The 114,293-nt window shown below is 47.7% G+C and overlaps 2 protein-coding genes and 1 long non-coding RNA gene across 11 annotated transcripts; 2 read left to right on the top strand and 1 right to left on the bottom strand.

The window, feature by feature from the left end:
• Nucleotides 1-2,857: 2,857 nt before the first annotated feature.
• Gpr68 (G protein-coupled receptor 68) lies at nucleotides 2,858-33,327 on the top strand. 3 transcript variants are annotated; one of them, NM_001108049.1, is made up of 4 exons: nucleotides 2,858-2,938; nucleotides 10,734-10,811; nucleotides 21,263-21,660; nucleotides 30,767-33,324. In NM_001108049.1, the coding sequence occupies exon 4, from the start codon at nucleotides 30,865-30,867 to the stop codon at nucleotides 31,990-31,992; it is 1,128 nt and encodes a 375-aa protein (NP_001101519.1). In that variant the 5' UTR covers nucleotides 2,858-2,938; nucleotides 10,734-10,811; nucleotides 21,263-21,660; nucleotides 30,767-30,864; the 3' UTR covers nucleotides 31,993-33,324. The 3 variants fall into 3 exon arrangements, with proteins under 3 accessions (NP_001101519.1, XP_038968281.1, XP_038968280.1); XM_039112353.2 differs by lacking the exons at nucleotides 2,858-2,938; nucleotides 21,263-21,660 and having other exon boundaries at nucleotides 9,719-10,811; nucleotides 30,767-33,327; XM_039112352.2 differs by lacking the exons at nucleotides 2,858-2,938; nucleotides 10,734-10,811 and having other exon boundaries at nucleotides 21,163-21,660; nucleotides 30,767-33,327.
• A 4,708-nt stretch (nucleotides 33,328-38,035) lies between these two features.
• On the bottom strand, nucleotides 38,036-113,457 carry Dglucy (D-glutamate cyclase). 7 transcript variants are annotated; one of them, XM_006240441.5, is made up of 15 exons: nucleotides 113,232-113,457; nucleotides 111,653-111,734; nucleotides 87,352-87,550; nucleotides 79,237-79,363; nucleotides 73,984-74,134; nucleotides 72,193-72,391; nucleotides 69,617-69,767; nucleotides 67,977-68,099; nucleotides 65,468-65,668; nucleotides 60,106-60,366; nucleotides 56,850-56,949; nucleotides 52,744-52,892; nucleotides 50,291-50,410; nucleotides 43,624-43,775; nucleotides 38,040-39,112 (listed from the first exon to the last, which is right to left on the bottom strand). In XM_006240441.5, exons 4-15 carry the CDS (start codon nucleotides 79,334-79,336, stop codon nucleotides 38,963-38,965), a joined length of 1,857 nt encoding a protein of 618 aa, XP_006240503.1. In that variant the 5' UTR covers nucleotides 79,337-79,363; nucleotides 87,352-87,550; nucleotides 111,653-111,734; nucleotides 113,232-113,457; the 3' UTR covers nucleotides 38,040-38,962. The 7 variants fall into 7 exon arrangements, with proteins under 7 accessions (NP_001167028.1, XP_006240503.1, XP_038968460.1 ...); NM_001173557.1 differs by lacking the exon at nucleotides 87,352-87,550 and having other exon boundaries at nucleotides 38,036-39,112; nucleotides 113,232-113,440; XM_039112532.2 differs by lacking the exons at nucleotides 87,352-87,550; nucleotides 113,232-113,457 and adding an exon at nucleotides 113,034-113,157.
• Nucleotides 52,787-63,575, top strand: LOC120103602 (uncharacterized). Its single transcript, XR_005506200.2, has 4 exons — nucleotides 52,787-52,911; nucleotides 53,001-53,139; nucleotides 56,761-62,693; nucleotides 63,236-63,575. It is a non-coding gene; the product is annotated as an uncharacterized LOC120103602 (long non-coding RNA).
• Nucleotides 113,458-114,293: the final 836 nt, after the last annotated feature.

The raw sequence follows: 114,293 nt of genomic DNA, 5'->3' as shown, positions 1-114,293 counted from the left end.
CATCTCAGTTCCCCAAACTCTTCCTCCAGCTCGCACCGTCTGTTGTGTTGTTATAGAAGCCTGAATTTGGTCTTGACTCCTCAACTGTGTGTAGAGATCATACTAGATCCTTGCCCTTGGCTAGCTCATGCCAGGCCTCATCCTCCAGTCCTGGGGCCCTAGTTCCGATCTGTCTCTGCCTCCGTTTCCTCGGCGCACTTTAGTTCTGTCTGATGTAAAGGCTGCTATTAAGTCGACAGTGGCACTAAATCCAAAGGCAGTCTGGTCACTCTGGTACATTCTCCCTGGGTGACCTTTGCTTTGAAACACTCCGCTCTCTGTGTCTCGGCAGTAGCCACACCCTGCGCTCTGCAGACTGAGTCCTGCACACCTGAGGCACACCTAGGTTTCTCATCACCCCTCACGCCCTGACAAGCTCCTACACATCCACAATTGTAATTACAGGCCATTTCTAGGAGGCGAGGAGCCGGCATCCTCAGCCACCACCTCCTTTGGAATTCTAGATGTCCACACATCTGAGATGTCCCTAAGGTGTCTAGAACCTAACTGGCATTACTCCAAAGCTGGGCTTCTGTCCCTCAGGTGTTTGATGTTCCCTTGCCCCCCTCTATGTTCCTTTGCTCAGATGGTTTCAACTCTGAGACTTCAAATATCCAAATCCAGTCTCAAGTGCTGATGATCCCATAGCAACATCATGGATTCATTGTGTGAGGAGTATGTCCTCCTATGTCCCATGCCCCCACCCTCTACTCCGGTATAGTCTTTGGGTGTCTGGAAAGTACCCAAGTGACAGGTAGTTCTTAATATTCAGAGCACGGGGTGAAATCTACAGAGATATTTGGGACAAGGGGCTCTAGAGAGAACGTTTGGAGCAGAACACGCATTGTGGATCATCCTGCTAATACCTGGGTCTGGGAGGGATGAAAACATACATCTAGCTCTTCCTGAGGTAAAGAACGTGTGATATTTACAAGCAATAAAACTTTATTGAAGTCATAGAATGTTCTCACCTTTGTGTGCTTAATGTATTAGCGTCAACCTGTGTATGGCTGGCAGGTGACTTATCATTCCAAAATGAATGTGGGTTGACACTTTGTCAGCAAGTCAAAGACAGGTTTCGTTGGTGGTGTGAGTGACTACTAAGTCACCTAGTGCTTTCTGATCGCTGCCTGGAGAGTTCCCTCATGCTCATGCCGTTCCCATGGTGATGGTCTCCGATATGGCTAGCCTTACTTAAAATGAAGGTAGGATCACAGTATTCACCCAAGACATACTTTTATAATACTAACATTGCCTCCATTGGTTTCATAAGTCAAAGATTAGAAAACAAATATTGAACCAGTACTGTGGCACAGACCTTTAATCCCAGCATCCAAGAAGCTGGGATGAGGGAGCTGGAGAGACAGCTCGGTAGTTAAGAGCACTGACTGTTCTTCCCAAGGTCCTGAGTTCAAGTCCCAGCAACCACATGGTGGCTCACAACCATCTGAAATGGGATCCGATGCCCTCTTCTGGTGTGTCTGAAGACAGTGTACTCACAAATATAAAATAAGTTAAAAAAAAAAAAAAAAGCTGGGATGAGAGAACCTTGAGTTCCAAGGCCCAACCCCCACCCCCTACAAACTACACTATGAATCCTTGTCTCAAAAGAAGCAGACTTAAAAAAAAAAAAATAGGGTTGGAGATTTAGTTCAGTGGTAGAGCGCTTGCCTAGCAAGCGCAAGGCCCTGGGTTCGGTCCCCAGCTCCGAAAGAAAAAAAAAAAAAAGAAAAAAAATAAAAAAAAATAGAAGAAGAAGAAGCAGACTATGATGAATACAGCATTTTATGACACATGCCCATTTCTGTGGTGTAAATACTTGGCTGATTTCCAGTTGGTAATAAAAGGTGGGTGAGGAAGGAAGGGGTATGCAGTAGCTCCTACCTACACACTGTAAAGAACACCCACTATACCAATAAAATATGTGTAAACCTCAAAGGTATCGAAATAGAAAATTAGGAAGTGGGTGAATTTTGACTTTTTATGACCTTTGTTTTTGTTCCATTGTTTAATCGCAGCTCGACACAAATTCATCTTTAGTAACTGGTGTGCACAATTCACCCTTCTGCTCTCAGGAGCCAGAATGGGCCAACTCCAGCATCACCTGTATTGCCACTTCTGAGGAGCGGGCTAGGGAGGGGAGGGACAGAAGATCAAGAAGAAATGACCCAAACCAAGAGAAGGGGGAAGGGAAGTGAGACTTGCAATCCTAGCGGGAAACTGAGATGGGCGGCTGCTCCTGCAGCAGCAGCTCCTCCTTGTCCTTCCAGCCTAAGGCTGACCTGGAAGCAGAGGCGGGACAGGGAATACTGACTCAGTATCTTGTGATACAGGTGACACAGCGGACACAGGTCATGCCAAACTTAGCTGCCCCGAGACTGTCCTGGGGAACCCGGTGTGAGAACCTGTGTCCGGCCGACCCAGAGCCCATCCCCACTCACATTTCTCCAAGGAGCACAGCGGACCAGCTTGGCACTGATGCTCCTCTACCTGGCAGTACAAAGCCTGAAGCCAGCCAGACCTGGGGACAAGGATCTCCACTGTGCATGGGGTGGGAGGGAGAGGAAGATGGCCTGGTGGCCTATCCCACCCTCCAAGTCCGTCTCATCCCTTCACGTTTGTCTAGCTACACAGATATAAGCCACCTGTTCATCTCTCCGCCCCCAATACCTCAAATGAACAGGGGAAAGGATTTGGGTCCCTCCACCGCCAGCCAGCCGCTGTGAAGACTGCACTCTCCTTAGACCACTGAGGGGCGGGCGGCAGGGGGAGAGTTGGCGAGCACCGCCCCTTGTTGACCTGGGGTCTGCTCTCACTCAGGTGGATGCCAAGCCTCCATCATACCTGTGCCACGCCCTCGCCTTGCGAGCTGCGTGCCTTCCGTGTCCACCAGAGAGAGGTAAGTGGCTCCACTGCTCTCCTCTTGGGTGGACACAGTCGTGAGATAAGATTCGCGGGGAAAGCGCAGCTGCAGGCACAAGGGAAGACGTATGGCCTTCAGCCATGCGGCTCCCGGACTCCTCCTGCAGCAGCGGAAAATTCAAAAGGTCTAGGGGCAGGAATGAAGTGGAGAAAGGCTGGGAGATAACAGTCCTTCTAAGATCTACTATGCCACGCAATGTGAGGGTCAACAGATCAGAGAGGTCCCCTGGTCTAGGCTTCCTGAGGGAGCAGGTCTCCAGCGTCCAACCCTGCGCAGGCTGCTGGGACATATCCTCATCCTCATAGTCGAAACGTGTAAGACAGCAGACCAGGGACCACCAGTGGCATGTCAGATAGAGGGGAATGCAGGCCTACCCTGGTCCAGGGAGAATAAGGAGAAGGGAGGGCACAGGATTATGTGAGTCTCAATTCACCCATCCCTTTGTTTTTTCATTATCTTCATTCATTCATTCATTCATTCATTCATTCATTCATTCATTCACATGAAGTGACCTGCTGATCTTTGGCCTGAAGTGTAGGGAGCTCATCCCTGTCAGCTAACCCTGCAGGGAACCACAATTCAGAGGAACCACAGAGGGCTATGGGGCCCCTAATACGAAAGGAAGTAGTTAGACAAACATAAAATGAAAATGTGGGCTCACCCAGCAGAGTGGCTAAGCCTTAGCACCTGCTGTCTGCAGACCAGGCCTGGGGTTGTCTCCTAGATTCCCACAGAACTCCAGTCACATGCAAGGCACTCTTGCACCCAGCTGAGACTCCCTCCTCCATATAATTAGACAAATTAAAAGAGAACTGGACGGAGACTAACACCAAAAATCAATAAATGCTTCCAGTTGGAGCTGTGCCTCACAGGGCTGAGTGGTAGAAAACGTCTCCACTGTGTTGGTAGCAGCTGAAAGGCTTCTTACCGGAAGCCATCCAACATGAACCCGTTAAGAGGCCCCGCCTCTCCCACCGTAACCCCCGCTGTGCTTTCTTGTGGTGGTGTGTTGTTTTCCACTCCGTCTGTCATGAAAAATATCTCCTTGCTCTCATCACTATCCGGGGTCTCCTCTGGGATGTGGAAGAAACAGAATAACTGATCTCTTGGTCCCATTCTGATGTCCGTCCATCTTTTCTGCCTTCCTCCTGTTCTTCATCCAAGCCCACCCTTCCACTCTCCTGGAGCCCAGTTTCTCTAGCAGCCCACCCCGAGCTCTCCTATCCTGGAAGGCTCTATCCCTGGTAATGTCCAAGCAGACACTTGTGTCCATGGCCTGGGTAGTGGAGCTATCTACACAGAGAGGCCGGTGGGTAGCGTAAGCTCACACATGCTCAATAGATGCTGTGGGGGTCTCCCTCCGTGGGTTCATCCTTCAGGGAGACAGCCGTGAGGGGACTCAGGGGCTGTATTCATTTCCCATCGCTGCTGTGACAAATGACCACAAACGCACTGTCTCAGAACAGCACAGATTACAGTCTCAGAATTTGGAAGGTCAGGTCCAAGAGCTTTTGGGGTGCAGTGCTTTGTGAAGGCTCTCGGAGAGTGAAGGTTCCATGAGGGCCTCCATCTGGTGGCCTTTCTCAGCTACAAGTTGCCTGCACTCTTGCCTCAGTCCCCTTCCCTCCTTCAGAATGGACAAAATAACCCAGACAACCTCCCTATCTTAAGATTTAATCACACTTACCACAACCCTTTTGGCATTTAAGAAGACTCCAGGCTCCAGGGACTAGGGCATAAATATTTTGGGGGATGTCCCAGGGACCTCTGTGCTAGGGCTCTGTTAAATGTAGCTGACACTGGAGGGCTACAGCACAGCACCCTGGGATATCTTCATTGTACATATGCTGCACTAAAGACTTTAGAACTCGGCTAGTAGCAGAGCTGGGCTCTGGAGTACCCCTTTCTGACCTTGAGGTAACCCCACCACTCTGCCACCATTTTTGCTCCCAAGATACCATCCCATCCCAAGGCCAGACCAAGCAAGGACTAAAGCTGACTGGATTCAGGGCAGAGCTCTCACTGGAATGACTCTGGCCAGGCCTTGGTCTACGTTACAAGTTTGTTGTTAGTCTTCCCCCATCATCTTGTTCCCATAGTACCCACACCCCATAGTTTACACCTAAACCATGGTCCCAGAAGGCTTGAGGGGGGTTTCCTGTAGATGCATTTATTGTTTGATTGACAGTTGTTTATTTATTTGTTTTTCTTGTGGTGCTTTGGATTGAACCCAGGACCTTACACAAACTTGGTCAGTACTTTACTACTGATTTGTAGCCCCAGGCTGCCCATGCATGCATTCATCCATTCATCCATTCATCCACCCATCCACCCATTCACCCATCCATTCATCCATTCATCCATTCATCCACCCATCCACCCATTCACTCATCTATCCATCTATCCATTTATCCATCTATCCATCTATCCATCTATCCATCTATCCATCCATCCATCCATCCACCCACCCACCCACCCACCCACCTATCTATCATCTATCTATCTATCTATCTATCTATCTATCTATCTATCTATCTATCTATCTATCTATTGAAAAAGGGCCTCACTATATAACCCGACCTTTAACTCTTGATACTCTTGCTTCAAGCTTTGAGTGTTGCATTTACATGTGTGCACCGCCATGCCAAGACCCAGTGGCTTTCTCTAAGGGCTCTTTGTCATCCTCCTTCCTTCACATACTCCAAACTGATAAGACCCAAAGGAGGCAACTCTTCTAGAAAGGAAACAAAATCAGTCTCCATCTTTCCAGCTCTTTGCCCCAAAGAATCTTAGCACATTTGAGCCAGAGCAGAAAACAGTCCCCTTCCACGGGTGCTGTGCTAAGGAAGGATGGCTTATCATTCTCAGAGCACTTGCTAGAGCCAGGCATGGTTTTAAGAGTTTTCGACATATTAACTCATTTGCTGCAACCCTGCGAGGTGTTGTTAGTCATGCTATTTTACAAATAAGAAAATGGAGACTCAGGGAGGTACACAGACACACAGACACACACACACAGACACACTTACACACACAGACACACACACAGACAGACACACACAGACACACACACAGAGACACACTCACAGAGACACACTCACAGAGACACACTCATACACACAGACACACACACAGACAGACACACAGACAGACACACACACACAGACACACTGACACACACACATACAGACATACACACACAAAGACAGACACACACAGACACACAGACACACACAGACACACAGGCACACACCCACAGACACACTCACACACACACAGACACACACACATACAGACACAGACACACACACATACATATACACTCACACATACACACACACACACACACACACACACACACACACACGGGGGTGGGGGGCTCATCATCTACTGTCTACAGATGTCTTCACTAGTCACAGGCTTCTGAGAGCCTTCAGATTATCCAGGGAGGAGCAGAGAAACAGCCATGTGGTACTCGTCCAGGTCATCCGATGAATCAGCTCAGGCCCCAGCCTGCTGGTGTGTGGTTGATGCCAGAAATGATCATTCTCAGAGCAGCCAGCCTCTGCCGCCCAGACTATTCTAGAAGGTGCTTGACTCAGCAAGGGTGGGTGTTTCTGAGAAGGGAAGCTGGCTACCTGCATCCACTTGTGTGACCAGCTTTGGGACACGTTCCGAGGCAGGGTAGGCAGCCGCGGTGGGGCTGAGCAGGCACAGAAGTGAGCTGGCACTGGAGACTGGGGAGGAAGTAGCTACTGGTTCTTCTGTCTGGAGCATGAAGAGAGATTTGGTCTGAGGCTGGCTGGCTGTGGGCATTGGAAGGGCAAACTGAGAGAACAGTAATTTTTAAAAGTAGTTCATCTCTGCTCTTTCTTAATTCCCCGTTCTGCCCTCTGCATGCATCCATTGCTTCTGTGTTAGTCATAGTCCCGGTGGGAAGCAGGAACCCAAGGGACAGGATTCAGAAGACTGACCCAAGGAGCGGTCAAAGTATCTGGGAACCAGGGGCTCCCCCAAGGCCTACAGTAAAGTAGGGAGACGGCAGGAATGAGAGGCTAATAAAAGCTGACACCTTCAGCAAGAGTCTGCAGTTAACCTAAAGTCACCCTGGCAGAGGGACTAAATCCCTTGAGATCCCACTCTCCTCCTATTGGCCAGACATGGGAATGAGCCAGGAAAGTTCTTCAAGAAGTAGGGGAGAGAGTGAGTGTGGGCAAGCAACGGAGAACACTCAGAGAACTCCCGCCTGGGTGCGTGGTCTGATGTCAGCCATTTTCTGGACATTTTCAGAGCATCATCCCAAGTTTGATCCTGGAAAATGGAATAAACACATTGTCATGGATCTCAGCATAAAGACTGTCTTTAGGCAGAATGCCAAAACAAACAAATCCCCCCCCCCCCAAAACCCAGGAGACTAGGAAAGAAGAAAAAGGGCAAACAGTGCTTGCTGGGGACCGAGAACTGGCCTTGTCTCTGGAACCCAGCCCATGAGGGAAGGGATTTCTGTGGGCATGAAAGACAGTCATTAGTAGAAGATTCCAGGTCAGCATTCCAGGAGCATTTACTATTCCAGGCCCAGGAAGCTTCGGGAAGATGATATCTACTTCCTTTGCACTTAGCGAGTTGTGTGTTGTTTGTAAGGCTGTTGCCAGGTTTCATCTGCAGCACAGCAAACTCCACCACCCATGCAAAGCTCAGCCAAAAGAGGTGGGGCGGTCAGGGGGTTGAGTTTCTTTGCTGTTTTGGAGGGGCGAGGTGTTCAAGACAGGGTTTCTCTGTTGTAACGGCCCTGGCCGTCCTGAAACTCATGTTGTAGACCAGGCTGGCTTTGAACTCATAAAAGATTGGCCTGCCTCCCAAGTGCTGAGATTAAAGGTGTATGCTACCACACCCAGCTTGCCTTTTCAAATCTAGAATTTTCTTGTGGAAGGCAAGGCCAGAATTGCCTCAACTGTACCTCTAATGCCAGTTCTGATGCTCTAAAAAACTGGGGGTAAGAGCCATCCATGGACCCCTCCACAAGGTGAGGTACAAATCAATAGGATAGCTGGATGCAAGGGCATGTAGGATCTAGGAGTGGCTCTGGGGGTAGAGTGCTTGCTTAGCATGGTTGAGGTTCTGAGTTCAAGTCCCAGCACTATAAGAGTGCATAGGTAGCAAGAAGCACAAGATGCTGTTTGGACATCTGCAAACAGAGATTATGGGATAGAAATGGGGAGACAGGACCACTGCCCCAAGTCAGGGGCCACCAACCAGAGTTTATGACATAGGTTATTCATAGCACCACGGGAGCTGTGAGGCATGAGAGCAATGTATAGCAAACTATTACCACATCCCGGCTGGACTCCAGATAGTCCAAAGCGCAGGTGGCCAGCTGACAGTGGGCTGCAGAAGAGCGCTCTTCTTTCATGGAGTTATTATTGAGAGAAAGAGTTTGAGGGTCTGAGCTCCTATAGCTTCCCGGCTGGGTGTGCACTTAGGCAGTTTGCAGCACCTCTGTGTTTCAGTCTATGATATGGGGAGAATAAGATTCATTGCAATAAAAGCTTAGAGCATGAGCTCTAAGGATACAGTAAACATCAAAAGTCGTAGCAGGAAACCGTGCCATGGTAGTACAGGCCTTTAATCCCAGCACTCGGGAGGCAGAGGCAGGATGACCGTGCACAGTCCTGTCTGGCTCAGACTTCTCTTAGGAGACCCTGTTTCAGAAACAAAGAGAGGAAAAGGATATTTGGAATATCGAACAGCAACTGACATCTATGCTCATTACTGTGTGCAGAGCCTTGAGCTGAGAAGGCGTCCCTTGGTTTAACTCAGGGAGGAAAATGCTTGCAAAGTGGCTAAAAGACTGAGCGAAGGTCACCCTGTTGGTAAGAAGAGGGACTGGAATTTAAAGTCAGGTGCTCTGGCTTTCAAACCCGAACTCTTAGCTACATTCATAGTGGCAATTTAAACAAAAAGAAAAGCAGAGTTTGGGGGGATGGAGGTGAGGTGTGGTGGTGGGGGTGACAGGTGTGTAGGTAATCCCTGGGGCTCTCTAGCCAACCAGTCTAGAAGACGGTGAGCTTTGAACTCAGGGAAAGACCTTGTCTCAGAAAACCAGGTAGGGTGACACAGACACACACACAGACACACACACACACACACACACACACACACACACACACACACACGAATAAAAATTTTTAAAAAATCAGATGGACATTTTAAGGCACAAATAGTTTAATCTGGAAATTTCCATTTGTGAACATTTTGCGAAAAGGAGGGATTTCACAATGGGGACCAGAGAGCAGGTTGCTCCAGTCTCTGACAGCACAAGAAGAGAAACACCCCATCCATCCATCACCCCCACCCTCCCACCCCACGCTATTTTGACAGTCCTTGACCTTCTGCCTTCTTCTGTGAGCAGTTCTGCCTAGAGCAGTTCTCAACCTGTGGGGTCGTGACCCCTTTAGGATTGAATGACCTTTCCATGGGGGTCACCTAAGACTATCAGGAAAACAGGATATTTACATTATGATTCATAACAGTAGAAAATTTACAGTTATAAAGTAACGATAAAAATACTTTTATGGTTGTGGGGATCACAGCATTAGGAAGGTTGAGAACCACTGACCTAAAGATTACATCCTAATACTCTGGGCTACCTAGAGGGCTTGGCAGCCACTGACATAGATCTACTCTGTCCCTCTCTGGCGTAAACCTCGGTTTGCACTCCATCTCTACCCCCACCGTCTTTCTGCCTCTGACATGAACTTTGTAGTCTCCCCACCAACCAGTTCCAGACATTTATTTCATGCATGTGAGTGTGTCTCCAGAGCATGGGACACGCAGACAGGCAAGTGTGTGCCAGCAATCCCATCAGGCAATGCGAAGACCTCTGGGAAGGCTTTCAAGGGGACAGTACAGTGGGGTCACCAGCCCAAACTGGGAAAGTTCAGAAAATGAGAGGCAGAGGATCTTCCGGGGGTGAGGGTCCACAGAAGCCCAGGTATGCGTTTGTGAGAGAGCTAAGAAACCTACAAGGCATAGGGTGGATGTAGACTTGAATTTCAAAGGCTTCGTTAAATAGGTGGGTGGCCTAGGGCAAGCTATTTGTCCTCTCCCACCTCAATTTTCCCCTTATAAATGAGAAAATAGTAACGTATGTCTCAGAGAGTTAACAATAGTTGTGACTTTGCTAGTAGTGTTTGGGGGAGTATGAGGGCAGAGGGCAATACGTTCTCTTTGACGTCTCCATAAAACCAGAGGAGGTCATTCATAAGGTCCTTGACCACCCTTCCTGGCTCTGGAAGCACCGGGTCTGGGATCCAGAAGGCTGAGCCCCAGGCTTCGGGCAGATGGAGAAAGGACCAGAACTGTGACGCTCATTTACTAAGTGGGTACTGATGTTGGAGACCGAAGATAAACACAGAAAGGCTACTCTCTACTCTCCCAGCCTCCCACATTGGGTCCCAGTATCCTTGGGAGTGCCTGTGGCTGAAGAAGTCCGCTAGAGCTTCAGCAGCTAGGCTTCTTCCGCAGAGCCAGTCTCTAGGTCAGGATGCTAGCAGGGAGGGGGAGGGGGGATGCTGCAACTCCGGTACCGGCGCGCGCTCAGGCCACCTCGGCCGGCCGTTCTAGCAGGCGCCTCGCCTGTGGCCTGCGGTCAGTGTGAACTGCAGGGCGTGGGCCGACAGGTCTGGCTGTGCCTGACTGGGGTTGGGAGCGGGAGGAATCTCGCACAGCGTGACCCGGAGTGGCTAGGAGAAAGGGACTTGCGTGCCTGCAGGAGTCCCCAGCCTCTCCTGGCCGCTCACGCACCGCACCGGAGGACATTAGGCCGTCGTCCCAGACTGTCGCGGCGCAGGTACGTGTTCCCGCAAGCCAGGCTCCTTCCTTTTGCCATGGTCACGGGTCGCTGGCTTACCAGGGCCGGGAGAAGCGCGTGGGAGGTCTGGTGGGTTCTGGGTCCTGCTCCGAAGCTCAGGGTCTGGTGTGCGCGCGGGGCCCGCGGAGGATGCGGGAGCGGCCGCGCGCAGACGCTTGTGCCGAGCAGAAGCGGGCACACCCCCAAACAGTACCGTGTGCGTGCGGTGGACCCGCAGAAATGACTGACCGAAGCCACCAGGGATATCTGCCCCTGAGTGCCGGCGCCTCCCGGTCCCTCTCCTGGGTCCGGTGTCTCCTTATGCGGTCGCCACCAGGTTTAGCAGCCGCCCCCGCGGCTGGCTCCGTGGCCACCTGGTAATTTTTTCACCCTCAAAAAAAAAAAAAAGTGTGAGACCTCTAACCCTTCACTTTACCAGCTCTGGTGAGCTAAAGATCGCACTGGGGTCTTTTTTGTCCATACCCGAGTCTGCGTGGCCCTTCTTCCAGCCGGCTCTGGTCACACCTCAAACGCTGAGACCCAAACAGTTCGTATGTCCTTCCTCACCTTCTGCTCAGGGAGGAGAAAGCTGGCCTACTGCCAGTTAGCAGAAGCAGTACCAACACTTGCTGCTCTGAACCCTTAAATCCCCTCTGGAAATCAAATGTCCCAGAGAGAAAGCTGTATCCCAGGTCTGGATAAAGGAACAGGTGGACAAAAGCATGACAGGCGCTAAGGTCAGCAAGCTTTCTGGGGTTCAGCACTGGGTAAAATGGGCACTGTCTTGGTGCCAATGTGCCAGTATGGCTTTGGGCATGTCATGCTGTGGCGAGGTGGGGGGATGGGGGAGGATACCTGTGGGTAAATGAGTCAACCCTAGAGTTTAATAAGGTGGCATGTGGCAGTCGCTTGCCCTCCCATCTGACGATCATTTGAAATGGGACAAATCTGAGACAACGGACAAGGCTATGACTTGCTTCATTCCTTGTCCCCCCTGCCTTCATCTCAACCCAGAGGCAAGTGTCCAACAGGGAGAGAGGGGGAATTCCAGAGCTCGCTGGACTGGGCCAGCTGTATAGGGACCACCTTAATAAGTTCCCTGGTCAGTTCCAGAACTTCATGGCTCATTCAAAGCCACTTCTGTTTGGGGCTCCCTTTCCTCTTTTTAATTTGTCTTTCACCCTTTCTCTCCTACCTGCTCCCCAGAGGGCTGCGTGCACGCCTTGCGCACCCCCAATTCGAATGCCCTTGTTTCAAGCTTCAGGTGACCCTTCTGAGAAAGGGACCTGCTACTAGAGCTCACTCTTTAGTGTAGATGCTAATTCTGAGAGTTCCCCTCCCCGCCCTCTGTCTGCTGCAGCTTTTGGTTGAAAGGCACACTGTGGGAGGAGATTTACCCAACAAGGACCAGAATCAGAAGGACTGTGGCACTGAGGTCTCCAGGGGCTTGACATCCAAATTCCTGTTTTAGCCGGCGGACCTCAGTCACGTCCTTTCCCTTTCTGAACCTTCCTATGTTGCAGGGAAATAGAGATGACAATACTCGCCGAGTAGATAAAAAAAAAAAATTAAACTGAAATAACCGTGCAAACCAGCCCAGTCCACGGTAGACCCTAAAGTGATTTGGGAGATAGTAATACTAATGTTCCCATTAGCCACTGTGGCAGAGCAAACCACTTTAAATGTATGAGCTCAGCTAGGAACAGTTGATGGCTTCCGAGGGAGAAGGGTCAGTCTTCTTTAAGGGTGTGACCCATGATAGGTCAACTACGATCCAGTGGGTGGCCCCACACATAGAAGTGTTACTCATACTATACCTATATTCTGAATGGTTCCTTTTATCCCCTGAATAATAAGTAGTGGCACGTGAAATAAATCCAAATCCTGGAAGAATTAAAGTGTACGCCTCTGGGTGAATCAGAATGAGTGTTGATAGAGGACAGGGTCAGCTCCTCTGGCAGGGTCAAAGAAGGTTGCATTCAAATCTCGATCAGTTGACAGTAGAGTGATTCCTGCAGCTAATACCGGAAGAGAAAGAATTAAAGGACAGCTGTAATAAGGCAGCACAAATTAAATTCAACAGGGTATGTAGAAATGAGGGCAGGAAGTTGGGGGAGAGACAGGTAGGTGGAGGTGGATGTGGGAGGCGTTGGGGGAGGGGAAAATGGAGGTGAGTGTGATCAAAGTCCACTGTACTAAATCTCGAAGAACCAACAGAAGGTATTATGTGTTTCTGAAGAACAAGGCAAGCAAACAAATAAACAAGCATGGGTGCTCGGAACACTTATGTTGCTCAAAAGACGGTCGGTGATTTAGGGAAGAGGCCTGGGTGCTCTCTGCTTGTGAATCAGATGGGTGGCCCATCTGCCACTGGATCACACACTTGCATAGCAGGAGTCTTGTCCCAGCTGTCAACTGGGAGTTCACCCAGGGCTGTGAGCTCTTGTCTTGGTTCGTGCGTGACCTCCAGTTTAGCACCTAAATTTCAACAGCCACTCTCTCCAGAGATAGGGAGAGGGAGCTGTCCGTTCCTTCAGAATGCACTCAGAAGCTGAAACACTGTTGTTTCCATTTAATTCTACCGGTTAGGTTATCACAGAGCCCACCAGGATCGGTGGGGATGGATGGCTCCTACTCCCTGAAAGGCGAATGTCAAATAGATTGCAGACATCTTAGAATGGTCACAATATGGATGTCTCTCCTCCCCATCTCCCTCCCCTCCCCCTTCCCTTTTTCTCCTTCTTCCCTACCCCTTCCCATCTGTCTTTCCACAGTCTGATGTAGCCCAGGTTAGCTCAAACTAGCTGTGTAATTGAGGCTCACCTTGAGCTTCTGATCCTCTTGTCTTTGTCCTCCCAGCCCTGGGATTACAGGCACAAGACACCACTCCTGGTTTTGGGCAGTGCTAAGTATTGAACCCAGGGCCTTGCATGGTGCTAGGCAAACTTTCTACCAACCTAGTCAGATTTCCAGCATCCCCCTCCCCCATTTCCTTCCCTTTGGATGCCTTGAGTTAATTCATCTTGAGCAAAGATGAAGGGTTTCTTCTGGGTGAGGCCCAGCAGTGACACACAAAGTCCGCGCCAAAGGCCTCAGACTCAGCACCTCTGGTCCCAAGTCAGGGATAAGGGAGTAGCATCCTCCTTGGTAGTTTTCCCAGCATCCTTTGTCAGGAAATCTCTAAGGCATCAGTCCCCACCTCTGGCAACCTCATGCCTTCAAAACCAAGAGAGAGAAACACTAAAGAAAGAACTATTTGGATTTTGGAGAAGAGGATTTAGCCGGCGGCCCTAGGTCAAACGCACTGAGCATCTCTCAGTGCCCGTTCCCGGGAGGAGTCTGTTTGCTTTCAGGAGGTTTCTGTGTGTGCTGTGTGCTCAGATGACTGTTGTCATGCGTTATCGGATCCCTAATTGACAAGATAGAGCTCTCAGAGCAGGTAGGCAGGAAGTGTAGGGGGAGAGTGCAGCAGACTTGGGTTGCCATGACAACCTAAAGGCCTGAGGTTACTCTGGTCTGAAGAAAGAAGGATGCTCAGACAACACCTTTAGGAAAAAGAAAAAAAAAACCAAACCTCACCCTCTATCTGCTCTCTCCTCCACATCCTGTCTGTCTCCTCCAGTTTGTCAACTTCTGACTTCAGTTTCAACCACACCAGGCTTCAGGCAAGCTGCGGAAGAAGAGTGTAGAGTCGCTCATTGGCTCAAACGCTTGAGGTAGTTAGTGTACATTTTCCTTGGTAGAAGACAAAATGGACCCAGGTCCTCCATCACAGAGTTGGCTGTCTAGAGGGTAAAGTGGGAGGCTGAGAATATGGGTCAGAGGTCAGAGGTCAGAGGTCAGAGGTCTAGCAACACAGGGTTGTGGTATTAGCCCCCAGCACCACAAACAAAATGAAGAAGGGCGTGGGCATCCAGAAGTCACCGTGTGCCGAAGGGCTGCAGCCTGTGAAAAGTCCAGTGTCTTACACCATGGTGTAGCTCAGGGCACGCAAGCACATCCTGTGTCCCCTCACCTTGCACTCAGCTGCCATTGGAACTCTCTGCTAGACCTCTTTCTGCATAAGGAGACCTGGCCCAGCTCTCACAGTCGTGAGAGAGCAGGTTTACCTTTTAGAATTGCAGGTCAGTGAGGGAAGGACAAAGAATTCTCAGAGAAGGATGGTGTCGGAGTGGAGGGGAAATTGGTTTGCCCTCTGGGCTCAGGAAGGGCTGCATAGAGGAGCTGGTATCGCAGCCAGGCTGGGAAATTTAGTTATGTGTCATAACCACCTAGAGGGATTGCTGAAAACACGGCCTCCCAGATTTTATCCTGTGTGTATGCGTGTGTGGTGTGGTGTGTGTGTGTGTGTGTGTGTGTGTGTGAGTGTGTGAGTGTGTGAGTGTGTGTGGTGTGTGGTGTGTATGTGAGTGTGTGTGTGTGAGAGTGTGTGTGTGAGTGTGTGTGAATGTGTGTGTGAGTGGGGTTGTGTGTGAGTGTGTGAATGTGTGTGTGAGTGTGTGTGAGTGTGTGTGAGTGTGTGAGTGTGTGTGTGTGAGTGTGTGCATGAGTGTTGTAAGTGTGTGTGTATGTGAGTGTGTGTGTGAATGTGTGAGTGTGTGTGTAAGAGTGTGTGAGTGTGTGTATGAATGAGTGTGTATGTCTGTGTGAGTGTGTGTGTGTGTGTGAGTGAGTGTGTGTGTGTGTGTTCATAGGCCAGGCAGGGCATCAGAGCTCTGGAGCTGGAGTTACAGGTGGCAAGGAACAAAGACTCCCGACTCCTAAGAGCTGGCAACGCAGAGCTCTGAAAGCAAGACAGCTTATATTACAGCCTTGCAACGCTGGCACCAAACTAAAGAAGTAAGCGGCCAGGGCACCAATTGTGGACACAGAACAGGTTTAATAACCTGAATGTGGGTCCCTTCCTTGTTGTCCACAAGTGACTGAGTAATGTGATGGGGGGGGGTACCACAGTCTATCATGTCTGTTACTTAAGTTTGCCTGTTTTTCAATGAAGGCTATGAGTGGATTTATTTTGATGGTTTACATCCTGCTTTTTTTCTTTTCTTTTCTTTTTTTCTTTTCAGGTACATGACTTCTGCAGGTCATGAGGAAAAGTTAGTGGTCAATACTTTTCTGCTCTAAATGTCTAATCTGGGTTGGGGAAGCTAGAGTAGCAGTCATCAGTAGGACCCAGAGCTTTCTGTTCCTTTGTTGCTGGGCCTCAAGCTAGGTTTTTCGTTCGAAAATGGACCCTATTATTTTCTTGTACAGATATTTGTGGATACCTAGCTTTTGCCGTTATTGATGTTTTTTTTAAATGTTTTTCTTTTATGTGTACGGTTCTTTTGCCCATATGTTTATGGGTGCAGCCCTTGTGTACCTTGGGCACTTGGAGGCCAGAAAAGGGTGCCACATTCCTCTGGTCCTGGAGTTACAGGTGGTTGTAGGAAGTGAACCTGGATCCTCTGGAAGAGCAGTCATTGCTCTTAAGTACTGAGCTACCTTGCCAAGGACTCAGCGTTGCTTTTGTTTGTTTGGTTTGTGTTTTAAGACAGGGTCTCGTTAGGTAGTCCAGGCATCGTGGAACTCACTGTATATACCAGGTGGCCTCAAATTCAGAGAGATCCATTTGTGTTTGCCTCTCAACTTCTGCCCTCAAGTGTAGCCAGATGCTTGCCTTGCCACATCCAAGGGGTCCAAACTCTGCCCCTCAGGATTGCATAGCAAGTGCTCCCAACTGCTGGACCATCTCCCTAGCTGTGAGTCCAGGGCAAGGGCTGGACTCTGCATTCAATCACCCAGGGGCTACTAAGACAGCCATCCCTAGAATCATCAACAGTTGCTTTTGAATAACTGGGAAAGGGAGTGGCCTTCAAGATTGGGGAGAAGAATATGGAGATAACTGTGAGGGTTATGCAGGGAAGAGGAACAGAGGCTGGAAGACAGGTGGGTTACAAGTTGGGTCACACGGCACAGGGTGCTAAGAGGCTGAGGAACCTCCTCCCTGCTTCACTCTCCAGAATTTTGCTGCCCATGCTTGGCTCTCAGGGCCGCAGCTCAAAGCTCACCTCCACCCAGAGGCTCCATCATTCCCACCCAGCCGACACAGTGATGATTGTGGCTTTGTTTCAAGGCTTTAGACCTTGTCCTGACTGGGGTTTAGGTAGAGGGCAACATCCAGGTCTCTTGTCTTCTTTTCCCCAAACCAGAATGTCTTACTCCTCATCCCTAGGCCTGTGACGATGTTGCCTTTGCAGATACTTAAGGCAGTGGTTCTCAACTTAAGGCAATAGTTCTCCATATTGTGGTGACCCCCCCAACCATAAAATTATATCATCATGACTTCATAACTGTGATTTTGCTGCCTCCATGAATTATAATATGAGTATCTGATATGTGACCCTTGTGAAAGAGTCATTAGACCCTTAAAGGGATCTTGACCCACACATTGAGAGCTGTTGACTTTAGGTCATGGGTAAAAGGAACTAAGGCTGCTAGTAAGCTGACATTAAAATAACGAGACTTTCTGGTGCCAAGATGTCATTTGGGTGGATAAAGTTCACAGGGGCCTCTGAACGTGGAAAAGGAGGGGGGAAAGACATGCTAACAAAAACAGCCGTCATGTGATGTGATGTGAAGAGGGTCTAGTCCACCACTGCAAGTTCTGGAAATGGAATGATGTCCACAGGCTAGGGATATGGAAGCTTCTAGAAACTGAAAAATATGAGGTGACCCCTTTGAACGCCCCACAAAAAAAGGAATTCAGCCTGGGGACTGTAGATATTGAGGTGCCCAGGCTCTTCTGGAACTCCCAAGAAGGTGTTGGTGCTGGGCCCTCTGGGAAGTGAAGAGTCTTAAACTTCAGGGCCATTCTTAGTCCACACCTGGCCCCTTTTGAAACCACAGCACCACCAGGAGTCTAGGAGACATATGCAGAGCCTCCTTGAATAAAAGCATACGCTAGGTAACACAGCCACCAAGACACGAGTCAGGAAAGGCTCCTTGCAGTCAAACTACAGATGACTGATTACAGGCATTGCTTATATCACCAGAGGCTCTGGGGAGCCCCTCAGCCCCTCCACCCTGATTAGCCTTCAAACTGATGGAGTAATTTGAGTCTCTCAAAACCCTGACGGTAATAGATGGTGTTCCATCACCACTTGTCAAGTTGATCTGCCTGGCCTCTACCTTGGTTCATCAGATGGCAGGACAGGGAGTTCTAACTACAGGCTCACCACTATCACTGCTGCCGCTGGCGCCACACCACCACCACCACCACCACCACCACCACCACCACCACCACCATTCCATTGGTCCTACTAAATGCTAGCCATTCTGCTGGGTCTTATCATTTTGGAGCTTCACAGGGTCAGAAACGTGTATGATTGTCAAGGCTACAGGATGTGGAAATGCTCTACTTGACCCTCAGGCCTGGGTCAGAGCCTGTGTTCCTCTACCCTCATAACTGTGGCCTCCAAGTGGCTCCCATATGCTAGAGACCTTACATGTAGACCCCAGGGGCTACTTATCTGCCTCCCATGCTGCCTGTATTTCTGGGGTGGGTCACTGAAGGTCTTGTGGCTTAGGACTCTCTCACAGCAGACCTTTGCTTCAAAGCAAATGGCAGCCAGCAGCCACCAGAGCCACTGAGGAAAGTTCACAACTCTTTTTTTTTTTTTTTTTTTGGTTCTTTTTTTCGGAGCTGGGGACTGAACCCAGGGCCTTGCGCTTCCTAGGCAAGCGCTCTACCACTGAGCTAAATCCCCAACCCCCACAACTCTTTAGAGGCAGATCCCAGAAGTAGATTTTTATGCTGAGGCATGATAGAGAAGCGCGTAGTCTAGTGGGGTCCATGGTCCCTCACAACTGCAGGCACTGTGATGGGGGTATAGTGGGGAGACGTAGCTGGTCTTTGGCTACTTTGAGGGTTCTTCTTTCTTCCACCTTTCTCCACCCCTTTTCCCTCCACCCTTCTAACCTCATAACACTAGGTAGGAGAGAGAAAAGGGTAGAAAGGAAAGGGAGTGTTGTTATCAACAGACCACTTCCTGCTGGTTAGGGGTGGTGTGTTCCTGGGGCAAGTTTGTCCTCCATCGAGAGATCTAATTTCTTGTTTCTTTTTTGTGCACGACGACTCAGCCAACTAAAACCAACCACCCAACAGCAGCCCACATACCTTTTGGGGCCCTAACATTTATATAACCTCTGAAAGGTCCCCAGAATTCCAAGTGTCACACAATCACAGAAACTACCAGAGCAGGAGGCAAATCTTTGTCAGCTGCCGTGGACAATCTGAAGCAGCCCCAATATCCCACACCTGGGATTAAAACAAAAACATTCTTATTTCTGTGGTTTTTTTTTTAAAAAGAACCTCAAATCCTAGAATTCTCACTACAGAGAGATGTGGTGACGCTTGTCTTGTCCCAGCACTCCTGGCTTAGGCAGCAGGATCTTGAGTGCAAGGCTAGCCTGGGCTACATAGTCAGTTTCCCAAGTTATGTAAGAGACTGTCTCTTTTTAAACCAAAGGAGGGAAAGGAGGGAGTAAAGAGATCCACGGGTGACAGGCCTGGTCCCATTCGGTTCCTCCACCTTCCTCTCCCACCCTGTCCCACAAGGTGGCTTCTCTTTACTTCTCTGTGGCTGAAGGGCAGGAACCTGGAATAGGGGCAGGGCTTTGCTTTTCTTGATGCCACGGCAGTTTGTGGCAGGCTTGTTGCTATTATGCGATTGTAGGTTTTATTGGAGAAGTTTGTAAAGAGCGGGGACTTAGGAGGCCTCTGGGCCTTTTATTAAAGATAAAATCCCATTGCCAAAGTACCCAGCAAGGATTCTGGTTTCTCTTCCCACGTGGGTATTTCATGGGACATGGACTAAGGAATAATCGCTCTAGCACTATGTCTGAGGCTCAGTGGGTTTGCTGGGGGCGGGGGTCCCTATTCCAGATGAAATAATGTGCATTTGCTAGCAGAGGCAGGACATTTTCCTGGTCCCCGTGCATCCTGGAGGAGGTTTACAGCTCCATTACTGGTTCCTGAAGGTGTTTAAGTTAAAGGTGTGGGTCTAGTGTTTGTGTGTCCTGGTAAGCTAGGTCACACTGCAAGGAGGGCCCGAGGTGCTCTCTGTGACCAGGTATGACCTGGGAAGCAGTCAGGCAGCCACCACCAGTCTTATATTCTTCCCTCCCACCCACCCCCCCCCCCGTGTGACACTATGGACAGCCAAGTACACTCTAGACCCTAGGCATAGCATCTGACTCTAGCAGATGGCTGCCCTAGAACATGTGGCAGTCTTGTTGTAACATAAGACCTCCAATTAGCAATTGATGTAGTGACAGTTGAAAAAGGTTTCTTGGAAGAGCCCTCAGCTAACACTGCCGTATGTAAGACTATAGCAGTTTGTTCTCTGAAGAAGGCAGCTCCTAGACATCACAGTGATATCGTGTCCCCTGGGCCATCTATGTGCACTGTGCTTGAGCTCCAGGTGTACTGCAGGATGGGATTTCGAGGACGCTGCTTTGGAAGGAGGTAGTTAAGCCAGGAGAACAAAGGCCCTGACATGAGCCTCAGACTTCAGCCACAGCGCTATCATAGTCATGTTTTAGTGGTTCCACTCCATCCATGAGACTCTGGCCCATGGGGCCTGAGTTTCTCTATGTGTAACTGAAGGGCTAGACTGGAGAACTTTCCACACTGTAACTGGTGTGATAAGCTGGCAGGATTCTGCGCTTGGTCAGCGCTCAGGGCCACATACCCTGTCCTGCCCAGAGCCTTGACCCTGACACCACTGCTCTGTGGGTCTGTAGAGAAGGTCCCATAGGCCCATCCATTTTAGTGTTGACTTGGGAACTTTGCAGAACACGGATATTCAGACCATTGAATTAGGCTAGGGACTGCCATTGCATACATTAAAAAAAAAATAGGCTCCGAGTGCCTTCTGACAAATGTGGCCAGGGCTGAGACCCACTAACTGAGATGTTAGCTGCTGGGAGGAAGGGTTTGAGGTTAGGAGTGCAAACAGTCAGTTTTCCTGTCCTTACCCATTGCCAGTTTGTCCCAGCTAACCAGTGATCACAGACCTAAGGGGCTTCAGTGAACACTCTAGGAAGGGGGCTCAATGTTCTGTCTCCTGGTGTCTAGCATGCCTGAGGTGGCCATAGCTAGAATCTGGGTACTCAACTCTTGCTGAGCCCTCACTCCAGGGCAACTGTCTTAATTCAAGGCTCAGTGTTTTGCCAGAGGCTGCCCTGACTCCACCTGGAGCGGGTAGAAAGCCTAGGAGATTGGAGGGTGTCCGCCCGCCTGCATCCTCCTGCTGGCGGAGGTGGGGGGTTGGGGGGGTGTGGGGTGGTTCCTCAGCAACCGCCCAGCCTGACACCAGATTGGAGTTCACATGATTCTGCCTCAGCTCAGGAATGGGTAGCTTCCAGCTGGGGATTTTCTAGATGAGCTGGGAGGTTTTCTTCTGCAGGAATTGAGAGAGGGAGAGCTTGTCTGTGTGCAGGGTCGTCCAGGCACTGTCAAGTTGAGCTGTAGGAGTCCAGGGCTGGAGGTTTGAGGGTAGAGCCTGGCTGGATGGGTTGAACCGGAGTCGACTCTTTCTAGGTTCTCCCACAGAGAACTCTCAGGGCTGCTGAGGGTGGACCTCACTGCTGGTTCCCCATTTCCTCCTCAACTGGCTGTGGACTCCTCGCTGCCTTCCTTTGCCTTCCCAGGAGGCTCTAGAAGAAGCCAATCGGTGTAGGTATGGGGCTGGATAGTTTCCAAACTGACCCACTTGCGGGACAGAAATCAATTTAATAGCTTAAGACCTGTTTTCAAAAGAAATGAGATAGAAGAGACAATGCCAGCATGAAAAACAAGCAGCAGGTAAGCATTGTGTGGGGGAGTTTCTTAATCCGTGTGTGTGTGTGTGTGTGTGTGTGTGTGTGTGTGTGTGTGTATGTGTACGTGCATCTGTATATATGTGTCTGTATGTGCATCTGTATGTGTGTCTGTCTGTGTGTATGTCTGTGTGTGTCTTTGTGTTTGTGTGTGTCTGTCTCTGTCTCTGTCTGTTTCTGTGTGTGTGTGTGTGTGTGTGCATGTGTGTCTGTGTACATGCATCTGTATATATGTCTGTGTGTGTGTGTCTGTATGTGTGTCTGTACATGTATGTCATTGTGTGTATGTCTGTGTGTGTCTTTGTGTTTGTGTATGTCTGTCTGTCTCTGTCTCTGTGTGTTTGTGTGTGTGAGTGTATGAGTGACTGTGAGTGTATGTGCATATGTGTGCATGTATGTGTGTCTGTGTACATGCATCTGTATATATGTGTCTCTGTGTGTGTCTGTATGTGTGTGTCTCTGTGTGTATGTCTGTGTGCGTCTTTGTGTTCGTGTGTGTGTGTGTGTGTGTGTCTATCTGTCTCTGTCTCTGTCTGTCTCTGTGTGTGTGTGTTTGTGTGTGTGGATGTATGTGTGTGTGGATGTGTGTGTGTGTGTGTGTGTGTGTGTGTGTATGTGTGTGTGTAGGACCACACTTTCAAGTGTACTTCTTGCTATTTTTTGTGATTTGTTTTGGGTTTTTTTTTTCCCCAAAGGTAGCAATTGGGTACCTGGTTGCTTTTGTTCTGGATTCAGATTCACCCTGACTTACTGTGTAAGCTCCAGGACCTGGTCCAGCCTCTTTGGGCTTCAGGTTCTATGAGATGAGTTAGCAATGCCAACCCCATCCAACTTACAGGGATTTCCTAAGACTTTGAACATGTTACAGGACATTAGAAATGAGACTGAATTCTTTGTTATTGCCAAAGTGAGACTATTTGCGGGGGGGAAAGGTGGGAATAGAAGGGAAAAAAAAGAGTTGATTTCTAGTCCTTCCTGGGGGGAATTCCTTGGAAGCCCGCCTTTGTGGGACAATTGGGTATCCCAGTTCCTTTGGAAACAGCCTGTGCAAATGTCTGGAGGCTTGGCCAGCTGAGGGGAGGGAACCAGGCGTACAGGAAATCCCCAGCTGTGTGACTGAGCCTCTGAGTGGTCCCTTGCACCAGGAGATTCTGTCTGAGTACTCGGTGTGGTATGCAGAGTGGTGGGTGCTGGGGGAGATAGTTATTCATGGGCCAGGAAAGATCCAACTCTCACTCTCTGCCTCTACCTGGAAGCAGCTTCTGTCCATTCAGGCTTCATCCGGTCATTAAACCGGAGGTGATGGCTACCTGATTGATTCGCGTGCATGTAAGGATCTGCCTCTAGGTCTTGCGTTGCCTTCTGTGCATTTTTTCTTGGTTTCTCAGTTAGATGGTAAACAGCTGTTTCCACCACGTTCTTTCTGCACATCCTTCTACCATAGGGGGCTAAGGACAGGGTGCATAGTAGGTCACACCCTCCAGGAGCAGGACGCTAACCCACAGCCAAGCCTACTGGTCACTGTGGTAGCTGGCATCTGTGAGGCCTGGAGGCTGAACCTGGTTGCTCAGTGGTGATCCTGATCAAGGGTCAGAAAGTCGGGGACAGAGTTTAATTCCTGACCTGTCATCTTCAGTTGTGGGATTTGCAGGGGTCTGGCCTGTCTCTGACCATCTGGGTTCTCACTGAAGACATGGAACAGACATAGAGAACTGTGTCTGGCTAGCAGAGGACTCCGTGCAAATGTGCCTCAGCTCTTCCACTTTAAAATACTTCTGTGTCTAACATGGTGTTTAGTGTTTGAGTTGAGTTTTTGAGAGAGAGAAATTCAAGTAGATTCCAGGTAGAAAAGGGACAGCCCTGGGAAGACATGGCTTCCACTGCGGGGCTTCATCCTCAGGAGTAGCAGGAGGGTGAGCTGGCTGTGATGGGGACTCACTGTCCAGCTAAAGCAGTTCTAGAAATCCCTCCATCTCACTTTCCTACTTCTGTTAGTGACGTCACTGCTCTAGCACCCAGCCTCAAATTCCTCACCCATCTCCCTATGCGCCCATCCACTCCAACTCTGTCTCCTTCCCCGCCTATATCTCCCTCATCAGCACTCGCAACGATGTATCTACGCATTCATTCACTCACTCACTCACTCACTCACTCACTCACTCATTCACTCACTCACTCATTCATTCATTCATTCATTCACTCACTCACTCAGTCACTCATTCACTCACTCACTCATTCATTCATTCACTCATTCATTCATTCATTCATTCATTCATTCATCTGCCCACTCACCCACATTCCCATCTGTTCATCCACTCTGTTCATCTACTAATTTATCTGTCCATCTGCTTCCCACCCAGCAACTCAACACACTTCTCTACCTACCTATCCGTCTAACAATGCTTGAGAGATCAGAGGACCAAGCATCAAAGAACCTCTCCATTTCCCCTACCTTTCTAATTTGTTAGCATTCTTGTCTCCTCTCTGACTGCATCTACCTTATATCCTTCCATGGCAGGCTACTTATAGTTCCCCAAAGGCACTCATTTTCTCTCTCTTGCACCTGATAGCATGCACACATTTTCCACAGGCAGAAACTCCCCACTCTTTGGGTAGCCCTTCCTCTTCCTCTTAGCCTTAGTCTGACTGCCGCTGCTCAGCATGGTTTGTTTTTACTGCATGAGGCTACCTCCAAAGAACCCCTACAAAATCTTCTGCTTGTCCCAACTTTACTTCACTCATCTGCTGCTCTTCTTCATGGGGCTAAAATGAAACTGGATGTTAGGGCCAGTGTATAGTGTAGTGACTTCCATACAGTGGACACTCAGTGACTGTTCTAGGGACAAACATTTGGATGGATAGATAGAGGTGGGTGGCTGAATGGATAGATGGGTGGATAGATGATGAATGGATGGACAGATGATGGATGGACAAATGATAAATAAATGCATAGATGATAGATGGCCGCATTGATGGATGATTGATTAATGGATGGATAGATGGATAGTTGATGAATGAATAGATGGACAGATGGAGGATGGACGGATGGATGGAAGGACAGGTGATGGATGGAGAGATGGATGAATTATTAATGGATACATACATGACGAATGGATGGGTGGATGTTAGATGGGTAGACAGATGGATGAATAATGGGTGTCGGGTGATGGGGGATGGATGAGTGAGTGAGCGAATGGGTGAGTAGGTGGATGGGTCAATGATTGGACAGCCAATTTTTGACTTGGTTAGATTTGTGGTTTGGAAGGTGGCTTTAGGTAGTGAGTTGTAGACATGCGCCTGACCTAAGGCAGTTGCACTGACTTCAGGAAAAAAGTCTTGATCCATCCTTAGGACCTGGTGAGAGGAAGGAAGAAAGGAGACATACTTTTAAACACTTAGTTGAAAATTCTACGAGTTGGCAGTCTACTTAAAGTGAAAGATGATGGAGACAGCCAAAGGCCATCCACTCATGGTGAATAACTGGGCAAGGGGGGGACATCTTCTCAAAGGACAGATTAGACTCCACTGAGCATGTCCTGTGGTGTGGCAGGAGTGGTTGGTGCAGCCTCCAGCCTCAGGAGAGCAGTGAGGGCCAACAGTGTGTAATGAGATTGGAAACATGGCAAGAATGTCTGGAATACCAAGAGTGAGCAGGCACTGACTATGACCAGGGGGAGAGACACCCTTGCGTCCAGCAGACACCGCCTCTCTTGGCAATGACTAGTGTATGTCACCTTCCTGACATCTGGGCTTGGAGATTCCCTGGGGGTGGGAGCTCTTTCTCATTTTATTTAAGCCCCCCACGTATGTAGCCTGGCCTTGTGAACACTGCGCGTGTTCCGCAAGTACCTGTCCCAGGAAACCTGGAGGTACTGGACTGTTGGGACGGCTGACTCTTTGGACCCACGTTACCTTATGTCTTAAATAGAAAACAACAACAACCCCCCAAAACAAACAAACAAGTAAACAAAAAACAGAGCAAACAACAACAACAACAGGATTGTGAAGGTGGATCCAGAGTACAGAAGTGGAACCTTGATGCAGCAAACATTTTGCAAACTAAGGAATAGACACAGGAACACTTGCAGTCACCACCCCATGAGGACCACTGGAAGAAGCAGAAGCAGAGTGGAAATGCCCAGAGCCTGTGCCCTTGTTCTGCCCAAAGTTCCTGCTAGGTTATAAGTCCCTTCCAACTGCCTCTGCATCAGGAGCTCGTGGAGGAAGGCATGCTCAGAATCCGAGCCACGACCTTCTAGACTCTTGTGGTGCCTCACTACTCAAAGACTGTAGCCCAGCAAACCTGCGTCTCCCGTATCTCCTAGGAGTTCGCTTGAGAAGTTTTTCATTTCCCCCCTCTCTTAGACCCAGCCACTTTGGAAACTCTGCAGTCTGAGACTCTGCAATGTCTTAAACTTCCAGTGGATTCCAATGCAGACAGTTCAAGAACTGTTGTTCTTTTTGATCCAAAGTGAACGTGGGCCGTGCCTCAGCCTAAGTGCAGCCACTGCTGCTTCTTGGCTCTGCGGGCTTGAACATTTCTGACTTTGGTTGTAAGAAGTAACTTACTGCTGGCTTAGAAAAAAAAAAAGGAAGCTACAAGCCTCACCCCACCCTACCCCACACGTCCATACACTCACCACCAGTAAACAACAGAGCGGGACCTGGTGACTATCAGGGAATTTCCAAGACCTGACAGGACATGTTTCAAGACGGAGGCTTTGTCTGCTCTGGTCTGTGGAATCCTGAAGCTTGTGCTCCCCACTCCCCTTTCCTTTTCCACTTCATGTGGTGTGTGTGTGTATGTATGTATGTATGTGTATGTGTATGTCTGTGTGTGTCTGCATGTGTGTGTATGTCTCTCTGTGTGTGCATATCTTCATGTGTTTGTCTGCATGTGCATGTGTCTATGTATGTATGTATGTATGTATGTATGTATGTATGTATGTATGTCTCTGTGTGTTTTCATGTGTGTGTATCTGTGTGTCTATCTACATGTGGAGCCCCAAAGTTGATGTCTGGAATCACCTCCAGTAATTTTCCTCTTTTATGTATTGAAGCAATGTTTCTAAATCAACCAGAGGGCTCCCTGAAATGGCTGACCAGCTTGTTCTGGGGACCTCCTATCCCTCTGTTCAGTTCTAGAATTACAGGTGGTTTGCCATGCCACCTGTCATTCACGTGTATTCTGGGTCTGAACTCTGATACTAACACTTGTATGGGATGTGTGTGACAGTCAGAGGACAACTGTGGGACTCCGTTCTCTCCTTCCACCACTTGGACTTGAACTCAGGTCATCATACTTGGTGACAAGTGCTGTTGCGAGTGGAGCCATCTCACTGGCCCAAGTCCCTTCTTTTGAACCCCTTTCCTCACCTGAAAAATGAGAAATGACTCTTATGCAGTCATCTAAGAAGTCCCTAGAGAGTCCACACTGCATGGAGGGGTGTCATTTATCAATGACAAACGGAAAAGACCTCTGCCAAGTGGGAATTTTCATCCCTGGGAAAACCGGCCATCAATAGGCACACGAGTTAAATAAATAAGACATAAATTTGAAACGCTTGTGAAGCAATCAGACAGGCTATGAGATGGAGACGGGCAGTGTGTGTATGTGTGTGTGTGTGTGTGTGTGTGTGTGTGTGTGTGTGTGTGCACACACATGCTCTATATGGGCCCCAGAGAAGGCCTAACCAGGAAATGACAGTCACCATATCTCTAGCAGAGGAGGAGCAAGTGCTATGGTGAGTGAAGTCACAGTGAGTCAATCTTTGGGAAGGAGTGGCTCTAGGCACGACCCGGGTGCCGGGTCTGAGGACAGGGCAGGTCCTGTGTCCTCAAGGTCGGGGGGGGGCAGGCAAGGTTGGGGAGCTGACACCAGTTTGTGGGCTTAGTGGATCTGGCAGGGGTGCTTGGACTTTAGGTGTGAGAGAGGCCACTTCCAACTGTGTAAAGCAAGGGATGCTTCTCTGGAGGGTGGCTGACTGACGTGGAGCTGGGTGGGAGGTCTGGGATGGGGTTGAGTAGAGGCAGAGGTGAGGTGGAGAAGAGAGCTAGGGTAGAGGATGGAGAGGATCGGGAGGTGCTTCTGAGGAAAGAAGTTGGTTGGGGTGAGAGGAGGGAAGAGCTTGGGTGGAGGAGTGGGCTGGGTTTCTTGTATGAGTTAGAGGGAGTTGGAATCCAGGTGAGAGAAAGGATGGCTTTGGACCAGACCCATCTCTTGCTCATTTAAAAATTACTGAGAATTCTGGTCCCTTTATCCAGGAAAAATGATTATACAGTGGTCTTACCTTATCCTAAGGGCACATATCCAACACCTCCAGCAGATGCCGAAAAACACAGAACCGATCTCTATTTACACCATGAGTTAGCAAATACGTACGAACCTGTGCCCACGACACAGTTTAATTTGTATATTAGGCATAGGAAGATGTGAGCAACAGCGAGTAATAAAGTAGAACAATTACAACAGTATACTGTAATCAATGTGTGTGAATATGGCTTTTCCCTTTCAAAATATCATTTTGTTTTTAGACAGAATTTGACTATGTAATTAGCATAGGCTGGTCTTGAACACGAAGTGATCCTCCTGCCTCTGCCTCTAATTATTGAGATTACAGATTCATGGTTTTACCACCCACATATACACGTGTGTGTGTGTGTGTGTGTGTGTATGTGTGTGTGTGGTGTGTGTGTGTGTCTGTGTGTGTATGTTTGTCTGTGTGTGTGTGTGTGGTGTGTGTCTGTGTGTGTGTGTGTCTGTGTGTGTATGTTTGTCTGTGTGTGTCTGTGTGGTGTGTGTGTGTGTCTGTGTATGTTTGTCTGTGTGTGTCTGTGTGTGTGGTGTGTGTGTGTGTGTGTGTGTGTGTGTGTGTGTGTGTAACATATGTGGTTGGCGGTATTCGTTTATCATTGTTTTAGCGACCAGCTCTTGCTCTGTACCTCAAGGTAGCACTGAAACCTCCTGCCTCAGCTTCTTAAGTTCAAAATACATGAGTGTGCTACACTCACCCATCCTTTTTCCTCTCAATTGCAGTTACCCTTGGGTGGCTGAGATCAGGGATGTAGGAACCACAGGTCAGAGCCGGTGACTGTGCATAGTTATCTACAAGGCCGAGAATGACTTCAGGGAAACTCACCGTGTTAATTCTCAGGCACCTTGGGGCTGGAACTGTGGGGTGATGATTTCTCTGGGCCCCTTCCCATAGACTGGGCCAGCTCCTCTGCCCATCTCTGCTCTGGTGGTCCACCCTCTACCCTAGCTCTCTTCTCTACTTCATCTCTGTCTCTACCCAACCCCAGCCCAGCCCTCCCACTCAGGCTCATGTCAGACAGGCAGGCACCAAGGCGAGAGGTCGGGAGGTGGTGGTGGAGAGGAGAGCTGGGGTGTTGGGGTGGAGGTGGAGACTTGGCTTTGGAGAGAGCTGCAGGAACATGGAACCTTGGAATCTGCTGAGCCTTGATCTTGGGTTCCCTCTAGAGCCCAGCTAGCCCTCTGCTTTCTGAAGAGAGCACAAAGTGTTGACTTGCAGGCATCACACAACAGCTTAATTTAGACTCTTAGGTCAGGTAGACTGTAGGTTCTACAGGGGAAGGAAAAATCAGTTCTTGGGTAGGGGTAGAGTGAGGGAGAAAAAAATCTGAAAGCCTACAGTGCTGTGTCACCTTCCGGAGGACATCAGCACGAGCGGTCAGGAGACCTGTGGCAGTAAGTTTCTGAACGGCAAATACTGAAGCCAAAGGCACTTCTTCAAGGAGTATAATGCCAAAAAGCCTTTAAAATGCCAGTTTGTCAGGGCAGATGGCACCTGCTGTCATCCCAGCACTGAGGAGCCTGAAGAGGGAGGCTTGTGAGTTTGATATCCCAGGCTGTTCAAAAACAATACTAATAAAGACTAAAAAGAGAAAGCGAAAAGTGCTGATGTAGCCCGGTGAGCTTTTTTTTTTTCCTGCTGAGAGAGAAGGGTTAAATCAGGAGAACAGTCGAAGCCTCTACTGTTTTGATAGGTTAATTTATCAGATACACTGGCAGCAAACCGTTCCACTCTACCCTTCGACGTGATCGTGGTCTGGGGTCCACTTTGTTAAACTCCCAATACAGCAAACAGCTCACTAATTTAGTGAAGAAGCAGAGCGTCTCTGAGGCTTCCTTTTGCCCTGATAAACACTGCAACTCACCCCCTTTGCCCCTGACAAGGAATACCACGCCGTCCACCAACCTCCTGATACTGACCAAAAGGGAAGGTTTTTGTTTTTAGATTGATTTATTTATTTTATGTATATGCGTTCACTGTAGCTGACATCAGACACAGCAGGAGAGGGCATCAAATCCCATTAAAGATGGTTGTGAACCACCACGCGGTTGCTCAGAACTGAACTCAGGACCTCTGGAAGGGCTGTCAGTGGTCCTAACTAGTTAGTCTTTCAATCCCCAGATTCCAGATGAGGAAAACTGAGACTCATAAAAGGTTAATGACTCACAAACTTAGGCAAGTGCCTGGCCTTGACTTGACATTCAACTCTTTTGATCCCTAGTTCAGAACCTTGCCCAAGATCCATCGAGGAGATGAGAGAGGTAACCCAGGAACTCAGGCAGGGCCCTGTGATGAGAAACTATCCTTTATCCCTTGACAAAGCACAGAAGGATGTGGATCAGGGCATTTTTCTTCTGATGCTCTGTGGGGAGGTCCCTGGAATGGCTGTGGCCTCGTTGTGTGGCCTAGTTACTACAGTCCTGGGATGTTAGACTGTTACTGCTGTGTAAGCTGACAAAGCCCTTACACCGTGTTCAGGTTTAAACTACTCTTGCCTCCAGTCTCCTTTGGAGAGCCAGGATCTCCTCCTTATCTCCATTGCTTGTACAAGGCGGGCAGGAAAATAACTAAGGGGCAGGGGATAGATAAGGGAAGGCGGAGATGGGGAGCCACAAGCGTACCTTGGTGTTTTTTGGAATGTCTCGTTCCATTGCCCTGGAATTGCTTGGCTGGTCTAGCTTCTAAATGAATATAGCATGTGAACGGTGCCTGACAATGACAGGTATCACATAAATGGCAGCTGTGACTATTCAAAGCCTTTTCCACCTTGACTCCTAGGGGTCCACCTACCACCGATGATGTCTAGATCCTGATACATTTGCACCACCTTCTATAAACAAGATGGCAAGAGAGAGATTGGCTTCATCTCCAAGCCCATGAGGAGTAAGGCCCCTTCTGGCCCAAAGATGGGGAACATCACTACAGAAAACTCCTCACTACCTTGCCCCATTGACCACACCATCCACCAGACACTGGCCCCAGTGGTCTATGTGACCGTGCTGGTGGTGGGCTTCCCGGCCAACTGCCTATCCCTCTACTTTGGGTACTTGCAGATCAAGGCCCGAAATGAGCTGGGAGTGTACCTGTGTAACCTGACCATTGCAGACCTATTCTATATCTGTTCGCTCCCCTTCTGGCTGCAGTACGTACTCCAGCATGACAACTGGTCCCACGGTGACCTATCCTGCCAGGTGTGTGGCATCCTCCTCTATGAGAACATTTACATCAGCGTGGGCTTCCTCTGCTGTATCTCCATCGACCGCTACCTGGCTGTGGCCCACCCCTTCCGCTTCCACCAGTTCCGCACCCTGAAGGCAGCCGTGGGTGTCAGTGTGCTCATCTGGGCCAAGGAGCTGCTGACCAGCATCTACTTCCTCAAGCACAAGGAGGTCATCGAAGACGAGGACCGGCACCGAGTCTGCTTTGAGCATTACCCTATCCAGGCGTGGCAGCGTGGCATCAACTACTACCGTTTCCTGGTGGGCTTTCTCTTTCCCATCTGCCTGCTGCTGGCCTCCTACCAGGGCATCCTGCGGGCTGTGCGCCGCAGCCATGGCACCCAGAAGAGCCGCAAGGACCAGATTCAGCGGCTGGTGCTCAGCACCGTGGTCATCTTCCTGGCTTGCTTCCTGCCCTACCACGTGCTGCTGCTGGTGCGCAGCCTCTGGGAGAGCAGCTGTGACTTTGCCAAGAGCATCTTCAACATCTATCACTTCTCCCTCCTCCTCACCAGCTTCAACTGTGTAGCTGACCCGGTGCTGTACTGCTTTGTCAGTGAGACCACTCACAGGGACCTAGCCCGCCTCCGAGGAGCCTGCCTAGCCTTCCTTACCTGCTCTAGGACAAGCAGGGCCAGGGAGGCCTACCCTCTGGGTGCCCCTGAGGCCTCTGGGAAAAGTGGGGCCCAGGGCGAGGAGCCTGAATTGTTAACCAAGCTCCACTCAGCCTTCCAGACCCCTAACTCACTGGGATTGGGAGGGCCCCCCACAGTTGGCTTGGCCTAGCTTGAGTCATATGTGTGTGAGCTTCCACCGACAGGCCTTGTGGTCTGGAGCTTGCATGGTGGCTGTCTCCCATTTTGTCATGAATAGGTGCCTCGCTCTTCAGGAAGGAACCATGGTCTTGGGCCCCAGCCAGGTCACTCTGGCCCACTGGAAGTTTGCTCTGTGTGCTGAACCTGGGCACTGCTGACTGCATGAGTGAGCCCTGTCTCCCTCCATGTTCTCTGCAGCTGCCTGGGCTACAGATGGGTGGGAGTCAGAATTGTCACTTCCAGGAGGTTTGCAAAGAGCAGCGGGCCTGGGGGTGTGGAGAGGAGTGTAGGGACCTGGGTGCTCGTTCACCTGCAAGCTTTCCCTGTTGTCACAGATGATACCAGCCCAAATATGCTGTGGTCTTGTGTGACATAGGAAGCTGTGTTGTGACCATCAGTACTGAGCTCGCCTCTAAACTAGTGTGGACCAGAAGACTGGTTAAGGTGAAGACTAGGGCGGGGTTGGGGCACCGATATTGGTGACCCAGGGATAAGAGCAGAGAGGCAGTCAGGGAAGAAGCCCCAGCGCCAGACACATCTCACTTTACAGGGCTTATGGAACAGATTCCCCAACCCCTAAGGGCTGATGGGAAAAAATCCCCAGGGCTCCTCGGAGAGATGCCAGGGGCCCTTTAAGATGCCATACTAAAGCTTAATAAAAAGGCTTAGGCCTGAAGCTGTGTCCCTAGCCAAATTCCTAGCACAGGCTTTTCCTAATTAGCTTTTTTTGTGTGTCCATCTGGCCAAAGTGCGGGACCCGAGAGCCTGAGGGAAAAGAGAGAGGGAGAATATGAAAATGACAGAGTGTCCAGGACAACTGTGTGCTAAGACACTGATGCCAGGGTCATGTGACTGCTGCCAGTAACCCCTACCCTTCTCCACATGCACCTTCAAGAGGAGTAAACAGTTTCCCAGAATTCCTAGTTCCAATAAACTAACAACACACATACACATGACTGCGTCTCTTGACTGCAGGTTTGGCTCAAGCTCCATTTTGGTGTAGGAGAGTTGGCAGGAATAACTGCATGCCAGAGAGACCTACACCTACCCCAGCCTAGATCCGTGTGGGGCAATGGTAATAGCTAAGTGTTCTGTACCTCTTTGTCCCACAGTATTTCCCCGTTTGACCTGAAATTCTGGATTCGCACTGGCTTGGAGTGGATCAAGCTAAGCCCAGCTCCCCTTACCAAGGAGAGCTGTATTTTTGTGTTGTCTTCTCTCTTACGCCAAGTATCCCTGTGTTGCACTGTGAGATGGGTTTATGTAGTGACTTCAATCTGCCAATAAAACAAAGTAACCAATCACAGCAGAGTGTGTGCAGTCCTTATAGGCAGTGACTCCGCCCACACCAGGAAGATCCAATGTGTCCTGGAAAGACCCCCAAATAGAGAGACTCATGGGCAAGTTGGGGGCTGCCCTTGAGTGCCTAACAAGCAGTCAAGCCCAAGCCACAGAGGACAGTAGGGTTTTGTCTTCTGCCTTGTGGCAAGGCCCATACATCTGTGCAGCATGTCACAAATCCACCCTGGATGCATCTGTGCATGGTGCTGTTGCAAATCCATCCTGGGAGGGGCTGGGGATTTAGCTCAGTGGTAGAGCGCTTACCTAGGAAGCGCAAGGCCCTGGGTTCGGTCCCCAGCTCCGAAAAAAAAAAAAAAAAAAAAAAAAAAAAAAAGAGCAAATCCATCCTGGGACTTTTAAGGACAATGCCCAGCCTTGTGGTTTAACGAATGCCACTCCCTCTGTCTTTGACCACATGGGGCTCTGTGTATCGAGTAGCTTCCCCCTCACTCCAGCAAGGGTGAGCCCCCATCAGACCAGAAGAAGGGCCTCTTGCATTCATCTCTGGCATTTCCCCAGAGCCAACTGGTTTTGTTTGGAGCCGCCGGGGCATCCTCTCAAGAGTGGCAGACTTCGGGGTTGGGGATTTAGCTCAGTGGTAGAGCGCTTGCCTAGGAAGCGCAAGGCCCTGGGTTCAGTCCTCAGCTCCGAATAAAAAGAACCAAAAAAAAAAAGAGAGTGGCAGACTTCGTGTTTATCACTAAGGGTTGCCCACATCCTATTGAAGCATAAATTTGATTTTGACCACTTAATCCCTCTGTGGATCAGGCTCCTGGAGTCCCAGAGTGTTGTGCAAGAATGGATCTTTCTTCCAAACAGACTAAGCAAGAATATTACTAAGGATTAATCCTGCTTTCTCTCCTAAGAGAAAGGCGGGGAGCAAAAGTCCATCTGGTTTGGACTGAAGGTGACAGAAGCCATTAAAATTCCTTTTCCACTCCCCAGTGTTGCTTAGTAAGACGAGGACTCATCTTCCTGTTTACATACACTGGGCCGTGGGGTGGCCCGAAAGGAGTAGGAGAACGCTTCAGCACAAAATATAGCTCCATCTGTTGCTTTCTGCCAGCTCGTGTGTTCTAGAGAAAGCCAGAATCTGACTCAACTGCTTTATGCATCTGGAGGTGGAGTCACCATCCCTGGAATTCATCTGGTCTCACTGTCCAGGGCTCTTGGGGGGAAATGGTGAGATCTCAGCTCCGTTCCCTTTCAGTTAGCAACTATCCTAGGAAATACCACTCTGTGAGATACTCCCTATCTGTGCTGGAGTATACCAGAGAGGTCCCAATACCCAAATTCCTCACTGCAAAGAACCTCTTCTGGGTCCCTCAGTCCAGTCGCTCCCACAGACACCAGTAGTGGAAGCTAAGTCATTGCTCTGCAGACAAGCCATTCCAGGGGCATCTTAAATTCTAAGGACTCCAATGAGGAATCACTTTATCTGCCGTCTCTCATAAGGCATAACCCTCGGGGATGGTTGTTTAGAGACATTTCTCAATAATTCTTCTAACTCACATTAGGCAAGGGAGATTCTATTGGAGCAGCTAGTGACACACATCACAATGCTGCAGAACAAGGGAGGTAAGAGCGTATCTCATGGTCAGTCCTGGGAACAATCCCTAGTCCCATATAATAATGAAATGGCAGACAGAAGTGGCCGATACAAGTTTATTTTATGTTTATAAGATGTCCAATGATAAGGGTCTAGGGTGGTGGCTCAGTTGGGAAAGTGCTTTCTGTGTAAGCATGGAGCTTGAGTCCAATTTCTAGAACCCACATTAAAAAAAAAAAAAAAAAAAGAAAAAGAAAGCCAGCACTTAGTAGACAGGGGCGGATGTATCTTAGTGAGTTTGAGGCCAACCTGGTCTACATAGTAATTCCAGGACAGTCAGAGCTACATAGTGAGACCCAAAACATAGTGAATCTCAAAACAACAGCAGCAAACTAAAAAACGCACAAAACAACAACAAAAAACCAGTCAGGCTCTGATGCTTACGCCTATAATGTCAGGTCTGGAGAGGTAGAGACAGATTCCAAGGGTTTGCCAGCCGGTCAGTCTGTCAGTCTAGCTCAATCAGTGAACTCCAGGTCCAGAGAAAGACCCGTGCTCAAAAGAGGAAGTAGAGAAGCATTAGGGAAGGCATCCACCCAACGCCAACATTCGCTCTCCATACTCGTGTGTCTGTACCCACACTTACACACGCATTCTCGTGCATGAGTGAGTGCGCGCGCGCACACACATACACACACATACACTCACACACACATGCACACACACACTCACACACACATACACTCACACACACATGCACACACACACACTCACACACACACACTCACACACACACACATACACACAATTTTCTTAAAAGTCCAGTGAGCAGCTGCTTTCTGAAAGGTGATTTTCCCAAGTGATGTCAGGGATTCAAAACCCTTCCTCGAACCGATTCTGTTACTATAAAGAATGGTAGAGACACGTCACTGTCTCCTCCCTGAAGAGTTAATTCAGCTGCGAGGTTCGGGAAGATGGGACCTCTCCTAGGAAGATGTACCCATCTTACCCTGCGCTAAAAAGATAACCACAATAATTATCCATTTATCAAAATACTGTACTTTATCCTTCCTGTAATTCCTGCCTCCTAGCACAGTCTGTAAGAGCAGCCCTGAGGTTCAACTGGCTCTGCTCACCCTTCTGTGTCCTCTCTCAGAAAGAAACAACTTTCCCTTTTTCTTTTATTCTGTTTCTTTCTTGCAGAGGCTGACCAGAACCTATGCATTACTTTCCTGGTACCTTAGGCTTCCTCCTTACTAGTTTCCCTCTTGTCTTGCCCATATCCCCTTCTGGGCACCTGCTGAGAGTCACAGATGTCCTGCCGTGGACTTTCCTTTTAAGCTCCAATACAATCATCTTCAAGCGTCCATTTGAGTCCATTCTTAAATTACTTTATCAATAAAACTAAGAACCCTAAGAAGGAACTCCAATTTCCCTGGCAGCATCTGGCAACCATAAAGGGATACCCCAGAATTTTCTAGTAGCAGTCCCATAATCACAGGATTCCCCCTGCCCATCTACAAAGGTAGGAGAAGTGTAAAGAGAATGCCACATGCAATTATGGCCAAGGGTTGAAGTGTTTGATAGCCTCATTACTCATATTCCATTAGCCTGATCCTGGTCACATGAGCCCCAGCTACAAGGGAGGCTGGGGAATGTAGTTTTTTCTAGGTGACAAGACAAGGAGAGACGAAATTGGTGAACATCTGGCCAATCTGTCCGACAGTTCAAATCACCTCTGCTTAGATCTTAAGCTGTCATCCAATCTGAACAAAATCTACTTCCTCAAATGTGGCACCCGGATCAGAACCTACATGATGTCATCTACCTTGCCCCAAGGACCATATTGCTTCGCTTTTGTACTTCTGGGAAGCACATCACATCACTGATGGAGAGAACATACAATTTGCTAATAAGCCACACATTCTCCATCCTGTGTACAGAGGAATGAACTTCAAGAGGCCAGCAGAAGCCATGTATAATGGGCAGGAAGTAGCAGATAGAATGGGCTGGGCCAGCTTGGGGTTGGCAGCTAATGGGAAGCAAGAGGTGACCTCAGAGGAATGCCTTTCCTAGCTGAGCAACAGGGTGTCAGCTGTGCAGAGGACATCCAGGGATAAGGAGCTGGCACACTTGTATAGCAAGAGCATGTTACCCCAGTAGGCCACATCACCAGCTTGCTTGTGAATACCAACTGTACGTCCTACGTACTATTTCCACAGCATACTGAAAAATCCACAGATTCCATTTGCTCAGCAATGGCTGAAACCAGGCTATCTGTCACCCGTGACACCAAAGTTCCCTCCCAGCCTTCTCTTGTTCTTCTTACTGACCTCTGACAGTGGTAGCCATCGCAGACATAAACACAGACATTTCTCCTGAGAACAGACAAGACTAGAACAGGCTTGAGTGGGAATCACAGTGTGGAATGAAAACATTTGAAAACAGGATCCTGGAAAGCAGAGCCCCAACAGCCCTTGAGATGGACATCAGGAAGGGGTACCCCACACTCCTTTGTACCTCAGCCTCAGCATAAATGCTGAGTCTGCATCCACCCATAGGCCACAGCATTTGCACTCTTTCCCAGGATGTACTATGTCCCACTCAGAGCCTGCCTTCTCTGAACTTAGCTGGGCCCTAGCCTTTTTCTTAAAGAAGCTCAACCATCTCCCCATACATTTCTTCCCACAGCAAGCATAACTTGTAGCACGTTACCCCTCAGCCTGTTCAGTGTCAGAGTAGAATTCTGCTATTACTATGCCAAAAGCCAAATCTATGAATATCTTCTTCAAAACATGAATCATAAGACTGTTGGCAGCTTTTCCACAATGTTGGTAGTATTGTAGTTATCTATTTTTTTTTAATTATCAGGGTATCCTCTTTATCAGAGTCCCTCCTGCTGTGGAATTTGTAATGAACAAAAATGATAAAAATGAAGAGACCTGGGCAGTGAGGTTGTAGCGCCAAGATGTGTTTGCTCAGCTGTGAAGTCTCGGGTGGAGGACTGGCCCTCATTTTGAGCGTCTTCCACAGCTCGAGCTGGGCCCCTGCAAGTGTGAACTCTGCAGGCATGAATCCTGACCAGAAGAGCAAACAGAGAACAGACACTAGAAGTGCATACTAAAGACTTTTCTCTTTACACTTACGCTTTATTGGAGTGTAAAATCTATACCATGTGCTCCTTCACAACGAAGGCCCCTTGAAGAACCACACCAGACACATGTAAAGACATGAAACAACGCTTAGTAGGCTCCGGTCCCACATGAGATGTCATCATGATGTCGGGACTAAGAGTATAATGGGGCCTGGTCAGTGGCTCAGTTTCTGATTTTGTTGAGAAATGTAGGTTTGGAGGTTGTGAAAAATGAGGATGAACTCATGTGCCTGAGCCCTGGGGAGGTCTGACTCACCTTTGGGCTCTACTGGCAAATATGGCATCCTTCCCCACAAAGAGGGCAGAGAGTTTGACTAGGTGTAGGACTAAGCAGACAGGAAGTTTGTGTAAGAAATATCAGGGTGAATGGGGGCGAGGGACTGTGGGATGTGATGGCTGGAGGGATCTTGTAGGAGATCTCTTCAAACAGTAAATGTATGACTATTAGGAAAAAAAGTATTGCAAAGATATAACTGTTTTGCTGGTGGTAATGAGTACATGCCCCAGTGTTTCAACCCAACACTCTGTGTGTGGCTCTATCCTTCTGTCCTTCCTTAATTAGCCCAGGTCATGGTGATACTTTTTTTTTTTTAAAGATAGGATTTCTTTGTGTAGCTCTGGCTGCCCTGGAACTCACTCTGTAGACCAGGCTGTACTCAATTCAGAGATCCAGCTGCCTCTGCCTCCCGAGTGCTGGGATTAAAGGTGCGTGCCACCACCTCCCCTAGGTCTGCTCTTCCGTTAACTGTTCCAGAATTATCTCTCAAGGGAAGGGCAGAAAGAGTCTCCGGGCAGACCACAGGGTGGCCTGAAGGAGCCAGGATGAAGGGCAGTTAGAGCAATCCCTCTACCCAAAGGCTGGCATCGGGCAGGGACTTTGCATACAAACGAGGCTGGTCACATGGGCACTGTGGTGACATCCACCAGCTTCTGGATCATCTCAGCGTGGACACCATGGAAAGGCAACCCATCCACTTCCATGCCCACGATGCCCGAGACTCCACTTCGAACTTGGTTCTGTACCAGGATGCCCAACATTTTTTCTTCCTGGGAGGAAAAACAGAGATGAGGAAGAGACAGAAGATGTATAGGGAGAGGGAGGAAGAAATGTATAAGTCTCTGAGTACAAAAGAAGCTTTGGGCTTGAGATCTCTCTGTTTCTCTATATCTCTCTCTTTTTTCTTTCTTTCTTTTCCTCTCTCCTCCTTTTCAATCAGGGCCTCTGTAACCTGGTTGTCCTGGAAGTCAATATGTAGACCAGGCTGGCCTCACACTCTTAAACATTCACCTGCCTCTGCCCTTCAAGCGCTGGGCTTAAAGGTGTGAGGCACCACACCCAGGAATGTGCCTCTTTTTAATAAGTAAAATTTGCAATAAAATATTAATTCACTGGAAAGCTACTCATGAAAATCAAAATCAAGAGCTGGATGTGATGTCATCTCAGTACTCGAGGGGCTGGGGCAGGAGGATTACAGTCAGCTTGAGACCAGCCTGGGTTATACAGTGGGCTCCAGGACACTCTGGCCTACAAAGTGAGAAGTCTTTACCTCTCTGTCTTGGAGACCTCATCTGTCAGCTGGGTTCATTGCTGACACTGGTGACAGTATTGCTTTCAGAAGCTGTTGTGAGAACTAAATGAGACACAGGAAGTAAAGCATCCAGCTCTTATCACACAATAGGAATTAGGCTGGTTGTCAACACAGTGGGGAAAGCCCAGAGCTTGCTGGGTAAGGCAGAAGGGCTGGTCCTGTCTCAAACAAAAGTGAAGCATTGAAACAGATCAGCTGTTTCTTCCGGCCTTACCTTCCTGTGACCATATTTCATGCCCTGGATAGAGGCACTTGTGGTCCTAACACACACTGGAGATGGAATCCTCCCACTAAGCCAGCCCCAGCCATGGATGAGCTCCATGAATCTGACTGGAGGCCCCTCCTGAGACCCCATTGTTAGCCCCCTGAGGGGGTGGGTGCTAGTTTGATTTCTACTGCTAAATGCAGTGATTAAAACAATGTGATGGAGGAAAAGGTTTGCTTCAGCTTACAACTCTCCCTCAGGTTACACTCTGTCACAGAAGGAAGTCTCGGGACAGGAACTCAAGGCAGGAACCTGGAGGCAGGAACGGAAGCAGAGACCTTGGCCCATGAGAGGCCAGCCATCTTCAACCCAGGAAGTGCATCCACCATGGCACTGACTCTGAGGCACCTTCTGTGGTGGACTTCCCTGCTTCTAAGACCGGGAGAACTAAGAACAAACTGGGCCTCCCAGGCTATGGTATTTTGCCATAGCAGCCTACACTGACTAAGACACAGGGCAACTATCAAAGGACATTAAGGCCAAGGACTAAGCAGAGCGAAGGGCCTTGTTTGGGCTCACCCAAAACTTCACATAATTGTGGTGGGGAGCTGGGGAGCTGGCTCAGGTGGTAAAGTGCTTGCCACGGAATTATGACACCCCAATCCCCAGCATTCACGTAAAGTCTGGGAAAACAGAGACAGGGCAACCCTGGGATTCGCTGGCTAGTTAGTGAGAAACCCTGTCTCAGAAAATAGGAGGGGAGAGCCTCTTGTCTCTACATATGTGAGTACACATGCAAGTGTACCACAGACATGCACACACACACACACACACACACACACACACACACACACACACACGGGGAAGTGCTGCCAGGAAACTGGGGTGGTCTCTCTGTTCTGCCCCTTGGTGAAGGCGGATGCTCCCCCTGTGAGAGGGGGAGGGATCCAAGTACATTTCCACACAACTCATTTTCAAGAGCCTTTGGCAGGGGGTCCCCAGCCCAGACAGGCATCTCCCACCCTTTGTGTGGACTGGACTCTCCCACTCCTCTTCCCCCTTGCCCATATCCTTTCTTTACAAGACAATACTGTGGTACCACAGAGCCATCTCCTCCCAGCACACTGCCTGCCCTTTCTCTTCTCATCCTTCTGGGACATGGAGAGAGCTATGGAGTCCTCAGAATGAGTGTAAACAGCTAACAGGTCAGGAACTGGCTGGCATTTCAGCCTCTAAGACCCAGGGGGACCAACTGGGCCAACTGCCACTGCCAGTGAATTTCCAGGAAGGACCACACCATCTTCTAGAAGACCAAGTGGAGGGGGCAGCTCCTCTGGGGCTGGAGCAGAGCTGAGGGCTGTGCCCAGGATGTAGCAAACAATGAGGCAGGAGAGGAAGGAGGACTAAAGTAAGGCATGGTGGGCAGGCCTTGAGGACGGAGTGGAGGTAGATGGGGAAGAGGCCCTGGGGTAACTTCTGGGCTAATGGGCTGATGTCTATGGAAAATAATTCTTTTAAAGCAAATTAGATTTTTTTTTTAAAAAATAAAACTAAGTTGGAAACTGGGGGGTACCTTATAGTTCTAGGTATTCAGGAAGTGGAAGTTGAGGCAAAAATTGCTTGAGCCAGGATTTCAGCCTAAACTGAGGGGGTGGTGGTAGGGGTGATGGTGGGTGGAGACCTTCCATCTGGGCTCCCTTGTCACTGTGTTCCCTACCCAGGCTCCTTCCCCAGCGGCCCCATCTGACTGTTCATTGTTTCCCAGAACAAGCCTGGGTCTGGCCCCCAGAAGGGGCTCAGCAAATGTGGCTCTGCTTGAAAAACATGCTTTTCCATTTCCTCCTGGAGAACAGGGCATTGTTAGTACACTCCCGAAAGGCTGAGTATCCACGCCAAGAGGAGAATTTTTCCATCCCTGGAGGCTGAGTGTGGGGCTGTGGGGGTTGTCTGGGCGGGTTCACACTTTGTGTTTGTGTGAATCAGAAGTCATGTGAGAGGCTGCCCCCCATGTTTTCCAGTTCAAATGCAGGAAGCATAAAGAAAGACCAGTTAGCCCTCTGGGTCACCCAGGGAGGACTAGACCGTTTCCCCCATGAAAATGCCACTTGGGTCTCACACCCACCACTCCCCCAGGTCCCAGCATTCTCAGGAGCTGAGAGACTTCTGGGCCATCTGAGGTGAGCCTCAAGTCTGGATCTCAGAGACTCCAACTCCTATTTTAGTTCTGTCTCTTATGGGTGGTCTTGGCAAGACTAACACCTACAGCCTACCAGCTCCCTCCACAATGGAAAAATAACACCAAGCCAGAGAGGTACCAAATTCACCAGGAAGGAGGCCAGAGGGACTGCACAAAACAGCAGGAAGAAAAAGAAAAGCAGTTATAAAGGCCTCTAAATATAGGGGATTGTCTGGAATGGGGGGAGGGTCATGGCTGGGAGACATCACAATTGTCTGTCCCTTGTTAAAACTAATACACAGCCCTAGACTCTGACCCAGTCAGTAACCAGCAGGTCTCCAGGTATCTACACTTCAGAGAACTGGTGTGGAATTGCACTCATTGACCAGCCTTAGACCTCCCAAGTCAGGAGCCAGGAAGACAGGCTTAGCACTGAGTCTAACGGGCAACTTCCAAGTTGTTCTCTCTTCTTGCTTTTGATTGAGGACATGAGCTCTCAGCTTCCTGCTCCAACCACCGTGCCTGTAGCTTGCCGCCATGCTCCCCTGCTGTGATGGGCTCCTATCTCTCCAGAACCGTGAGCCAAGGCAAATGTCTTCCTCTGTAAGTTACCTGGTCATGGCTTTTTGTCACAGGAACAGAAAAGTAACTAATACACTACCCAGGGTTCTGGACCAACGTACTGGGCTTCAGAATCTCCATGAGGCTTCCCAGCAAGAAGCTAATACATCATCTGTGTCCTGTAAGTCCCGCCCACCAGCTGCTTCTCAGGAAGGGCACATCTCACCCCTTCAAGAAGCACCCAGTGGGGAGAGGTTTGGGGTTGGAATTGGTGCTGGTTAACAGGATGGCTCCAGGAAAGATGGCCATATATATATATATATATATATATAAATGACTTTGAAGGCAGATTTAGGGGCTCCTGGGACCTCTCCTGTGGATCTCAGGCTCAACCTGACATCCATTACACCGGTGCCTACAATCCTCTAACTAGAAGCCATCTTATACAGCTGGGGTCAAACTGAGTCTTTGTTCACGTTTTTTTTTCCCACCTGGAATTCACTCCCTCCACCCCCTCCAAATTGGATAGATTCCTTCTATCACAGAATTTTTTCCCCCATCTGATCTGTTCCATACTTTCAGCAAGTGTGTCACCCAAGGTCCTTTTTAGTACCCTGACTAAGCTGTCATCTGTGTGACAAGAACAGGAAGGACTCCCAACCCCACTCCTGACCTCAACTTGGACAATGGATTCTGTGGGTCAGGCGTTTCTTTCCTACAACAGTGCTGACTGTCCTTACTTTACAAAGACTCAGTCTTTGAGAGGGAAAAGCAATCTGCCGAAAAGAGTCAAACTAGAAAGGAAAGGATCTTTCCAAACAGGTCTTACAATGGGACCAGAAGTAGATCAAAGGATTGTCTGATTCTGTGGCTCAGCCTGATCCAGCAGGGAGACATTCCCTCAATGCCTGCTTTGGGTGGCATGGTGGGTGATGTGGTCGTATGGCTTGGGGCCCTCAGCCTGCTTGGTTCTCATCCGGTAAGGAAGTTGCTTGTTGGCCAGTGGCTTGCTGCTTTAGTGTATTACCTTAGCGACAGACGGCAGGGCCTGAATCCAGCTTTGTTCCCCTGCTTCCCCGGAAGGTCCAGTTGCCCTCCTCAGGTAACGCTCATGGACTGGGCATGAGTTCAGAATGTATAGTGCACAGGCCAGGGCATAGCCTCCCCAGTTAGAAACACCTAGAATGCAAAACGAAGAAAGTTCTGTCATAGAACTGTCAAGATCCCAGAGTCCATTGGTCTCCCTCCAAGCAACCGGTGCCACCTCAGAGCACAGGCAAGAGCAGCAGGCACCGGGGCTACCTAGGGACTTGTTGCAAGTTCTTGGGCCCCCAGGCCAGACCTTCTCAATCAGAATTTCTGCAAGATTGCTGGGGCGAAGGTGCATTTTAGGGAGCCCTATAGGTATGCTTGATTCAAGCTACAGTTTGAGAGCTATTGCTTGAAGCTATTAGGGCTACAACCTGTTAGTGGCTGTTATAGGAAAAGATACAGCCAGCAGAGAAAGTCATCCCAGAATTCCCCACATTAAAGCACTAGGCCAATCTCAACCCCTCATCTACTGTGTGGCCTTCCCCCTGGGGCATAGAGCAGGCAGCCTGTCAAGAGAGGATTGTCACTTCTCTGTGCAGAAGACCATTCACCCTCAGAGCTCCTTCCCTAGTCTGTCAGCCAGGCCCCGGGCCCGTTCCCCATAGTAGAGTATACTCTTTGATACCTGCTTGAGTTCTCAGTCCTCTCAAAGACTGCATCATCATTAAGAAAGAGAGGGGGAGGGGTTGGGGATTTAGCTCAGTGGTAGAGCGCTTGCCTAGCAAGTGCAAGACCCTGGGTTCGGTCCCCAGCTCCAAAAAAAAGAAAAAGAAAAAAAAAAAAAGAAAAGAAAAGAAAAAAAGAAAGAGAGGGGGATAAGACAGCTCGGTGGGTAGAGGTTTTGACTGCCAAGCTTGGTGACCCCTATACAGTGGAGGGAGAGAACTGATTCCTGCAAGTTGTCCTTTGACACACACACACACACACACACACACACACACACACACACACACACACAAATAGATTAATATCTCTTTTTAAGGAAGAGGGTCATCCCGACTGAAGAGAGAGGCTTGCACATAGCCAGCCTCAGATAAGATGAACATCAATGAGACGCTTGCAAAGGATTATGGGATCACTAAAGAGAGACCAGTTATTCTGTCAGGAAAAACGTCACAGAAAAGAGTCATTTCATATGGGTTTTACGGTCTGGGTAGAGTTCAGCTGGAGAAAGATTAGCGCTGTGCAGTGGGAGGAGCTAGGTAAACACACACAACTCCCAGTGAGTACAAAGGGACACAGCCAAACACACCAGTGAAGACTACCCGGCGGCTCTCAGATTGTGTTTCAGTGGTTCTAAGATGTCATAGTTACCTCTGTAGCTCTGAAATTGGCAAATGTCTATATCTATGGTCAGATGTTACAGCTGTCATCCGCTGGCTTAACAGTGCTATACAAATAGTGGGGACGGAGTCATCAGCAGATCACTGGAGGGAAAAGAGATTCTTGCTTTGACTGATTACTTCAGTCCGCCATCCTGCTGTAAATGTCTTGTGTGACTTAGCGTCTATGAACCTATGAGGCATTATCCCCATGCGAGCAACTTAGAAACGGATACGGAAGGGTAAAGTTCACACAGCAAGTAAGCAGTAGACATGTAATGTAACTCAAGCTATTCCCTTCAGAGTTCATATTCCTTTTCATTTCTTTCTTTTTTCCTTTTTAAAGATTTATTTATTTTATTTATATGAGTACACTGTTGTCAAACACCAGAAGAGGGCGTCGGATCCCATTACAGATGGTTGTGAGCCACCACGTGGTTGCTGGGAATTGAGCTCAGGACCTCTGGAAGAGCAGTCAGTGCTCTTAACCACTGAGCCATCTCTCTAGCTCTCTGTTTAAGTTCTTAATTGTGTTAAAGTCTACATGACATGAATTTAGAAAAAAACGAATGGTTCCTTCCCTGTTCTCACAGCAGCAACAGAGAGGATGATGCAACCGCCGAGGGTGTCGCTGTCTCTCTCTGCCAGGAGTCTAACAGTTTTGCAGCAGCGGGCTCCTAACCCGTGTGTGCTCCAATCCAGTTCAGTTCTGCTGCTATGCACCCCAACTATGTTAGAGCCCCCAGACCGGGCTGAGGTCTTGGTCTCCAAGACTGCCTCCTCCTCTTTTGATTTCAATATTGAGCCACGGGTTGCTCACCGTTGTAGCCTCTGACTGACTGGCTGTCTATGAGGGTTCCTGAAAGTTCTCATTGGATTTAATTAACTTGCTTCACCGGCCACAGGGGAAGGCTGTTTCATTACAGAGGATGTTATGAAAGATCCAGATGAAAAGATATAGTAGCTAGGCACACAGAAAGAGGCCTGGTGCTTGCTTGGGTTGCTCTGACCTCCAGGGACAGCATGAGTCCGGCTACCTGGGAGCTCTCTTAACTCCTTTGAGCTTTGGTGTGGAACTGTGTTAAGAGTCAGGGTGGGAGCCCAGCCAAACTGGCTTTCTTGGGCTCTTGACCGCTCTGTGCAACATCCTTCTTACTGGGTGGGGAGCAGGACTTATGACCTATCAGACAAGGGTAGATTGGAGAATTTCTTTGTGGCTGCCTAAAAATGGGAGTAGATTCTCACTCTGGGGAAGAGAAATTCTAGTTTCTATGGTCTGCCTTGGAGAGGGCGTCATATGAACCTAGACCCATGGGTGAAAAACAAAGAAATTATCCATCCATCCATCCATCCATCCATCCATCATCCATCCACCCATCCATCCATCTATCTATCTATCTATCTATCTATCTATCTATCTATCTATCTATCTATCCATCCATCCACCCACCCACCCATCTATCCATATATCTCTATCTGTATCCATCTATCTGCTCAAACATTAGACATCTCAGAGATTTAAGATGCCAGGAGTAACGCTAACTCCCTTCCTGTCTCCGTGCCTGCTGTGGGGTATGTACCACAAGCTCCAACTAAGTGATCGCAGGTCGTTAGTCACATAACACAGCACCTAGAATCCTTCCCCAGACAAATAGAGCATCACCAACATCTTAGCCTCAGCCAATAGAACATATTTACCCCCCCAAATCCCATCCTATTCCCCCAGACTCATACAATCCCTGTCCACACAGAATGAAGCACACACTCAGGATTGTCAAAGACTGGCTGGTTTTGCTGAGCTGTAACATTTGTGGGAAACTCTTTCCCCCCAAAGCTCTCATTCTTAGACCTTGGACCCACCTGGCAAGACTCCCACTCACAGAGGCTCACATCAGAGCGTGGACTCCTGACACAGCTGCCGCAGAGGAACCCAAGACCTAGGCCACCTGCCCTGTGCTGGCCACCTGAACCTCTTTATTCCCTTTGTAAGAACTATAACACTTCCAGCATGCACGGCTGGGCTGGAGCCCTGCGGATCTTATCTATCTGGGACTCTGCTTCACCCTCCTTGGTGAACCCAACATATAATGCCCCAGAGGGAAGAGCAGACTACAGACCCCAACCATTCCAGACTTTGTCCTGCCCTCTCCCAGCTGGTCTAACGGTGGCACCCAGACACCCAACCAGGAGAGGCAGAACCCAGAACCACAATCCACCCTGTTTAACATATCAGAATTGGGACAGGCAGAGTGGCACATGCCTTTAATTTCAGCACTTGGGAGGTAGAGACAGACAGATCTCTATGAATCTGAGGACAACCTCATCTATGGTGTTTCTGACCAGTCAAGGCTACATAGTAAGACCCCGTCTCGACTTCATCGTCTTTAAAGGTACAGTTATATAGCACTAAGTAGCCGTTGATCCACTCATCCAAAATATCACCATTCGTGAGAGTGCAGTTGAGCAGTGTTGAGTCTGTTCTCCGGGTACAATTCCAGAGTTCATCCTCAGCCTCTGAAACCGTAGACAATAAAAACATGTTCGGGAAGCCACAACAAAGGAAAAGGCAGAATTAAAACCCCTTGTTCACCAGTTTAAAAAGATGTAGAATGGCTATGTACCGAGGAGGAAGCTGACAGGCAAGCTCTAACTGCTGACTGTGTTATGGTGGGATGGATGACACAGCATATTTGCCTGTGTCGTCACCCTGCACTACCTGCGTTTTACAAATGCCTTTGGCCTTACTATGACATCATCTTTTCAATTAACAAGATGTAAAACCTATGCTATATTTAAGCCATCAGACCTGCATCATGGGGTACATTGTGGGGGATGGGGAAAGATGAGAGGGGACCATGAACGGCAGCTTATTTAAGTTCATGTGTTGGAGCTGAGGTCACTGTAAACTTTGACCTAGTCCCTAGCAACGGCTGATCCTTCACAGTCTCCAAATTTTACCTATTCCAGAACACCATATACTTCCTGGGTTCAGATCACACAGCTTTTTCAAACTGGCTTGTGCACTTACTGATATGCTCTTAGAGTTCCTCATCTCCTTTCTCTCTCTCTCTCTCTCTCTCTCTCTCTCTCTCTCTCTCTCTCACACACACACACACACACACACACACATGCATACACATGTGCGCACACACAGAGAGGGAGAGAGAGAGAGAGAGAGAGAGAGAGAGAGAGAGAGAGAGAGAGAATGAATATATCTCATCATCTGTATGGACTTAGTTCATACATCCACTCATTAAAGGATGTTTGACACTTCTTGGTTCTCAGTTATGAATAAAGAATGAACAGTCTGTGTACAGGGCAGGTTTCTGTGTAGACAGAAGCCTTTAATTCATTTGAATAGATGCCAAAAGTATGATTGCTGGATATTTATTTACTTAATGTATATGTGTGTGCCCTAAAGATGGATATATGTATACATATGCATCATATACATATAACATACATACATAATATAATATAATATAATATAATATAATATAATATAATATACATGTGCATGTGCGTATGCATATACATATACACATACACACCATGTGCATGCAGGAGCCCTCAGAGGTCAGCAGAGGACATTGCATCCCCTGGAACTGTAGTTACAGGCAGTTGTGAGCCACCATGTGGGACCTGGGAATTGATCTGGATCCTCTGCAAGAGCAGCTTGCCGTTTTAGCCAGTGAGCCACCTTTTCAGCCCTGTATGGTTATTATATATTTTTTTAAAATAAATTCACTCATTTGTTTGTGTGTGCGTGCATGTGCATGGGTACATGCATGTGCCACGGAATGGGGTGGGGTGGAGGTCAGAGGATCTACACCACACACACGAATGGGTGGAAGGAGGGAAGAGAGAGGGAGTGTGAGCTAAGCATTACCAGTCATCTTTCCTGCCTCCTGGCTACAGGCACAGTGCGATCCAGGGCCTGGAACTCCAGCTGCCTCGTGATGAGCTGCGTCCCTCACGCTGTGAGCCAAAATAGCACTAAGTCCCTCCCTTAAATCCCTTTCTCGAGGGTTTTGTCCCAACAATGAAAAAGTAACTAATACAGTGTCCACGAAACGATTCCCAGGGATGTTCTTTTTTTTTTTTTTTTTTTTTGTTCTTTTTTTCGGAGCTGGGGACCGAACCCAGGGCCTTGGGCTTCCTAGGCAAGCGCTCTACCACTGAGCTAAATCCCCAACCCCGGGATGTTCTTTTATTTGTGTTGAATTTAAAGGTCAACTTGGGGGGACTAACATCCCGACACTGTTGAGAATGCCTTTCCACGAACATGGAATATTCAGTTTTTACTTCTCTGAATTAACTAGGATTCTAGTATGTTGCTTAAAAAAAAAAAAGACATCCTTACCACACCACTCCTGGCTGGACTTTTACAAATATGTTTTCTATATCTCTTGCCTTATCACGTAACTTTCTTTTTTAGTTTGTTAATATGTAAAGTTATATGAATCGACTTTTGATTATTGGGTTACCCTTCTTATCTGAAATAACTCCTAGCTTGTTAGTGATTTGTTTCTTTTATATATGGCTGGGGTCTGTTACAAGTATGCATGTATGTGTGTCAGAATGTATTTGTGCACTAGTGTGCGCTTGCACGTATGGGTCTCAGACTCAAGTTCAGGCCATTATACTTGGTGGCAAATCCTAGAACTCGATGAACATTAGTAGACAAGAAAATTCTTTGGCATATCATCCCTGTTGTTGCCCCGGACCCAGAAAAGAACAATGCTTGCCACACTGTAAATGTTTACTGCATGGCTGAGTTCCCACTCAGGGTTCTCCCCTACCCTGGTGCAGAGAAGAAGAGCTCCTGTTCTACTGAGATGGTCATCTTGATTGTCAACCTGACCGGATTGAGAGGCATCTGGGAGCTTAGTAAAGCACACGTCCAGGTGTATCTGTGAGGGAGGGCTTTTCCAGACTGCATGTTGAACAGCAACTGAATGAGGAAGACCCAACCCAAGTATGAGCAGAACTGTCCAATAGGGTGTGAACACAAGAAGAAGTAGCCTGCTGGGGAAGCACAAGGGCTCTTGCTCTGTTTCCAAGTCACCATGGAATAGGCAGCGTTTCCACCATGACGCCCTGCCTCGCTACAGGCCCAGGAACAATGAAGCCGGTGGCTGTACCATGAACCCAAACCATCCTTCCTCCTTTGAGGTTGTTTCTTTCAGGTATTCGTAGTGAGATTAAAAACTGTTTAATACCCCTGGCCAGGCCACTCAGCCCGGGAAGCCAGGCTCTTTTTGATACATAGATACTCACCAGCAATGACGGCAAAGTCAGCCTCCACATCACAGGCGATGACATCTCCATTTCTGATGTGCTTCTTCACGGCCTCCTTCACTCTGCCCATCCCGAGCTCATTGCCTCCATCACCAACGCCTGAAGGGAAGAGAAACAGAGTCACCACATGTCAGTGATTGGCTCTGAATATGTTTCCGACAACCACATGTTGATTCTTCCTCAGGTCTTCTAGAAACTTCCAGAGTTAGGAGTGAATCTGACTTTGGAGCTCATTGGAGAAGGGCCGTGTCTTCTCTTAGGTCACCACACCCAGTCATTGGTAGGGCGCTTTGTGTTTTGACCGGCCCACTGTGTGGAGCTTCCACACAGAGTGCCTCCTCTCCCTGAGCTGTACCGTGTGACTGGCCAATAGCATGCTGGCAGAGGTGAACCGTGTTTTATTCTAAAGCAGCAGTTCTCAATCTTCCCAATGCTGCAACCCTTTAATACAGTCCCTCGTGTTGTGGTGATCCCAGCCATAAAATTATTTTTGCTCCTACTACATAGCTGTAATTTTGCTACTGTTATGAATCATGATATTAATATCTGGCGTGCAGGATATCTGATTTGTGACCCTTGTGAAAGGGTCATTCAAGACCCCAAAGGGGTTGTGACCTACCAGTTGAGAACCACAGCTGTAAAGGCTTCTGCTTAAGGAATGTGAAAAATTTGCATGTTGTTCATTTAAACCTGAGGGGTATCTGGTTAACACCTGAAACATCCCACCCAGAACACACATTGCTGTAACTAGACAGTTAGGTAAGCAGGGAATGATAGCTCCAGTCACAGCTGCTCTGTGGAGGGATGGCTGTAGCTTAGGAGTTGGGGACCATCCTGTATAGCACAGTGAGGACAGTCTTAATGACTCTTTACGCAAGGGCATGTCCCAGCCCCTCAAGGACAGAAACCTGGACCTCCCTGGACCACAGAACTTGGTATTACTGTATTTGAATTTCTTCTACAAGGGCTTATAATAAATACATAGAAGACCTATGGATCGCAACCCCTTTGGGGACAAAAAAGATATCTCAGATATCTTGCATATCAGATATTGAAGTTACAATAGCAATAGCAAAATTACAATTATGAAGTAGCAGCAAAATAATTTTATCGTTGGGGGTCACCACAGCATGAGGTATTCAAGGGCTGCAGCATTGGGAAGTTTGGGAACCACTGTGCTGGAGAGAGGCTAGCACTTATCAGGGGCTGATGGAGAGGGGGAACCAGGCCACCTCAAGCACTGGTGAGCAGACTGAGCCAAAAGACTCAGACCATTGTGAGTGATGGAACCCTTTCGATGAACGCCCTGAGGGTTTTTTCCTGTTTCTCCTTTGACCATTTCTCTCTGAACAGTTTCTAAATTTGTGACAGCCCGTTCAAATGACAAAAATAATACAACCACCTGGACATGTGAAGAGAGCCAGTACACATGCTCCCAAAGCTTCGTAGCCTCTGCCTGCTAAATGCTCTTTGGACTCAAACGCTCCTCCAGTGCTGGTGATGCCTCCCTGCAGGCGATGAGTCCTTTACCTGCCCAGCCCAGAGTGACAGGAAGTGAGAAACCAACCAAGCAGACCACACTGCGCCCCACCCACAGCCTCTTCTGGGAAGATCTGGGGATTTGCAGAAACTTTCTAATCATCCCAGAAGGTTTTCATTCACTCCTCAAAACCTCAAAAGTCAGAGGAGACTAATGGGTCTGGGAAACACTCAAGGCTTGGAGAATAACAGAAGGACAAACAGGCTAATTATTCTAGTCCTGCCCAGCTCTCCCAGCAGAGGAAGATCTGGTGTCCTTGGGGGACTGGCTCAGTCGAAACAGCAAGGTGATTCTTTAACGATATGGACTGGGTGGCTACACTTTGCTCAAAATCCTGCTGGCAATGCTAATTAGATAGCCAGATTCAACCTCCCCAGGCTTCATTTTTCTCGTCTACTTCCTTTTTACCTCATAAGATTTTGGAGTAGAATAAAAATATAGCAGTTGTGAACGTTCTTGGGAAAAGGTATGAAGTTCAGTACACAATCTATTTATCACACTACACTATTAACAATAGCAACTCACTTATCCTGCACGTAATACACTAAAAAAGAGAAGTTTCTTCAGTTGACACATGACAACATCCACTCTGTCTAGTCACAATGATACTCCATGCCTCGACTTCATTATTGTTAATATTTCATGATGAGTTAATTACTTCTGAGTTAGGCAAATCGAGTGTGCTCTATGTGTGTCACTTCCCAAGGAAATGTTGCATTTCTTAGTAATGGTGTCATTCATGTCTAGACTGACTGAAATAAACAAGTCCCAGTTTGGAGGTGGGGGGAAAGCACCAGTGACCACGTCACCCTTTCCTGGCCTATGCTCTGGGGTCCATAGAAGGTGCTAAGCAAGGACGTGTTCACGTTGATTTCTTAGTGCCCCCGCTTACCAGTTGATGAGATTCCAGGAATCTTTTGTGCGGCCAGGAAAATGTCGTCGATGGGGTCAACTAAGTGTTTGATGTTCACCTTCCTTGCGTTGTAGTAATTACCATCCGCGGCCCTTCCCGCACGCTCTACGGCCACCAGATGGTCGAATCTGCCCAGAACCAATGGTGGTAAGTCTTCACCGGGAAAATGGCAACTTCCCTGGCCCTAACCTTCTGTGTCTCTATGAGTGACCCTTGGTGTCTTAACTTCCTTTAAGCCCAGGAGTCTGACCAAGGAGGACCTACTGTGTGCAAGGGCCGTCACAGGGTTCTAATTCACTACATTGTTGGTGGGAAGACACAGCCCTGGACGGATGGATGCCAGAAGCCGGAGGAGTCCCTGCGACCTCCACCCAGGTAAAGCTTGAACCTTCACTACATTAACGACATGGCAAATAGAATTCCAGCGCCAGTCAGAGAGAAGCCAAATTAGCAAGTCTATTGAGAGATAGGAGACGGTACCGCACGCTTCAGGTTTAAGTAGGGCGATTTGTCTCTCTCCCTCCCCCACCTCTCCTCACCCCACCCTGCCACACACACAGACCAGAAAAGGACAGTACACATTCTAGACATGGACGGAGGCTTCTCAAGAAGGAGAGACACCCAGATGTTTTTAGTGACAATATATGTGAGATATATATAGTTTGGTGGCCAAGTTATACAGCTCAAAGGGTATCATTTACAATAAAGCTTAAAGATTGAGCAACATTTAAAAGCTAAATGAAAGATGTAAGCTGTTTTACTTTTTTTTTTTAACAAACTTTATTAGGTTACTGACTGTTTAGAGTCATCATGGTTTACTTATTTTTAAAATATTCCTCTTGTAAAGGTAAGATAGTTTTATAAGGTATATACTGCTTGGACGAATTGAGGGGGAGGGCGATTTCTGATATAGTTTAAGTCAAGTTCAAAAACATCCTGGCCCTGAGTAAGCACAGCCTTCTGCTGGTTTGGGTTCTGTTGTTCTTCTATGTAGCTAAGGATGGCCCAGGCTAGCCTCTAACATGCTAGGTAGGTAAGGATGAGTTTGAACTTTTACTACTTTTTAAAAATGTATTACTATTACTGTTGGGTGTGGCTGAGTGTGTGTGTGTGTGTGTGTGTGTGTGTGTGTGTGTGTGTGCCAGGGCAATGATGGGGAGGCGTGGGTGCTAGGAACCAAATTTGGATCCTCTGCAAGAGCAGTGGGTCTCTCCCCAGCCCCACATGTGACTAGCTGGGCCTTGTGGCTGTGCTCAGTTTCTCTCTGAGAGTCTCTGGAATGAGGGCTACTTTCCTTTCCTTTCCCGTGCCCCCTTAATTTTCTCCATCTTTCTATTCTACCTCAACGACCTTATAACAAACAGCCACTTGGGTCTTCTGCAGTCTAATAGTGTCAGAAGCTGAAAGGTCATGGTACCCGGGTGTCTGGGAGATGCCGCTAATACTCCATTCAATGCCCCTCATCAATAGAGCGACCAGTCAGAGAGGAACTGAGTGTGGCTGTTATGTCCTCCATTTCAACCTCTCATTCACATCACAGATGTGGAACAATTAGGAATGAATTTGAAAGAGGAACAAATGAATGGAACATAACATGGATTCCTTAGGAGACAAAGAGGTAGAGAAATAAGGGCACAGGTGGCACGATAGTCAAGTGGTTGTGGAGTCTGGTCACATAGGTCACGTTCTGGTTCTTCTTGTCACTGGCCTTGAGTGAGTTATTTGGTCTTTCTAACCACACATCACCTTTCCACACCTCATGTTTGCCATCTGCAGCCATTACATATCTGCAGGGATCACACATCTGCAGGGATCTCACATCTTCAGGTATCAAACTCTGCAGGGCACCATACATCTGCAGGGATCACACATCTGCAGGACATCACACATTTGCAGGGCATCACATCTGCAGAGATCATGCATCTGTAGGGATCATGCATCTGCAGGGATCACACATCTGCAGGGCATCACACATCTGCAGGACATCACACATCTTCAGGGCATCACATCTGCAGAGATCATGCATCTGTAGGGATCATGCATCTGCAGGGATCACACATCTGCAGGACATCACATATTTGCAGGGCATCACACATCTGCAGGACATCACACATCTTCAGGGCATCACATCTGCAAGAATCATGCATCTGTAGGGATCATGCATCTGTAGGGATCATGCATCTGGAGGGCATCTATAGCATTGACAGGGTTAAGGAAGTGTTTGCCATGAAACCCGCAGCTACTTAGAGCTTAGAAAGCATTGTCCAGGCTTGATGTTGGTATCTTTATTAGCAGAGATGTTTCACTCTTCCCTTTTATTTCTGTGCATGTGTGCGCTGCCTGTTTGTCTGTATGTGTACCATGTGCATGATTACCTGTGGAAGTCAGAGAGGGAATCAGATCCCCTGGGACAGTGGTTGTTAACCTTCCTAATGCTGTGACCCTTTAATACAGTTCCTCATGTTGTGATGACCCCCAATTATTTGCTACTTCATAACTGTAATTTTGCTGTTACAAATCATAATAAAATATCTGATACACAGGATGTTTTATTATATGTGAACCCCAAAGGGGTCATGACCCACAGGTTAAGAACCACTGCTGTAGGACTTGAATTAGAGCAGTTGTGAGCTGCCCAGTGTGGGTGCTGGGAGCTGAACCCAGGTCCTGTGCGAGAATAGCAAATGCTCTTAACTGCAAAGCCATCTCTCCGTTCCTGTTAGCAGGATGTTAGTTAGAATGTTGTTTTGATAATCCAAAGTGAGAACATAAAAATAGCACGTTCACATCTCTAAATGTACCCACGATGGAGTTCCTCAAAATCTCAACTTCATGATGAAATAGTTTAGCTATTCAAAATGTTGAAAACAGACTTCTCATATGACCCAGAAATTCAGCTTCAGTGTACATACTAGAGAGAACCGAAAACAGGAACCCAAAGAGATGTTTGTCTGCCCTTGTTCTGAGCAGCACTACTTAGAACAGGGGACATTTCACACACACACACACACACACACACACACATGCGTGCACACACACACACACGCGCGTGCACACACACCACACACACTAACACACACACGCGTGCACACACACACCACACACACTAACACACATGCGTGCACACACACACCACACACACTAACACACACACGCGTGCACACACACCACACACACTAACACACACGTGTGCACACACACCACACATACACGCATGCACACACACACTCACACCACACACACACTCACACCACACACACACTCATACACATGCACACACACGCACACACACGCACACACACACACACACACACACCATAAAGTACCAGAGTACGTTGTATATAGAACCCATCTGAGTCCTGTAACACTGAGAGTCAGTATCGCTTTTTAAATGTCTGTCTCAGTTTCATGCATCTACTGGTTTGCAATACACTGTGTTGTTGCAGGTTTAAAAAGTGTACAAATGGGGCTGGGGATTTGGCTCAGTGGTAGAGCGTTTACCTAGGAAGCGCAAGGCCCTGGGTTCGGTCCCCAGCCCCGAAAAAAAGAACAAAAAAAAAAGTGTACAAAGCTCTGTATAAGTTATTAAATCTGAAACATATGACAAACAAGGGGTTCTCAAAACGTTTGACCACAACACACAGCAATAAACACACACACACACACACACACACACACACACACACACACACACAGATTGATGGACAGACAGACATATAAAGTAGGAAGAAGGAGAAGAGGGGAGGAGTGTTTCAGGAGAACACTTTTCACTACCCTACAAGCTATTTCTGTTTCATTTTCTGAAAGTTTTGGCTGCCCCCAGTTGAAATGGTTTGACTACTGTAGATGCCATTGTGAGCAATTGCTAACTTTGTTTCTTATTTTGTTGTGTATGGATGCCATCTCTCCCTGCTGGCATGAATCTATTTCCAGACATGCTCTAAGGAGCTCTAAGCAGACCCTGGTATCCACAGCCTCATGTCTTTTCTTTCATAGGAAGAGACACTTAAAAACCTTGTCAGCAAGGTTACAAGGATGTGGTCTTCCCTACCACATGCACTCCATTTGGGGTACAATATACATACCTAGGAGACTTGGGGTCCCCATCTTTGCACAGAAATGCCCGAGCATCTTCCACGGATCCTCCTCGGTAAGTTAATATGGGGATTGGTGTCTTGAGAACTCCTTGAGAATAAAGACAATGGGTAGCCTCGTCAGTGCTGGGGCCTGGTATGCTTTGGGAAAGTATCTTCAGACAGTTTTTTAACCATTATTGAATGGTCTCCCTCAATACGCTTTCATAGAACTCATAGGCTTACTTTTAGTTCTGACTGAACTACAGTTGACAGGGGATGGAGGGTTGAACTAGATCGGTATAGACCTGAGGATATGTGGTGTGTTAAATGCTCTATAACACCAAGTCAACAGAAGGTCTGTTCTGGCCCGTTGCCAGCAAGAATACTGAGTACAGTTTAGATGCCCAGATGACAGTGGCCCGGCATTTGACAAGGACGCTCTCATTTAAATGTCATATTCATGTTCCAAATGTAATCATTACTTTGCATTTTACAGAAGAAGAAAACGGATGCTCAGACACCAAGGAAGTTGGTCAGAGTCAGCTATAGCGTCTCTGTTGGCCATCACAGCTCCGGTTCTGTCTTAGTTTAATTTTTGTCTTGTGATACGACACCCCGACCGAAGGCAATTTAGGGGAAGAAAGGGTTAATTAGTGTGCAATGCTAATCCGCAGTCCATCACTGAAGGGAAGGAAGTTGAGGCAGGACCTTGAGCAATTACATTACATCCACAGTCAAGAGCAGTCGCTACCTGCTTGCTGCTGGCTTCCTCCTCTTTTAAACTATCTGGGAGCCCCTACCCAGGGAATGGTTGTGCCCACAGTCCCACACAGACATGTCCGCAAGCCAGCTTGATCTTTTGTCAGGTTGTAGCAGAATGTAGACATTTTAAAACCAGCCATTAAATTCCTGTTCCTAGACCTTACTAGTTCCCTCTCCAGACAAACATTCCTTCAGAGGAGATCAAGAACAACGGAGGCAGAGTCCCAGAGACTTGGGTTAGTGTGGGGCCAGGGAGTCATGGGATGGGGGTAGCAGGCCATGGGCAAGAGTGAAGTTGAGGTGTGTCCAAACCCCAGAAATCTTGTTGTGTGATCGGCAGGAGTTGGATCGCTCCCCTGCTCCCCAGGTCTTGCACGTCCTGGCACATGTGTAGCCCTGCACCCCCACCTTTGACCCTCCCCCCACAAAGAGGTCACATAGCCCTCTAGCCAGGTTAAACTCTCCCCTTATAAGGTCATGTCCAGCAGCACCTGGAATCCCTCTTTATGTAAATGAGGCATTCCAAGAACCCTGGCCTGGACCAATGATGTACACTCACCCCAAAAGCCCCACCCACCCCCAAAGGTTTAAGAAGCTTTCGTTCCCCCCATTAAGTGAGTTGTCCCACTTAAGCTGTCCCCCAAGAGTCTGTTCTCTCTGTACTATGCTCACAGCTGCTTGTGAATCTCTTTTGATCCCGGTCTTATTGTCTCTCTTCTCCACTCAGAATCCAATGGTTGCAGTTGAGGCCATCAAAGGCAGGTTAGTACTTGTATGGTAGTGATTACAAAGTGAAGTCGATTGTTAAAAAAAAGAATGTTTTGTGATTACACAAACAAAACACGTTATTGTAGATTATGTGGGAAATTAATATACACATATCTCTCCAAATCAAATCCATTTGGTTTTCATTAGCCTATGTCTCAGAAGTTTGGGGCAAAATCCTGGCTTATCCACAGGCCCAGGGCAAATCTTCAAGCAGAAGGAAAGATGGCCAACAGGGCACCCTAGTCAGTGTCCCTGGACTCAGGACTTAGAGGTGTGTGACTGTGGATAAGCTACACGAACTCTCTGAGGGCCTCCTCTGTAGAGTAATGGCCACTGGGTTGCAATGCTAGGGTGGCACCATAATGGTCTCGATACCTGTCAGTTTCCTGGCCGGGGTCTGGTGCAAGTGAGTGCAGCCGTCCCTCAGTTCCCTGACTGCACTGCGTCAGGTGCTACTCAGGGGAGTGGGTACCAGGGAGCCCAGCCAGGCAACATGAGCCATGTGTCTGAGAAAGGACACACAAGATCCCTATCAAGAGGTCAGAGAGATGCAGTTCCCTCCTCAGAGCTACAGAGTGCGATCCTCCTCTGGGCTTGTGCCCCTGACAGGGGAGAAGGGATTCTGCCTTTTGTTTTTTCTCTAGGTCGTTTCCTACGCCTCAGTAAAAAAGACTGCGGTAGTAATCATGAACAAGTCCAGTTGCTGCATTGGCTTAATCCAAACCCAACCAAAGTTCTGGGCCTGGCTGTGGTGATGGCACACAGCTTTGATCCCAGAACCTGGGAGGCAGAGGCAGGCGGATCTGAGTTTGAAGCCAGCCTGGTCTGCAGAATGAGTTCCAGGACAGCCAGGCTCGGCTGAACTCCCAGGAGAAGAGCAGGGCACAGCGCTCTCTCTCTCTCTCTCTCTCTCTCTCTCTCTCTCTCTCTCTCTGTCTCTCTCTCTCTCTCTCTCTGGATAATTAATGCTAAACATAGCTACAGAGCAGAGTCAGGTGGCACCTCCTGCTGGCCCTGGAGCAGAACTTGACACGGTCATATGTCCTGTGATTTTTCTGGTCTCACTGGCTGATCTGTCTCGTATTCCTCGATGCCTCCTCTCCTTTCTCCTTGTGAGGGACCCCAAGGTGGAATCCCGGCTTTGTCCCTGTTTATCCCCACAGTGCTCTCCCTAGAGTGTCCCCGTAGAGGTCACATGTAACTGGTATCAGCCTCCTTTTTCACAGAACAAACAACCTCTATTCTTAAACATTTTGGTTGCCCTGCAGCCAAGACTTGAGATGGGTGAAGGTAGTTTCCGGGGAGACAGAGCCAAGAAGCTGAGGGAAGGGATAGGGAAAGAGAGAGAGAGAGAGAGAGAGAGAGAGAGAGAGAGAGAGAGAGAGTGCGTGTGTGTGTGTGTGTGTGTTTGAGTGTTCTCTAAGATTTATGTCATGGGGTTCTGGATTGGGTTCACAGAGCTTTGGACCTCCAGGGTACTGACTAGTTAGTGGTGATGGTGGGGACTGGCCGTCGAGTGGACAGCAGTGGTTGATAAGATCACTTGGACTTTCTGGAACCTCAACATCTTTTTCTACAGAATGAAACTCTCATTGCTTATAACAAAGCTCTAGGCTTGGAGGTAAAACACCGTTACAAGGAAACATTCTGGAACTGGGTACATGGCTGAAGACCGGCACATTGATTTCCTCCAGTACCCGCTTGGGGACAGAAAATGACCCACATCACCGCTCACCTTGCTTCACGGCATCTTCAACAATCTTCGTATGCAAGTTCAAGGCTCTCCGGTCTACCACCATGGCGGCCTCCTTCCCCAGAGCCTGTAGGAAGGCAGCTAAAGCGATAGCTCCCGGTGGGCCATCCGTCTCTTCTGGGGGCTCGTGACTGAAATGTGTCGGGAATCCAGTGGTGACCAGTACGGAGTGCGCGTGAGACAGTGACAGAGCTGCCAGCAGTAACTCATCTTTAAGTAGCAGGTGCCCAATTCCCCGGTTACCTAAAACCACAAAGATAACGTAACCTATCTGGCTGGTTGTGTTTAAGGGAGATCCGCTGATAGTTTGGGCCGGTTTTGGTCCAGAAGTCATGTGGAGGGATGAGGCAGTCTGACCCCTCCATATGCATTCTTGTCTCTCTGCCTCCCACCTCTCTCTTAGCCACAAGACTGGTTCGGTCTCGAGGCACATGAATTGATGGGTGCCCCGCTGAGCCTGGCCCTATGTTTCCCTATGTCTCACCAATCACCTCCCTCTTTTTGTCGGAAATGTTGATTGATAGCTACAGCAGGTGTGATGCAGAACCTTTGGGACCCTAAGCGGATGGGTAAAGCGGGAGTCCCTCCCTTTTAACCCAGACACTCTGAAGTCATGCTGTGTGCTGTTACAGGGAGGTGACACAGGCTTCTATGGCTTTTGGGCAAAGTATGTTGAAGGCAAAGTATGCTATTAGAATCATTTAGTAAAGCCTAACTAATAAAAGAATATATAAGGAGGAAATGGTACACATTTATAGGTGAGTCCTTCCCACAAGCCCAAGACAGGGTCTCCTGTGCAATCTATTCCAGGAGATGATAATTCTGGAAAACATAGCAGGAGATGAGACCCAGAAAACCAATGAAAGATTGAGAGTGGCAAGTTAACCCTCGAGGCAACTGGAACTCTGTCCTACCTGAGACCCACGGAGGATGCACCCTAGAATTGTCCTATCAGAGGACCAGAGGTTGCCTTTGTGTTCATTGGCTTCTGTCCCCTGCTGGGAGAGGGATGCCATTAGGGTGTCAACTACATTGCACCTCCGACTGTACCTCCTATAAGAGTCAGATATTGACTGCCCTCTAGTGGAGGAGCTGAGCAAGTGGGGAGCTAGCCATTGCCTCTGTAGAGGAACCCAGTTAGTCCCAAGACACGTGTGGGGGGCAATAGTTGGTGCTACGGTGGGGCCTGCTGAGCAACCCCACTTCCTGACTCTTGTTCATGCCAGCGCGCCTCTGTCTACCCTCAGATCTCCTCTACACAAGTGCCTTACGGAGGAGGCGAAGTGTGACTCAACTCTCACCCGAGCCGAGCTGCCTCTAGAGCCGGCCAAAGGGATGTAGAGGGGCATTGACTTACAGTTGGGGTTCACAGAGAGCACGAATAACGCTGGCTTTGAAACCCTACTATGGAGTCACTGCTCCAGACCGAGTGTAATTCCAGTACAGGACCTGGCACATTACAGCTGTGTGTCTTTGGTTCTATATTTGGGTTCTTCTACTGGAAAACAGGGAGGGTAGCACCGATGGAGGAAGTCCATGGGGACAGAGGCTCCCACCTATTGGTTTTTGGAGTCGGAACTGGAAGCTGGGCCTGAAAGGTGAATTTTTTTTTCAATTCACCTGTTTTTTTTCAATTCATGTGTTTTTACAATTCTCCCATCTGGTGTCTGACATCCCAAATAAAGTAGTCATAGGCATTTGTAAAATTTAGTGAGAAGGGTGTTTACTGTGGCGTTGTTTAGGGTATCAAGGATGGATTATTAGTCAAATGGTGGCATGCTCACACAATGGATCCTTTAAAAAGGATGTTGTGAGCTGAGGGACTCGTTCCTGTGATCCCAGCTCTCCTCTGGGGAGACTGAGGCAAGTGGATTGCAGAGAGTTCAAGGCTAGCCTGGGCTATAAAGTGAAAGTCTGTCTCAGGCAAATAGTGTGTAGATGTCATGGAAATTATTTCATTACAGTTTATTTTTAAAAGTCTTAAAATAGCATCACAGTGGGGTTCCAGTTGCACATATTCCTGTATGCAAATTATTTGAGATAAAAAGGACTTCAAAGGCAAACACAAACCTGTTGATAATCTATTGATTGTAATGGATTCTGGTATTTAAAAAAAAGTGGGTTGGGGATTTAGCTCAGTGGTAGAGCGCAAGGCCCTGGGTTCGGTCCCCAGCTCCGGAAAAAAAAAAAGTTGTGGATAGGTGTATGTGTTTGTATGCGTTCTTGTGCATGTGTGTTTGTGTGAATGTGCACATGGAGGCCAGAGATTGATATCATGAGCCTTTGGTGACTTGCTCAAATTAATTGAAATAAAACTTTATGTTTTTGTTTTGTTTTTTTGAGGCAGGGTCTCTCACTGAACCTGGACCTCACTGACTTGGCTCGGCTCGGCTGACTGGCCAGTGAGCCTCAAGGATCCCCTTGTCTGTCTTCTTAGTCCTGGAATTCCAGGCACCCGCTGCTGTGCCCTGGTTCTTGTGTGTGTGCTGGGGACTGAACCCAGCTCCCCCTCCTGCTGACCCGGCAAGCATTTAACTAACTGAGCTATGTCCCCAGGCTCCAGGATTCGGGTAATTTTTATTGCTTCTTCACTTTCACACATTTTTCTAAGACTTAATTTTATTAATTATTAGATTCATATTTGAATTAATGGTCCTCCTGCCCCAACCTCCTAAAGGCAGGCATCAGAGGGAGGCATCACCACCCTGGCTATTTCTGTGTATTGTCCTATGTTCCTACAATGAACATGAAGTACTGGCAACAAGAAAGGAGAAGAATAGCAGTGTTTTGTACAATAAAACCGGGTGTAACATGAATGAATAATGTTAAAGAGAGGGTGGCGGGGCGAGTTTGGGCAACTGAAGGCTGTGTATATAGATGATGACTTCATTACCAGTGCAAAAACCATTGCTATAAATCTCCCATCTTCCACGTCCTCCAGACACCTCATATGCAAGTCGATGTCCTCTTAAAAATGACCGAGTGCCTCTATTAATAAACTCAGTAAATAGTGCCCAGCACACCGCACACCACTGTTAATCATGTCTGCTTATTCGAGTGGGAATCAACACCATCTATTGCTCTTGCAGATTAAAGATGGTTTTTTTCCTAGACGGAATCAGCACATCAGACAGTCATCAATCTGCCTCCTCGGGGACTCATGCTTCAAGACCCGTACCAGTCTGCAGGAGCGCCGATGGGAGGCAGGCGTTGCGTCTGACCTCTCCGCTCATCCTTACAAAGCGATGGATGAACAAGGCAGCCGTAAATCTGCTGTCTGCGCCTTCTTTTAAACTCAGAGCTAATTACAGAGTTAATAATTCATCTTTCCTCGTGACACTATGTTAAATGGGGGAGCCATCACCTTGGGACTGTCTGGGAGGGAGAAACCATTATAGGAAAAAATTAAATATGTACTCAGGAAAGTAAGGAAGTAAACTTTTTAAAAACTACATCTTAAAGTGTGTGTGTGTGTGTGTGTGTGTGTGTGTGTGTGTGTGTGTGTGTGTTGCCTATCTGTGTGCTACATGCATGTCAGAAGTCAGAGGGCAACTTGCAAGAGTTGTTTCTTGGGGTTGAGGATTTAGCTCAGTGGTAGAGCACTTGCTTAGCAAGTGCAAGGCCCTGGGTTCGGTCCCCAGCTCTGAAAAAAAGGAAAAAAAAAGTTGTTTCTTTCCTTCCACATGGGTTCTGAGGATCAACACCAGGTCAGCAGCTTGCTGGCAAGTGTCTTCATCCGCTGAGCTATCTCACTGGCCCTGGAACACTTTTTTTGATTGCTCAGGCACACCATATAAGATTCTGTGTACACATGCCATGAGCATGTCCTTAGAGGTGCCTCCATGGTAGGTCTACATGATGAGTTTACTGTGTGTTTATGTCAGTAAAACCTTAGTCTCCACAGAATGAATGAACGAAGGAGTCAACGGACCAAGCAAAAGCCCTGTCTGGTAGTTTACCAGGAAGCTTGGTGATTATCATTGTCTACAGCCTTGGGGTACAGAAGCAGCCATTTCTGAGTGAGGTATGCTCCTTAGAGTCTTCTAACTGGCCAGCGGGGCTCATAGGATTCTCAGAGGTCACTGGACTCCCGAGGGGTCGGTTTCACAGCGCCGTGAGGCACTGCTCTCTTTAGAGAGTCTTCAGAGGTAGCTCTGGCTGTTCCTGGGAGTCTCCTCCCCAGACTGGCTATGCCCCTCTGTGCCCCCTGGGTCCACCCATTGATCCCAACATCTGTAAATGTGAATTATTGGGGCCTTGGGAGAACCCATAACCCCCAGACATTGCCAGATATTTGAGGTGTGTCTGCCCCCCCCATTTTGGGAACACACCTCATGAGAAGATGCAGGAGGAATGGGATACGAGCTAAGGAGTGCTACAGAACTTTCGAACCGACCAGCAAGAAAATGACACACAATTTATATTTCAGATTCAGATTAGACAGCATAACCATGGCCAACAGCATCAGCAGACAACGGCTTGATATCCCCAACCACGTACTGGGAATGTGGACTGGGTATTTTTAACTTTATATGCTTTGGTTTCTTTACTAAATGAAGTTGACCAAGCTGTCTCATAGAGACAGCAGAGCATTTACTAAGGTGGAGCATGCATTTACCGATGCCCGGCAGGGAGCAACTATAGCATAATTAATGCTCTTGTTATTTAGCAGAACGGTGCTACTGTCAGTCGTCTTATTACACTGATCAGGAAACTGAGGCAAAGCTACACAGCCATTGTCTCATGAGAATGACCCGGAGCACCAACTGTACCATACAGAATAGTGGGTGACCTAGCACCCTCTGCTGGCAACCTGGGATTAAAACATATTCTCCCAAGTGCATATCAACCAGGAAGGGAAAAGCTTTCAACCAGTTCCCAGCAGACCTCCTAATATAACCAGCAAGCTCCCTGGAAGGTCCTACCAGCCGTGTCCCATGCTTAGAAAGCTGGTGATTTACAAACTGTATGTAGGAGGGCAGTTCTTCCCCTGAGATGCAATACACAGTAAAAGTCAGGCTGCTGTGCCGAGATGGCTGCCTGGCCCCAACACTGGGATCCTCAGACAAAAAGCAGTCTTATGTCTCCCCCCCAAATATCCTGATGCACAGTGTTAAAAACATGCATATATGTGTGAAACTCTCTCTCTCTCTCTCTCTCTCTCTCTCTCTCTCTCCCTCCCTCCCTCCCTCCCTCTCCCTCTCCCTCTCTTTCCTGAGATTCCAGACGTGTGCTACCATGCCTGACTTTTTGATGGGATCTGGGGTTCTGAACCCAGGCCCTCATGCTTGAGCAACAGGCTCCCCACCCGCTCTCCCCCTGCCTTGGACCCCTTGTTTCTCACCTGGGTCTGTGGCAATTGTGGACTCTAGCTCTCTGATCTTTTGAGCAGCAGGGGCCGACACTATGCTGTAGTGCAAAGGGTCTTTGGAGATGGCGTGGACTTCTGGAACCATCTGAGGAGTCGGACGACTGGCTGGGGACACTGTGTCCCTGGGGATCATCACCGTGCAGCCTGGAGGGCTGGCGAAAGCCAACGGGGCCTCTGCAACACACAACAGAAGGGGCTGTAATGCCAAGCTGCCATACCAAATCCATTTTCACCCTGTCCACAGTGGACAGAAAGATGGCCTTGGCATCAACCCTGTCAACAGAGTTCACCAGGTGTCTGTTGGCATCCTGGTCAGGACGACCTGGCATGTGGCTCAACCGGGTTCTATTCAAGCAAGTGCCTCCACTTCTTAGGAAAGTGGAGGTGAATACAATGAAAAGTGAGGTGCAGCCACAGCTGGGGCATGAGCTCTGAGAGATTCTGTCCATCACAGTTATGGGTGTGAGAAAGCACCGTCTGAATCCTCAGTGCATGAAGCCACTCACTTGACCTTGCAGCTTGACCTTGTAGCTGATGTCAGACTGGGCCCCCTCTATATACAGAATTTCTGTTTTCTCACAGCATTTATATTTTCCTTAACCCCCCACTCCCCCGCTAGATTACAGCCCTAAGCGGTACACTAGCACGGTCCTCAGAAGAGGCTGCATCGTGGAGGACGCAATCAAGTCTCAGGTGTGACTTTACCATTTCTACCCACGTCTGCCAGGCTGTAGAATTAATGCCCATTCCTCGTCTGGTTGTCAGTGTGTAGCAAAATGCTGCACACATAGCTCAGGGTAGCTCAGGAATGGTTTGCATTACCGAGACGGGCACCGCATCTTCCCCTTGTCCTTGTGCCTGGCCTCTAGGCGCTTACCACTTAGTGGACTGAACCTCTTTCTTCTGCCTCCCTTGGTCTGGCTTTGCATTTGAGTACTTTAGCTCTGTGCTCCTCCGAGGGAGGCACCATCATTTCTTTACCTCAGAATTCCACATAATGCCTTGAGTGTAACAGGGGTTAAATAAATGTTAACTCGAGTTGAGTAAATGCTCTCCTGGATTTCACAGAAATTGTAACATTTCTTGCATTTGATAGCCAGAGTCAACCAACATTCAAAGGAGCATCTATGGACAGATGCATAAACTTTGCGTGTGACCCAGAAAGGGAACAACTATTAACTGAGGAGTGGTTTCCCTTTTTCTTTTACTTTTTTCTTTTCTCTTTCTTCAGTGTCTCAGACAGCACCTAAAAGGTGATCCCTTGAAAGCCAGGTATACACAAGAGCAGCAGGTTCCGAATGTGGCAGAAAGAAGGCTTTGTTCTCACCAGCGGTGGGGAGCGTGGAGCAGGGAATCCATTGCTAATAAAAGTTAGATGTTGAGGTGTGAGAACGGTTCATTCAACAGTGACCGAGAGTGGCATTTCTTCTCATCCACAACCCATATGCCATCAGATTTAAGAGGGTTGGGGTGTGCTGGGGGGGTCTATTTTATAGGCATATCTCATGGGGACGGTAGGGGAGTGGTGAGCCTGCTGTATTGGGGGATATTTACTGCCTGTGTATGCACATACCTGCCCTCCTTACCTGGTCCACAGCTAGGAATTTCCACAAGCTCTCTGGGGACATAGCCTTGTGCCCCTAAGGTCTGAACTCACACCTGGCGTATAGTAGGTACTCAGTGCATGGACTTTTAAACGAACAGTAGATTCCATGGACTGTACAATCCACGTCTTACCACCATATCAGGAGGACATTCTGATAGCTGAACTCCCCTAAATACAGTTAAAAGAGAGTAGCACTGACTGTGTTTGTCTGGTTTGGGGAAATAGATCCTAATAGCATAGAGGGCAGATATCTGCCCAGCTTTCGTGTCGATGAAGGCTTATTATAGTAATAAAAGTTTTGTATCTTTTATCTGGGCACTGAATGATCAAAGGTGGGGTAGAAGCCCCCAATTGAGATTAAATACTTTCTACAACAAATTGCTGACTGAAAATATTTGAAAGAAGAAAATTTGTGTCTCTGGTGAAGACAAACAGGGTTTCCCCCCCCCCCGCCCCCTTGGCATTCGCCCTTAAAAATACAATATAACGGGCACAGGGAGATGCCCAGCAGTTATGCTGCTCTGGCAGAGGACTTGCATTTGGTCCCTAGCACCCACAGAGCAGCTCACGACTGCTTTTTACTTCAGTTTCAGGAGATCTGATGCCCTCTTCTGGCCTCTGTTGGCATGAGGCACACACTGCACATACGTAGAGTAGGCAAAACACTCACATGTATAAAATAAATGCATCTTTAAAGATAGAGTCTAAGCGCTGCTCACAAAAAAGCACCTCCATTGCATTAGGAATCACACGTATTCCGGGAGTGAGCCCGTGTGTGCAGGAGGAAGGGAGGGGGTACGGCTACTATGCACATCTTCTGGGAGAAGCTAGATCTAGCTACATCTGAGGTAGCTCTCCCTTGTTCCCCCAACATACTGCAGCCGATGACTGCTTCCAGACTGGTCAGATGAGAAGGCCAGAACACTGGGACATCCCCGGGCCGACACTCCACATAACTCCCATAGTCAGGTTTAGAAAGTGGCTTGATTCCCAGAAGTTCTGCAGATGGGAAAACAAAACAAAACAAAACAAAACAACACCCAAAATGAAACCCAGGATTCCTCTGGTTGGTATCATCCACAAGGAAGCATTAAATACTCCATGGATCTTCCCCAACCGTCACCCCCACCCCCACCCCTACCCCCACCCCCCAAATGCTAGTCGTAGCATTATCTTAGATGGAAAAGGAGAAAGAGGAGGAGAAACAGGAGGAACAGGAGGAGGTAATGATGTCCAGGGGTTAAAGTTTTAACAGGCCAGGATGTTCTGTAACTTAGGGCCCACATTGACTGATACCATCAGGCCCGGCATCAGACTGTGGTTTCTGGAGGGAGTCTTTAGTGTGCTTAGCTCAGGACTAGCCTCGTGGCACACAGATTACTAACAGAGCCAGCATTGTGTGTGTGTGTTCATCTTGATGAACCGATCAAGTTACATAGCTGTGACCTCTGCTATTGTTTCCAGCAGCCCCAGCCCTGGCCAGCAGTCATCTACGTGCTGCCGGTGGTGTGGATGAGAATGACAAAGACGGACGAATTGGGCCTAGTTTATCCCCACTAACAAGATGAGTCGGCAGATATCCTCTGGGTGACCCCGACACTGTTTCAGGCGAGGAAGGCCAATGGTGCTGATAGTTTGTTCGTAGAAGGTCAGGTCTTTGATAATTCTGTTGACTGCAAAACTGGGTGAGTCTAAGTACACAGACCCTGGCTCTCACCCTGGACCAATCCAAGCTCTTCTCAGGCTCTCTGAGAGCTCCAAGAAGCCTGGGAAACATTCAGATTTTTGGCTTCACCCTTGGATCTGTTCATTCACTCTCACCCCAAGTAATACGACATTCGGTCCAAATGCAAGTTTGAGCTTTACTTATTAATATAATGGTGTGTGTGTGTGTGTGTGAGAGAGAGAGAGAGAGAGAGAGAGAGAGAGAGAGACAGAGAGAGACAGAGACAGAGAGACAGAGAGAGACAGAGAGAGAGACAGAGAGAGACAGAGAGACAGAGACAGAGACAGAGACAGAGACAGAGAGACAGAAAGAGACAGAGAGACAGAGACAGAGACAGAGAGAGACAGAGACAGAGAGAGAGACAGAGAGAGACAGAGAGAGAGACAGAGAGAGAGAGACAGAAAGAGACAGAGAGAGAGACAGAGAGACAGAGAGAGAGAGACAGAGAGAGAGAGACAGAAAGAGACAGAGAGACAGAGAGAGAGAGAGAGAGAGAGAGAGAGAGAGAGAGAGAGAGAGAGAGATAGAGATTGTGGACAACGCCTGAAACAGAGTCCCACTGTAACCCTCTGATCACCAAACCCAGGGATCACGTGACACTCATAGGAGTTGTGTGAGCATTACAAATCCTCAAGATGAGGCTCACCGGTCTGGCTAAGCATAGCCTTAAACCTGAGGGCACCCGGTACTGAACCTCTGGGCTTCGCTCCAGTCCCTCACCCCTGAGATTCCCCTAACAAGAGCGCAAGCCCCTGTATGCTTCTCAGGCCCATGTTGGGTGGATGCTGACCTGGGTCACCAATGTGGATGGGTTGTCCTTGCTGTCCTCCCAGGGAGTGAGTGGCCAGCAACAGCCTTTCCAGCTTGTCCTTGGGAACTGGTCTCATTGTGACCACCAGAGGGCAGCAGAAGCCAGCGATGGTGGCACAGGGTACTGCTGTCTGAGAGCGAAAATGTAGGGGGGAATACAAGAATCAACTCAGATTCAAGCCCCGAGAAGCAGCACCAAGCAAGAGTCCCAGGAGCTGTTGCAGCCTTGTTGACAGTGAGTACCTCAAAACTGGGTGGGGGAGGGGGAGAGCCTATTAATTTATTTTTTCTTTTTTTAATCTGTCAACATCACTTTGGCAGTCTGACACATCTTCTAAGTTGGACAGAGTAATGTCTTAACCACAGAAAAGAAAATTCAGGATGGCATTTTGCCTGTAGTCCCATCATGTGGGAGGCTAGGAGATGGGGAGTTGGAGCCTTGACTACAGGGAAGTTTTAAGGTGATCCTGATGATGCAGTGAGAACCTGCCTTAAAACGAACACGTAGGCAGGGCAGCAAAGAGGTGAGGGGAAGAGAAGAAAAATTAAACGTTCTGAAGGAAACCAATACTATTTCAAATGTTCGATCATAGTCACCAGAGCCCCGTTTCCCATTAACAGCTAGAGGACAGAATAGCAGATCTGCTGCCTCAGTATCCGTCTATAGGGTGTTTGAGAGTCTGAGAGCTGTACTGCGTGAGGCTATTTGTGAGACACTCTTATCGGACTCAGCAATACAGGATGTATTGATCCAACAGTTCTTTGTCAACAACATTCAGAACCAAAGGAAATGCTAACTTTCAGCAGAGAGCTCTCTCTCTCTCTCCTCTCTCTCTTTCTCTCTCTCTCCTCTCTCTCTCCTCGCTCTCTCTCTCTCTCTCTCTCTCTCTCTCTCTCTCTCTCTCTCACACACACACACACACACACACACACTTCCTTTCCCTTCCTTCACTCCCTAATATGAGTCATCCCTCTGCTGAGCGAGATAAGCCACCTTGCCCATATTGATGAGATGCTAGAATGCTTTGTTAATGCAATTCTGCACCAAAAAGTAACTGTGCACCCTTTGTATTAGCCAATTATGTGTATCCACACGAAACCCCTGGTTTTCCCTATATAAGCTCCTGCCTAGAGAGGCTCGGGGCTGGACTCAATCTCCTGTGTGGGATACATGTCAGCCCGAGATCTCGTAAATAAAACTGCCTCTTGCTGTTACATCAAGACCGGCTACTCATGTTTCCTGGGGGTACCCCAACCCGTGACATTAGCACCCTGGCAACTGTAGGATGAGGCTCTGCTGTGCTGCCAGCCTGGTGTCTGTGGGACAGCACTTGGGACAGAGCAAAGGCACATGTAGGCCACTCACAAAGCCAGGCAGGGCTCCTGGGCACTGAGCCACCTCTGTTTAGGATGGGCCATCTATCCAGGCCATCAGTCGAATTCAGGGTGGCTGTTTTCTAGCCATCTCTCTCAGGACCTAAGGGCAGTGGGGCAGGTTGTTACAGACAAGCTGTATGGTAGCTGTGGGAAGAGGGGGCAGTGACATGTCATGTATAATGGGCAGGCTTTGGTGACAATGGATACCTGTGCCTCTGTGCAAAGCTTTCTCTAGTCACCAGATGAACCAAGAGTGTGGTCTGGGGACTCTGGCAGGTCCTGTCTTGCACTCTCTACGTCTTATCTTCTTCATTTTAAGTGAGGAACTGTGCTGATGAGCCCGAGGCTATCCCAGCTCTCACCTGCTACAAATAACAGTGGGCCGGCCCCAGACAGTGGCCAAGGCTCTGGGCTCTGTCCTCCCCGTCCCCAGTCACATCAATCCAATCTCTTGTACCTTGTAGGGTAGTGTAGAACAGGGACAATCTTGTTTCTGACCTGACGCAATCCAGTCCTCTCTGACAGGAGTCAAAGGGGGACGCAGTGACAAACAGCGCTCAAGATGAAAATGTCTAGCCACTGTGAACAGGGAAGCCTGGAGGCTAAAGGTCTGGCAGAGTGAGCACTCAGACTTGTCCCAACAGCATCTGGAAAGGAGGCAGAGGAGGAAAGGCTCCACTCTTTCCCCATGTGACTGGTTTCAGCAGGGACAGTCCCTAACAGCAGGCGTGTCCCAGGGGAGGCCATTCTTAATCCTCTGTGTTCACATCAAAGCTGGGCATGGTGACACCTTGTGCTTGTAATTCTAGCATTAGCAAGATAGGGACAAGAGCATCCCCAGGGCTCTGGCCACGAGTCTACCCTGTATCAGTGAAATATATATATATATTTCACACACAGGCACACACACGCACACGCACACACACACACACACACACACACACACACACACACACACACACACACACACTCCAAATGACTTTGCTTGGCACTGTGCAGCCATATCAGAGGTGGGTGGGAGAGAGGCTGACTCAGAGGCTAATGGTTTTACCTGGGAGGGTGAACTGAGCTAGGGCTGACCTTAGGGATTCTACTTCCTGAACCAATGTTCTTTCCACCATAGGAAACTACAAAGTCCACCCACAGTTTCAAGCCATTTTGCCCTGGGTGTGGCCTTACCTTGTATGCTCCTGCATGGCCGGAACCTGTTAGGTCTCTTCTGGGGATCCCTGCCTGTTCCAAGGCCTCTTCTATAGAGAAGCTGCAGTCCATGATGAAGGTCACCATGTCCTTGAGCTGTTCTGAGTACTCTTCCAGTGAGGTCAGGATGCCAGTGCAGGTGCCAAACTCGTATTTCTGAAACTGTGGACAGATGGTCCTAGAGACACAAAGAGATGCTCACAGGCCCTGGTGTACTTGTTTGTTTGTTTGTTTGTTTGTTTGTTTTTCCAAGACAGGGTTTCTCTATGTAACAGCCCTGGCTATTCTGGAACTTGCTCTGTAGACTAGGCTGACCTCAAACTCACTGAGATTCACCTGCCTCTGCCTCCTCCCCAGTGCCATGATCAAAGGTGTGCACCACTATGCCCATTCGGGCCAACATTGTGCTTATGAAAAGGGCAGCGGAGGGACTCTCTGATGCTGACAGGTCTGGAACTCTACACTGTGGAACTTGGTTTTCATCTCGGGGCTTTGCTGGTGTTCCTGAGGCATGATCAGACCAAAGACACCGAATCAACGTGTGCATAACATAACCTGGGAGCCACCCCATCCCATGTCCTGAACCTCAACATGAGATCAGTCAGATCCACAAGAATGAAACAATGATGGACTTATGCCACAGGGGAAGCTGTTAGACCGAGACAGACTCTGGTGGCCTCTCCTGTGAGGTTGAAATATGTAGATATATATATTGAGTATATAATTATATACTACAATAAAAGTTATTTAAAACATTGAGTTATTTATTCCTGGAATTTCCCCATGCAATATTTTTAGACATTGGTCACCCGTCGGTCACTGAAATTGTTGAGTGTGAACAGGGGCTAAGGGGGACGTCTGCTGCTTAAGAGTGTGGGCAAACATGCACAATATGAATGGTATTTTCCTCTGAGGGTTAGTGATTCGAGCATTGTTCTTAATCCTGTGCAAAGGCTTTCTGGTAGGAGTGATAAAGTGACAGGTGGCAGTGCCTGTCACGGTTAATTCTAATCATCAGTTTGAACTACCTAGAACCACATGGGAAGAGACTCTCAGGCTGGCCTGTAAGAGTGTCTTTGGGAGAGTGCATTGATTAATTGAAGTGGGAAGATGCATCTCCTATGGGTGGCACCATTCCCTAGGCAAGGGGATCCTGAACTGGATAAGAGTGGAGAGAGCAGTATAGCTGAGCTGGCATTCATGCGTTTGTGTATTGCTCTTGGATCAGGTAAGGTCAGTGCACACCTTTAATCCCAGGCCGCAGAGGTGGGAAGACCTCTTTGAGTTCTAGTCTACATAGTTAGTTCCAAGTCAACTAAGGGTACATAATGAGATCCTATATTAAAACAAACAAACAAAACAAAACAAAAACAAAACAAACAAAATCCTGACCCCTTCTCTGGTCTATGTTTATAATGTTACTGGCTGCTTCAAGTTCCTGTCACCTCCTCGTGGTTATCCTGAACTAAAATAACTCCCACCCCGACAGTTGCTTTTGTCAGGGTATTTTATCATGACAATAGGAAATTAAGCTAAGGTATAGTCCAAAAGATTTCTCCAGGCTTGGAGCAAGGGCAGGAGCAGGAGCAAGTGTGGAGTTGGAGGAGAGAGCATGAAATAGGAGGGGTAGAGAGGCTGCTGAGCAGTGGTCCTGTGAGGGTCCAGGTCAGGACCTGTGTGGTCCCCAAGGCAGGACCACAGTGTACCTGATACCATAGCACCCCAGCTGCAGCGTCCTCCCTTACAACTACCGTAGCACAGGCTTCTTACCTTATGTCTGGAACAGCACTCAGCTGAGGAAATGTCTTCTCCGGCTCACTTTGTCCGAGTAGGGGTAGAGGACCATGGTTACCCTGGCAGAAGCTTTCAAAGGCTGGTGCTAGGGATCTGGGCAGGACCACCACACTAGCCGGCTGGAGTCCTGGGTTGGGTGGGGATGGGATGAAGGCACACTTGGTGGCAGCTTGCAGACCCCGAGTTAATTCCATTTTTGATTGACACGTTTTAGATGCACACAGTAATGTACTTAAGTGTACAGCATAGCTGTGTATGGTGGAGGAGCACACCTATAATATTAGCACTCAGGAGGCTGGGGCAGGAGATCACAAGCTTGAGGTCAGTCTGGGCTATACAGTGAGACTCCATCTCAACAAACAAACATGCAAAGAAGCAAATGGAAATATAGAGTCTAGTGCTTTTTATAGAATAAACACACCCACCTAGCAAGCACCCAGATTGGGAGACATGATTGCAGAATCGGCATCTTGGCTGCTCCATCCATTGTACACTATCCTAACTTTTTTTTTTTTTTTTGGTTCTTTTTTTCGGAGCTGGGGACCGAACCCAGGGACTTGCGCTTCCTAGGCAAGCGCTCTACCACTGAGCTAAATCCCCAACCCCACTATCCTAACTTTTAATCCACACATGGCCCATTACTGGACTTCATATAGTGGAATCGAACATATAGTATCTATCTTTAAAGTCCTAGTCCTTTTGCTAATGTCTCGGAATTGACTCATATCGTTGCATTCAGTGGTAGTCTGTCCACCTGCTATGGGGTGTGGTGTATTCACCCGCGTGAGAATTGACCTCTGCCTGATGGGAAAGGACTTCTCACTTAGGTTATTGCAAATGGCACCCTCATGAGCTTTACAGAGTGCGCATGCACTCTCTCACTTGCCATCCACCTAGGCTTGCAGTGGAAACACCCAGTCAGCTTTACTGAGTATTGCGCATTCCTATTGTGGCTCAACCCAGTGGCACAGCCATGGTGGGCATCTCTGGGACCTGGTGCTGCATGCCTTTGTCCTGGTGGCTGTGTCATGGAGTGACGCTGTATTTGCAATGGGCTGTACTGGTTACCTCATTGAATGACAAAAGCAACTTGGGAGGAGGAAGGACTTGTTTTTGGTTCACAGTTGCAGGAGATACAGTTATGGTCTCTCTGTGTCTGTCTGTCTGTCTCTGTCTCTCTGTTGAAATAGCTCAGAGGATTATATCTGCATCTAATCATGGTTGTCCTCAGTAGAACAAGACTGCAACTGATGTTGATGCTCTTCTGTGTACCTTTTCTAGTGTATAAATCTAGCACTGTGTTTGGACGGGCCCCCAGAAGTCCATGGGTCAGAACTTTGGTTCCTCAGTGTGCCTGTGGGAGGCGGAGCCTAATGGGAGGTGTTTGAGCTACTATGAGGCTGCCACCCTCACTAGTGGGTTAATACCTCCCCATGGGACACTTTATTCCCATTAGCCTTGTTTAATCGCCACAAAGACAGTAGTTTTTTTTTTTTTTCTTTTTTTCGGAGCTGGGGACTGAACCCAGGGCCTTGCGCTTGCTAGGCAAGCGCTCTACCACTGAGCTAAATCCCCAACCCCAAGACAGTAGTTTTAAAGCAACCTGTCATTCCTGCTTGCCCTTGGGCCTGTAGCTGCTTGCCTTCTGCTCTCCATGAGTTAAAGCTGTCCGAAGGCCCCTGCTACATTCTAGCACCAAGCTCTTGAATTTTCTACCTTTCCTAAACCATAAACTAACAGAAACTCTTTCTTGTTTTTATACATTACCTGCTATGGTGATTAACCCTATCCACTAGATGAAATTTAGAATCACCTTAGAAACAAATATCTGGGCGTGCAGAAATTTGTGTTCAGACTAGGTTGATGGAGTAGGAAGACTCACCCTAAATATGAGTGACACCATCCCACGGGCTGGGGTTCAGGACTAAATAAAGAGGAGAAAGTGCATTGAGCAGCAACATGCGTCTCTCTCTGCTTCCTGACAGCTGAAGCCATGTGACCATGCGTCTCCGGCTCCTACAGCCATATCTTCCCAAGTGGACTGTGTCACCCGGAACTGTGAGCCACAGCAAACCCTTCCTCTCATAACTTGCTTCTGTCAGGTGTTTCGTCCCAGCAATGAAGACAGGTAACCAACACGCCCAGTATCACGTGTTTCGCTGCATTAAGGGAGAGACTACACCACAGACCGAGAGCTGTGTTCTACTGGAGAATAACCTCAGGGACAATTTTCCTAACTGCCAGATGGACTCCATCAACCTGTGGACCTTTCTGCCCGACAAGAACACTATTAGCAGACATTTATTGTGTTGCTCTGTGCTAAGTGATTCAGGACCCCTTTGTCATGGCACTGTATCCACTGGGTTATGGGCTTTGGGCCTTTGTATGATGGATTCGAGACCTCCTCTGAGAAGAGGGGTGCAGTAGACATGACTATCTTCTGGGTGAACCTGAGGACCAGCAAGTGGGGAGACAGCACTGGCACCTATCACGGGGAGATGCACAGTGTCTGCCAAGGTCACCCAGAGTTTTCCAAAGGAGGACACTCAGGCGTGAGGAGGACACTGGTGCATGTCTCAAGCTTGCACAGCTGGGGGTCCACAATGACCTGCACCTGCAGTGAGGTGGAGAGGAGGAAGCCAGCTTAAAGGCCTTCCCTCCTCTCTCCTCTGCCTCTTCCCTCCGAAGCCTATTGTGAGGACAAATTGGATTTCTAATGCAATAAATCAGGGAGGCATTAGGGATACAAAGCTCCTTTGTTTCCTTTTTAATTAAATGCACTTCGGGAGCTGAGCTTAGGTTTTGTTCATCTTCACTGAGATGAATAGAAAAATCCTGAGTTGTCCCCATTCGCAACACAATATGGAATGGCCCCCTTAAGGTCCCTCTTTAGAGGGCGGTGGGGCAGATCACACTTCTAGGTGAGGGTACCTTCCAGCTCAGGGTGATTCATGCACCCCCGGGGGCTCTCGGGTTCCATTTAAGGTCTTGATACTTTCTCTTTGTGGTGAGAAACTGAGTGATTTATTCTGAGTCTTTTAACCGAAAATCGATTTTTTTTTAACATGAAGAAACAGGGGGAAAAACACTTTAGTGCTCTCAATTGGATTTAAAGCTTATAAAACTCAGCTCTAGGCTGAAGTTTCTAGCGTTGGGGACATGAACATTCTCCTGATGGATCATTCTATAGCAGCTCTTGGCTTGAAGAACCTTAACCCCCCAAGGGGCTCTCCAAGAGGGTCCTGGGGAGGAGCCTGTCCACATTTCCATTCTGGAAACAAGCATGGGAAAGTCACACAGGTTACTCACAGGGTGCCTCTAGTGAGGAGCAAAGTCAGAAATCACACCCTCAGTGTCTATTCTGGAGATTTAAGGCCTGGGCTGCTCAGACCCACAGCCTCCTGAAGGTCCAGGAGGCAGTCATTGTCTGGGGTGAAACTCACATTTGCTGACTGTGTACAATGACTTTGATAGACCTTGGAAATCTTCTATACAAATTCTGCTTCTCTTTATTCACGTATTAATAGATCACTTTCATTGGCTTGGGCTTCATTGACTCAGCGTTAGTCATAAGACTTGTTTTGGCTGAGACGACATTAGGACCTTAGTCTGCGGTGTGAACCGTCTAGAGCCATGGCTTGCCTATATACCTTAGTGGACTGCTTTCTCTTGGACTCCTGAGCTACTGCAGGAAGAGGTTTGTGGGCTGGAGAGATGGCTTAGTGGTTAAGAGCACTGACTGCTCTTCCAGAGGTCCTGAGTTCAAATCCCAGCAACCACATGGTGGCTCACAACTGTCTGTAATGGGATCTGATGCCGTTTCTGGTGTGTCTGAAGACAGCTACAGTGTACTTATATATAATGAATAAATAAATCTTTTTTTTAAAAAGAAGTTTGCGCCGTGTTGGAGAGTGCTCTAGTTTGCCTTTCTATTGCTGTGAGAAACACTATGACCACAAGCAACTTGAGAAGAAAAGGATTTAATATGGCTTACACTTCTGGGTTACAATTGGTCATTTAGGGTAAGTTAGGGAAGAAATCCAAGTAAGAACTGAGGCAGAAACTGTGGCGGAATCCCACTTACTGACTTACTCACTACCTGGCTCATGCTCAGTTAGCTTTCTTTCTTTCTTTTTTTTAAAGATTTATTTATTATATATAAGTATACTGTAGCTGTCTTCAGACACACCAGAAGAGGGCATCAGATCTCATTACAGATGGTTGTGAGCCACCATGTGGTTGCTGGGATTTGAACTCAGGACCTCTGGAAGGGCAGTCAGTACTCCCAATCATTGAGCCATCTCTCCAGCCCATTAGTTAGTTTTCTTATACAGACCAGACCCACCTACCTAGGAATGGAGCTGCCCACAGTGGGCTGGAACCTATTCAGATAATTAGTAATGCCCCCACAGACATGGCCACAGACAAATCTGATTGAGGAAATTACCAGTTAAGGATCCTTCTTCCCAGGTGACACTTGGCATTGTCAAGCTGACAATAAAAACTAACCAGCAGAGAGCTCCACAGAAGAAAATTTTAGGCTCTCTGGTCCCGTCATTCCAGTGGACATCAGAATATGAGGGAGAAGCCCATGAATGGTCCAGCCTCGTGCTGCAGCCAGAGGAACTCCTTCACAGAGCTGAGCAAGCCTCAGCTGTAGACTTGTGAAAATTATGGTCCTAAGCCATTACTGCTTAGGGTACTTTGTTGAGCAACAATAGGCAGTCATTCACCCACAAATAATAGTGTAAGCCTGACATAACAATACACTAAATAAGCGCTCTCTTGCTTTAAGGACATTAAGTACACTGCTGGGTTTTCCTTTGGTTGTAGCATAACTAGAAAAAAACCTATAGGCTATTTCCTTTCTTCCTTTTTTAAAAATTAATTAATTAGTTGATTAATTTAAATTTTTGTGGTGCTAGGAATAGAACCAGGGCCTTTAGCATAATAGGCAAGTTCTTTACCGCCAAGCCACGTCCAAGCCCTTAAATGTTTGTTTGTAGTGTGAACTATTGGTGGTACTTAGGTCAGGGACATATCTGGGGTGTGTGTGTGTGTGTGTGTGTGTGTGTGTGTGTGTGTGTGTGTGTGGACTCAGAGGGTCAGGATCTCAAGGTTATCCTCAGCTAGGTAAAGAGTTTGAATTCATCCTGGGTTAGCTACATGAGACCCTGTCTTAATAAAACCTGCCGTCAAACACCCAGACAAACATCTATTCCCACTTACCTCCAGTCATGCTGGATATGTTTCTGATGTGTGCTGCCTTCGGTAGACTCCTTATGGCAGAGGGGAGACAAGACCTCAAGAGAAGTGAGAAGGGTACCATACCATCCCAGAATGAGCCGCAGAGAACCTGTAGGGTGGAGGTAGGCAGAGGTTAGAAGCAATGTCGCTATAGACCCAGAGTTGGTGTTGGATTCTGTGCCCTGGGCTATCCTAACACTTGGTGACTTCTGCACGCTCTTCGCCTGACCTGGGTATTTTCCATCCTGCTCTGAGGCCTTTGTGTTCCACAGTAGCAGCTGAGAATCCAGTCTCAGCAGAGCGGCACCAGGCTGGGACAGAGCCTCACCGTCTTAGGAACATTCTTTGAACTATTCTTCTGGGGCTGGAGCCACAGCCGCTAATGCTCCACTTGACTTTGAACTCCCTTCTCTCCCAGGTACCTGCTAGACAGAGACACAGCTTAGACTTCCTCTGCAGGCTCCACAACACCAAGGACAACCCAAATAGTACAGCCTGAAATTCTGTCCACAGATCTAGTAAAGGAGGGAATGGTATTTATAGTCACGAACGAAACGTCAGCTCCATTAGCTGTCTCCTGTGACTTTTGATGAGTTTGATTGGATGAGTTCTTAGAAAGTAGGAACTTGATGTCCTCTACCTACAGTGATTTTTATGGGTTTTGGCAAATGAGTAAATGTTATACATTTTAAATATAGAATGTGTTTTAAGGTTATAATTAAAAGTTTAAAAACTTGGGACTTGGGCAATCACTCAGTTGGTAAAGGGCTTGCTGTGTAAGTGTAAGGACCTGAGTTTCAGGTCCAGCATCCACGTAAAAAGCCGGGCATAGCACAGTGTGCTTGGAAGTGTGTGTAACACTAGTGAGGTAGAGACACGAGGAACCGTGGGACTTGATGGCCAGCCAGTCCAATCAATCAGTGAGCTGCAGGTTCAGTCTTAGAAAACAAGGTGGAGGGGTTGGGGATTTGGCTCAGTGGTAGAGCGCTTGCCTAGCAAGCACAAGGCCCTGGGTTCGGTCCCCAGCTGCAGGGGAAAAAAAAGGAAAAGAAAACAAGGTGGAGAATCATTAAGTAAGATCTCCAATCTTAACCTCTGGCCGCCAAGCACACATGCACCCATGTGCACACACACCCCACCCAACATGTGTGACTACCTGTGAACACATATACTTCATATAAAGTTTGAAAATTATTTTAAAAATGCAGAAATGGTCTCAAATTGGTAGGAAAGTATGCCTAGAAAGAAATCTTGTAACTTAATTTTTCTTGTGGTACAGAGTGTTCAGATGGGTTAGCTAACAGCACTGACCTCTGACCCACATCCCTTTTATCCAAGCAGACCAGCTGCCTGGCGTGAGAACATACAAGCAAGTGGTTTGTTGAATGACCGGCTGATTGCAGAGTGGAAGAAAATATGGCTTGAGAGCAGTGTTACAGTGAGGAATTTTAGATAAGCCTAATTTCCCACAACCCTTTCTGTCCAAATAGACGTATTCAGTGAGATTCAAAACCACCAATTTGTGTTTTCAACTCTAGTCAATCTCTTAGGTAAGAAAACCATGTAAGCTTCAGGTCTAATTTAAGAAAGGTTTGAGCTTGTATAGACTCCCAAACAAACAAAAGAACGAGATTGTTCTAGGAAGAAGAGAGATGCATTTAAAACCGACTTGAGAGCTTTGATTTAATAGCTGCAAACAAAGAGGGCACAGAAGAGAGAACAGTTAGTCCTAGCTGGTTTGGAGAGCAGGAGGGGTCAGGTGAGGTTGGATTCCAGGCCCCAGTGGAAGGCAAAGCTGAGGCCTAAGGCAGCCGCTCCCTCTAGCAGGTCGAAGTAGTGTTTTTCTCCTGGACTGGCAGGCCTCACTCCAGGCCAAGCGGCTAGTCAGCTGCTGAGATCCTAGATGTCTGTGGTTCCCAGAGTCACTGCAGGGGACTTAACGCCTCTGTCTGTCGCTCAGTAAAGGCCAAAGTCAGAGCTATTCTGCAGCCACATGGGAGACGGCAGTCAGAGCCACTGGTCTCAGCTCCAAGTGTAGATAGACGATGAAGGGCTTGTACCAAACCCTGCTGAAGGAGACATCCGTGCTCGTAGCTGACTGCAAGTGAAAGCTGGGCTAGACATCGGTTATAGCTTTAGTCCATCACCTGAGGGATGTTGTCTTCCTTCCCTTTATTTACCTATTGTGTTAATAGAAATATAGATGGATAAGGCAGGCACATGCAGGTGGTGGCCCACACCTTTAACCCCAGCACTCTGGAGGCAGAGGCAGGCGACTCTCTGAGTTTGAGGCCAGCCTAGTCTACACAGCAAGTTCCAGGAGAGCCAAGGCTACACGGAGAAACCCTGTCTCGAAAATTAAAAAAACCAACAGCGACCATCCAATAAGTAAATAAAAATGGATCCTCAATTGACTTTCCAACCTGGAAATAAATATGGGTAGGTGGAAACCTGTCCTGTGGAACACACGATGCAGGCTTGCCACACGCGTGTTCAGCAAGAAGGAAAAGAAGGTAGCATCCCATCTAGCATCCGACTTCCGGTCTCATGGGTTACTCCCTGAACAGAGGTTAAACAGCTGGAGACTGTCTGCTCATAACAAGTGATAGCAGTTGCCACCATCTCTGGGCACCTACTGTGCCAGGCACCATCTATTGGCTATTTATAATAGCCCCTAAAGAAAGGCACAGTTTAGTTCTTTGTAGACAAGGAAACAAAGGCCAAGGGAGGTCCAAGAAGTTACATAAAGTCCATAATTCATGAGTAGAGACCAAATCCAAACCTGATTTATGTCTATGAGTGATTGCTAACTATCTACCCAACATCTATGTTTTTACATATCTATGTAATCATCCATTCATCCATCCATCATCATCTATCCATCATCATCTATCCATCCATCATCCATCCATCCATCCATCCATCCATCCATCCATCCATCCCATCCATGGTATATCAGTATACCTTAGTAATACCACAGACCATTCCTTATTAATCACAATGTGATTGTAGGGCCAGAACCTATATGTTTCTTAGAAGACTGAATACTGAACTCCTTTGGCTTTCCATCATGGCCTCTGGTGAACCCATGCAGGGTGGCCCAAGTGTCTCCTTCCTCAGTAACTTCCTCTAGAAGCAGGAAGAGACAAAATCCAAATGGTGAGTTCAAAGAAGCTGCCTTCCTATCAAGAATCAAGAACTTTCTCTTTCAATCTCTCTCTCTCTCTCTCTCTCTCTCTCTCTCTCTCTCATAGAACAAACTATTTTTTTTCTTTTTTTTTTCGGAGCTGGGGACCGAACCCAGGGCCTTGCGGTTGCTAGGCAAGTGCTCTACCACTGAGCCAAATCCCCAACCCCTAGAACAAACTATTAAATCCACAAATATTATTCTTTAGCATCAAAGGTCCTAAAACTGGGCTGTTGTATTTAGATCTGATTCTTCTTCCCCTGTTCCATGCTCCCAAAAACAAGACTCAGACTCAAAGTATATTTACAAATACCTTGGTCACATAACTAGGTTCTTTTCTAGCTAGAATCATAATTTAAGACAACCCATTTATTTTAACCTGCATTCTGCCACATGATTGGTCACATGTGTATGCTTTTACCATACAACTGTCTGGTTACATCTTCCTACACCTGCTCTATCTGAGTCCCACCTTTCTTTCCTGCCTAAGCCCTAGGCCATAGACCTTTAAATTGACATCTATAGAATGTACAAGATATTCTTTCTGCACTGGGCCCCAAAGACAACATCCTCTCAGCAGAGTCCGAGACATTCCAACTCCAGGGTAAAACTCTCCGGTCCATTGCTATGGTAGATGACGAAATCCCACCTTCCCAGAGCCACCTCTTTGCTTTATTCAGTTCTAGGAATGCATCCTAAGATATTTTCAAGTAGTGAATAAGATCCCAGAGTGCATAGCAGTGCTGATTGTCATGTAAATGATTTAAAAACAACTCAATAGAAGCTAATTGAACACATCCAGGATTGGTAATATTGAAAATTACATGTGTGGTATATGTCTTGTCTCTTCTCTGACATAACAAATACAGGCAACTGAGTAGTTCATTTAAGATATATGTGGGGCTGGGGATTTAACTCAGTGGTAGAGCGCTTACCTAGCAAGTGCAAGGCCCTGGGTTCGGTCCCCAGCTCCGAAAAAAAAAAAAAAGAACCAAAAAAAAAGATATATGTATATGTACACACACACACACACACACACACACACACACACACACACACACACATATATACATATATATGTTTAGTAGTCAGGTATGATGGCACATGTCTTTAGTCTCAGCATTTAGGAGGCTGAGGTAGGAAGATTGCCAATTTAAGGCCAGAATGGACTTCCCATTGGGTTTACAGTATGAGTTACAGAACAGCCAGGGCTACACAGAGGAACCCTGATTCCATAATCCATAAAAATACAAACTAAAAACAAACAAATAAACAAATGAAACCTAGCCACTGTAGGGCACACATTCAAACCACACCCAGACCAGAAAATGTCAGATCACTTAACTATTTTTTTAAATGAGCTAACCCTTCAATTTTTTTTTTTTTACATTTTATTTGTTTGTTTGTTTCTGCTCTCTCGCACATTCACATGAATTGAATTCAGTCTGTTGGGTGTAGCGGCAAACAGCCTTAGCTGCGGAGTCATCTCACCAGACCTAAAGGAGGTATCTCTTTGTGCCTCATCTAAAACAATTTCTCCAGCATATGAAGGAAACAAGGCTAGGGATTCTCTGTGTACAAGTACACTACCCATATTCAAATCCATATAGACCAACTCTAGAAGGGTAGACATGGAGGTGATGGGGGAAGAGCTAAACATGGGAGTCCTGCACATGGAGAGGTTGACTTGTGTTCCTATGCATCCTTAAGTCTGTCCTGGCCTTCATCCACTCTTAAGCCTCTCTCTTCATCCAACTCCAGGGAGCCAGAGACACTCAAGAGGGCCTTCCTACTCATTTGAATGTTCTACACTCTGCCAGAAATCCAGAGCTTCCATTGTTCTCTCAGAGAGCATGGCCCTTCTCGCCATCTCTGTGCCAGCTGAGGGGTGCTGGGAACACTGAGGAAGAGACCAGAGAGGTGACCTTTTTAGTGTTCTACTGCTGTGAAGAGACACCATGACCATGGCAACTCTTATAAAAGAAAACATTGAATCAAACCTTTCTTAGAGTTTCAAAGATTTAGTTCATTTTCATTGTGGAAGGGAGCATACAGCAGGCAGGCAGACATTGTGCTGGAGAAGTAGCTGAGACTTTGGGCTTGGAGCAGGCTTTTGAAACCTCGGACCCCACCCCCAGTGACTCACTTCCTCCAACAAAGCCACACCTCCTAATCCTTTCGAATAGTGCCACTCTCTGGTAACAAAATATTCAAATCTATGAGCTTAGGTCAGTCATTCTTATTTAAACCACCACAATGACCTAGAGTGTGCTCTGAAGTGGAGAGGGATGGGGCAATATTTGTGATCCAATTCTAAATTTTCTCTCATAAATTATCTACAGTTTATACTTAGACAGACTGCACCAGTGTTCAAGCACAGTACATCTACCCATCCACCCATACATCTACCCATTCATCCATCAATACATCTATCCATCCACTCATTTATTCACCCATCGGTCCAAATACCCATCCATCCATCCACCCATCCACCATTCATCCATGCATCCATTCACCCAGCCATCCATCATCCATCCACCCATCATCCATCCATCCATCATCCATTCACCCATCATCCATCCATCCATCATCCATCAATCCGTCCACCTGTTCATCCATCCGTCCATCTATCCATGAAATATCATGGTGAAAGTGCAAACCAAGAGAGAGTTGGCATCTCAACCTAGCTATACCCGTATGTGGAATCATTGACCTCTCTGTCTGTTTTCTCATTAATGCCTTGTGACCACTACTATGAACCTCAGTAGTTGTGCTCAGCCCTAATGGGTTGGCACATGTGAAGTTCATGGGTCACTTCCTGGCCTGGCTTCCATTTAGCCTTGCAGAAGTATTGCCTTCATTTGTTACTCTATGTGCAATGTGCTGGAGACACTGTGGTAAGAAGACGACAGCCACAGCCCACGCCCATAGGGATTTACCAGCCTAAGAGACAGACATTAAACACATAATTACCATCAGCCTGTCTCCTGTGGAGAGAAAAGAAGTAAACAGTTAGCTACAATACAATGTGCTTAGCATTCCTAGGCTACAAGGACTAGGGCTAGAAAAGGAGCTGAATCTGAAAGGATGAATAGGGGTTCCTTGAGTAAAAGTGAAAGACCTTTTCAGCCCATGGACAGAAGGGGCAAAGGTAGGGAAGCTCGTGGAGAGATCCAACGTTCTGTGACACAGGTAAGGAAGGGGTGGCAAGAAGAGAGGCACCAGCAACAATACCTGACACACAGGAAGCACTCATTCTGTGTCTCCTGTCAGGGCTGTGAGTACCGAAAACATCACTCACTAGGACCCTGGAAATGAGGCTGCCAGAGAGGCAAGAGAGAGGTCATGAGGCTGAGAAGCCCAAGGCAGCATGTGTTTCAGGGAGAAACCAGTGGTTCACAGGGCTCAAGTACTATAAAGTGCAGCAAGCCTTCACTGGGAAATGCTCTTTTCCCCACACCATCATGCTCTGTCATCAGCAAACACAGAGGACACTTATATTGATGTAGGACTGTCTCTGGGACCTCAGAGGGCACACACAAACTACGAGATACAGTCCATTTCCTGAACGCTTGAGGTCTAGGCTAGAAGACTTGTTTACAAGAACTAAGAATTTTCGGTGTTACAAAACTCCACTTCTGGCTTTCGTAGCTGTCCCCTGGATCAGTTCCCCAGAGTCCCTCCATGTGACAATGGAGCAACAGAACGAGTAGGTGTTCAGACCTTGTCTCTACTCATTAATTTCTGTGGTGGGAGTTGCTCAGTGTTTGCCAAGAGAGTTGCTGGTGGTAGCCTAAATACAACTGCGAATTTGCAAAATAAATGTTGCTGTAAGGAAGAAGGCATCCTAACTGTACAAACATCTCATTAGAAATGTCATGACAATAACAGAGACAAAAGATCAGGGAAATGCTGGCAGTCATAATTAGCATTTGTTTATTTAATAGGTCAGACGTGAGCGCTCCCAATATGAAGAGAATCATTAACAAACAAGTATTTCCCATCATCAAGACAAATGCTGGTTCTTTCACCTTCCCTTTAGGTGAAGTCTTTAGATGGAACAGAGAAAGGTAGAAGCCAAAGGCCGGGTTTGGGGAACAGGAAGTCATGGTGACTCAAAGCAGGGTGTCAGAGCCCACGTAGAATGAGGACCCAAGTCTAAGGAAGATGGCCTGGACTTTGGTGTCACAGCTTCACAGGGTGAGGGTGTGCCCCTGTGGTGGTAGTGGTAGGGTGTTGGTCAGACCTGGCTTACAGGGGAGAGAGTCCAACCAGGCTGAGGAGGCTGCTTTGTGGAGAAGGAGGAGGTGGCAAGAGGAGATTTGGCTCTATCTAAAAGGTCAATGTGATACAATCCTGAGAACCTTCTCTCAGGGATACAGGGAGGTACAGAATGAGAAGGAAAAGCCTGTAATAAACCCTGGAGTTTCTGAATCCCATCAGGATATGTCCCTGGGAATAGTGGTTCCCATTGCCTAGAATTAGCTATGTGTTTTATGTCAGGGACTCATTTCTGTAGCTCTGGCTAGTTTAGAACTCTCTATGTAAACCAGGTTGGCCTTGAACCCACAGAGATCTGCCTGCCTCTGCCTCTTAAGTCCTGGGGTTAGATTGGTGCTTGGCAAAGCTAGATTTTAAAGAATGTAGGTGGAGACAGATCGATAGATCGATAGATAGATAATAGATAGATAGATAGATGATGGATGGATAGATAGATAGATTGATAGATAGATAATAGATAGATAGATGATAGATAGATGGATGGATAGATGATAGATAGATAGATAGATAGATAGATAGATAGATAGATAGATAGATAGATAGATAGATAGATAATGTCTCTCCCAGCTCTGCCTGGAAGCGGAGGAATAAACATACTTAATAATGCATGGATTGTGAACTTAGAATACCTTTTTGTTAAGATGAATTGAGATTCCTTGGGGGGAAATTCATCCTGAGAAAGAACGTCCTCTTCTAGAAGACCAAGGTTCAATGTCCAGCACTCACATGGTGTCTCGCAACAGTTTATAACTCCAGTTCCCAGAGGATCTGACACTCTTCCACAGACACCAGGCACACAACGCAAAGTAGGTGCTTAACAAAACACTTCTATACATAAAAAAATGACAAAATGGGAAAATGTATCCAAAGCATGTTTTACTTGTAATGGTTAGTGTTGTTAACTTGAATCCAGAATCAGCTATAGGACAAGCCTCTGTCTGTGCACACCTGTTGGGGCTATCTAGGTTACGGCTAGCCCTGAGGGTGTCTGTATCTCCACTGTGTTAACTGAGATGGAAAGACTCGTTTTAATTGTGGGCAGGGCCTTCTCTGGTCAGCGGATATTGGGCTGTATAAGATAGAGACAGCAGCTAAACATTTGTATTGATTGTGCTGTGTGGGAACCGTAGCCATGATGTGACCAGCTGCCTTATGTTCTTGATGCTGTGACCCCACACTCTCATGGACTGTTGTTCCCTTCCATTGCGGACTGAAATAAGCCCTTTCTCCCTTTGGTCACTTTTGTCAGGGTATCTTTTATCTCATAACAGGAAAGAAAACTAAGGAAACCATAATACAAACTTTGAATTTAAAATTTAACCAATACAGCCTGTCACCACGATTGCCGGGGCAAGGCACCCATGATCCTGGGACATCTTGTGTAGAAAGAAAACGTGTGTTCAAAGAATACTGAAGCACACAGAAAGGACACAGGCAAAGGACTTCCACATTGGGGGGATTTTAGATCTTTGAATAAATGATGGTGGAATTGGAGGGATGGCTCTGCAGTCACGAGCACTGGCTGCTCTTCTAGAGGAACCCAGTTGCATTTTCAGCACCAGGATGGCAGTTTGCAGCTGTCTGTCACTCCAGTTCCTAAAGGATCTGTCACTCTTTTCTGACTTCCCCAGGTTCCAGGTACACATGTGGTGTACAGACATAAAGCACCCATACACATACAATAAATAAACATTAAATGATGAAAGGAACATGGACTAGAGGTGAAACTCAGCAGGCAAGGGTGCTTGTCTCCAAGCCTGAAGTCTGAGCTCCATCCCCAGGACCCCCATGATGAAGAACAGCATCAACTCAGATCTCTGCACATACACTGTGGCTCATGTACACCAGTCAGTCAGTCAGTCAGTCAGTCAGTCAGTCAGTCAGTCAGTCAGTCAGCCAGCCAGCCAGTCAGTCAGCCAGCCAGCCAGTCAGTCAGCCAGTCAGTCAGTCAGTCAGTCAGTCAATCAGTCAGTCAGCCAGCTAGCCAGCCAGTCAGCCAGCCAGCTAGCCAGTCAGTCAGTCAGCCAGACTGTCAGTCAGCCAGTCAATCAGTCTGTCAGTCAGTCAGCCAGACAACCAGTCAGTCAGTCAGTCAGTCAGTCAGTCAGTCAGTCAGTCAGTCAGCCAGCCAACCAGCCAACCAGCTAGCCAGCCAGTCTGTCAGTCAGCCAGTCAGCCAGTCAGTCAGCCAGTCAGCCAGTCAGCCAGTCAGCCAGTCAATCAGTCAGTCAATCAGTCAATCAGTCAATCAGTCAATCAGTCAATCAATCAGTCAGTCAGTCAGTCAGTCAGTCAGCCAGCCACCCAGCCAGCCAGCCAGCCAGCCAGCCAGCCAGTCAGTCAGTCAGTCAGTCAGTCAGTCAGTCAGTCAGTCAGCCAACCAGTCAGTCAGTCAGTCAGTCAGTCAGTCAGCCAGCCAGCCAGCCAGCCAGCCAGCCAGTCAGCCAGTCAGTCAGTCAGTCAGTCAGTCAGTCAACCAGTCAGTCAGTCAGTCAGTCAGTCAGTCAGTCAGTCAGCCAGTCAGTCAGTCAGCCAGTCAATCAGTTAGTCAGTCAGTCAGTCAGTCAATCAGTCAATCAGTCAGTCAGTCAGTCAGTCAGTCAACCAGCCACCCAGCCAGCAAGCCAGCCAGCCAGCCAGCCAGCCAGCCAGCCAGCCAGCCAGCCAGTCAGTCAGTCAGTCAGTCAGTCAGTCAGTCAGTCAGTCAGTCAGTCAGTCAACCAGCCACCCAGCCAGCAAGCCAGCCAGCCAGCCAGTCAGTCAGTCAGTCAGCCAGCCAGCCAGTCAGTCAGTCAGTCAGCCAGCCAGCCAGCCAGCCAGCCAGTCAATCAAATATAGTAAAGTAGAAATATTGGTAGGATCTGTCTATAACTCACTAGCAGAGGAATCTCTATATCATTGCAGATATTTAATATGATATTAAATCATTGAAAATTGGGGGCTGCTATGATAAAGCACATGGATTCTGAGGCTGTTGTTCTTGTATTTCATCATTCTGATTGTTTCAGAGTCTTGAGATGAGAAGAAATAAACTATGGTAAAAATTAAATTGTGGGTAAACAAAACGTGGAGTCTATAAACAGTGGGAGAGCTTTCGTCTTTGATGACGCCTGTTATAAGAGACAAACCCTGAGGGCACTATGTTAACTGAAGTAAACTGGACACAGAAAGACTGATACTGAGTGAGTCCACCCAGTGGATCCAACATCAGCCTAGTTCACAGACGCGGCCTAGAGCAGGAGTTGGCCTATAGTGGGCAGTTTGTGTTTAGAGTTTGGGAAAAGATGGTGGCAGCATCTTAATGTCACAGGTCAACGCACATAAAACCGAAAAGCAACAGGAAAATGTCATGTAACGTATATTTTACTATACTAAGAAATTTGAAGTTTTAAAGTGAGTATTTAAAAATGTTAGCTGAGACAGTTAATATTAACACTCGCTTTAAATGCTCAGTTGAAATCAGAGGTGTGGAGAGTTCCTTCAGACAGACTCCTGTGGGTCTTGATTAACCTCGAGGTTCCCGTCTCAACCCTATAGGAAGGGAGCTTGTCTTGGGAAAGGGAGGCTTTGTGTGGATATTTTGCGTGGCCAAACGTTCACTGTAGGACTTTGACAATCTGGCCATTAACTCTGTCTGCCAGCATGACTCTGAACGTCCATGTTTAGAATCATAGAATGTCCGAGAACTATGTTCTTCAAAGTAAATCTGCCTCGAATTGTCTAGCCAAGTAGAGTAACCCAACCATGGGGCGAAACTCCAAGGCATGACTGCTCTGGGCAAGAAAGGCATCCTTGGGCTTTGGAGCTGGCTTGGCCTGTGAAACCAGAGCACACGTGTTTGCTTATTTAATACAGAGTTTCTGCAATCGTTCCATCAGGCCAAATTCCTGTAACCACGAAATAGGACCCAGGAATCCACATGGTGTCTGAGTGTAGATGCTGCCAACAGTCAATGCCAAGTCACATGGTTCCCCGGGTAGGTCCTAGGCTAAACCAGGAGGTCACTTTAAGGATGTCTAGCTAGTTTCGCACTGCCCAGTTTAATGGTATGATCTACAAGGATACCAGAGGCATCATTCTTTGATTGGGGGGTGGTTAGAGGCTTCAAACATTTCAGTGGCTAGCACAGGGGTTTGGTAGCAAGACCCTGAAGATGCTGCCTGCACGCACAGAGGTGTGCTGAACTAAGTAGTAAAGGCTATGTTCCTGCTCTTTAAGCTTCTTTGTTTTCCGTGTCAGATGCCACACATGCCAGGATAGACATTTTGTTAGCATCCTCCAGGGCTATGATTTTTACACTTTCTAATATGCAACTGTTTGTGGATTGATTATGTCACTAATTTTTTAAAAACGATTTATTTATTTTATATATGCAACTACACTGTCACTCTCTCACAAGACACACCAGAGGAGGGCATCAGATCCCATTACAGATGGTTGTGAGCCACCATGTGGTTGCTGGGATTTGAACTCAGGACCTCTGGAAGAGTAGTCAGTGCTCCTAACCACTGAGCCATCCCTCCTGCCTCCATGTTATTAATCTTTAAAAAGACTCCTTTGTTAGGGGCTTCTTTAATTGAAAGTAAAATTTATTTCACTTGGTTAGTACTTAGTCTCAGAATTGCATTTTATCTTTTTTTTTTAATCTTTTTTTTCTTTTTTTTCGGAGCTGGGGTCCGAACCCAGGGCCTTGTGCTTGCTAGGCAAGCGCTCTACCACTGAGCTAAATCCCCAACCCCAGAACTGCACTTTAATCCAGGATCTAATCCATCCTGCCCCTGAAGAAGTGTGTCACCTGAGAGAACCAATGTATGAAAACAAATGTTTATAATTCACACAGAAGGGTGCCCTATCACAGGAACAGATATTACAGAACAGCGATAATAACACACTTCAAGATTAATCCTTTTCTGCTTGGCCCACTAAAAGACAGTTAGTTCGAAAGGGTATACTTATACATGGGTTGCGTTCTGCAAGACCTATTCGGAATCTAAAGGAAAGAGAGTTGAGCTCTGAGCGGGCTCATCTGCATACGCATCCCCAGCCTGGCAGAGACCATTACATAAGAGCAGCTCCATGGCTTGGGCTATTGTTTCAAAGGCCTCTGAGTCCACTAAATCTGTGTCCCAAAATAGTGGAGCCTGGGCGTCCCTGTGTCCAGCAAGGCTACACAGACTCCGTGCCAGTCTCAGGTAGGATCACGCTCACCCCGCCTGGCTTACTGGCTTAGATCTGAAATTTCATTTTATGAGTATCCCTGAGCACCAAATGTTCAGTCCTCAGTCCTCGCCCTGCAAATTCATTATTATCCGTTGCATGCACCCAGTGTCAGTTCTATATCCAGGTGGGACCCAGACCCATGCTCACAACTGTGAGAGCGGGAAGAGAGAATAGGATTTGTTTTAAGGTGAGTGGTTAAGCAAGATGGCATATTAAAGAAAAGGGGAGTTCCTTTAATGGCTTCCCTGGGAATTCTCAGGGATAGTGTCAGTTTACCCTGGAAGGGAGAGAGGAAGCAGGAGAGGATGGGTCTTTGGGTCCCGGGACAACCCCAGAGAGACGTAGAAGCCTCCAGGGGCCCTTCTCCTAGCATGCAGCACACAGCTGTAGGAGCAAGTCTCCGTTCTCCCTGGTGCATTTCCATGGGAACGGCTAGGCAGCTCCGTGCTGGGAGGTGTGCTCCATCTATTTCTGTGGCTTCTATCACCATGGCACCTACTTGTTCTGAAAAACACAGCTAAAAACGGAACGGGTGGGGGGGATCCACTTCCCTGCAAGCACCTTTTCCTGCAGCCGCTGTCATACCTGTGACTGCTCACATGGGCCTTTCCATCCCAAGGTTCTGTCTTGTGTGTCCCAAAGAGCGCAGAGGCTCACACCCTCTGCATCGGCGTGTGGGGGAGGGTCGGAAGATTTCCCACTAGACTTGCTGCAGGCATACACTGCCTGGAGGAACTCAAAAGTGAAGAGGTTTGCTTAGGAAAGAAGGGAGGAGTTGGGAGGCAGGGGCAGTATTGTCAGTCTACACAGATGTGCTCAAGGAAGAACCGGTGCTTATTCCAACAGAGGACCGTGGCCTTCCTGGGAGCAGAATTTCAATTCAGAGAAGGATGCCTTAGGGCCAAATCACTTACTAGAAGGTTTTCCTCAAGTTTGCTTTGAAACAACGTGCCTAGCCCGCAGTCTAGAATCAGACAAGAGCTTGAGTTCCAATCCTGACTCATCCGCTTGCTAGCCGTTCGTGCTTGCTGAGAACCTTTTCAGAGAGATCAGAGAGTACATACCTCACAGGGACAAGCCGCCCGCTGTGACCCAACCTTCATGGTTCTTAGGGTTAAAAAATGGGGGAATAGTAACACCTGCCTCAAAAAGGGCTTTGCGGCAGTCCCGGAAGGAAATGCTTCAAGAGTTGAGAGACCATCTGTGCCCTGCAGATGATGAGGGCAAGAGAAACACTGAGTGTTGCCATTCCAGGATGCCCAGTGGCTCCTGTTCCAGGCTTGGTGTTCATCCTTGGTCCCCTGGAGCAGGTACAAATGAGGCCCCAGTTCATGAATAATTCCTGCTTCTGGACTTCCACACTCATCGGTGTCTGAGGGCACAGCACATGTAGCACAGGACACACTTGAGTGTCATCAGCCTGGGCGCTTGATGTGACACACGGTACAAAGTAATTGTCAAGGGCTTCAACAAATCCCACCATGGCTATCTGCATGTAGATTTTAGAGTCAATAGCCAAGAATGGGTCTCAGCCTCTCTTTCCCGTTTATTAATTGAGTGACTCTGGATAGTCAGTTATTTCCCTTCCCATTGCTTCCTCATCTCTCCAATCTGTGAAATGGGTTAACAGTTCCTGTTTTAGAGACGTGGGTCCACAAGAGAAAAAAGTAGAAAGAGGCTCATACTCAGGGTCAGTACCCAATGGCCTCTCTGTAACAGTGGGATCTCTTCCCTTTTTATCTCCACGATGAACAGTTTTGAGGCAGAGTAAATACTGCAAGAAGTGAGTAAGGGATGGGCCTTATAATGGGAGGAAGTAGACTTGTTTCCTTGTTTCCTGCATTAAAACTCCCAGCTCACCCCAGGCCTGAGGTTCCCTCTCCCAGGCTTCACACTTCACAACTGCTCCCAAGAACAAAGGACCTCCTGTAGCAGCCACACAGCCTGTGGGCTGCTGTCTCGTGCAGCTCACTCCTTCCTGTCTTTTTATTTTATAAAAGCATCTCCTGGGGCTAGAGAGGTGACTCAGCTGTCAATTACTCTCTTCCCTTGCAGAGGTCTGGGTTCCATTCCCAGCATCCATTCAGCAGGTCACAACCATCTGAAAGTCTAGATCCAGGGGACCTGACACCCTCTTCTGGTATCTGTGGGCTCCTGTGTGTATGCACGTGCGGCACATAGACCTTGCAGGCACACCCAAATACATAAGTAAATCTCAAAAAACAGTGCCCCATATTGGGATAATTCTGGATAATTCCATAAGAATTCTGGGTTTTTCAAGCAGGGGAATCCACATGCTTTTAAGGAACTGGATTCGACTTAAGGCTCTAGGGAAGTCTTTCTCAACCTGTGGGTCTCTGTCCCTTCAGGGGTGTCAACCCCTTTTATGGGGCTCATTTAACACCATTGGAAAACACAGATATTTACATTACAACTCATATCAGCAGCAAAATTGCAGTTATGAAATAACAATGAAAATAATTTTATGGTTGGGGGTAGGTCTCCACAACATGAAGGACTGTATGAAAGGGATGGTTGAGAACCACTGCTCCAGAAACAGAACATGTGACTTAAGCTACCGCCTTGCATGCAGAAGTTGGTCAATGTGACCTAGGCTGGTCCAATTAGAATGACTCTCAGGGACAAATAACCCTATTAAAAAAATGGGGTTTAGAGCTAATCAAAGAATTCACAGCTGAGGAATGCCAAATGGCTGAGAAACTCCTAAAGAAATGTTCAACATCTTTAGTCATAAGGGAAATGCAAATCAAAACCACCGAGATTCCACCTCACACCAGTGAGAATGGCTAAGATCAAAAACTCAGGTGACAGCAAATGCTGGCGAGGATGTGGAGAAAGAGGAACACTCCTCCATTGTTGGTGGGATTGCAGACTGGTACAACCATTCTGGAAATCAGTCTGGAGGTTCCTCAGAAAATTGGACATTGAACTACCTGAGGATCCAGCTATACCTCTCTTGGGCATATACCCAAAAGATGCCCCAAAATATAAAAAAGACACGTGCTCCACTATGTTCATAGCAGCCTTATTTATAATAGCCAGAAGCTGGAAAGAACCCAGATGCCCCTCAACAGAGGAATGGACACAGAAAATGTGGTATATCTTCACAATGGAATACTATTCAGCTATCAAGAACAATGACTTTACGAAATTCATAGGCAAATGGATGGAACTGGAAAATATCATCCTGAGTGAGGTAACCCAATCACAGAAAAGCACACATGGTATGTACTCATTGATAAGTGCATATTAGCCCAAATGCTTGAATTACTCTAGATGCACAGAACACATGAAACTCAAGAAGGATGACCTAAATGTGAATGCTTCACTCCTTCTTTAAAAGGGGAACAAGAATACCCTTGGGAGGGGATAGGGAGGCAAAGTTTAGAACAGAAGCTGAAGGAATGCCCATTCAGAGCCTGCCCCACATGTGGCCCATACATCTACAGCCATCCAATTAGACAAGATGGATGAAGCAAAGAAGTGCAGGCCGACAGGAACCGGATGTAGATCTCTCCTGAGAGACACAGCCAGAATACAGCAAATACATAGGCGAATGCCAGCAGCAAACCACTGAACTGAGAATGGGACCCCCGTTGAAGGAATCAGAGAAAGAACTGGAAGAGCTTGAAGGGGCTCGAGACCCCATATGTACAACAATGTCAAGCAACCAGAGCTTCCAGGGACTAAGCCACTACCTAAATACTATACATGGACTGACCCTGGACTCTGACCTCATAGGTAGCAATGAATAGCCTGGTAACAGCACCAGTGGAAGGGGAAGCCCTTGGTCCTGCCCAAGACTGAACCCCCAGTGAACGTGATTGTTGTGGGGAGGGCAGTAATGGGGGGAGGATGAGAAGGGGAACACCTATATAGAAGGAAAGGGAGAAGGGTTAAGGGGATGTTTGCCTGGAAACTGGGAAAGGTAATAACAATTGAAATGTAAATAAGAAATACCTAAGTTAATAAAGATGGAGGAAAAAAAAAGAACTTGTGCTGTGGGTTCAAGGCCTGGATCTGGTCCAGAAATTTACTATGCTACACAAAACCAGAGGCAAAAACTGTCCTACAGAGGAAAACCTAATAAAGAGGTGCAGTTGGCGTATGACGCCATTGTGAATACCCACACGTACTACACGTATGACTTGCCCAACCACTGAACTGACTAGTTCTGAGTGGGCACATTCAACGTTTAAAGCAATTCAAGTTGGCTTTTCTGTCCCTTCATGATGAAAGCAAAAGGAACATTGCTTCCCCCCTGCAGGTTCAGGCTTCTCACCACATTAAAACCCGACTCCAGCATCCGTTCTTAAAGTCTCTTGCTTTACTCGATTTCATTTCCTTCCTCATTCTCTAACCCCCGTGTGCCACTAACAAGTGCCTTCCACACACCTGATCCTAGCAATAAAGTTCCCCGGGAAGCTGGGAGATAGATGACTTGGTCGTAGTACGGTGTCACCATTAGTCTTAGGAGGATTCTAAGGTCCCCAAAGAATGAAAACATTTCCTCTACAGCCACACACTTAAAAGATCAGATTGTAGAAGCAGACCTGGTGTTATGTTCTTATTTGAATATGTGTGGAGGGGTGCACACATACTTCTGAGCATGCTGGTGGAGACCAGAAGTCACTTCTGGTGCCTTCCTCAATTGATTTCCACATCATCATCATCATCATTACCACCGCAACCACCACCACCATCACCACCACCACCACCATCACCACCATCACCACCACCACCACCACCACCATTACCACCACTACCACCACCACCATCACCACCACAACCACCACCACCATTACCACCATTACCACCATCACCACCACCACCACCACCATCACCACCACCACCATCACCACCACTACCACCACCATCATCACCACCACCACCACCATCATCACCACCACCACCATCACCACCACTACCACCACCACCACCACCACCATCACCACCATCACCACCATCACCACCACCATCACCACCATCACCACCACAGTCATCCTCTTCCCCATCCTCATATTGAGACAAGGCTTCTCACTGAACCTAGAGTCCACTGACTCAGCTAAACTGCCTGACCAATGAGCTTCAGGGAATGTGCTGCCTCAGCATCCCCGGCCCTTAGGCTGCAGGAGTGAGCATACGGTTGCATTCACCTTTTGCTTAGGGTCTTCATGTTTGCTCAGCACGGACTGACAAGCTGAACCCTCCCACTCCCTGGCGTTCTGTTAAAAATAGTATGTTGTTTCATGTCCCCAGCGAACTGTACCGGTTCTTGATCACAAGGTCCTATGTTTCTTCCTTCTTTGATCTTCTGGTGGCTAGAGTTTCATAACAAGCTCTTGTTCTTTTTCTCAATCTGTGTTGTAAGTTCTTATTTGAGTGTGTATAGGAAGGTGTACATAGGGGCGTGTGCATGTTGTGTGGAGACCACAGGTTATTTCTGGTGTATTCCTCAATGGCCCTCCATACCAAATGGCACATGGAGCTACGATAAAAATATCCTCAAGGATCTGACTTCTGAATACTTAAAAAAAATCAAACCAGACTTCAGGATAAGTGGTTAACATATATACATTTTTTGTTGTTTTTTAAACAAAATGCTTTGTTGTAATTACGCTATTCTTAGTTCTAAGGGGCCGTTGTCTTAAGGGCCAATGTTTTTGTTCATATTATGGGTTTTTTTTTGTAATTTGTGAAAGTCAGTAAGTGGAGTCTGTTGGTCTTTCTGCACAGAAGTCGAATTCAGAGAAGAGTGAGCCCTCACAGCGATGCATGACAGATGGATGGAGCAAGGCCCTTACCCTATAAGTGGCTTTCGGATTTGCCTGTTTGTGTCCAGGCCTCTTCATTTATCAGATAGATACAAAATCCCAACATCTCCCTGGATTGTCAGGAAATTAGATCATCAAAGTCAACCAGTCCAGAAGAATTGCCAGGCATTGCCTGAGCTCATTGGATGTCTTGTCTGAGCACTGGCCAATGGCCTGCCCTCATACAAATGTGTCTTTCCTATCCCACAGTTGATGGCCAACCTTTCCCAGAAGCCAATGCAAACTACAAGGGCTCAAGAAAGCAGGGGCCCACTAGGTAGGGAGACGTTTTCATCTCATTTCTTGCCAAGCACAGACTCGCTTCTGAAAAGCCATAGCATGCCAACAAGTGATTGAAGCTTGGTTTGCTTTGTTTAACATCCAAGTTCACTGTGTTTAGATTACAACTAAGCCTCTTTTCTTTGGTCTCTGCCTAGCAAGCCATGGACACTTCTAGATCTGACAGCTTGAGCATCAGGTTTGACTTATCAAAAGGCAGAAAGGAATTTGCCAGGAGCTCAGGATGTATTTTCAATTAAGGTAGGGAAAGGTTCCTCAGAACGTCCCCTAGCATCTTGAGGGTTATAGAATCCCAGCACTCAGGAGGAGGAGGAGGAGGAGGTAGGAGGGTCAGGAATTCAAGGTCACCCTTGAACACAGCAAGCTCTAGTTTGAAGCCAGAGTGAGACCCTGTCTCAAAACCATCCTAATTATGGGCTGGCAAGACAGCTCAGTTGGTGAAGATCTTCATTCTGCAAGCCAGGGATTTCAGTTTGATTCCTGAAACCCACACAATGGTAGAAGAAGAGAAATAACTCCACAGAAGCTGTCATTTTATGTGATCAGGCACATATGATGGACACACACACACACACACACACACACACACACACACTAAACAAAATCAAATTATCAGTATCAGAGTCTTTGTTAGCAAGAGGAAATACAATGTCCCTCAGGCAAGCTCAGTAATCTGCACTTATCTGGAGTTTAAGTGGGGATACCTAGCCCAAGGGATAAGAAGAGATAAAGTAAGCTTTCATTTCCTTTTAAAATATTTATTTATTTATTTTATGTATATGAGTACACTGTAGCTGTCTTCAGACACACCAGAAGAGGGCATCAGATCTCATTACAAATGGTTGTGAGCCACCGTGTGGTTGCTGGGATTTGAACTCAGGACCTCTGAAAGAGCAGCCAGTTCTCTTTCTTTACCCGTTGAGCCATCTCTCCAGCCCCAAGTTTCCATTTTCTAACTCTCTTTAGCATCAAACACGGCTGTTCTCAACCTGTAGGTTGTGACCCCTTTGGCAGTTACATATCAGTTATCCTACATATCAGGTAATTTACATTACGATTCACAGCAGCAGTAAAATTATAGTTATAAACAAAATAATTTTATGGTTGGGTGTCACCACGACATAAAGAACTATATTAAAGGATTATAACATTGGGAAGGTTAAGAACTACTGCTCAAATACAAAGAATAGAGCTTAAATTTTGTTTATATTCATATATGTTTGCTTTCAAGACAAAGTTTAGCTCTATGCGGCTCAGGCTAGCCTCAAACTCATGATCCCCCTGCCTCAGCCTTTGGAATGCAGTATACTGGTATATACAGCACCATTCCTGGCTCCATCCCAGAGGCTTCTGATGTACGTCCATCTTTTTCTAAGAAGCAATTCAGTTTCTCTTTACCAGAGCCGTTGTTTTCTAAGTGTGGCCTCTGACTGCATCAGAATCCTGGAGCAGCTGCCAAACATGTGCACCTCTGGCTCTGTGCCCGTTTTGCTGCACGCATCATAGAGAGCAATGTCTAGGGGTTGGGGAGATGGCTCAATGGGCAAAGAAAGGCTGGCTGCAAGAGTGTGATGGTTTGTTGTTTGAACCCCAAATTTTACCTGTAAAGCTGGGTGCAGGGGTGCATTCCTCCTGTGAGATAAGGGGCTGGAGATAGAAGAATCCCTGAAAGAATCCCTCATGGGTCAGCTAGCCTGACGTACACCATGGTGAACAGCAAAAGAGAGACCCTGACTCAAACAAGGTAGAAATGGAGGACTAACACCTGAGGTTTCTTCTAAGTGCCTACACACACACACACACACACACACACACACACACACACACACTCACACACTCACTCTCACACACAGAATAGGACATGCACACTATCACACATAAGAATGGATACACACGGGGTTGGGGATTTAGCTCAGTGGTAGAGCACTTGCCTAGCAAGCACAAGGCCCTGGGTTCGGTCCCCAGCTCCGAAAAAAAGGAAAAAAAAGAATGGATACACACTTACACACAAGAATTGGACACACACACGGAATAGGACAGTCTCATACAGAAGAATGGATACACACTCTCACACACAAGAACGGATACATACACAGGAATCAACACACAAAGGAATGAATACACACATACTCAGACACACTCATACACAAGAATGGGCACACCCACACATGAGAATGGATACAGTCACACACACAGTCATACACATACTCAAACACAAGAATACACACACACACACACACATCTTCTTGGTCTCAGTTTAGACCCCCAACATATGTAGGAAAATTAATATGGACTAAAATCCAAGATCCAGATGTGCTGTCACCATGATAGACCTTGGACAGATTATTGAGTCTCTCTGGTCCTCAGATTTATCACCTGGGTAAAGGGCATCCAAGCCTTGGGAGGAGCAGGCTGCACTCTGCCCTGAGTGTCTGTTGGACAGCGGCATTCTGGCTGTGCTTGCTGCCTTAGCTGCTTTATTCAGTGTAGAGCAGCGATTCTATCTGAGCTGTCCCACCCCAAATGTAGGCACTAAGAAAGAATGAGTCCTCATCTCATCTGTGGAAGTCAACACCCACCCCTTGTCCAGCCCAGCCATAAGGTGCAAGGTGTTAAATAATGCATTCGCACTAATAAAAAGTTACGACCTTTGAACTTACTGAATTTAATTAGGAACACACAGACTTATCAAAGTCATAACAGTGGGGGAGGGTTAGGAAGGTGACTCAGCTGGTAATGTTCCTTGAGAGTATGAGAACCTGAGGTTGATTCCTAAAACTCATATAAAAATAGTTGGATAAAGTGGTACACACACACACACACACACACACACACACACACACACACACACAAACACACACACAAAATTCAGGCCTGTGAGCTTATCCAACATCCCAGATCAATGAATGATACAATGCACTCACCTGAAATGTCCAAAGGGAAGGGCACCTCACCAGGGAGTTATCGGAACACTTGGTTCGAATGTCACAAGATCACCAGGTGACAAACCTGTGACCCTATGTCCAGGCTTAACCTCAGCAATGGTTTTGGCCCCCTGGAGTTACTTGACATTTGTTCATTGTTCTCTTGGTCTGTCATGGCCTTGCTAAATGCTGTGGCTGCAGACAGCCCTAAAAAGCAAGGCTCAGCCACCCACTCTCCGTTGGCCACTGAGCAGGTAAGGGGTAGAGAAAAGCAGAGTGAAAAGCGGAGAAGGGGTTTGTTCATTTGGCCACACTGGGAAGAGGAACACAGAAGGGGACCAGTGACCCCAGTCCAAGTCCATCTTTGGGTCCTAACATGAGTTAAGTTTAAGTGGGGGGGAGAAGGTGCGCATGACTAAGTAGTCCTGACCGAGTCCTGTCTGGGCTCTTGGCACAAGGTGCACATTCTGTTCTGCAAGGCATTAGCGCTATACAAAATCTCTTCCTCGGAGACAAGCTCCCCTCTGGCTGGTGTCGGGGCCCCAGCCTTTTCCTTCTCCAGTGAGTGACTCCTAGGGAAGCCCCAGTTCCTTGGGGCTCATTGTCTCAACAACTGTCAGTCTCTCAAAATACCTTCTCTCCTGACACAATGGTTATGTTCTTGTAGCCTTTCTATAACCAGGGACTTGCTGGACAGCCAGTCAGAGTCCCAGGCCCTAGGGAGAAAGCCTGCCACAAACCTTCTGAGTGGATCTGGACAATGGCTCAGCAGGTAAAGGTGCCTGTCACCAAGCCTGACAACCTGAATTTGATGCCTTGGACCAATGTTGTGATAGAAGAGAACTCCTGAAAACTGCCCATAAATCAAAACATGACAAAAATCCTCTGAGCATGTCACAGCCTCTTTGGACTGGCACAGATCACACATCACATCCCAAACACCAGGAATGTGTAAGCTAGAAGTTCTGGAAGGTGAAGCTCTAAATCAGAGAGTCAACAGAACCACATACTTTCTGTAAGCTTCTGGAACATTCCTTTCTGATCTCTCTCAGCTTAGTCTCTTGTAAAATTATATTTTCTAGCTATTAGTGGTAAATGAAAGTGCAACTGGCTTGCATAGATTGATTTTATGTCGATTAAAACTTTTCCTGATTTATCGCATGGTTTTTGAAAACTTAGTTGTGGGTGATATTGGATTTTCTCTGTGATCATAGTTTCTTCCATGGGGTGACAGAAATGGCCATGAGCAGCCCTTGCTTACATGGTCTTTGCAGATAACAATTTCAAAGGCCTAGCATATTTACTTCCTTGCAACTACACATAGCTTGATGCCTTGGGTCATGTGGCCATCCCTTAACAAACCTAGACCTGGGGCAGAGAGTACAGCTCAGTGGCAGGGCATTTACTCAGCAGTCAGGAAGCGCTGGTTCAGTCCCCAGCACTGAGCAGGGGGCAAAGGCTGCTCCATGTTCATGAAGAAGGGGAAAGGTTATTTGATTGACCACTTAGGTCCAATACAGACTGACAGCACCACCAGGAATGGGGAAGAACAATCTTTAAACCCTCCTACATGTTGTCATTTGGACTCCAGGCCACTCAGTTGATCCACAGTGATCTTATCTCAAGAGTCTTCAAGTCTTTATACCTATAAAGACTCCTTTTTTGTGTGCAGAAAGAAAAGACAACATCCAAAAAGAACAGAAGAAACATAGATGTGTGGGCCTGCGAAGGGGGTGAGAGAGGAAAAGTGAACCCTAAGCCAGGACAGCCTGAAGCCACCAAAGCACAGACAAGATCACACACAGAGGCATAAATCTAAGAAAACATGTGAAACCTCATTATGGAGAACTTAACTAAAATACCTTAAAGAAGAATAAATGCAGACAAGTTCTGTTCATGACAGAAAGACTCAGTATCACAAATATGTTGCTTTTCTCTAAATTGGCACATACATTCTGGAATATTTCAACCAAAGTCCTAGCAGTGTGTGAGTGTGTGTGTGTGTGTGTGTGCGTGTGTGTGTGTGTGTGTGCGCGCGCGCGCGCGCGCGCTCTATGTGTTTAGTCATATCTGTATGCAGGGACATGTGGGCATGAAGGCCAGGGGACAATCCTGAGTATCATCTCTTAAGGACCAGTCACCTTTCTATTGAGTCTCCCTGGCCTGGCACTCAGCAAGTGGCCAGGCTGGCCAGTCAGAGAGCCCCAGAGAAGCGCCTGTCTCTGCCTCCCCAGTGCGTCCAATGCTTTGTATACTTTCTGCAGCTTGAACTCAGTCAGGTTCATCTTGCACTGCAAACACTTTAACCAACGGAGCGATCTCTGCAGCTTAGGAATGTATCATTTTATTTTAAAGGAACTCAACAACCCAATTCCAAATTCACTATTGAGATGGGATCTTTCTCTGTCGTTGCCAGGCTGACCTTAAACTCATGGACTCGAGTGATCCTTTTTCTTCAGCCTCTTGAGTAGGAGAGACTACAGGTATGTGCTATGTTACTATGCCCAACTCTGATTTCAAAATGCATATGGAGGTGTAAAGGGCCAGGAAATATCATCTCATTTCAAAAGAGAAAGCAAGCAAGCAAGCAAGAAAGAAAGAAAGAAAGAAAGAAAGAAAGAAAGAAAAGACAAGAAAAAGAAAAAAAACAACAACAAAACCCCAAACCAGACAGGTTAGGAGGCACATCCTTTACAAGATGTCAAGGTTCATGCACCCATAATGATTAAGAATGAACCAGGTAGACTCACCACTCAACGACAAGAAGTGAACAGTCCAATTAAACCATGGGTGAGGTGCCTAAATAGATCTTTCTCCAGAGGAACTTTACCAATGAGCAAGGAACTAGAAAAAGAGGCTGACCCTCTGAACCAGTGGCTCCCCACCTTCCTAATGCTGGGACCCTTTAATACAGTTCCTCAAGTTGTGATGACACCCCCTCACCACAACCATAAAATTAGTTTCATTGCTACTTCATAACTGCCATTTTACTACCATTATGAACTGTGTTGTAGATATCTGCATTTTTGAACAGTCTTAGTCAACCCCTGTGAAAGGGTCATTTAACCCCCAAAGGGGTCAAAACCTACATACAGCCTGAGAGCTGTTTTACAGTATAAAGCATTACAGACTGCAGATCAAACCACGGGGATCTGATCCGGAGTCCATTGCAAAACACAAAAGCAAAAGCAGAAGACGGGAGTTAGCCAAGATTTAGAGAAGTGTAAACCTTCGAGCACTCCTGCTGTGAACTTGAAATGGTGGGGCCTCCTTGAAGATCCAATGACTAATCCCCAAACAAGTAAACAGTGTAGCCCATTTCAGGTATGTGCTTTAAAGGACAGAGAGCAAGAAATTCACTTCGTTTGAACACACCAGTGTTCCTAACTGCACCGTTCACTATGGCTCAAAGTCGGAAGCAATCCAAATACTGATGGGTGATAAACACTTGCTTATATGCTTCTGATACAATACTACCCACCCTTTAAAAGGAACGGAATCTCTTACACATAGTGTAATGCAGATGTGTCCTGAAGGCATTATGAAAGCCACCACCAGTGAAGCCAGGTAAAGATAAACACTGTATGATTCCACTTATATGAATATCTGAATGGGTTAAATTCACAAAGATAGCAAAAATATCAGAATATCGGCTCCCAGTGACTTGTAAGGGGACAGGGATAGGCGAGAGTTTTAGTTTGAGATGAGAAAAAAGTTCTGGAGGAAGATGGTGGTGTTGGTTCAACACCTCTGAATTCACACAGAGAACTGTTAACATGTTGAACATGAAGGTCAGTAGCCGCCAGTTGTGAAGTGACTGAAACCTCTGCTGTGAAATCTGACATTGACATGCATGTCTGGAGAGGTTAGAAATGTAGATTTCTAAAGAAGAGGAGGAGGAAGAGAAGAAAAAAGATGAGGAGGAGGAGGAGGAGATAACTAGATAGTATGATGTAGGCTACTTCAGCTTGTTCTATAAGGAAACAACACTCTTGGGGCTAGGGAAATGACTCGACTGGTAAAGAAAATACTTGCCTGAGTCCAATCTCTAGAGCCCAAGGCTGAGCACGGTGCATGGTAGAACTCTTAGAGCAGGGAGGCAGAGACAAGAGGATCCCTGGGGCTCTCGGGCCAGCCAGCCTAGTCGTTGGTGAGTCCCAGTCCCAGTGAGAGACCCTGTTTCAAAACACAATGTGCGCTTCTGAGGAACTATATCTGAGGTTCATCTGGCCTCTACAAACACCTGCATATGTGTGCGTGCACACAGACACAGCCACAGACACACAGACACACACACACGCGCACGCACACACACACACACACACACACGTATATACACATTTGTGAAAAAACACTTGTATGCACAAAATAAAAACTAAATTTAAAAGAGAAAAAGACACTCCCCCATCTTCCCAGTCCTGCTTGACCTTCTGGAAGGCAGGGAAAGAGAACCACAGCCAGGCGCTCATCTTTCTTTCTGGAGTCAGTTAATCAACTGAACCAAGAACTAGGAAATCACATTTCAGGATTGCAAAAGTCTACTTCCCTGTCCCAGGCTCCCAGTGTAAGCAAAGGCTGGGAGAAGGACAGCATAGTGGGGGGACAGAGCACAAAGAGGAGGCCTTCTCCACTGCCCTGACCCTTAGAAATACCTGTGCACAAACGGCAGTCCACTGGTGACAGCACGAGGGCCAGCTGGATCAGCCCCACCCCACCCTTCAGCTCAACTTGTCCAGGGTAGAGGCCAAGAGGCTGCGGTGTAAAGCCTGGCTGGGGGAGGGCAGCGTGCAGGAAATGAGCCAGGAGACAAGGCAAGGACAGAGTCCAGATTCCAGGGTGTGACTTGCCTAGGTTTCTGGTCTGCTGGGCAGCCCTTGGAGTTATTAGAGAATGACTTTGTGACCGTGTAAGAGTGTCAGAGAGTTGTCTTGCCTGAGTACCCCAGTCAAACAACCCACAGTGGAAGATTGTTCAACTGCCAGAGGCTAACCCCAGATGTGCAAATAGAGTCTAAAGGGACTTGCTCTCCCTCCCCTCGCCTTTCTCTCTCACTCTCTCTGATGTCCCCAGTGAAGGCAGTGGTAAGGGAAATCTCCTGGAGAGCCCTGTCCTGCATCCTCTGGATGCTGAAGGAACTCGAGGTCTTCGGCAGACACTAAGAGGCTCCTTGTCACACCTTGCGACCTTCCACATGCTGGGCGACAGTAGCATGACCTGTCCCCATCCCTCCATCCACAGATTACAGTGTCCTACTTGTCTCTATGCTAAATGCTGCATAATGGCTAGATTAAGAGCAACGTCATACTGACCAAGAAAAATACACATAAGCTAACTTTGTAGCTTGGATCACATTGGGCAGCGTGATTCCAAAATTGTTTAGTTAGAAAAGGTGGGCGGTGGGCAGTGAAGGAGTGGTGCTTGTAAGCCATCTGTTTCTTCCTGTATTGTAGTGGGTTGTCCTGAGGCTCTCCCCAAAGATATATCCGAGCTTGAGTTCCTGGTACTTGAGAACATGGCCTTCTATGAGGAAAAGGGTATTTGTAGATATAATTCCATGAAGATTCTTTAAGATGAGATTCCTGTGGGTCAACTGAGTGACCCGTAGTCCAAGGGCAACATCTATGAGGGAAGAGTTAACAAAGAGCAGGAGAAACACTGAAGGAAGGGGTGGCCTGTGAAAGAGGAGGAGAGGTGGGAGGGAGGCCCTAAGCCAGGACAACAAGAACAGCCTGAGGCAACCAAAACCAAGACAGGTCAGAAAAGAATGTTCCAGAAGCCTGCGGAGGATGTATGGTTCTGCTGACTCTCAAATGTAGGTCTCCTGCCTTCCAGAACTTTGAGCTAACATACTTCTGATGTGATGTGTGGCAGTCCAAAGAGGCTGCTACATGTCCAGAAAGTTATAAAGTGTATTTATGTATACATGTATGTGTGAAAGTTATAAGGTGTATTTATGTATACATGTATGTGTGTATGCATGTATGTATGTATACGTGTATGTATGTATGTATGTGTGTGTGTCTTTGTGTTGTGTGTGTGTCTACATGTGTGCAATACTACAGTACATGTGTGAAAGTCAGAAAACAACTTTCAGAAGTTGATTCTCCCCTCCACCTCCTAGGGATCAAGGTCAGGTTGTCAGGCTTGGTGGCAGACACCTTTGTCTGCTAAGCCATCTTGCCAACCCCATCTAAAAGGTTTTAAGACTGTTCTTCCCCATCCTTGGTGGGACTGTTATTTCAGTCTGTATTTCAGACCTAGGTGATCAATCAAAATAACCCTTCCTCGTGAACATGACGTGCCCCATTACTCAGTGCCAGGGATTGAGCCCAGGGCCTTCTGAATGCTAGGCAAGTGCTTTACCACCAAGCTGGACCCTTAGTCCCAGGTCTGTTTTGTAAAGGGATGGTCACATGATGGCACTCTATGTGTAACTTCAGGGAACTAATATTCCATGCCTTTGAAACTGTTATCTGTAAAGACAATGTAAAGCAGGGCTTACATTTCAGTCACCTCATGGAAATAGCTGACCTGAGGAAGAAGTCAAGAGAGAAAGAAAAACCTAGGCTGAAAAAGGAAAGTCAGGTTTCCATGCACCCCACACTCTACATGCCTAGAAAGATGTGTTACAGTAAATGGCCCTTTATGGCTTACGTCACAACGAGACAGCACCTCCATCATTCCAGACAGCAAGTCCAGCAGTAACTAAACATCAAGTCTGATAACTAAAAGCAACCTTCTCCTGACAGTGAAGGCGTCTATGAAGCAAGGAAGGTTCTTCCTGGTGGACAACCCCATTTGCTAGAACTGTGCAAGGAGCCCCAGCAGTCCCTCATCTGAGGAAAGCCACACTGTCCAACAGCGAGCCTAACGCTTATCAAGTAACTGTCCTGAGGAGGACCTATCTCATTCTTCCAGTCCCTGCTGAACTGTCAACAGACCAAAGGCGACGATGCCCTGAATGGGGGGTCCCAGAGAGAGGAGATAGCAGGGAGGAGATGGTGCTCTCCGCCAGCTGGCTGCATAGCTCTATAAGAATGACACTTAAAGCCAAAGGATGCTCCATTTGAAAGTCAGAAACAACCAAGTGTGGCTCAATCCTATAACCCCGGCACTTGGGAGGTGGAGACAGGAGGATAAAGAGTTCAAAGCAAGTTTTAGGCTACATGGAGTGCAGGAGAACCTGTCCAAAAAATAAAAGTGAAATAAAAACAAAAATGTTGGGAGCATGCTGAAGAGTGACACTTTGACAGGGACAAGGTTCTGAAAAAGTACGGTTCACTTCTTTCCCATTCATAAAGCAACCTCCACATGTGTGCATGGGCTGCAAAGAGGGAAAGAAGATGAACATCAGATGTGAGAAGGAGGATTAGCAGTTTCAGGCCACCCTGGGCTACATAGGGGTTCTCTCTCTCTCTCATACACACACATACACCATATACCACATATACATACACACAGACACACACAGACACACACAGACACACAGACACACACACACACACACACACACACACACACAGAGAGAGAGAGAGAGAGAGAGAGAGAGAGAGAGAGAGAGAGAGAGAGCAGGGAGGTGGTGCACCAGTTGAGTTTTGATAGAATTTAGCACTAGGAGATAGATTGGCATCCCAAGTGCTGGGCACCACCACCAATAGTGATGAGGGGCTGGGAAGGCAGATGAAACTGACCAGAATCATAGGTTAAAGTAAAGGAATGTGGCCATTATCAGTGCCATGCTTTGTATCTGAAATGTCTCCCACAAGTCCCTGTATTTCTGACTCTGTCTTTAGGAGATAGGGTCTGGATGGAAAATCGGTCTATAGAAGTAGGTAGGCCTTTCAAGGTTCAGTCTCTCTCCAGTCTTTGGTACAGCATCTTGTTTCCTGATTGCCACCATGATGCGATTAGTTACCTCATTCTCCTGCCAACACGGACTGAGCTGTTCCTGCCGCCGTGCCTCTCCCACCATGACGGACTAAGAATCCCTTAAACTGTGAACTCATGGAAGCCTTCCCCATTTGAGTTGTTTTTATCAGGCCTTTTGCATTTCCTGCAAGGAGGAAAGTATTTAATACTATTGGGAGAGCTTAGGGAGTGTAGAGGAGTAAGGATGTTGTGAGCAATGATCCAGCCATGACTTGGATTAAAACCTAGGACCTTTACCATAGTTGTGTGACTTTTCCAAAAGCAAGCAGAACTTTCCCAATGGCAGAGAAATGAGAGGAAGCAAAGGTTCAAGGCACTGGAAAAGGTAGAGTTGGCAGATGTAAGACCTGATGGAATTCAAAGTGACAACGAGAAAGAGGAATCCTCTGTCATGGTGAGATTTTTATTTTCAACACGGCAAGTCGTTACCCTCATGAAAAGACAGGATTTTTTGTTTTGTTTTGTTTTTTTTTTGAGAAAGGGTTTCTCTATGTAGAGCCAGTTGTCCTAGAATGCACTATGTAGACCAGGCTGGCCTTGAACCCAGAAATCCACCTCTGCCTCCCAATGCTGGGATTAGAGTGTGCACCACCACCACATGATGAAAAGAAAGAATTTAGAAGGGGAGGCTTTGGAGGGGAATGATGGTGAGCCTGGCTGTCATAAGCTAAACAGGAGGAAGCCATGTGACATGTCTCAGAGGCTGGGTGTCAAGCACCAGTTCCAGGGAGGTGATCCACATGGAAACAATCAGCTCTCATCATGTGGTAGAAGACACCAGAGGACAGGGCAGAGGTCAAGAAGGACAGTGGACAGGACACAGAGACTCATGCGCCATCGGGGTGAGGTAAACGGGAAACTCTGTAAAGGCAATGGGAAATGTTGTCTATCAAGATAAAGTGGACGCCTCCAGAGTCATGCCACTGTGAGACACAGGGGCAAGATGTGTGGCAATGCCTAGTTCCAGAAAGATGTAATCAGGAAGTGATCCACAGAAGTGTCTGACGGCAATGAGTGTACTGGTAGTGCTAGAATATAGGCTCAGTGCATGACTACGAGAGACAGACAGACAGATGGACGGACAGACAGACAGAGACTGAGACAGAGAGACAGAGAAAGGCAGAAATAGGGAGACAGAGAGGGAGAGAGGGAGAGAGGGGGGGGAGGGAGGGTGAGTGAGCCACAGGTGGAGGGAGGTTCCAGGAGAGATGGGACAGCCTTAGGCAGGATCACGCCTTTCCTTAAAGAGAGCAACTGAGGGGACCCAAGCCACCCGCCTCCCTAAAGGATGAGAGAGACTTATGAATGTTGAAGAAAGGTTTGAAAGCTATAAAGTGAGGCATGAGTGATGAGCTGCTGTAAGGCAGGCTGGAAAAAAATCCTTAAAACCCAAATAACAGGGGTTGGGGATTTAGCTCAGTGGTAGAGCGCTTGCCTAGCAAGCGGAAGGCCCTGGGTTCGGTCCCCAGCTCCGAAAAAAAGAAAAAAGAAAAAAAAAAAAAAAGAAAAAAAAAACCCAAATAACAAAATGCATTTTAAAAAAATGCATTAATGGGCTGGGGATTTAGCTCAGTGGTAGAGCGCTTACCTAGGAAGCGCAAGGCCCTGGGTTCGGTCCCCAGCTCCGAAAAAAAAGAACCAAAAAAAAAAAAATGCATTAAAAAAGTCTATTTTTTTAAAATTGCAAATACCATCTAGCAATTTGGCAGATATCCTAGAAAGCCTGCAAAATCTGTCAGGGAGAGGGATACGTTTGGATTTCTACATCTGTCATCCTTAACTGAAGAAGGGAAATTTAATTAAATTAACTGGAAGGGTTCGGTCCTGTGTACCTGGTGTGGGCTTGCATGTGCACACCACACTCATACACACATGCCCGAGCAGAGATTTGTGGAGCAATGGACCGTGCCAGGAAACTTGGTAAGGTTGCGTGGGTTGGAAGTCCAGGAACCCAGAGAGGTAGGTAGGAAGGTAGGAGCTTCACCTCCTAACCAGGCCCCTATCACGTGGCCACACTTCCTACATAGGTCAAGTGTGCTTCTCCATGCTAATGAGGTATCTAGAGGCCCCTGGGGATTTAGCCAATCAGCTTCCCTTCCAGGCATTGCTTCCTGCAAAAGGTGTTTAATCTCTGTCCACCCTGAGGAGGGGGTATGCACCCATTTTCCACGATGAACAATCAATAAACAGTCTGGAACCAAGGACTGTCTCTCTCATAAAGAACCGCCTTGGGGAGCATACAGTCTAAAGCCATCTAAGTCTCCCGCAGAAGGCCCCTCTGCTCTCCCAGATAATCACTGCTAAGCTTAAGACTCAGCACAGATGAACTAAGCCAGAGTCCCCCTTTCCCCAGCCCAGGCTCCTCAGCCCAAGGGCCCAACTCCTTTCCCAACTCTCCCAGAGACCCAGGAGTATCTGGATGTCCAGGAGTTCAGGAGCACCCCGTCCCCAGGCCTGTGGACTCCCGCCCCCACCCTCTGTTCCAGGCTCTTCTTCGTGGTTTCCAGTGGTGACTGGACACCCAGGAGTCAGGAAACCCCAGCTTTGTACTCCCACATCTTAGGCTGAGTTTTCCCACCCCGGAGCCTAGCACCCGATAGTGGGTGTAGGGTAAATGCAGTCTAAAAACTCTGTGTTTCACCTGCCCAAGTGAGGTTCCCACATCCCAGCAGCAGGGCAAACGCAAAACCCACAGAGCAATCTGCATATCCATGGAAACTCACCAAGTACAGAGACAGGTGTGGCCCAAGGAATTCAAAGGCTCCCAATTCCAGTGAGCCAGGGACTTCTAGTGAGCTGGCTGCCCTGTAGACACAAGAAAGAGTCCTATGTGGCAGACCTTTCAGATAGGCCCACAAAATTCCCCGAGTTTTCTCTTTTGCCCACATGCCCAGGTCATTGCCCATCACACCATTCAAGACCAGCAGTTGAGTTCCTGGGATTCAGTCCTCCATGACAGAAGGGTTGTTATGATATGAACTGTTATTGAAGGCTTGGTTCCCAGTGGGCAGTGTTCAGGAGTGGGGCCTGTGGGATCGATCATGTGTGCTTAATCCTCATCAGTAGGCTTTGGGAGGTAGTGGAAACCACAGAAAGTCGGGTCTATTTGGAGGAAGTTGGTACTTGAGGGTGCGCTAAGGATGGGAGATTTTACTTCAGCCCCTTCCTTTCTTGGCTTTCCTGGCTACTATGAGTTGAGCTGCTTTCTTTCCCGCCTGTTTCAGCCATTTTGAAAGATCCTGAAAATGACCAGGTCAAAGGACTATGGACTAGATGGATGGAACCTTTGAAATCATAAGCCCAAATAAACTTTTCCTCCTTAAAGTTGCTCAAGCCAAGGGTTTTTCTCATAACAATGGAAAACTAACACAAGAATTCTTTATCAGAAGTGTATTCAAGCCCAGTTTAGCTTTCAGCTAATTCTGCCTTGCCTGTCTTTCTGCCTCAGTTTCCCCTCATCTGTTGAGTGGAGGCTGCTTTCCTTCTGCAATCTTGCTCCTGGCTTTAATTCACCCTCCTTTGACAGGGCTTTGCTACTTTGAAGGTGCAACGCTCCTTCTTTCCCTTCCGGACCAATCAACGCCAACATGCTGCTTCCTGCCCTTCCTAGCACACATACATGCTCACGGAAGTCAGGAAGATGGTTGTTAATGAACCCCAAGGTTAATCTCACAGACAGAGAAGAGACTTCCCAGAGTTGCAGGGCTCTGCCTTCTGCACAGGTCAGAAGTATGCTGTCACAGCCACCTGTGCCAAGGTAGCCTTGGCTCCCCCAGTGAGGACTGAAGCAAGCTGACTCTCAGTGGAAGTTTGCCTCACCCGCAGCAGTCATTCCTCAAAGGCAGAGGGAGGCGCCTTGAGCCCTGTGGACAGCAACCCTAGGCCGCATTGGCTTGTACTGTCCTCCCCTGGTGCCACCCCTGGTATCTCTGCCACTTGCTTCATTCCCTCCTCCCTAGCAGGTTGTGGCCCAACGTTGACAGCCACTCAAAGCCTGATTTCAGCTTCCCCTTCCTTGCTTTCATGTGATCTCAGGGTTCTCAAGGACAGGAAGATGCCTTGAAAGCCCTCCCCAGAGGATGGAGAAGCATTCCCACAACTCACGGTTCCCAGTGCCACAAGTGGAGATTTGATTTTAAGGGGAGGCCCAGAAGGATTCCAGCACAGAGCCTATTAATTGATTTTGGTCTATAGCCTCTTGGAGCAGCTTCCTCAAACCCTTGGGCTTCTGGGGTAGGGTAGGGTGGGGTGTGTGGATGTTGCCTGGGGCAGAGAACTATGCCATGTCCCCTGCTGACTTACTGTTGGTTTGAGATGTCTGGACTAGAGTGACACACAATTCTCCCCTTTGTTTCCTCAGCCTCGCAGAATGAACTTCGTTCTGAAAGGCATAAAGGTCCTTTTCTTCAGCTTACAGGGGCTTCTGGGGCTGCCTGCTGCCACTGCTACTGCCACCGGCTTGTTCTGTCCAGCTCAGACTCTGATCTACATGCCTGGGCCAGCTCCAGGCCCCACTGACTGTTATCCTGCAGCCAATGCTCTCAAGGCCTGTACTGGGGTGGTGACTTCATGGCAGGATGCCAGCTCTGGTTCTTAAAGCCACAGAGCTGTCGGCGGCTGGAAGGCTGGTTCCCTTTGCGGGAATTTCTTGTCTTCCCTGGTGGGCAAGGTTGCAAAGGGCATGGCCACCGATGCCCACACGAATGGAAAACCGGCAGCAGTAGGGTGGCAGTCCCAGAAATTGTCACATCAGGGACTTAGGAACTCACACAGAGCACTGAGGAGTTCCACAACTGCCCCGGTGATTCCAGTGTGAAGCCAGACTCTGGGATTGCTGTCTGTGCTGTCCAAATGTCAGACTGCACTGGGTCATTTAGGGTGCAGGCAAAAATGCAGGTACTGATCCGGGAGTCAGGCTCCTGTAGATCAATGGCTGCTGGCCCTGGGGCTGTGCCGGGTTAAGCAGGGGTGGGTGGGATGCCTGGGTATGTTGTTCTCCAGCATTCAATGTCTCCTGTACTCATCTGAGGCTTAACTCAGATAACAGGAACACAGCGGTAGGTCCATCTCCAACACTCAGAATATACTTGAAAGATACCGGCAGGCCTGTGATTCCCCCCCCAATCCCTTGGTCTGGATGCCTCTTGTGAGGAAGAGCAGGTTCCCCTTTCTTCTGCTTCAAAGCTTTCAGGCCTTCCCTTCAGACCTAGCATTAATCCCAACCACAGAAGGTTCTATAGCAGATGGTGCCAGCTTGCCCCTGTGGCTTCACCTTCCCTGTCTCTCCTGAGCCTCATGCCCCACCTCAGCACAAGTCACACAGGTAAGCAAATTGCAAGTCCTTTTGGTGTCAGGCTTGGCGTG

Source organism: Rattus norvegicus, chromosome 6, assembly GCF_036323735.1.
Source record: "Rattus norvegicus strain BN/NHsdMcwi chromosome 6, GRCr8, whole genome shotgun sequence".
Lineage (NCBI taxonomy): Eukaryota > Metazoa > Chordata > Mammalia > Rodentia > Muridae > Rattus > Rattus norvegicus.
Note: the sequence above shows the minus strand (reverse complement) of the source record. Positions and strands in the feature narration are given on the sequence as shown.

What these genes read in the sequence shown, in the direction of transcription:
- Dglucy (XM_017594234.2), bottom strand. An exon ending in CATATCCAGCATGACTGGAG is followed by an intron (nt 74,135 to 79,236) that starts GTAAGTGGGAAT and finishes CACCCAACCCAG; the next exon opens with GACTCCAGCCGGCTAGTGTG. An exon ending in TGACTTTGCCGTCATTGCTG is followed by an intron (nt 43,776 to 50,290) that starts GTGAGTATCTAT and finishes TTTGCATTCTAG; the next exon opens with GTGTTTCTAACTGGGGAGGC.
- Gpr68 (XM_039112353.2), top strand. Translation starts at nt 30,865, where the DNA reads ATGAGGAGTAAGGCCCCTTCTGGCCCAAAGATGGGGAACATCACTACA.